General features: G+C 41.6%; 1 protein-coding gene across 1 annotated transcript; it reads left to right on the forward strand.

Moving 5' to 3' along the window:
* Positions 1-8,398: 8,398 nt before the first annotated feature.
* On the forward strand, positions 8,399-117,305 carry CHRNA7 (cholinergic receptor nicotinic alpha 7 subunit). The gene is made up of 10 exons (XM_045561853.1): positions 8,399-8,533; positions 8,775-8,914; positions 54,784-54,828; positions 64,366-64,475; positions 98,595-98,674; positions 101,724-101,891; positions 102,519-102,713; positions 103,675-103,761; positions 107,422-107,531; positions 116,287-117,305. Exons 1-10 carry the CDS (start codon positions 8,479-8,481, stop codon positions 116,803-116,805), a joined length of 1,509 nt encoding a protein of 502 aa, XP_045417809.1. The 5' UTR covers positions 8,399-8,478; the 3' UTR covers positions 116,806-117,305.
* Positions 117,306-144,179: the final 26,874 nt, after the last annotated feature.

Here is a 144,179-nt window from a genome sequence, read left to right on the forward strand (position 1 = left end):
AGATGCTGTGTTATCTAACACCGCTCAAAAACAGCAGAAGAGGTTACTCGTGTTGGCAGTCAGAATTCAATCAGAGAAGCAGTGTGTAATTGTGTAAAGTCAAATCCTGGGAGCTGATTAACCAGCCTTTGGAAGGTGTTGTATCTGCATCTGATGCTGTGGTCTGAAGTGCACAGTGAGGCAGGCAGGAGGGAAGATGGATGTATGATGGAGAGGAGTGAGAACAAGTCAGAGCAAACAAGTGCATGCCAGGACCTCATGAGGATGGACCGAAACCCGTGCCAGGCCTTGTCACCACTGACAGCAGTGGTGTGGGGATCCTGCAGAAGCTGTGGTTCCGTGTCATGGAGCTAAGCATGCATTTGGCCCAGGCGCTGCAAAAGCTGAAGGAGGATCCAGCAAAAGCGAAGCCCAGCCACTGCTTCACGCCAGGGATTCGAGTCAGCAGATCAGCTACAACACCTGTGAGCTATTATTTCACTCTTTCCTTCCAAATCTCCCACAGAAGTCTCTGTGGTCTAACTGAAAACATACAGGGCTCCGAGAAACAGTTTGGCCTCGTCAAGTATGCACATTACAAAGCTAGCACAGTACTCGAGAGCTGTGCTATGAGAAAACCTTGGAAACAAACCATGCCTCCATTCTGGAAGTTTAGAAGAACTAATTTCATGTAAAATCAGTAGCAGGAAAGCGTCAATGGCATACAAAGATTTTATAGGAAAAAGAAGTTAAATGCTTGCCAGAAAGGCATCTTGATGAAAGGATTAAAAGTATACCAGCAGATGAAATCTCTATCTTACTATTTTAAATAATTTATTAAGAAAATGGAAACAAAGGACAAGAGAACAAGGTGAATTAAACAATAGAACTCGGGAAAATTTCTATAAATAAACATGCACAAATACAAATAATTATGACAGGAAATGTCTTTTAAAAAGTGGAAGAAGAGGATGATAATTTTTTAAAAAATTAAAAAGAAGATATGTAAGGGATTTGAGTGAAAGTGATTAAATAAAAGACTACCACCCCAACATACAGATCAAGGAAGAAATCCAAAACAAGGGAACAAAATAAAACAAATACTAAGGATGGTAATTTTTTTTGAAAAAAAATTTTTTTAAAACAAGAGAGTTGAACCAATAGAATAAAGAGTTTACTGATTACCTGGGAAAGTCCACCCATAACAACCGACACCAAAACACATAAAGTGTATACTTTAAAGAAAAATAGAAATGTCCTTCAGATATTCAGGAAAAAAAAATAGCAAAAAGTGACATAAAACAAAAAGAAAATTAGATTATCATCAGACCTTTCAAGAGCAGCACTTTGTGCCAGAAGAAAAGAAATAATGTATTTAAAGATACTCAAAATTTTTAAAAATGAGCCAAGGATTTTGTATCCAGGCACACTGACTTTCATGTGTAAAGGGAACAAACTGTCATCAATATGCAAAAATTTAGGGATGATTTTCCATGAGCTCTTTCTCAGCAATGTACTGAGAATGAGCTTTAGATAATATTACTGGAGAGACACTGCCATAAAGACTGGTGGTGAGCATTAGACATATATTTCTATATAGAACTAATACTAAATATGACACATGAGGGAGAGTATGGCATGTAATAGATATATGCTTTGACGATGGACATACGGTAGAACTTTTCAGAAAGGGGAAGAGAAAATGGAAAAAGCATATGCAAAAACAATTTTTAAGTGTTTTTCAGTAATCACTTTGGTGAGAATGTCGCTATTGCTATTCTGTTTTGCTTGTAATGTGAGAGAAAGCAAATAAGCAATATATGTGTGATTCAAACTTGATTATCCCCAGGGCCTTTAGAACCAGGGTATTTAGGAGCTGCAAGTGTAAAATAGAAAAGCTTATGTAAGCATTCTGCAATTCTGAATTTGAACTCATATTTTGTCATAGACAGATAGATAACCCAAATCTGTCCACTGAAGAGGCCTAAAATAACATTTAGAATGAAAAGGTAGCAGAGTTTCTTAGAGAAAAGGTTGAAATGGCTGATTCTTGGTCTGGGGCAGGAAATGTACAAGATGAACAGAAGAGGTCAGAATCTCACCTTGTCACGAGAGCTAGGGAGTCAACTAAGACTAGTAGGGTTGTGTTAAAGCAACTTGGGAGTCAACCTGAAGAACAGAGCACTCACCAAAAGATGGGGCAAAGTGAGCCCCAGAAAGGATAGTGACAGTAATCAAAACCCACCCAGTAGGTGCAAATCTGTGAGTTCATAGATAGTCCAGACCCACCAGGTACAATTAAATGTGCAAGGGTTTTATTGGAGGAAATGACAGTGTAGGAGAACATAAGAAGCCAGCCAGAGAAGTCTAGGAGAGCTCTCAGACTGCAGCATATGTCTCATCCTAAGTGAAGGAAGGAGGGAAAAAGGTTGGGTGGAAGAGTCCTAGGACTACCATGAAGGAAGGTTCAGCAAAGGCATTGGGAGCCCTGGAGCCTGAACTGCTTGTCAGGGGAGTTCAGCATCTCCCAGGAGCAAGAAGCAGGTTGTCTAAGGCAGTACTCAGCACAAGCAGGGGGATGGATTTCATAGCTCTATAGCTGGGACCCTTGTTGAATTATTCTATCTGAAGTTGGAGTTCTGCATGGACACACATACACAAACACACACACACACACACACACACAGAGAGGCCTGATTAGTTAACATTATAGGATAGTAAGGGATCAGTTCTTTGTTTTGAAATCTCATAAATAAAGTGAACATCAGTACTGCCTTTCATATGCAAACTACTGCTCAGAAGCTAAATGGCAGATGCGGGATAAATTTAAAGGAGGAAGGAATGATAGAATGGGAGCAACGCCATGCCATTTTGTGACACCTACAAATGAAAGATCTAAGCACTGCCAGCTAAGAATCTATGGCTGTCAATCACAAAAAAAGAAGGACAAGTAGACGTTATGTGCCTCTTGACAATGAACACAACAGTGCCAATGGAGTAATCTTCCTCCCAAAGTGAAATCTGAATCAGATCAAGTTTATAGATTCAACAACTAATTTGCAGGAAAATAAGAGGACAAGTGAAAATGTCAAACTCTACCTTGGGAATGCAATCACCAGAATCTTGACTTTACAAGATTGGTTTGTTCAAGGAAAAATCTTTTAAGTTTAAAAAGATACAGAGGGATAACAGACATATTTTTAAAAATCGGGCTAACCTAAACTATAGTGTTTAGAGCTCCTCACATAGGTAATAAAACAGTAATGAAAAGTAACAAGAGAATTTCCCTAACAGCTAGACCAGTTGTTAGTCTTGTTAGGGGAGGGTGGTGCTTGCCTTCTGGGGTGGCCTGAGCCTTCTGGGGGTTGCTGTCAAGTTCTCTCTGATTTATGGATGGGGTTAAAAGGACATTCATCTTATTATAACTCTTTAAATGGTACATTTGATCTAAACTGTTTTCTGTATTTATATTACTTTGACAATAAAAAAATTCACAATTTGAATAGAAACTGGAGACATTTATAGATGACTATCGACAGGGTTACTATACAAAGGCACTTATTAAAATAAATAGTAAAGATGTATGTTTATAAGAAAAATAAAGGGAAGGAGAGTGAATTAAGAAACAATATGTTGATAAAATTAACTAAATTATTGCCTATACAAATTATATTAGTGACTTTAAATAAATAGTGGGTGTAAAAGTAACTTTCAAGATCCAGTTCCAGGGAAGGTGGAGTAAACACACGTCAACCTTCCTGTCCCAGGGAACACAGCTATCCACACAAACCCAAATAGCATGCACCGGCAGCAATTCAGGCATCCTGCAAAGTAAATATCAACAGGCAGAGCAGAGGAAACCATCAGAGTTCAGAGTACGAGTAAACTGCTGGTGAGTTTAACTTCTTTTTCCTTGCATATTTCCCAGCCCGAATTGGATGCAATTGAAAACCAAAACTGAGCACTCTGGTGCAGATAGGGAAACAACAGAAACTCTCCAGCTCATGCTCCAAGACCAGAAAAGAGGAATGCAGAGAGAGTGAGGGGAAAGCTCCATTTTTTTCCTCTCCATTTTCTTAATTCCTGCACCCTCACCCCAGGCAATTGTGTTAAAGGGTAACAGCAAGAGCAGGAGCAGCCATCAGTGGAAAACTGCAGGAGCTAAGTGTCTGAGAGAGGAAATCTTCTAGCTTTCAATGCAGCTACAACTCCAAGAGGGAAGAATTCATCACAGGTGTTTTTATTTTTCTTTCTGCTCTGCATGGCATAGGCCTGGTATCAGGTATAATCATGAAACTAGGCAGTTTCTGAGCAGAGGACTGAAAAAGTGAACTTCAGGGAACCAGACAGTACTGGAAAGACAGCAGAGAGTGAGCTCAGGAAAGTGACCCCATAGAGCTGTTTATCAGCTCCTGGACTCACCTCTGACCTGTACATTCAGGGATCTTATCATAATCCGCCTACTAAAGACTTTGAGAACTGAGACAACCAATAGACCTGTTCTCATGTTCCTAACTGACCACTGTGCGACAGATCCAGGACAGATTTGAATAGTACTGAAAGGCTTGGAAAACCAGCCTGATGTTGGAACCACAGACTACAGCGGCTAAAACATAAATATCAACATTCTTCATAGGACCTAATATTAGCAGCAGTGAAGCTATATTAGCTGCAAGTAGTAAGATTTTTTCCAGTTATTGTCACCACCGCCTAATGGTTACTTCTAACACTGGAGATTAGGTATGAATCTTTTTGTACTTATACGTACCAAATCTTCAGTACATATTCCTTCAAGCCTGTCTTTTCCCCCTCAATATTATGTTTGAGAGAGCCTTCCATCATGTTAGATGCAGCTTTAGTTTGCTTTTCCTAATGGTCACGTGGTATCTTATTGTAGACACCACAGCATCTACTATGGATGGACACTCAGTTGTTTCCAGTGTGAAGCTATTATGGACACTGCTGCAATAAACATTTTTGAACATGTCTTTTGGGGAACATGTGCACATACTTCCATTGGATATTGTGATGGGTAATTTTATGTGTTCGCTGGACCACAGGTGGGCCAGATATTTGGTTAATATTACTCTGACTATTTCTGTATTTTGGGTTATGGCCTGAATAGAAGGAAAGGGCTGATCCTCCCTTGAGAAAGAGAAAATTCCCTACGTCTGATGGCCTTCAAGCTGGAACATCAGCTTTTTCCTCCCTTCAGATAAACTGAAACATCGGTCTTTCCTGGGTCTCAAACCTGCCAGCCTTCAGACTGAAGCTACACCATCAGCCTTTCTCATTCTCAGGCCTTTAGACTCGGACTGGAACTACACCATCGGCTCTCCTGGGTCCCCAGCTTGCTGACTCACCTGAAAGTCTGGGGACTTTTCAGTCTCCATAATCGTGTGAGTCATTCCTTATAATAAATTATATATATGATCTTATAATAAATATCTTTATATATTACATAAATATATACATACATAAATTTCTCTAAAATCTACTAAGAAATTAAATCCAGCGGTTAATCAAATCCATGATAAAGTGAATCTGGTTTGATGTCTTTTATCACTATTGAAAAGTTCTCAAAATTCTCTGAATATTGCTTTTGCCTCATGTCGTATTCATTATCCATTTGATGAAAGGATCTTGTGTCCCTGAAAGACCTGGTGAGGAGGGAAGCCACTCAGGAGAGTCACTTGACCTTTTTGATTATGGTGTGAGACAGCAATAAACTTTGGCAGAGTTAAGCCAATGAGAATTGAGGGTTATCACTGCGGCTGACCTTATCCACCATGCCCAATAACTTCAGCATTTTAAACATACTAATTTTATAGTTTTTTTCAGATTATCTTATTACCCTAAAATGGGGGGCATACATTTTCCTTTTTATTCTGCCCTCAGACCTTCCCTTACTATTGACTATTGCCTCCTGTGATGTATAGTTTGTTTCCTTGAATGTTTTATATTTTTTATTTTTATGTTCATGAACCTTGTGATTTTTCTTTTTTTGAGTCCCACGTGTGGAAAGTTAAAAAAAGTCTTTCTCCAGAGGAATTTGTGAATTCTAAATCATGTGGGTAGTATACATTTGGACTCCACAACTAAGCCTAATGCACTTTTGGATTTTTAGATGTATAATTACCTTTTTTTCCCCGATCCAGAGTCCAAGCAGAAAACATGCTTTCTTTCTCTTCCCTGGGTAATGGCTGGAGTTTTCTGCTCTTTTCCACATAAGGGGAAATTTTTCCAGTCTCTGGATTTATGTGGCCCTCTTTGTTCCAGTTTCCCACCTTTCATAGGCCCACAGCCCAAAGTCAGCTTGCCTCCCTGGAGTGTGTGTGTTAAAATTTCAGACTCTCATCCTTAGACTCCATATTTTTGGTATGCTCAGGTATGTGTTAATTTTCTATTTCACTTACCATTTCCTTATGTTGGAAATGGGAGTGAGGATGGGACCAGTATAGCTCAGTCAGCTCTATTCTGGGAAATTTCCTACTCCTTTCTTCATTTTACAGACGAAAACCCTGAGTCCCATTGATAGGAGTGAACACAACCAAACTCACAGACCAACTTAATGGCACAGTGGAGACTGGAATTTATTTTTCCACACGCACAGCACTTCTAAATTATAAACTCAGTGAGTGGACTGTGCTTGTAGGTCCTCGAAGTGCCTAACTAGCCCATAACTGGGGATAAATATTTATTGACTACTTGTTCTACCTGAAAATGGTTTATTTCTAGGTTTCTAATATTATGGGGTGCAGTGGAGGTAAGGAAGCAGTTCTGGTTTTAGGAACATGATTCCACTGGCCATACTCCAGAAAAAAAAATTCCCTCTTGGCCCCATGGGCTCATGGCCCTTCAGAATGGAAGGCAGGCCCTTAGGCACTCTGGGCAAGTGCGCAGGAGCGTGAATGCCAACATTCACACGACCAGTGGAGGCAGCGTGCCAGTGAGAATCTTTCAGCTGATGCCTCATGAGCTTCCTGTATTCTGTTACTTGGTTTTATTTCCCCTCTCTCATTCCCCCTTTGCTAGCGGCCAATCCCCTGTAGCTCATTCCTTCACCAAGTGCCTGCTTTGTGGTGTCCAGACTGCTGGAGGGTGGGGGGACTGAAGAGCCAGATGCAGCTAAGCACACGCTGGTCTGCTCTCCAGGCTGCCCCCTTCCCTGGCAGAAAGAACATCTGCTCTCCTGTGAGGTGACCCCAGGTCAGTTGTCACCTCTTGTATGAACTCTTCTCAAGAAAGAGTTAATCTTCCTTCTTCTGGGCTCTTAATACAGTTATCAAACCCTATACTTATTATTTCTTTATACATGTGTCGGTTAACAGGAATGAATTTGCTTCAAGACACTTCATTGCAAGGGCATTGCATTTCACCATTCTTCCAAATTAAATAACTTAGGCTCAGTCCCCCATTCCTGTTACTGGGGTACGTTCAAGCTCAGTCGCCTTTTGGTGAGCCTTTCCCTCGTTCTTTATGTTGTACAAGAATCCTGTGTTTTAGGCAGTTCAGAAACGTGCAATGCCAGGCCCACAGGAGTTGAACTGGTGTAGCTCCCATGCTTTGGGGTCTGCAGGAAGGCGGGCGACAGCGCCCCCTATAGGGACGCAGGGAGCCCGGGCCCTACCGTCCTGGGCTTTCTGCAGCCCACTTCTAGGAGCAAATGAGACAGAGCTTTCAGTTACTCTTGAAGCTGCTCCCTCCTTTCCTTCCTTTTTCCAGAATCCCCACTCCTCTTCAACACCAAGAAGTCTCTCCACACTGCACTCCCTGGACCTCCCTGGGGCTGTCGTCCTCTTTGAGCTTTCCCTTCCCATCAACTCCACTGCGCTCAAAAAGGCCTAGATAAGAACACCAAGTTTTGGCTGTCCTTCCAGTAAGGAGTTGGGAGTTAACTTTTGAATCTCTTTTAACAGAGAATGAGACATGCATTAGGGTACCTACTGAGAATCCCCTAACACACTTGCGCACCGTCTCTCCTCCCCCACAGATTGCCCCCAGCACTTCCAGAAGCCAGACCGACTCTAGCTAGCGACGCCCAGTTCCGGATCGCTGCCATCCGTTTGCTGGAGTGGGGGACGGAGTCCTGGAAGACTGGACCCCAGAATTGCCGGGACTGTCTCCCTACTGCCCCGCGCAGCTTCTAGCTGAGAGTATGAGGGGGCGGAGAGGGGACAAAGGACCGAAGGGAAAGGCAGAGCGGGCCTTGGACAGCTCCTGGCATGGCTAGAGGCGGAGGGACAGCTCCCACTACCGGGCTGTACCTCCCGCTCGTCCCCGCGGGCAGCGGTTCCTTGGGCGGCCGCGGAGACGACCGGCCCTCGCGGGAGGGGGTGGGGACGGGGCTCGTCACGTGGAGCGGCGCGCGGGGGCGGGCGGGGCGGGGGCGCGCTCGGCTCTTTAAAGGCGCGCGAGGCGGTTCCGCGGCCGCAGGCGCAGGCCCGGCAGACAGCCGAGACGCGGGGCGCGCCGCCCGCGGCAGCTCCGGGACTCAACATGCGCCGCTCGGCGGGAGGCGTCTGGCTGGCGCTGGCCGCGTCGCTCCTGCACGGTAAAGCGGCCGCGGCTCCCCGCCCTCCGCTCCTCCGTGGGATCCCCGGCGCACCCCGGGCGGCTCTGTGCGTCCCGCGCCTGGGCCAGGTTGGGGTCTCCCCGCCCGCGAGGGGCCGCGGGGCGCTGCTGGGCTGCTTGTCTGGGCGGTGCTGGGTGGGCGGCGGGGGTCGCGGGCAGGGACGTGGGCATCTCCCCGCTGGCCTTCCCTGAGCAGCCTGCCCGCGTCTCCTCTCCTTAAGTGTCCCTGCAAGGCGAGTTCCAGAGGAAGCTCTACAAGGAGCTGGTAAAGAACTACAACCCCTTGGAGAGGCCCGTGGCCAACGACTCGCAGCCGCTCACTGTCTACTTCTCCCTGAGCCTCCTGCAGATCATGGACGTGGTGAGTCCCGGCCGGCGGCAGCGCTGCCCTCTCCCCGCCCGGGGCTCCCAGGGGCTGTGAAAGCGTCGGGTAGCGGACACCCTAGCTGGCCCCTGGCGAGGCGGGGCCGTGCTCTGCCCTGTCCTGGGTCTGCCTTCCTCTCCCCGCCCGCCGAAGAGGGACTTGGTGTGGCTTGTTCCCTCGCCCTGGCCACCTGTGCGTGGGTACTTGGGTCCTGCCTTCCCCTCAGCTTAGAAACTCAGGGGAAAGCACCCTAAGTCTGAAATCAGCTGCAAGAACGGGGTGAGAATGTTTAGTCTCCCTTTACAGTGTAAGTGTTGACGTGCAGTCCAGCATTGTGTCAGTATAACCACTTCTAGACTTTTCTGCCGCCCCTGTCATGTAACTTCTTTGGCTAGGGGCCTGGCCCTGGGCTTTGCGGCTGGTGGGTGTGTCCGGGCAGAGAGTAGAGGGCCGGCTGTGGGCGTTGGGACACCCCCACATCCCAGTAATGGACTTGCTATGCCTTTTGCGGCTCCGAGGACTCCACGCCAGAGATAGCCTTGCCAGTCTCTTCGGGCAGCTGCCAGCTCCGTGGTCCTCTTGCCTTGCGGCCTCAGTAGTGCCCACTTCAGTCGGCGAATCAGTGTGAACTTGTCATTTGTTTCTCTAGATTGCTTTGGATAGTCAGTTTTCATCGGTATGTCCTTTATACAATACAAATACTTTGCAAAAGAATTTAATTCATTATAAATGCGTTTGAGTGTGGGGGAAGGTGGGGCAAAGGGCTAATGCTGTTCCTCAGGAGGGAAGAACATGGCAGGAAAGAGGTGAGAGGATGGGAAGAACATGGCAGGAAAGAGGTGAGAGGATAGCCACAATCCCAACTAGGAAGTGCTAAGAGACACCAGCTGGGTTTAAGTAAGTAGAGTAAGATGACAGGTGATACCTCATAATCCTACAAATAGTTACCCACACTGCCATGTCTATGCATGTGCTATCACTTAACCTGGTTAAAATTGCTGTGATGAATAGCTTCCTTTCCAACGTTACACCTGCCTCAAATGTGTGTTTCCTCTTACAGACAGAATCATGCTTTAAAATGCTGAATGTGTATGTGATGATGTGACAAAGTTATCATGAGAGGAGAGCTGTGGGGAAGACAGGTGTTTCCAGAGCAGCTCCTCTGTTACTTCAAGGAGCTGAGGATTTGTACTTGGGATCCTTGGTGGGTTCTGGCTTTGCCAGTTTCTGGATGGTATTCTTAGGTTAGTTTCTTAAGCAGCCTGAGCCTTGGCTTTCCATCTAATGAAATGGACACTGTAGTACTTCATTTGTTGTTGTGATGAACTAAACAATGTGGAGACAACTTTAAGAGACCTCAAAGCTAAACATATGATTTTGGTCATTTTTATACAAAAACCACATGAAAAGGGACCAGGCAGCTGAGCTACCACACCCCACACAGGAGGCACATGATAGGGTGAGAAAGGGACGTCAGCCCCCTCTGCTTCCACTTGCTCAGGATCAGCTCCAGCTGGGCTGCCTCACTGTGCCTGTCTGCCCCACAGGTGCTTCTCGTGGCAGGCGGTCCTTCTGCTGGCTGGCTGGCTGGGTTAGGGGTGATGATGCAGTAATAGCTCAGCTGGGGAGCAGGAGTAAGCGAGCATAGCAGGCTGCTAAGGCTATGACAGCTCCTTTGCAGAAGAGACCACTCATGGAGAAGTGGCAAGCTTTTGTTTTGGGCACTTCTGCCTCTTTTAGTTAAGGCACCTGGTTAATATGAGGAATGTTGAGTCTTAGAAATTTAGGCGTAAGTGTTACACGATGTAGAAATTAAAAAAAAAAACTTAACACTTTAAAAACATAAAAAAAGTAACAAATCATGAGCACTGAGTGTCATGGGAATTCCAGTATTACAGACACATGTGAAGAAGGCTCTCAGCAGCCTCCTGGGAGGCCGGAATGGGTGAAAATCTCTGTCTCACCTTAACCATTGGAGCTAGCTGTGAACACACTGAACTTCCCAGCCAGGCAGTGCTGTGTGTTCATGGAGTGGCCTTAAGCAAATGACTTTACCTTTCTAAGCCCTGCTTTCTCATGTGTTAAATGAAAATAATAATACTTACTTCACAGGGTTTTGAAAGGATTAAATAAGAGAAAGTGCTTGCCACACACTGATGATTTATTGAAGGTTTGCTCCAATCTTAATTATGTAGCTACTGAACTCAAAAATCAGGAAGTCTATGCCTAGAAAGGTGTGGTTGCTTGCGCAGGGTCACTTAGTGATTAGAGGCAGGGCTGTGAGGGAGACCCCCATCTAACTCACAAGTCCTTTGTCCTGCTTCTGCCTCCTTTAGACTTGGTAACTTCTGCAGAACAAAGTCAGCTTAATTTATTTAAACTGTCTGAACTGTAACCGATTAAATATGACTATCCTGAGATCCTGGGTGAAAGGAAGTCTCTGTATCAGACATAACGAAATATGCAAACATTTGTGTTCCAGCCTGACTTGGCTCTGCCTGCTTTTGAAGCAGAGCCAAGTCTTTCCAGCAGGAATTTCAGCACTCTGGACAGAGACACAGTGGTTCTCATAAAGGATTCGTGTGGCAACATTTTTGCTGGTATAGAGTCTCTTTACATATTTGTCCATTTTGACTAGGCTGTTCTAGAGATCATAGCTGTTGTTTTTTCTACTCCCAAATATTGTCATTGTTTCCTTTTTTGTCAGCATAGATTTTCTGACTGGAGTGATAGGAATATGGCATATAATACTACATATTTTATTTTCATGAAAGATCATTTACTCTTTCCTCAATTTATTCCACACGTACTTGCTGAGCTCCTGTTGTAGACCTGATAGATTCTGAGAATTTACAGAATAAGAGATTGTTCTTTCAGAGATCTCATGATCTGGCTAGGGGACTAATAAGTAAATCCAAGATTACTACATGTGATGAAATTTAATGTAATATATATACATTATCTACAGAGGGAAAATGTTATTTCCAACCAGGGTGGCTGACAGTTGTTTCAAAGAGGAGATAGTCAGAGTTCTAAAAGTGAGAAAAATTTTACCGGTTGAAGAAAGTAGGAAAGGCTTTCCCGGTAGTGGTAACAGGGTGAGGAAAGTTTGAAAGCATGGTGGACAAGTGCAGGGTGTGTTGTGTGGGACTCTGGCTCCCTGCTGATGTTTACCACAGGTTTTGCTGCAATATTTGTCTGAAAATTTAAAGTGCTATGTTTATTGAGAAGTTCTAGTATAGATATAGTATTAACTGGTAGTTTTACAGACCGTTTTGTAAGAATTATGATCTAGGAGCACACCTTACTAGGTGGAGGCTATGATTTTTCTTTGGTATGAGGTGCTAGATGAGTCTGGGACAATAGAGGTGCAGTATGTGAAGCATCCTGAATGTCTCTGCAGAGTTCTTATTTTATCTGGCCTTAGTCTGGGCATCTCTGATGGCATGAGGAGGAGGCAGTATGCCAGGGGTTTTGTGAAGTTGCAAGACCAGCTTGCCATTGCATATTGTCCTAGATGTGGAAACAATCCAAACCATGATATTCATATTAAATCCAACAAGTATACATTATGGATTAGAATGAAAAAATGTACATGCATATTAAAGACAAAACGTGTCATTTAAGCAATGTCTTCACCTGCTGTGGTCTGTTCTAACTTTTCAGCAGGCCCCTTGGTGAAACACTAGGTAGAGAGTGGGAAAGTATGGTGGATTTTTATGCAGGGGAGGGAAGTAACTAGATCTGTTGTTTAGGTAGAGGATGCTGATAGCAGTGTGGGATAGGTTAGAGAGGAGAGAAGATGTGGGTAAGGGAGAAGGAGGTCAAAACTAGGATGGCCCCTGTGAGGATGAGGAGAAAAGGACAGATTCAAGAGAAGTTTTGGATATACTGTCTATGATATATAACTGTGTATATAAACATCATGCATATACATTGATAAATTTGTAAAGTGACAGTGCCTAAATTATTCCTAAATGCATACTCTGACTTATGGTGATTATTAATTTACTTCCTGGGCTTGTAACTGGGCTGGGAATGAGATAATACATGAGAAATCATTTTGAAGTGATGCCTCTGTACGGTTCTAATCTGCCAAGTTTCCATAATAGTTCTCCTTTATTTGTTCTATTTAGTCAGTCACCTGGGGGCATACATATAAAGGCCATTCTAAGTGTTTATTTGCATAAAATAAAAGTGGATGGTTATGAAAGCTTGTCCAGAAGGCAAGGTGATTAAAATAAATAAGAATTGACACATAATTATACACAAATATAAAACACATAATTATGCAATAATGATTTTTTGTATTTTATAGATTTTGAAATGCAGAATTCAACTTTTTGGAAGCTCTAGTCACAAGACAATAAAACTAAGTGGTCACATATTTAGGGTTTGCTACTGAAGATTGCAGGCATAGTTGTAGACCTCAGTATCCTAAGGGCTTGCGTATTATCTGAAATCTCTTTGGTGGCCCTCAGCTTAGATTCACCAGATTTATGAATTTACATTTATTAGCCACCATTTAAAATGCTACCACTCCAACTAAATATTATCAAATATTAATTATAAAAATTACACACTGAATATCCATTGTAGGAAGAAATGCTCAATGTAAAATCAGATATTTGTCTTCATAATTTTTTCAAGCAATTTTAGGTTCAAAGCAAAATTAAGAGGAAGGTACAGAGATTTGTCATCTACTGTCTGCCCTCATACAAGCACAGTCTCCCCCATTATCAACATTCCCCACCAGAGTAGTATTATTTGTTACACCGGATGAACCTACATTGACACATCACAATTACCCAAAGTCCATAATTTACATTAGGATCCCCTCTTGGTGGTGTAAAATAAGTGGGTTTGGGCAAGTGTATAATGGAATGTATCCATTATTTTAGTATCATATAGATACTGAATAGAAATCCTTGTAGAAATCCTCTGTGCTCCACCTTTTCATTCCTACCCCCACCATAATCCCTGGCAATCACTGATCCTTTTATTGTCTCCATAGTTTTTACCTTTTCCAGAATATCATATACTTGGAATCAGTGTGCAGACTTTTCAGATTTTCTTCTTTTACTTAGTAATATGCATTTATGCTTTCTCCGTGTTTTTTTGTGGCTTGATAGCTTATTTCTTTTAAGTACCTAGTAATATTCCATTGTCTGGATGTAGCACAGTTTACACATTCACCTACTAAGGACATCTTGGTGATTTCCAAATTTTGACAATTATGAATAAAGCTGCTATAAACATCCTGTGCAGATTTTTATTTGGATATAAGGTGTCAATCCTTTGGGTAAATACCAAGGAGGGCACTTGATGGTTCATATTGGAAGAGTATGTTTGATTTTATAAGAAAATATCAGACTGTCTTCCAAAGTAGATGTACCATTTTGTATTCCCATAAGCAATGAATGAGAGTTTCTGTTGCTCTACATTTTCACTAGCATTGGTGTTGGCAGTATTCTGGATTTTGGCCATTTTATTAAGGGTGTAGTGGTATCTCATTGTTTTAATTTGCATTTCCCTATTGACATATGATGTGGAGCATTTCTTCATATGCTTATGTGCCATTTGTATATCTTCTTTGAAAAGTGTCTGTTAAGTCTTTGTTCCTGTTTTTTAAGTGCTTTTTGTTGTTGTTGTTGAGTTTTAAGAGTTTTTTGTGTGTTTTGGATAACAGCCCTTTATCAAGTATGTCTTTTGCAAATATTTTCTCCTAGTTTATAGCTTGTCTTCTTATTCTGTTAACATTGTCTTATACATATCATAAGAGTTTAACTTAAATGAAGTCCATCTTACCAATTCTTTGTTTCATAGATTGTGCCTCTGGTACTGTGTCTAAAAAGTCATTAACGTATCCAAAGTCATCTATGTTTTTTCCTGTGTTATTTTCTAGGATTTTTATAGTTTTGTGTTTTGCATTTACATCTGTGATTTATTTTGAGTTAATTTTTGTGAAGGATGTAAAATCTGTGTCTGCATTTATTTTTTTGCATGTGGATGTCCAGATTTTGCAGCACCATTTGTTAAAAAGACTGTCTTTGCTGCATTGCATTGCTTTTGCTTCTTTGTCAAAGATAAGTTGACTGTAGATATATGGGTCTATTTCTGGGCTCTATATTCTATTACATTGATCTGTGTGTCTATTTGTTCATGAGTACCATCATCTTGATTAAGGTAGCTGTATAGTAAGTCCTGAAGTTGGATAATATCACTCCTCCAACTTCGTTTTCCTTCTTCAATATTGTGTTGACTCTTCTGGGTCTTTTGCTTCTCTCTACAAACTTTAGAATCAATTTGTCCATACACAAAAAATAACTTGCTAGGATTTGACTGGGATTGCATTGAATCTATAGATCAAGTTAGGAAGAACTGACATCTTGACAAAATTGAGTTTTCCTATCCATGAACGCAGAATATCTCTTCATTTATTTAGTTCATCTTTTATATTCATAAGAATTTTGTAGTTTTACTTATGTACATCTTGTACATATTTTATTCAATTTATACTTAATTATTTAATTTTTGGGATACTAAATGGTTTTATTAATGTCAAATTTCACTTGTTCCTTGTTGGTATGTAGGAAAGTACTTTACTTTTATGTATTAATCTTGTATTCTTTTCGATTTCCTACATAGAAGATAATGTGATCTGCAAAGAAAGTTTTATTTCTTTCTGCCCAATCTATTCCAATTTATGTGCTGTTATTGTCATATATTCTATTTCTATAAATAGAGTCTAAACTCCCTAAGATTATAATTGTTTTCTATAGTCAATATTCTTTCGGATGTATTCATATTTACCATTTTTGTTACTTTTATTCCTTCCTGCATCTCCTAACTTCCATCTGAGATAATTTTCCATCTACCCATTAGCATTCTCTTTCCTGTGGATCTGGAAATAGCATTGACACAGGAAAGTGACTCCCAATGCTGAGAGCCACTTGAAGTCCAAGGGGGTCCTTGGCTTCATGCAAGAAAGAATAAGGAATGAGCTGACAGTATAAAGTGAAAGTGAGATTTATTCAGAAACTAGAAAGTCTACTCTACAGACAGAGTGGAGGCTGGCTCTCCCTGTAGAAGAGAACTGGCCCCCTGGTTCCTATTGTCTTTCTGTTTAAGCAACAGGCTAAACAAGGGGAGGAACATTCATGGGAAGGGTGGTGTTCCATCCCCATCTTGGTCTAACCAGTTGGAACTTGCCCTGCCACCATCCTGTTTTGATCAGGGCAGTTTGAAACTTTGTCTTTGAGACTTCCTGACTCAGGTACCGCTGCCGCAGGACTGCAGTACCTGCCAGTTCCCTGTCTCAGCACAATCTCTCCATCTTTATTTGTCTCAGAATTTCATTATATTCATTTTTGAGTGATAGTTCAGAAATACAGAATCTGGGTTGGCAGTCAGGTTCTTTCAGCACTTTGAACATATCACCCCATTGTTTTCTGACTTCTTTTTTGGAGAGATCAACTGTCTGCTCCCTTGAGGGTATTCTGTTCTTACTTTCTTTGGCCCCTTTAAAAATGTATTCTTTGTGATTTTCAGCAGTTTTACTATGCTAATCATACGTTTCTGTTTGTTTGTTTTACCTGTTTGGGATTCATACCTGTTTATTGAATCTGTTACTTGGTTTCTTTCGTAGTTTTGGAAAATTGTTGCCAAATATTTCTTCAAATATGGCTTCTGCTCCATTTTCTCTGCCTTCTCTCTTTGAGACTGTGATTACCTGCTTGTCACAGCTTTAACTTTATCCCAGTGGTTCTCAGCCATGGACAGTTTTGTCTCCCAGGGGATATTTGGCATTGCACCTGGAGAGAAAGGTGCTGCTGACACTTACTGGAAAGAGGTCAGGGATGCTGCTAAACATCCTACAATGCATAGGCTGGCCCTCCCGTGACAAAGAATTATTTAGCGCAAAATGTCAATAATGCTGAGATTGAGAAGCCTGCTTTGTTCCCTATATCTCATACCCTTTTTCTATAATATCCATTATTTGGTCTCTCCATGGTTCATTCAGTCTGTTGTCTGTTGACCTATATTCAGTCCATAAATTTTCTCACTGTGGCTACCTGTGGTTAGTCCCATTTACTGACATGTTTTTAAAGTTTAGATATTACATACTTTAGACTTAGAATTTGTTTTTGTTTTTTCTTCTATTTTATAGATCTCAAGCTTATTCTAAATTTCCTCAAATGTTTGAATAAGAATTATTTTGCAGCTCCTGTCTGATAGTTCCATTCTTAAGATACTTTGTGCTTTTGTGTTTATTGTGGATTGCCTTTTGCTCTTCTTTCCCATGATGTGTGCTCCTTCTCAGCCTGGTCAGTTTTGTAGTTTGTCCCAGACAATGTATGGGAAAAATTGCAGAGATAATTTGAGAGTCTTGAGAATACCCCTTACTCTGTTTTATATTTTCTTCTGACCAACAACCAGCCTGTGGGTGTCAGCAACCACACATTGCTACCTGAATCTGATTAGGGGTTGAAAACATGAGAAGATGGGCTTCAAACCCTGTAAGGGCTGGTCTGTTTCTGAATCTTGCATATATATTCAGGGTATAAATATAGAGTTTACTGGAGTCTTCTCTCTCTTTAATGAGTCCTGAGCTCCTGTTTTGTCCCCCTGGCTCTTAAGTCTGTCAAGCTTTGCTCAAATGTTTAGCCTCTTAGACATTTTTGAAAGAATCACATGTGGCTCAGGAAAAGTCACCTCAGATCTTTTTATTCTCTCAGTGCTTCCCTCCCCTCCTGGATCTTGTCCCTGTAATTCCTCACTGCTCTCTGCCACCTTTAGGCACATGATTTTTGCTTTCTTATCTAATTCTTATCGTTGGAGGGTTGGTGAGAACCACCTGGTTTTTATCATTTTAAATTAAAACAAATATCTCATTCATATGTGGGTGCTAAAGAAGTGGATCTCATGGAAGTAGAGAGTAGAGTGGTGGTTACCAGAGGCTGGGATAAGAAGGTGGGAGAGGGGATGAAGACATGGTTAAAGGGATACGAAAGGCTGGGCATGGTGGCTCATGCCTGTAATCCTAGCACTCTGGGAGGCCGAGGTGGGTGGATCGCTCAAGGTCAGGAGTTCGAGACCAGCCTGAGCAAGAGCGAGACCCCGTCTCTACTAAAAAAAAAAAAAAAGAAAGAAATTAACTGGCCAACTAAAATATATATATAGAAAAAAATTAGCTGGACATGGTGGTGCATGTCTGTAGTCCCAGCTACTTGGGAGGCTGAGGCAGGAGGATTGCTTGAGCCCAGGAGTTTGAGGTTGCTGTGAGCTGGGCTGACGCCACGGCACTCACTCTAGCCCGGGCAACAGAGCGAGAGTCTGTCTCAAAAAAAAAGGGATACGAAAATACAGTTGGATAGAAGGAGTAAGGTCTAGTAATCGAGAGTACAGTAGGGCAATTATAGTTAACAATAATTTATTGTCTGTTTCAAAATAGTTAGAAGAGAAGATTTAAAATGTTCCCAACACAAAGAAATGATAAATGTTTGAGATGATGGTTAATCGAATTACCCTGATTTGATCATTACATATTATCTACAGGTGTCAAAATATCACATGTACTCCCAAAATATGTACAACTAATATATATCAATTAAAAACTTGTTAACAGTGCACCTTTATAATTGACACAGATTTATTATGGTAGGAATTTTATCCCTTCCAAACATGTTTATGGCTCTGGGACAGAAGCCTACAAAATTCTTTTAATCTTTATAGACTGAGAATTATAAGCATTTTTGCTAAAGGAATCCTTGTAAATGTTGTTTTCAAGGCGACCACTGACAGTATTCCCCAAAGGGTTCAGCTTTCTCTCTGCTCCTGTTTCATCCCTGACATGCTGTTAAAGGAATAGAAATTGTCTTGTCATAGAGGAATGCCAATGAAAATCTCTGCTCTCTTATTGATTTATCTTTAAATTTGGGATTAGGTAGTATTTCACTCGTCAGAGAAGAAGAAACCATTTGGCATCTTCTAATTTCAATTCCTACACTCTTAATTTCAGTGATTTCCTTATATTCAACATCAGCTATAAACTATTTTAGTGAAAAAAATTCCGAAAATATTGTAAAATAGGGTTTATGTGTGCATATTTATATGTGTGTAAGCACACATACACACACTCATGTTATCAGCTCTCCTTATTGAATTTTTTAATATATCAAAATAAAACATCATATAATATGTTTATTAAGTTCCCAAGGTATCAAGCTTGAAGATACAGTAGAAGCCTTCAGTCACAGCTCCCAGCAAGCCAAAAATAATTGACTGAAACTAACATGAAACTAAACAAGAATTATATAAAATCCTTTATTATAGGTTAAAAGTCAGTGCAGAAGAATGAGTTGTGGGAAAGGCCTGGATGTGTGGCTGACTACAGGCTGAGTCAGTTCGTTGGGTGCAGGAGGTTACCCATCTCAACTGCAGGTAGCAGTGGCCAGGAGGGGAGGAAATTGTAGTTGTCATGGTTAACGAATGCCACCTGTGAAAGATTCCCAAAGTGGCAAATTTACTCTTGGATCACTGAAAGCAAATTGTAAAGATTCCTGTCTTGGGTAAAAGAAGTGGTGTCTTTCCTCCAGGGAGAGGCCAGAGAGAGGAAGGAGAATGCGTTTGCTTTATTTGTGGAGAGAAGGTAAGTATAGGGGTGGCTCTCTAGTTGGTTTCAAATTTCAGAATTAGGAAGTGAGTTTCTAATGTAATGTACCAGTTTAAGAAGTTCACACATAGAATGTTACGATCAGGGATTTAGATTAAACAAATTAGGTAAAAGCTGCTTACTGATTGCTGGAGTATATTTGATAAAGTATAAATGGATAAAATTCACAATTGAAATCACTAGTCAGCAAACATTAGTTTGTTACTGTTCTCTGTTAGGACGTTTTATTGACATTTGAAGTAACCTTTAACACATTGGCTAGCTCATAGGGAGATACAAGTTTTTAATTTTGGAAGTTATTCTTCAACCCTATTTTAAAACTTTGAATTGTGCTAGTATATAATGGATATTCACAAATGGGCACAATATCAAAACCAAGTCATTGAGTTATCACAAAATGAACCCTCTTAAGGTATCACCACCCAACACAGCTCTTCCCTCCTCCAGAGTAAAGCTATTGGCCTTACTTTAGTCTAGTTTTGCCTTTCTGTGGAACTTCATATAAGAGGAATCACCTAAGCACATAGTATTTATTCTTCTGGGTCAGGCTTTTTTGGTCAGTTTTATTTTTGTGAGTTACCCAAGTTGTTGCCTATAGCTCTACCTTATTCATTTTTATTGTATGAATATAATAGAATTTATTATTAACATTAAGTTGATGGATATTTTGATTACTTCTAAATTTTGTCTATTATGAAGAACAGACTACCATTAATATTCTTATTGTACTTGTCTTTTCAGCACAGGTATATGCATTTCTGTCTGGTGTATACATGGAAGTGAAATTGCTGGGTCATAAGGTGGCATGTTTTTAACTTTTCCAGATGATACCAAACAATTTTCAAGTTGGTTACACCAATTAACATTCCCACCAACAGTTCTTGTTGGTCTACATACTCACCAACACTTGGTATTTTCAGTCTATTAAATTTAATATTCTGGTGGGTGTGGAGTGATATTTCCTTGTGATTTTTAAATAGCAGTTCCCTGATTACTAATAAGGTTGAGGATATTTTCATGTTTTAATTGTCTGTTTCAAGATCTTTTGTCTTTTCATGTCTCTTGCCTATTTTTCTGTCTTTTTTGTTTTGTTTTGTTTTGCATTGGTTTGATGTTTTCCTTGTGGATTTGTTTTGAGTTTTTTTTGTTTTTTGTTTTTTCTTTTTTACATTATGGACATTATAGACATGAGACCTTAGTCATTATCTTAAATTGTTTTGTACTGCTATAACAGAATACTTGAGACTGGATAATTTATAAAAAATATAGGAATTTTTTGCTTATGGTTCTGAGGGCTAGGAAGTCTCATATGGAGGTGCTAGCATCTAGCAAGGGCCTTCTTACTGCGTCACAGTATGGTGGAAGGCATCACATGGCAGAAGGGCAAAGAGAGGGTGAGAGAAAGAGAGCAAAAGGAGGGTGGACCGAGTCCTGAGATAGCAAACCCACTCCTGCATTAATCCATCATGAGAGTGGAGCCTTCATTACCTACGCATCTCTTAAATGTCTCATCTCAGTACCCTCCCAGTGAGAATTAAATTTCAATGTGAGTTTTTGAGGGACAGATGTTCAAAACATAGCAGTCAGTTGTATGTTTTGCAGATATATTCTCAGACTCTTTGCCTTGTTGTTTTACTTTTTAAATGTTCTTTCTTTTCTCTTTTGTCAACTTTTAATTGAAGTATAATATATTTATAGACTATTAGTATCTTTTGATGAACTGAAATTCTTAATTTTAATGTGGCCCACTAAATGTTTAGTGCTTATTTTAAAAGTCTTTTCCTTTCTCAAGTTCATGAAGATATTTTCCTACATTTTCTTTGAGGGGCTTTTTGTTTTTGTTGTTGTTTTAGAGGCTTTTTGTTATTAGTGTTTTGCCTGTCATATTTATATTTATAATCCATCTAGAACTGATTTTTGTGTATAGTTTAAAATATATCACTTTTAAGCAGCTTTTTGGAAATCTTGATAATTATTTTATTTTTCAAGAGTAATAAAAGTGTTGTTAATGTAATATCTGTATGATGGTAAACTTATATCAAATTTGAACGTTGTATTATCCACTGTATCTATGCCCAAGTGTATATTTCGATTGTTGAATGAATGTATTCTATAAAAAACTGTGTGAGCTATGGAAATTTTTCATATTTAAAAATATTGATGTGACACACATTGTTTACAGAGCCAGTAAGTAGTAAGGAAGGGCTTAAGAGAAGCCACCAACCCTGGCCCTGGGTTTCCCATCATCGTCCATTTTCCTAAGACAGATACTTTTAACGGCTTCTATTTCAGGTTATCACTCTTATCTTAATATCCTGCTTATATTAATAGTTCTATTCTTCAGTGGATTAAAATATTAATATTTCTGTTCTTCAATTGATTGAAACATCAAATACTCTGGACTGCTAATAAGATTAAAATACTTTTACTTAAGTATTTTCTGTAGTGATATTTGCTAAGCAAAGTAGATGAGTCATCTGATTGGCTGTAGCTGGGCACTTGCTTTATTTGGAATAGTGTGATGAATTGGCTGCCTGTGATTGGCTGAAACTTGGCTGCTTGTGATTGGCTGAGGCTTGGCTGTCTGTGATACTCTAGGTTAGGATTTAGTTTGCTTACTTACTAAATTAGGTTGCCTTTGTTAATTAGGGACTCAAAGGACAGAGACAGTCTCAGGCCAATGGCTTCCTGCTGATTTCATTTGACAATTTGTTTATTAGGAATGTCAGTGTGTCTCTCAAAGCAGGGTCTGATGATGAAGGTTGGTGGCACATAAATGAGATGGATATGTATTGGTTTTGTTTTTGATGTTTATAATCTAACTCTGAAGGAAAATAAAAAGAAAATTTCCCAAAGTATCCTAGCAAATCAAAACCTTTCTACATTAATTTTAAAGATAGACCTTAATTAGGTAATGAACACTCTGTGTGTCAACTTGAAAAACTTTGCCTTTATAGTCATAGTTTACCTATTAAATGAAACATGCCATCGGTTTTAAAAATCAACTGGCCAAAAGCTTTAAAAACATTCTTTTTGAATAAAGCGTTAAAAAACTTCTTTATACGGTTTTCCTTTCAAAATAAAAAGTGTTACTTTTTAAATTTTTCATCAAATGTTGTTGCTCAGCAAATTTGTGACTGAATCATTTAAGACAATATTTTACATTTGCCTAAAATATCTGTAGATTAAAGATCAAGCAAATTTCTTGATGAAAATTAAAGAGATGGGCATGGTGGCACAAGCCAGTAGTCCCAGCTACTGGGGAAGCTGAGGCAGGAGTATGGCTTGAGACCAAGAGTTTGAATCCAGCAGCCTTGGAAACATAGTGAGACCCCATCTCTTAAAAAAAAAAAAACAAAGAAAATTAAAGAATAACAGACATGCTGATAAAATTGACAATGTCCATAGACTCCTGGTATTTTCAGACAAGACATTCAGATGTTTGTAGTTATTTTTCAGGGTTTCATATTATAGACAGTTGGAAGTCAGGATATATATATCTATCTATATATGTCTATAAAATAAAATGAAAAGTGTTACTTTTAAATTTTTCATCAAATGTTGAAGTCAGGATATAGATATAGATATAGATATTTCAAGCAGGAGGATCTCTCCAAACCTGGCTTAGAGGCTTCCCTGTTCTTTATATTAGTGATCTTGTGATTTACAACTCCAGATTAAATAAAAACTGTATCGGAGACCTTTCTGTCAGTCATTAGGCCAGGCAGTGGTCTGCAGTGACTGATGGTCCCAGTAAACAGAGCCTTTCATTCAGCTTCCTGTACACTGGGGCTGGATGTCACACAGCTGAAGATGATGTGCAGCTCCTATTTGTCTCTTTTCCCACTGAAGGAGTCAGAGCCGTTTGGACCCAATGCCCTGTTCTGTGCATGAAGCAATTAATGCAGACTCCATGGTCCAGGACCATCCTTTGACAGTGACCATCAGGTTTGCATTAAACAGCAGTGTACAGATGGCATATTTATTGTTTTTGACAGGGAAAATTATGGGCATTGGATTAAAGTAAAAACTGAAAAGGAATATTCATGGCAGCAAATTTTTCCTTTCCCGGGGGTGTTTTTGCATCTGTGGGAAGCAGCTGGTCATTGATGTATCGGCACAAGACAGCTTCCTGGATTTTTTCAGATATCACTTGAAAAGCATACAGAATTAAACAATTTAATTACTTTGAAAGTGCTTGAAACTTAGTCTGAAATAGAGGAAATGAGCAACAGAATGGGATACATGGTGTAGCTTTGTCTGGACTGGGAAGATTGTACGTATTTCGGAAATGCCACTCCTTTGGAGGAAAACAAGACTTCTGACTTTATTGTTAAATTTTCCAAGAAGTCTGGAAAGGGCTGTGGGTGCAGAGTTGGAGTAGGCTGGGATTCAGGGCCTGTCTTCCCTACTAATAGTTAGCTTTGGGTGTATATCTCACTGTCTGTATTTGAAAAGAGCCTTAAAATAACATCATCTCTATGTATGACTTGTAAAGTTTCCAAGGCACTTTCACTTAGTTTTGTCTCTTTGATGACCACGTGAGATGGGGCTACATTATTATGACCATATTGCTTGGCAGAGGACATTTTGGGACTTAAACTCAGATCCTCCTTATATATTTTTTTTTATTTTCAGGATCTTTTTGTTTATTCATTTAAAAATGTATTATGCCATGAAGATATTTAAATAGGTGACCAATGAGATTTTATTTTCATTTTGAATTACTGATTTTTTGTTTGATATGTTTTATTCCATTGTAGTCATTAATATTTTTCTGTCTGATGCTTGAATTGTCAGGTTGGCTCCTGCATCTTTTTGCTGTGGTCATTGTGATCCCTAATAGCTTCTTCTATTTTCTGGCGCAAAATAAAATAAGATGTCATTGTGTGTATCTCCCACCGCTGACTGTGATTGCCTTTTTTAAGGAGTACTTCAGTGGAAACCACTAACTGACAAGAGGTATTGGGAGAAATTCTGACTTGAGTCTAATAGATATTCCAGAAAGAGACAACTGAGCAAATGGGAAGTACAAATATAGAGAAAGGGCTTTGTTTTCAAAAATGCTTCTAGTGTTGAAGGAAGACGTGAATACTTAGATGTAAAAGACCCGTTGCATACTTTAATTCCAGTACACCAAGTATAAGGAAAAAAAAGGGGGACTATATAGAACGTTATAAAAGGGCTATAATGTCAAAGCTCAAATGAGAAACTAATTAAATATTATTCTAAGATCTCTGCAAAGCCAAGTAGAAAGGCAAAAAATAAAAAATATGCAAGGATTCAAAATTTTACTACCCACAAATTATCTGAAAGAATTGCTAGAATAATGTATTCCAGTTATGCAAAAACAAAAACAAACTCTAAGCAGAGTAAGTGGGATATAAGAAATACAAGTGGTAAGAGTACAGAAAATTTGGCATTAAGCCTGATTAAGTGTCAGTTGTCAAACAGTCCCTGAAATATCAACAGCAATCTATAATCCAAATTTTAGACCTCACTCTAAAAATAGTCCTGGAGGGGTGAAGGTAGGGTATTTCAGAGGTAGAAAAAGCAGGGAAGAAATGCATTGTAATATCTTAGAATGTCTCTGTATCTATATCATCTATATATACACATACATAAACATCAGTTATATATATATGTATATATACATACACCAGTTATATATATATATGTGTATATACACTGATTTATGAAGGTATATGTAAAAAATAAGTTATATATTTTCAAAAATAGTAAATAACTAAGAACAGAAATAGGATATAAAATTTTCAAACCTTGAAGAGGAATAATGGAACAAAGAAAATTGAGCAATACAATAAAACTAAGAAATGGTTTTAGAAAACACGACAGAAAACTGTGATAGACAGGCAACACATTACGACTGCAGCAAGCCAGCCCAGTCTCATCCATAATCACCATGTTGTGAAATGGACTCCAGATTTCATTTAAAAAGTGCCAGCTATATGTCACGTTCAAGAGGTAGACTTTGATCAGAAATATTCAAAAATAAATAAATCGGTAAATAGGTGGATGGGGAAAAGCTACAGCAGGTGGATGTTAACGATGGACACAGCACCATATCTTGCTCTATTGGAGGTTCATGGAACCAGCATAGGAGGGAGGGGGCCTTACTGAGGCATGAAGGTGTTGCTGCCTATTGAAGCAGGTGTCAGAGTCCAGGGAGGACAGAGTGTGTAGCTGCAGGATGAACACACACATCAAGAGTGGCTAGGTAGAGCTGCCTACCTGGGGAGCATCGCAGGCCAGAGCAAGATGAGATGAATGGCAGCAGTAGCCTATGCCCATGCCCTGTTCTGCAGCAAGTATAGTATTTCATTCAGTGCTTGTGGCAACCTGGTCATACGTGCAGTCATTATTCTCTTTATTTTGATGAGTGGTTGCCAAAGCTGGCTCAAATTACTGGTGCTTGTAATAGTGGAGCCACTATGCACAGAGGGACTATAACAGCTTGTAAGCACTGTAGGCTCAGGATAAACCCCTGCGTCAGGAGTCATGCAGTGAATGGCACTGAGCTCCATCCTCATCCGGCCCTGACCTGGGAGGAAGCCAGGCCGTGGCAACAGAAGAACAGAGAGGAAAGTAATCCAGGCACTTACCCTGTGTGGAAAGGACAGCCTGAGATTGCTCAAGGTCCAGATCAAAGAATGCTTTTCATAGAGGGACTTCTGGATCCCTTCTCATTGCTCGCATGATACTGAAGCGCTTTGCTTAGTTATAGGTTTCTACTAGGACAATTCAGAGAGAAACAAAAGACCTGGAATTGTAAGAACACGTTTAAAAATGAGATGAGCCTCTCAGTAATTGTGTGAGCTTGGGAAAGCTTTTACATGTCTTACATCCTGCCCTTTAAAATAATAATTCATATGGTAATGTCACAGTACCCCTGTGATTGGTGATACTTTTAAAAAGCCTTATTTTTATTAATATAATTCTTGCCTGTAGTTTAAAAACTGAGATAGCCTCATGAGGCTCATTGTACTTCTGCTTCCATTTACATTTCTCATAGACAGCGAGTTCTAACTCTTCTAGCTCTTTCTTTGAGATTTACACCCATATCTCTGAATAAAATGCTTGCCACATTTTTCTTTAGAGTTATGTTTAACATCTAAAGACTTCCCAACACTGAAGGTGAGGATTTAATTCTCCATTCACTCTCCGCCTCCACCACCACACATAATTAGCACATTTCCCCTTCTTTTCTCAATGCTTCTAATTGAAATTATACCATTATTTTTGGTAATGTACAGTGTTTATATTAAAATATATGAAATCACTATTTATATCTGAGCCATGTTGTAGACTATTGTTACATTTGTTTTTCTTAGAGTTAATGCTGTTGTGTTTTACCAGTTGTTGAATTTTTCATGTAGTAATCACTGTGTCGTATCCAAACTCTCCTGTAGATACATAAATTTCTCTCCTTATATTCATACACATGTAGATTTGTATCTGATATGGTCTTAGAGATGTCTTTTGAAGCATTTTGTTCTCCTGCTTGAAAATAAATTGGTTGTTTCCTAGGCTTGTTCTACAGCTATCAAACTGGTATTTTCTTTCACATTTACCTTTTGTCAACAATTCTCTGATACCAACATGGTATCCTGCAGTACAACTCAATTCTTACACTACGTGGAGGTAGCATCAGGTCCTATAAGTTAAAGGGCAAAGTCCCCAATGACACTGCCCTAATTTCAGATGCCAGCCATGAGTGGAGTTCCCAGTCTCCTCTGCCTGGCTATTTACAAATTCAGCGCTTCCTAAAACCTCCTCTGGTTTAATTATTTGTTAGAACAACTCACACATCACAGGAAAACACTATACAGACGTGCATCATTAGGCAATTTTATCATTGTGCAAACATTAAAGGGTATACTTACATACACCTTAGGTGGTATAACCTACTGAATACCTGGGCTACATGGTATACCCCTTGCTCTGGGGCATGTTACTGTAGTGAATACTATAGGCATTTGTAACACAATGGTAAGTATCTATATATCTAAACATAGAAAAGGTACAGTAAAAATATGGTATAAAAGATTATAAAAAGGTATACCCGTATAGGGCACTTACCATGAATGGAGCATGCAGGATTGGAAGTTGCACTGGGTAAGTCAGTGAGTGAGTGGAAAGTGAATGAGAAGGCCCAGGGCTTTACTGTGCACTACTGTAGATTTTATAAATACTGTTTACTTAGGCTACACTAAATTTATTTAAAAACTAAAGTAACCATGCTATGACATTCTGACAGCTATGATATCACTAGGCAATAGGAATTTTTCATCTCCCTTATAATCCTACAGGACCACAGTTGTATATTTGGTTCACTGTTGATTGAAATGTCGTTATGCAGTGCATGACTGTACACTTATGATTATCATTTTATTACAAAGGATACAAATGAGCGGCCAGATGAAAAGGTACATAGAAAAGGTCTAGAAGGCCTAAGCACAGGATTTTCTGTGTCCGTGGAGTCTGGTGGTGCCACCCTCCTGGTACATTGATATGTTCACCAACCAGATAGCTTCTTCAATCCCTGTTATCCAGAGTTTTTTGTTGGAGTTTCATTTTGTAGGCATAGTTGATTAAATTATTGGCCACAAGTCTTATATGACTTTATTTTTACCCATACACTTGATGGATGGTTAGGCTTTGAATAAGTTGAAAATTTTTTCTCAAAAATTTGTTGTTCCTTTTCTTCTTGTAATGTTTCAATTCCCAAGAACTTTATTTTGCTTTCTGAATGTTTCTTGCTGGTAGTATCTGGGCATCTGGTTCCTGCTGAAACTTGGGTTTTTTGTTTTTTTGGGTTTTTTTTTTTTTTTTTTTTGTATCAGTGCCATAGCTTCTCTTGTATCTCTTGTTTCTCCTTCTCCTCCCCCTCCTCCTTATTTTTCCTCTACTCCTTGTATTGTCTGTTTCCTCAAAATCCCTTTATTTTTTGTTTATTTTGGTCTCTGTTTTTCATATTAGAGTTTTTCTCACAGTGATAGGTGGTCATTTATGGAAGCTTTGTGTGTGTGTGTCTGTGTTCTCAGGGTGGTGGTGGTGGTGGTGGAATGGGTTTCATCATACCATGATCTGGGTGGGAAGGTATTCTGGTGACCTTAGTATGATTAGGTCCTTTCTGACTGATTCTGTTTCCCAGAAAAAATTGTTCTAGTATGCTCCCCAAGCAGTATGAGTCTGGCAAGCAGAGTTCTGGGAACTGAGATGGGGAAGGGTTGGGGGTCAGGTACTCTTACCCCTGTCTCTATTTTCAGTATGTTACCACTGTTCTAGCTGTATCTGTGTTTGTCATAGAGTCTTCTGGTCTGTCCTCTGCAGAGAATAAAATTCTAATATCTGCTAGGTCAAGGGGGAGCAGTTGCCACTTGCACATGTGAGAATATTTGAGCATTTATATAATTCTTATAAACACTTTATTCCAAACCTCCTGTTTTAACCCCATCTACACTCTACTGTCGCAGTCACCTGCTCCCTTTGATTTGTGAGCCTTTGCAGGCTTTGTCTCTGCTTTCCCTATGTTTAATTAGATTTGCACTTGCAGACTCTGCCAAGTCATCATCCCTTGTCCATTTATTTTTCAAAGTCCAAGTTGTTGATGTTGTCTCCTCTCACATTTTTCATAAATGTGGATTTATGCCTTAACACGTTTCTTTATCATTTTTATGAAGTTTGAGAGGAAGAGGAGATATGCTTATGTTCCAACCAAATTTTTAATAGGAACCCCCTTAATGTTGGTTCTTAACCAGAAATATGCAAAAGATACCCATGAAGAACTTTTCAGATATGAGTGCTTGAGGGATGTAAGTGAAAAATGGTGGAATAGAGACCTCTGAAAATTATTTTCCCCATAAAAGCAAGAAGAAAACCACCAAAATTTGCCAGAAACAACTTTTTGACAGGTTTGGAAATAAAAGGCTTGCAGCAGTCTGGGAAGAATTTATTTGTTTTAAGAAATAGGCTGTACCTTGGTAAAAAGAATGATCTCTGTGACATTTTAACCTGTGCTGTTTCCCTCCCCCACCTCTAACTCCCAGGTAGCCTTGAAAACCATAGTCTGTGATTATGGTGAAAGCTGTCAGCCGATTATAGTCACCAGAGCAGAGAGAACATGGTTAGAACTCCTTTGGAGTATCATTGCCAGAGAATTGTCAGTATTTCATCTTTCTGCTGGTTCAGTAGAAGACCCCACTTGCAATATTATCTTTATTTGACCTAATTCAGAGCCTTTCTAGTCCAGAAAGCCTTTTCCCTTGGTGCATTTGTTGAAAATTGAGAAGTAATTGCTTAACCTTGGAGCTGCCTGAGGCAGTTGCTATCAGTTGAGGAAGACGACTAATAAAAACAGATTATAGGGAAAGGCTTGGGAACTAGATATCCATATGTTCTTTGAAAAGGTCCAAAAGGCATATGCAAGGCTGGGCACATGCTCAGAAAAAATCTAAGAATGCCCTAGCCTCCCACCTCTGACTTTGAGGCTGTGCACAGCAGGAAGTGAATGCCAAGGCAGAGTTGTTAACGGCTTGGCTGTGTATTGAAATTGTGCCCTGACACACACACAGTGCATCAGTAAAGACTGGGAGATTTGGCCAGGCGCGGTGGCTCATGCCTGTAATCCTAGCACTCTGGGAGGCCGAGGCGGGTGGATCGCTCGAGGTCAGGAGTTCGAGACCAGCCTGAGCAAGAGCGAGACCTTGTCTCTACTAAAAACAGAAACAAATTAGCTGGCCAACTAAAATATATATAGAAAAAAAAAATTAGCCGGGCATGGTGGCACATGCCTGTAGTCCCAGCTACTCGGGAGGCTGAGGCAGTAGGATTGCTTAAGCCCAGGAGTTTGAGGTTGCTGTGAGCTAGGCTGACACCACTCTAGCCAGGGCAACAAAGTGACACTCTGTCTCAAAAAAAAAAAAAAAAAAAAAAGACTGTGAGATTTATTAGTTCCAAGCATTTGAGAAAATCTCCATTCCTTTATTAGCTGACCACTAAGCTAACAAAACAGAGACTTTAGTGGCCACACACAATGAATAATATAGACTTTACAGAATTAGTTCAGAAAAGTTACTGAATAAACAAATAGGAACAACAACAAACTGAGGAGGGTATGCTTTCCAGAGTTGTCATGTTATTTAAAATGTCCAGTTTCCAACAAAAATACATAATACATGCAATGAAAGATGAACATATGGCCCATACACAGGGGGAAAAATAACCCCCCAAACAATAGAAACTATCCTAAGGAAGCCTGGATGTTGGGTTGACTAGACAAAGACTTTAAACCAGCTTTTTTATATATGTTCAATGAAGTAAAGGAAACCACGTCTAAAGAACTAAAAGAGAGTATAAGAATGTCTCGCTAAGTTAAGAATAACAATGAAGATATGTGTGTGTATATACATATATACATATACATATATATACACATATATATACATACACGCACACACACACACACACACACAAAAGAACCCAATATAAATTATGGAGTTAAAAATTCCAATTATGAAAATGAAAAATTCACTAAAGGATTTTAACAGCAGATTTGAGCAGGTAGAAGAAAGAAACAAGGAACTTGATGATAGGTCAACTGAGTTTATCCCATCTGAAAAACTGAAAAAGAAAAAAGAATGAAAAAAATGAACTGAGCATCAGAGACCTATGAGGTAACAAGATACCAACATATGCAAAGTGGATGTCCTCGAAGAGAGATTGGAGAGGAATAGGGAGAAAGAATATCTGAAGATATGATGGGTGGAAACTTCCCAAATTGAACAGAAAAATAGTGATCTGAATATTCAAAAAGCTTAGTGAACTAAAAGTAGGATAAACTCAAAGAGATACACAGTTAGACATATCCTAATGAAACTGTCAAAAGGCAAAGAATCTTGAAATCAGCAGGGTAGAACTGATGCAAAGTGCCTTTGTCAGATGAACAGCTGATTTCTCAACAGAAATCATGGAGGATAGAGGCAGTGGGGTGACATATTTTCAAAGTGCTGAAAGAAAAAGACTTTTAACCAAGAATTTTAAATAAGCAAAAATGTCTTTCAAAAATGAAGAAGTTAGTACATTCCCTGATTTTAAAAAAGCAAACTTGCCTTGTAAGAAATACTAAAAGGGAGTCCTTAGGTGAAATGAGAGGACGACGGTAGGCAGTAACTGGAATCCATAAAAAGATAATGAGCACCAGTAAGTAATGACCTAGGTAAATATAAAAGATAGTATAAATATATTTTGGGTTAATAATTCTTTTTTTCTCCTTTCTGATTTGAGATACAACTGTATGAAGCAATAATTACAAATACATGTTGATGCACATAAAATGAATAAAGATGTAATTTTATGTCAGTAACAGCACAGAGAAGCAGGGAGGAAACAGTTACATTGTGGCAAATTTTTTGTACACTATTGATTTAAGTTAGCATCAATCCAAACAACATTGTTTTAAGTCAGGTTGTTAATTGTAACCCCCAGGGCAAGCAGCTAAAAAAACGAAGCAAAATGACAAAGAAATGGTACACAAGACAATACCTATTTAAGAAATTAGAAGACAGTAAGAGAAATATTAGGGATAAATAGCAAAATGGCAGGTGTAAATCCTACTATATCAGATTATATGTTAAATTATATGGATTAAACATTTGAATGAAAAGACAGAGATTGACAGATTGGGCAGAAAACAATTGGCTATTTGTATCCAAAAGAGACACATTTTAGATTCAAAGGTGCAAATAGATTGAAAATAAACAGATGGAAAAGATATACCATGCAAACAGTAACCCAAGTAGAGCTAGAGTGGCTTTACCAATATCAAATGACATAGACTTAAAAATTGTTACTACAGACTAAAAAGGGCATTTTATTATAACAAAAAGTCAGTTAGTCAAGGATATGTAACAATTAAAACACATATGTACCCATGATTGAGGCCCTCTAATAAATGAAGCAAACAGTGACAGAATTAAAGGTTAGTAATAGAAAATTCAACAAAAACACTTGAAGACTATAGTATCCTTCTTTCAATAACGATAGAAAATGAGAGACAAATAACCAACAAGTAAATAGAATACATGAGTGCCTTTGTCTCCTATCTAATTAACACCTTTTTTGTAATACCTTTGTTCTCATATACAATTTTAAAAAAAACACATAAAGCAATAATTAAAATCTGACTTACATTGGAATTAACAGTTAACCATTAGACTTAAATTAGACCAAATAGACACATCTATAGGACACTCCACAGAAAGTGAAAACACATCCCATAGAATGTGAGATAATATATGAAATTATATATCTGATAAGGGTCTAGTATCCAGAATATGTAAAGGAAAAAAAAAAAAAACTTCCTACCCCTCAACAGCAAAAATGCAACTCAGTTTAGGAAAGGGCAAAGGACTTGAGTAGACATTTATTTAATGAAATACCAAAACATTGAATTCTATACTTCAAAAAGATTAATTTTATCATATATGAATTATATCTCAATTTTTAAAAGTATGAATGTCAAGTCCTAACCTTCTTTAATCCTACTTGTTTACTGTGAAAAAAGGTCCACATAGCCCTTTTCAAAGAAAGCTCCCTGAGTCAGACTGATGTGCATACTGGGTTAGTAAACACAGATTCTGAAAATCAGTGAAATATCAGAAATGAAAACAGTCTGTGACTACTTAATTTGAAAGTACTAAATGTGCTATTTTATAAGTGTTTATCATTTGTTTTTGTTCCCCTACCTCCCAGATTGTGAAGGTATTTAGTGATTCACATTTATTTTTGTTATCTAGATTGGTGAAGTATCTCTGTGTTCTTTTTTTTTAATTTCAAAATTTTAGGGGGGTACAAATGTTTTTGTTACATGGATAGCTTTTATAATGCTTAAGTCAGGGCAATTAGTGTGCCCATCATCCAAGTAGTAGTCATTGTACCTGTTAGGTAAGTTTTTACCCTTCTCCTCCTTCCCCCTCCCCCATTCTTGATTTCCAAGGACTTTTACTTCTCTCTGTGCCCATGTGTGCCTGCCGATTAGTTCCAGATTATTAGAGAGTACATGTGGTGTGTGTTTTTCCATTCCTGAGATACTTCACTTAGGATAATGGTCTCCAGTTTCATCTAAATTGCTGCTAAAGACATTAATTCATTTCTTTTTATGGCTCAGTAGTACTCCAATGTGTGTGTGTACAACACATTTTGTTAATCTACTCGTGAATTGATGGGCACTTAGGTTGATGCCACATCTTTGTGATTGTGAATTGTGCTGCAGTAAACATTTGAGTGCAGATGTCCTTTTAATAAAATGACTTCTTAATAGATGTCTATTTAGAAAAATTATAAGCTTTAAAAAAGCTTTATTGAAACTGTAAATGACATACAAAAACTGTATGTACTTTAAGTATGCAGATTGATATTTAGACAAGTTTACACACTTATGAAACTGTCACCACAATACAGAGTAATGAACATTTTCATCATTTGCAATAGATTATTTTTGCCCCTCTGCAATTCCTCCCTTACACCTGAGCTTCCTGCAACCCCAAGGCAACCACTAATCTGATTTGTCACTAGAAATTAGTTTGCTCATTTTCTAATTGGATTTTTAATGTTGAATTTTGAGAGTTTTTTATACATTTTAGAGATGATTCCTTTGTCAGATTTGTGGATTCTAAATATTTTCTCATTGTCTGTAGGGTGGGTATTTCCCCCCCAAAAAAGTTTTTAATTTCCATGCAGTCCAATTTATTAATTTTTTCTTTTGTGGATCATATTTTTGGTGTCATGTCTAAGAACTTTTCCCTAAACCCAAGGTCCTAAGGATTTTCTCCTATGTTTTCTTCAAAAGGTTTGTAGTTTTTCATTTTACATTTAAGTCTGTGATCCATTTTGAATTAATCTTTGTAGAAGATGTGAGGTTTAGGTTGAAGTTCCTTTTTTTCACATTGATATCCAATTGCTACAGCCTCATTTATTGAAAAGATTGTCCTTTCTCTATTGGCTTTCTTTCGCAGCTTTGCCAAAATTAGTTGGCCACAAGTCTGTGGGTCTATCTCTGGGTTCTTTATTCTGTTCCACTGATCTATGTGTTAATCCTCCCACTAATATCACACAGTCTAGATTCCTGTAAATCTTCAAATCTGGTAGATTGATTCCTTATATTTATTCTTTTTAAAAATTGACTTAGCTATTCTTGTTCTTTTGTCTTTCTATATACATTTTAGAATAATCTGTGTATATCCGTCTGCAAATATCTTCCAGGGACTTTGAAAAGAATTGCATTAAACCTGTATAACAGTTGGAGGAATGTTGACATATTGTGTCTGAACTGAACTGGGTTTGTTTGCAGCACACAACAGAAAGCCAAACACTGAAGCACCAGGTTTTTGTAGAGAGATACATTTACTACAAGGCTGCCAAGCAGAGACAGGAGTCAAGCTCAAATATATATCCCTGAGCTGAGGCTTGTGGCAGGTTTTATATTCAGAGGGTAACAAGGCATGATCTGAATGGATCTTGCATTGAGATGATGCCGAGAGGTGTGATTGACTGGATTCTGCCATGGGGTGATGCAAGGGTTCGATCTGATTGGATCCCGGATCCTGCCTGTGGTGTCTGCTTCTGAATTCAGTTCCTGTTCCTAAGTCTGAGCACTTAAGTTCTACCCATGCTTGGTTCATCTGGACATGCTAAAGTTATGTGACCTTTAACCTGGGGATCCATGGCAACTGAAAAAACAGCTCAAAACTTTTATTACATAAAAGTTGAACCGGATTGGTCTGTTGTGATTACAGTATTTATTATGTTATGTCTTCCAATTCATGAATATTTAATGTCTACCATTTATTTAGATCTTCTTTGATTTGTTATTGGTTTTTGTAGTTTTCAACATACAAGTTCAGTAAATATTAAGACTTTGTTAGATTTACACCAAAGTCAGTGGTTCTTCCTTTCCTCTCTTCCTCCCTACCCCCTTTTCTTCCTTCCTTCTTTTATTCCTTCCTTTTTTCCTTGTATGCGATTGTAAATGGTAAAAAGGAATGACATAATGTCTTTTGCAGCAACTTGGATGGAATTAGAGAGCATTATCCTAAGTGAAGTATCTCAGGAATGGAAAACCAAACACCATAAGTACTCTCCATTAATTGGGAGCTAATCGACAGGCACACAGGGGCACAAAGAGCTGTAAAGGTCATAGAAAATCAAGAAGTGAGGAGGAGGGAAGGGGTAAAAACCTACCTAATCGAGTACAATGAACACCATTTAGGTTTTGGGGACACTAAAAGCCTTAGGCATTATAAAATTGCAGTCCCCAACCACCAGACCTCAGACTGGTAGTAGTGGTCCGTGACCTGTTAGGAACCAGGCTACACAGCAGGAGATGAGTGGCGGGTGAGAGAATGAAGCTTCATCTGTATTTACAGCCACAGCCTCCAAACCCCCGTCCGTGGAAAAATTGTCTGCTGTGAAACTAGTCCCTGACGCCAAAAAGTTTGGGAACCACTGTTATAAGAGGTATGCGTGTAACAGAAACATTTGTACTCCTTTAATATTTTGAAATTTAAAAAATGGTAATATATATTTAAATTTGGTGTCCACATGTTCATTGCTAGTATATAGAAATAGAATTGATTTTGGTTTGTTAATTTTATATCCCACAATCTTACTGAACTCATTTATTCTAAATGATTTTTGTTTTATTTTGTTTTTTCTAGACTATTTAGGATATTCTGTGCAGACAGTTCTTCTGCAAATACCCATAGTTTTATATCTTCGTTTTCCATCTGTGTGCCTTTCATTTCCTTTTCCTGAACTTGCTGCATTGGATAGAATGTCTAGCAGTATGTTGAATAAGAGTACTGAGAACAAGATATCTTTGCCTTGTTTCTTATTTTAGGAAGAAACTGCTGATACTCTTACCATTAAATATAAAACTTTAGGTTTTTTGTAGATGCTCTGTATTTAGTTGAGGTTGTTTGCCTCTATTCCTATTTTTCTGAGTTTTTATAATGGATGGATGTTGAATTTTGTCAAATGTTTTTTCCCGCAGCAATTGTGATTGTGTGATTTTTCTTCTTTTGCCTGTTAATATTATGATTTTTATATTGATTGATTTTCAAATATTAAACCAGTCTTTCCATGGAATAAATCCTATTTTGTTATGGCATATTTTTTTTATATATCGCTCAATTCCATTTGCTAACATTTTGTTAAGGATTTTTATATCTATATTCATGAGAGATATTCATCTATATTTTCTTTTTTTTGTACTTTCTTTGTTTGGTTTTGTTATTGGGGTAATACTAGCTTCATAAATGAACTGGGAAGTGTTTTCTCTTTTTCTATACTGTGGAAGCAATGGTGTAGAATTGGTGTTAAAATACTTCCTTTAAATGTTTGATACAATTCAGTGAAATCATCTGGGCTTAGAAGTTTCACTTTGAGAGTTTTAAAATTACTGTTTCAGTATCCTTAATAGTTATGGGGCTTTAAAAATTATTTATTTCATATTGGGAAAGTTGTAAGTTTGTCTTTTTTGAAGAATTGATCTATTTCGTCTAAATTGTTCAACTTATGAGCACAGAGTTCTTCATAGTACTCTCTTTATTATCCTTTGATGTCTGCAGGATCTATATTTATATCCTCTGTTTCATTCCTGATGTGGCTTATTTGAATGTTCTCTCTCTTTTATTTGCTAGTCATCCTAGAGGACTGTCAATTTTACTGGTCTTTTTGAAGAACCATCTCTTTGTTTCATTGATTTTTCTGTATTGCTTATTTGTTTGCAATTTTTTGATTTTTGCTCCTACATTTATTTTTCTCTCATTCTTCCTGCTTTGGGATTATTAATATTATTATTGTTGGTTCTTCAGGTGGGAGCTTAGATTATATTACTGATTTGAGACTTTTCCTCCTTTATCATATATGTGTTTAGTACTATAAATTTCCCTCTCAGCACTGCTTCATTTCTGTCCCACAAATTTTTATGCTGTATTTTCATTTTCAGAATTTTGGGTTTTTTTAGATAGGGTCTTGCTTTGTCACCCAGGCTAGGGTTCAATGGTACTATCATAGCTCACTGCATCCTCAAACTCTTAGGCTCAAGCAATCCTCCTGCCTCAGCCTCCTGAGTAGCTAGGATTATATGCATGTCAGCTAATTTTTTTTAAAAAATTTTGCAGAGAGACAGGGTCTTGTTATATTGTTCAGGCTGGTCTCAAACTCCTGGCCTTAGGCTATCCTCCCACCTCAGCCTCCCAAAGTGCTAGGATTACAGGCATGAGCCACTGTGCCTGGCTCAAAATATTTAGAAAAAAAATTTCTCTTAACTCTTTCTCTTTGATCCATACATTATTTAGAAGTGTATTTTTCACTTTTTTTAACCTTTGGATATTTTCCCATTATCCTTCTGTTATTGACTTCTAGTTTGATTCCCCAGTGGTTGGAGAAGACACTTTGTATGATTTCAGTTGTTTTAAATTTATTGAGCTTTGCTTATGGACCAGATTATGGTATATTTTGGTATATGCTCCATGGGCACTGGAATAGAGAATGTATTCTGCTGTTGTTGCATATAATGTTGTGTAAATGTCAGTTACATCCTGTTGGCTGATATCATTAAGTTTGTCTGTATCCTAGGTGATTTTTCTGTCTGTTTATTCTTTCAATTATGGAGAGACAAGTATGGAGATCTCCAGCTATAATTGTGGGTATTTCTGTTTCTCCTTTTTGTTTTGTCAGTTTTTTCTCCCATTTGTTGTTTTGAAGTTGTGTCATTGGTGCACACACATTTAGGATTGCTGTGTTTTCTTGGTAGATTGACACTTTTATCATTGTGTAATGTCTTCCTTTGTCTCTGGTAATTTTCTTTACTCTGAAGACTTTATCTGATATAAAAGACCACACCTGATTTCTTTGGCTTAAGGTTTACATGTTGTACCTTTTTCTGTCATTTTACTTTCAACTTGTCTATATTGTTATATTTGATGTAAGTTTCCCGTAGACAGTTTATACTTGGGTTATTTTTTTGTTTCCAATAGTCTTTATTTTTAGAGAAGTTTTAGGTTCACAGCAAAATTGAGATTTCCCATACACCCTCTGTTGCCACACATGCATAGCCTTCCCCATTATCAATATCCCCCACTGGAGTGGTACATTTATGACAGTTGATGAATCTACATTGACACATCATTATCACCCAAAGTTCATAGTTTACATTAGAGTTTCCTCTTGGTGTTGTATATTCTGTGGGTTTGGATGAATGTATAATGCCATGTGTTCATTATAGTATCATACAGAGTAGTTTCACCATCCTAAAAATCTGTCCTCCACCTATTTACCTGTACCTCCAATCAGCTCCTGGCAACCACTGATCTTTTTACTGTCTCCATAGTTTTACCTTTTCTAGAATGTCATATAGTTGGAATCATATCGTATGTAACTTTTTCAAGTTGACTTAGTAGTATGTATTTAAAGTTCTTATGTCTGTTTATAACTTGATAGCTAATTCCTTTATAGAGCTGAACACTATTCTATTGTCTGGATGCATCACAGTTTATCTATTTATCTGTTTTCCTACAAAGGACATCTTAGTTGCTTTCAAGTTTGGGCAATTATGAATAAAGCTTCTATAAACATCTATGTGTAGGTTTTGTGTGAATATAAGTTTTCAGCTCTTTTAGGTAAATAACAAGGAGAGCAATTGCTGGATTGAATGGTAAGAGTATGTTTAGTTTTATAAGAAAATCCAGCAATAAATGAGAGTTCTTATTGCTCCACAGCCCAGCCAGCATCTGGTCTTCTGCCAGTGTTCTGGATTTTGGCCATTCCAATGGATATATAATTGTATCTCACTGTTGTTTTAATTTGCATTTCCCTAATGACATATTATGTTGAACATCTTGTCATATGCCTGTTTGCTATATGTATATATCCTTTGGTAAGGTGTCTGTTAAGGTCTTTGGGCCATTTTTAATTGGATTGCTTGTTTTGTTTTTGTTGAATTTTAAACTTCTTTGTATATTTTAAATAACAGTTCTTTATCAGATACATCTTTTGCAATTATTTTCTCCCAATGTGTGACTTATCTTCTTCTTAACATTGTCTTTTGCAAGGAAGTCCTTCAACAGATGCTGGCACCTTGATATTGATTTTTCACTTTAATGAAGTCTAGTTTGTCACTTCTTTCTTTCATGAGTGGTTCCTTTGTGTTGTATCTTAAAAGTCATTGCCATATCGATCTAGGTTTTCTCCTATGTTATCTTCTAGGAGTTCCGTAGTTTTATATTTTACATTTAGGTCTGTGATCCATTTTGAGTTAATTTTTTTGAAGGGTGTAAGATCTGTGTCTACAATTTTTTTTTTTTTTTTTGCTTGTGGGTGTCCATTTGTTCTAACATCATGTGTTCAAAAAATATTTGGGTCATGTTTTTTCTAATCTACTCTGCAAATCTGCCAATCTCTGCCTTTAAATTATTGTATTTAGACCATTTACACTTAATATAATTATTTATATGTTAGAGTTTAAGTCTTTGTCATTTGATTTCTGATTTGTGGTGGTTTTTCTTTTTTAAATTTTTCTATTTGATTTATTTATTTTTTTACCTGCCTTCTTATAGGATATTTGAACTTTTTTTTTTTTTTTTGAGACAAGAACTCGCTCTGTCACCCAGGCTCCAACACAATAGTATAGCTCACTATGGCCTCCAACTTCTGGGCTCAAACAATAATCCCACCTCAGCCCATTGAGTAGCTAGGACTATAGGTACACACCACCACACCTGGCTAATTTTTCTATTTTTTTTGGAGAGATGGGGCCTCACAATGTTACCCACTTGTCTTGAACACTGGGCTTCAAGCAATCCTCCCACCTTGGCCTTCCAAAGTTCTGGGGTTATAGCTTTGAGCCACTGTACCCAGCCTAAATATTTTTTTTAAAAGAATTCATTTGACTTATCCATAGTTTGCTTTGGTAGAACTCTTTGTGCAAATAAATAGCTTATTACTGTCTACTAATGCTGTCATTTTATCATATTGTGTGCAGTGTAGAAACTTCACCTCTCTATCCCTTTACCTTCCTCTGTTTATGGTATAATTGCCTTTACTATTTCCTCTATGTTCATTTAGAACCATCTCAGACAGTTTTATAATATTTGATTCAACCATCAAACATAATTTAGAAAACTCAAAAGGAGAAAAAGAAATCTATTTACCCATATTTTTACTTGTATTTTTTTCTCCTTTCTGTCCTACCTTCCTTCTTTTCATGTTTTTGTTCTGTTTATTGAACTTCCTTAAGCTGTTATTTTAAAGGTAGATGTGTTGCCAACAAAATAAATCTTTTAGTTACCTTCCTCTGAGAATATCTTCATTTTCCCTTCATTATTGCCCAATGTATTTTTCTGGATATAGGACTCTGAGTTTACCTTTCTTTCAGTATTTGAAAATGTTGTGCCACCTCCTAATGATCTCTGTCATTTCTAATGAATAATACTCTGTCATTTGAATTGCTTTGCCCTTTAGATGTCATTTTTTATTTCTTTGTTTTTAAAGTTCTTTCATTGTCTTTTGTTTTTAGAAATTTGACTATGATCTGTCTTGGTGGGGATTTCTTTGGATTATCTTGTTTGGGGATGCCCACTTTTTGAATCCATAGTTCTGTGTCTTTTGTCAAATTTGGGAAGTGTCAGTCTTTATTTCTTCATGTATTTTTTCAGCTCCACCCTCTTTCTTCTTTTATCCAGGACTCTAATTATATACTTATTAGATCTTTTGTTGTAGTCCCATAGGTCCCCAACTGTTTTATTTTCCACTTTATTTTCTTTGCTTTTCACGTTGGATAATTTCTATCGTTCTGTCTCCCGGTTCACATTCTCAGCCTGTAATTCTTAGTAATGCAGGTTGTATGTGAGAGCAAAAGGTTTTAGAGAACAATTCAGCACTGACACAATCAGATCATATTCATGACTATGTGGGATGTGCAATATGGGGACCACAGAATGGAACTGAATTCTCTCAACGTTTGGGTGATGCTACAAGTACAATTTTATGTTTTGCTTTTTTCTCCACTTTATATTTTATTTTTTACATGATTATATTCTTTTGAAAATATTTTACTAATTATGTAATATTTCATTTTGTGTATAAGCAATAATTTATTTCTGGGAAGTTAGCTTATTGATATATAGCCAGCACTGTAAATAACATCATGATCAACATCTTTGTTCTGATATCTGTTTCTTCACGGTCGTTTCTTAGATGTAGAATTACTAGATCAAAAAGTTAATACTTTTAATACTGGTTTTTGTGTTTTTATTTTTTTAGAGACAGGGTCTCACTGTGTTCAGCTAGGCATGATCATAGAAGGGATTGGGCAAAGAGGGTAGGTGATCGTGGGACAGAAACTCAGCCGTAACTATTGCATAGATTCAAACTTGGACATCCCCTACCCTGAGCAATTTATTCCTTACAAGTTCAGGATTTATAATTCCGTGACATATTAAGTGGCTCACATATAACAAAAGGTCATTGAAGAAGGCAGGAATTACTTGGAAATTTATGCAAACTACTTAATCACCTGAATTATGAAAATGTTCCTAAGTAATTCTGTTCTTGAATTTGTGATAGGAACATTTTTCTTGGTAATTGGTGTAGTGTGCTTTATGGCACGAGTCACTTCATTGTACCTCTCAGAAGAAGAAAGGAGGTTTATCAATGATCTGAATTTGCTTTATTTAGTTCCTCATTATTCCATGTAGAAGAATACATTAGAATACACTCTGCATTGGATGGGAAATGGAATTTTTGCCCAACTACACTGTCATCCAAGAGAATAGTCAAAATAAAGACATTTTTCAGATAAACAAAGATTTCATTACTGACAGCACCTCACTGAAGTATTAATAATTACTGTCAGGTATAGTCCTGGAAGAAATTTTGCAATTATGAGTAAAGCTGCCATGAACATTCATGTACAGGCTTTTCTGTAGATAGAAGATTTCAAATCATTGGGTAAATCTAGGAATTCAGTTGTTGGATGGTATGGTGACACTAGATTTAGTTTTGCAATAAACCACCAAACTGTCTTCCAAAGTGACCATACCATTTTGCATTCCTACTAACAGCAAATAAGTTTCTGTTGTTCCACATTCTCCCAGCAACTGGTATTGCCATTTTTTCAGATGTTAGTCATTCTGATAGGTATGTAGTGGTATTGTTTTAATTTGCATTTCCCTGATGACATGTTATGTAGAACATTTTTTCATATGCTAATTTGTTATCTGTACACTTTCTTTGGTGAGTTGTCTGTTCATATCTTTTGCCCATTTTTTAGTTAGGTTGTTTGTTTTTATATTGCTGGGTTTTCCCCTATATTTTGAACACAAGTCCTTTATCAGGGATATATTTTACAAAATTTTCCCCCAATCCATAGTATGTCTTTTCATTCTAGTAACAGTGCCTTTCATAGAGCAGTTTTTAATTTTAATAAAGTCCAATTTATCTATTTTTTGTTTGTATGGATCATCATGCCTTTGGTGTTATACCCAAAACTTTTATCACCAAACCCGTGTTTACATATATTTAATCTTGTCTTCCCTTCTGGTTTTATGGTTTCACATTTTGTAGGCTCATGATACATTTTAATTTAATTTCTGTGATTGGTATAAGATGCATGTCTAGTTTTTTAGGTGTTTATCCTGGTTAGTGTTTACTCAGCTTCCTGGATCTATTATAATTTGCAACTGTCAATAATTTTGGAAAGTTCTCAGCCATTATTATTTCAAATATTCCTTCTTTTCGGATCTCTCTTCTTCTGGTGATTCATTTACACATATTTTATACCTTTTGAAATTGCGTCACAGGTTTAGATAATCTGTTCTTTCTTTCTTTTCTCTTTTTTCATTGTTTTCCCTGTCTGCATTTCAGTTTTGGAAGTTTCCATTGACATATTATCAAGCTCACTGATTCTTTGCTCACCTGTGTCCAGTCTACTCATGAGCCCCTCAAACTCTTTCTTTCTTTTGAGATTTTAATTACATCTAACTTACGTTACATTTGTGACAAGATATATCTGAATTGCATACAGCTGTTCTTTGGTTCTGTTTGTTGATTCCTAGTTCTTTCTTAGAGTTTCCATCTTTTTGCTGACATTACCCAACTGTTTTCGCATGTTGTTTATTTTTCCTTTAGTACCCTTAACATATTTATCCTATTATTTTATTTTATTTTTGATTTTTTTTAAAGGCTGGTCAACTGAAGCAGTGGGAGTGGGGAAGGAACAAAGGAATCTGTAACTGGTTGTGATCAATTAGTTGTAAACACCACTGCATTCGGACCAGTCTTTATTGTATTATTTTAAATTTCTTGTCTGATAATCTCAGCATTTGTGTCATATGTAAATCCTGTTATGGTATTTGCTTTGTCTCTTCAGACTGTTTTTTCTTGTCTTTTAGTTGCCTTGTAATTTTTCTGTCATAAACCAGAAATGTTCTTTAAGGTAATAGGAATGAAGGTAAACACACCTCTAGTGTGAGAATTTATGTTAATTTGGCTAGTAGTTGGGCTTTATTTAATGCTTGCTTTAATTGCCAGAGGCTTCTAGTTACTCTTGTGTTCTTGTTTTTGTCTCCCCTCTTGACTTCGGGCTTTCTTAGGTTCTCTTCCTCAGAGAGAGTGCGGCTCTTTCAGCTGTAATTCATACCAGGGCCCTGACAGTGTGGGGGTGAGTGGGGGTAAGGGTAAGTGTTCTGTAATCCTGTGTTAATCTTAGTCTTTCAGTTGCCTGTGTGGGCTGCGGCCTTCACAAGCGTTTCTCTAGTGGTATAACCTTTCTTCCCCTTGGGTGAGACAGAAAGGTACAGGGTGCTGGAGTGGGAGACATGCCCTTTCCCCAACAGGGACAAGGCTCTGGGAAAGCCTGGAGAGTGGGCTTTGGTTGTGGAGAAGGCTCTGGGTGACCTGCTTCCCAGTGGTTACTCCTCCCCTCCTTTTGCCAGAGCCACAAGGGGATCTTTCTTGCACATTTTCCATGAGAACCTGGTGGGGTTCCTGGAGATAAATGCCATGAAACTGTAGGGACACCCACCAGACTGTGGCCCTCTGGGGGTTTCTTCCTCCCACATTTACACTCAGACACCAGAGAATCATCGAGACCACCATTAAGCATCACTATGACTTGATGGCTCCAGTGGTTTCTTCTTCAAGTAAGCAGATCTTGGCTGTAACTGTCCATTCCCTATCCCTCCAGATTCCAGTGCAGCATTTACCCTGCAGCGTCCGTCCCTCCTCTGCCCAAGAAAAGTCATTGATTTTTTTCAGTTCCTTCCATTTTTTTCTTGTAAGCATGGGAGTGATTAATTCTAAGTTCTTTACATGTCAGAGCTGAAAAACGATTGAGCTTTGATTAGTTTTTGATTCATACCTACCTTTTTGAGGAACTTGTACTTCCTTAGTCTGAGGATTAGTTGGCCAATTCTAGAAATTTCTCCTTCTGAAACTTTTTTATATACATATTGAATATATTCATTCTACCCTCAAGTCTTTCGAGCATTCATATTTTCCATCTCTTTATCTTTCTGATCTGCATCATAGGTCATTTTGTTGGGTCTGCCTTTAGCTTACTAATAATTATCATTTCTGTTCTTTCTAATCCACTGTTTAACCTATCCATTGACTTTTTATTTGTTGCTAAATTTTTCATTTTGCAAAGCTCTTTTTGTTTTTTCTAAATCTTTTTATTTTAATCCCCAGAGTATCTTATTATTTTAATATGGTTTTGATATATTTAATGCATTTAACCATTTTAAACATACTTATTCAGTGTTATCTCTCTGATATTTCTCTTCTCTGAATTTTGGGGGGTTTGTTCCTTCTGACTTGGTTTTTCTATCTCTTGCTTATAGAAAATTTTTCACTTTATATATTTTATATTTTGCATCAAGAGGACATAATCATTGTTATGGTTTCTGGGTAAAGATTTTGTTTTGTTTTGTCTTTTGTTTGTTTTAATTTGCTTGTTCTTATTATTTCTGTCTGATGCTTCAATTTTCACTGTCCTGGAACAACTTCTGTGCTACTTCCACAGCTCTCAGAGTTCCCAGGCATTAGGGACTATTTACGTTTCAGTTCTTTTTCAGAAAGAAGACCCCTCTATTTTGGGGGGAAACATAGTACACTCTTGTTTCTCCACTTTCAGACCAGACTGAGATAGACAAACTTCCTTTTTGTTTTATTCTGCCAGTGGGCTCTTCAAAAGCCTCACAGCATGTGGGTAGATGTGGGGTGTGGGTGGCTTCAGCTCCCCCACCTGTGGAAGAGCCTTGTCTCCAGTCCCAGGTAGGTACTGTCTGAGCTCTGCGTGGATGTGACTGGGCCCTGCACTGCCCACTACCCGCCCCGCCCCCCCGTGCCCTGCCATAGTGTCAGCTCATGCACTTACAGTGTTCTTTTTAGTTTCTACTTGGATCTTTGCAAGGATTTCTCATGATTTCTTTCGAGCTCAAATTGGCATTTCAAAAGACATTTGTTTGACCTCCTCTAGCGTTTCCAGGTGTTTTGTAGCCCACTGGTATTCAGATTGTGGGGTCTGCTGTTTTTCTAGAACCAGCAGCAGTCTCCCTGTGTGCACTACCCTGAATACTTAACTAGTTTCTTTGTGCTGTGTTCTCCAGGTCAGCTCTAGCAGTGGCTTCTTTGTTTCATCTCCATGGCAAGGTCTTCTGTAATTGACTTAATCTCCTTGTTTGTTTCCTCTGCACAAACTGTGATTATCTCATGCCTTGCCTTCATGCCAGTAACTCAATTTTTAGCTGTGTCTGTTTTGTTCCTTTCCGTGTCTAATTTATTAACTATGTAATAGCGTTGTTTTGGTTCTCAGGGTATTTATTTAGCTCTTCTCTTTCATTTCATTATGTTATTTTATTATCTTGTTTTTGAAACCAGGTTTAATTGGATCCAAGGCTTTGTTAAGTTATGTAGGATAAAGAATTCATGGGAAGCATGCCCTCCTTGTTTGGGCTTTTTTCCAGCCTATACTTTGCATGTTAGTTGTGCCTGTCTGCCTACCTGCCTTCCTTGCTGCCTCTTTTCATTATGTGTGCTATTTTTAAATTTTTTTTTATGTAGGTACATTTATTTATTTCTTCATTCATAACCATACTATGTTCATGAGCTGCCATTCCAAAATCTTTTTCATCTGGCTCATGCCTTTTGTGTCTACTTGTAATTTTTATTTTCTGTGATGTAATAGTGGTCTGTTATTTCTCATGTCATTCTTTCCTGACTTGTGGCCCAGTTTATTTTTTATTAATTTATTAAACCAATTCATCTGCATTATTTATAGAAATATTAATATTAGCAACATCAAATAACAGAAAAGAGAAAGTTACTGCTTCTAAACCCTGCTCCTAACTTCCTTTTGAACCCACACTGCACCAGTTCCACATTCAGGGCTCTGTTGGGATCACCTTTTCTCTAGCTCAGGTCTTTAGAGGACTCCAATTTTGATGGGACGTGTTGCAAGTAGCTTTCTGACAGAATTCATTGGAAAAACCTGATATTGAAGCTTCATGAATTTCTACAACTAAGGCATTTGTCGGGGGTCTGGCTGTGCATGCAGTTGTTTGCTTTCAGTCTAGTCAGACTTATTCTGTGTGCTCTAATTGTTATAAACAGTCAAGGAAATGCCTGGAAACTGATTCAGTTAGGATGATGGCTTAAGCATAAAGGGAGACTTTTTGTTTCCATCCAGGGATAGTTCAGGTGAAGCATGATTTGTGGTCTACCCAGCATGCCCCCACTCCTTCTCCACTCCACCTTCTTCCTGTCACCACCACTTACCAGCTCTGTTAACTCAAGGTCATTTCCTTCTCTGTTAGGTTCTGCTCTTGTATCCACCCACCCAGGCTTCATTCCTCCTGATTCAGTCCTTAGTGGCAGATAAGAAGGCCTTCCCCTTGCAGAAGAAAAGAAAGCCTTCCAGTTGCAGTTAAAAGCGCACCCTTGGACTCTTCCTCCCTCCCTGGGAAGGACAGGGTGGCTCTGGAGGTGGGGTCCACCCAGCAGGAACCAAATGGACATCAGGCTGGGGGGCTCACTTCCCCAGGAGAGCTCTGAGCACCTGGGCAGTGCACCACATTCCCTTCACTCTGGCATTGGGCAGGCAGTTTCATAAGAGAAAGAAAAATCAGTTGGCATTGGCTGGATCAAGGACCTAAGCTCAGCAAACCTACCTGCCCTTGTTCACCTGACATTTATTCTTCCCAAAAGAGTCAGCCTGATTTGCCCGTTTTCCAGTTTGTTATCATGTGTCTTTCCTGGGATTATGTCAGTAAGAAATTATACAATCGACCTGTTGGGAGGAAAAAAATATATATGTCTGATTTTTAAAAATCCCCTAAGCCTTACTCTGCATTGTCCCTGAAAACAGTGTTTTAGAGCTATGTAGGATTAACTTTGGCAGTTAAAAATGGAATCAAAGAGTTCAGAATCACTCCGTTTGGGGAGTTCTTGAGGCAGAAGTTTTTGCAAGGGTTGCAGGCTCTGCCCCATGGGGTTCTTTGCAGCAGTTTCGGCCTTCAGGGTGCAGTGTTTTAAAGGGCCCCAACATAATGTGTTTCTTTTATTTGTCAGAATTTAAAAGTACTGTCAGAGATAAGCATTTATCTGTTAATAGTTCAGCTGTGATCAAGGAGCACCAGAATCTTAGCAAAAGTGAAGTTCCAAACCCTCTGCCAAGGTGGCTAGCTGGCGGAAAGGGGCCGATATCCAAGGCTTGAAGGAACTCAGATCGCACACTCGTTTTGAAAAGGTTCCCATCTGCACGTTCATCCACCACAGAATAACCCTTAACCCATTAAGAACATTAAATGATGACCTGTAGATACTAAATTCACTTAATTTTTAAGCCTCAATTTCAATGAGAACAAAACCAAGCAGTGATTATGTGCCACCCCTAGAAGTAGACAGTGGCAGGCAGAGAGATGTTGCCACTTTGGGCCAATCCTCTAAGCCTTTGTATCAGAGGAACTTTTGCCCCATAATTGAATAGTAGAGAACATTGCTATATTTTAGGCACTTTTCTTTGTGCTACCTATTTAATCCTTGCAACATGCTTGAGCAATAGCATGTTGACAGCGATCCCCCTCACTTTTACAAATGAGGAAACTGTCTCAGAAAGTTCAGTGACCACTCCAAGCCCACACAGCTAGTAAGTAGCAGAGCCCAGAGCCTGGGATGTCTGTACTTTCCACATCGTGACCCCAAGACATAGGCCCTGAGCAACCCCCAAATGAGAGCAGAGATGGAGCCGAGCTCTGCACCTGAGGGCCAGGCTCTCAGGTTCAAAGACAGGATGTGTTAGGAACGTAAGGCCCTGCACCAGCAGCTCTGAGGCTTGTAGGCTCCAGGACTTATTTACTCTCTTAAAGGTTATTGGGGATTCCCAAAATGTTATTTGCTGAGTTTTATCTGTCAACATTGACAACACTGGAGATAAAGGCTAAGAAACATTTTAAATGGTAAGTTCATTAATTCATAGAAAATTATAATAAACTCATTACATGTTAACGTAAATAATATTTTAGGAAAAATAACTTTATTTTCCCAAACAAAACAGAGGTAGAGAGAGGGGTGGCATTGTTTCATATTCCTGCACGTCTCCTCAGTGGCTGAATAGAGACAGCTGGACCCTCTGATCTGCCTCTGCTTTCGGTCTGCTGCTGATCTCCCATGTCCAGCAGCCTCTGCAGAGCTCTATGGAATGTTCCTGAAGGGGAGAGGGAGAGGGGAAAAAAACTTCTAACAATTATGAAAAAATTTTTGACTTCCCTGATCCTCTGAAAGCATCTCAGAAACCCAAGGGTTCTCATTACTGTATTTTGAGAACTTCTGTCTTGTACAGATACCAAAGGGAATTATTTTCCATGATCATAATCAAAGAGTCACTGTTACAACACGGGGGGAGGGTGTGGGGGGTGGGTAGGATGACAATGTGGTTCACAACTCAAGCTAAACAGATTAAGGGTTGGGTCTCGGCTTCTATACTTAGCTGTGTGACCTAGAGTCTGGGAGCTTTGTTGATTTGCTTTGCAATCGATATATTTATGCATCCCCTTTCTGCCTTGATTATTAAGGTAAGATATGCTCACAGAAAAGCATTCAAACAGAACAGGAACATGTAAAATTAAATTTTGGAGCTCTCCCATAATCCTCATTATTAAATGAGAAAAATAATAGTACCGACTTTGCCAGGTTATTGTCATGATATTATAAAACATGCATGTGTGTGACATTGAGAAGAACAAACTCTGTTTCAGGGTTAACTGTGTTATTTTCAGATACCACTTCCTGATAGCCTCTTGGTAAAGTGCTTGTTCATCTTTTGTCCATTTTTCTTTTGGATTGTTGGCCTTCTGATTTATTTTTAGGAGTTTATTTCTTATTCTAGATGGAAGTCTTTTGTCAAACCTCATATCTCGCTGACTCAGGAAAAACCTCAGTTTATTATTCTGTAAAACTAAGAGAAAAATATGGTTGGTATAAAGATTAAACTAGACAAAAGAAATCATCCTTGTTATAAACTATAGAGTGCTGCACAAATATGAATTTATATTATCCAGTGATTTTTCTCTGCAAACAAGACCTTAGACATGGTTAGAGCTATTATAGTGTGTTTTTCTCAGTAGCTACAGTAGCTACAAAAAAGCAAAGAGAAAAAAAGTGATGGGGGCTCTGAAAATAACGTTGAATGACACTGCCCGATAACTTCCAAGAGAATAATTGCTTTAGAAATGCAAGACAGCACACTGCATCATCACAACGGTTGTACTCTAAACTGCATGCGTGATGATTCAGAGAGATTAGTTTTAAAAAGCATGCTCACTTAAATAAAAGTATTCTCTTAACTGAAGTGCTCAGATTTAAAAAAAAAAAAAAATGAGAGTTTGGCCAGTTGACTTTGAGTGCTTGGCCACACTGACCTCCTGTGATTCCATGGTGGGCTGTGGATCCCTCATCTTCCCTGTAGGCCCAGAGGCAGAAGGAAGCATAGGTCTTGCGGGAGAGCTGTGTGTGCCAGCAGCCGCTCGGTGACAGCCACTGGCACTGGGTGACATTTTGCAGATTGGAGGGTGCTGCCCCTTGTCCCACCTGCTCTAGGAGGTGGTTAGGGCAGCTGTTAAAATCCCCACTTCACAGGAGAGAACATTGCAACACACAGAAGCCAAGTAAGTGCCTGCTGACTGGAGAGCTGCAGTGGGAGCCCCAGGGGTATTTTGCCTGAATGGACTCTGCTCCTCGGTGCCCTCCTGCCCAGTGGGGGCAGAGCAGGGATTGCTGGGGGACAGCCTGAGGAGCTACAATTAGTGAAACCCATTGGTCCTGTGGTCTGGACATTTGTGTCCCCCAACATTCATATGTTGCAATCCTGATCCCCAAGGTGATGGCGTTAGGAGGAGATTAGGTCATGAGCATGGAGCCCTCATGAATGGGATTAATATCTCTATAAAAGATCCCCCAGAGGCCTCCCTGGCCCCTTCCACCATGTGAGGACATAGTGAGAAGACGGCCATGCCACTCATTCTGTGGTATTTTGTTATAAAAGTCTCAATGGACCAAGACACAGGGTCTGTGCTGCCTGCTAATCTCCACCCTGGGGTACCTGTGGGATGCTGTTCTTCAGGGGGTGCACCTGGTTATTTATTCAGAGACCCTTGGGCCAGGGTTTGGAAATTTCAGCCCCTCCCCTGAAGGAGTCCCTCTGTCTGACCTGTGTGGCTCCGGCTTGGGAGAGAAGTAACTGTCGAAGGCAGCCTTGTCGGCTGATTCATGGTTTTAAACAAACTCAGGTGCTGCCTGAGAGGCTGGTGGCCTTGGCATCAGTAGAAGGTGTTTAGGTCTTGGGGTGAGGAACTGGATTTTTTTCTCTAGGTAGTGTCTGGGCAAGGGAAATGGAGCCCTGTGTGCTTACCCTGGTGTCCCTCTGCCTGAGGCCAGAGGGACACGTGGGAACTACAGTCCCTTCTGTAGACTTTCCAAACTCAGGTCTCGGAGTTCACTTCCTGTGTACATCTCGACGTGCAAACCCTGAGGTGAGGAAGTTGAACGCAGAGCTGGAATCTCACCTGGGGTCCTCAGTGCAGAAGACTCCATCGGGAAGCAGGGGACAGAGCTGAGGTTTAGTGAGGGGATTGGGGTGGACTTCTGAGAGACTGGGAAAGGAGAAGGGGAGGAGGAGAGACAGGCTCTGGGCCTTCTTTTGGAGCATCCCCAGTGAGGGGAGGTGGCTTTGCTTGTCAGCTGGCCAGTGTCTTGCAGGAGAGGAGGTGGCCCCTGCAGGCCCATCCCTGCCAGGGTCCCACAAGATCCCTTGGAGGCGTAGAGTTTGGGGGTTGGCCAGGAACCATTTTGCAGGTGGGGAAACTGAGGCCTGAACATGCTGCCCCTCACCTGTGGTCACAGGCTAGGGGGTTGGGAGATAGTAATGCCTGGATGGAGCCTTGGCAGGCAGGGCTGGTGGGGGCCAAGGGACAAAGGCTTGGGGCTGGGGTGCACGTGGCGGGTGTGAGGGATCCATATACTGTGTGGTATTATAAGTTCAGAAAGTGTGAAAAGGACCCTGCCCCTTGTCACCCTGCTTGAAGTCCGTCTCCCCGTCATCCTCCGGAAGGGGTCGTGTTCCTTCTCTCCATGACCCTTGTCATTGTAGTCACAGGTGTGTTGTTATTGTACCATGTGAGCCTACCCCCCAACACACACACATTCCATTGGTGCAGGAACAATGTTTAGTTCCTGGTGTACATGTCAGACCTGAAACAGGAAGTGCTTCATAAATAATTGTTGAATGAATAAGGGCTTGTGCACTGCACTAAGGACTTGATGCTTTGTGCAGTGCAGTTGGTGCAGGTGGAGAAGGGTGATCCGATCATACTGGTGGTCAGAAGCCCTTCCTGGAGATGAATGGAGGAAGAAAGAGAGAGAGAGAGAGTGTGTAGGGATAGAAGGCTGCATGCTGGGGGAGGGAAGGAGGAGAGGGACTTTGTCACTGCAGATTGAGAGGGGTGAGTGAGAGACTCAGCTGGTGTGTGCCCTGGGTTGGGGCAGGGAGGCAGGAGACCCATCCAGGGAGTGCAGATGGCAGCGCCTTGACTGGTTCTGCACTTTCCTATCCCTCTGGAGTCTCCCCAGCCTGGCATCACTGCCTTCTCAGGTGGTGGCTGGCTGCTGCTTGTTGATTACACTTTCAAATGCTGTGCTTGCTCCCAAGCTGCCACACACCACCGAAATTCAGTGTCCCTCTAATGAGGTTTGTGTGAGAATGTTGGAAAGAAGAAAGCCTTTTAATTAGATTGGTAGTGAATGAGCTCTCAAAGCACAGAAGCCATTCTCTCAGAAGATGAAGACACAAATGCAATTAAAAGAATGAAAGGCACCTGCATGGAACCCTTGCTAATTTTAAGTCCATTAAAAACAACAACTCCTTAATAAGTTGAGGCAACAGATACATGTCCTGAAGCATTTAACAGTGCTTCCCAATAATGTTGGAGTTTGAACTGGAACGAGAGTACTCCTGCAATTTAAATGAATGGCTCTGTTGGGGATCGTTTGCTCAGTATAGAGTGCAGAGAAACGTTAGCTCTACAACTTTTTCCATTGAAAAGATCCTGGCATGTTTTATTTGGAAAATGGGGTATATCTTTTATGTAACCAAATTGGCAGCTTCTTCTGGATATAGCCCCTGGCCTGGCGCCCCTGGGGACTTTGTCCCATGTCCCTCCCCAGGCAGCTCAATCCTCTCTGTGGCCTTTGCCCCACCTGGCCCATCTCACCCCCAACAGTGTCCAATGTGTGAGCAGCTGGGCTGGGGCCTTGATGCATCAAAGTCCCTGCCAGCAACTTGCACGTTCATCATGGTTTTATTTTAACAAGAGGCAGCATTCGTTTCTCATTTGCTTGGCAGCACACTGACCACGCCCTGGCAGATGCCACGTTCTTCCTGCCTTTGGGTCTTTTTTTGGAGACTGCCCATCAGTGAACCAGGCCAAGTAGTTCTTACTGCAGGAGCTCGAGGTTCCAGCTTCTGGGCAACTCTTCATGGGGGCATTCATATTTTCCCTGGAGAGGGTGTTGATTGCTGCTTTACAGAGTCCTTTAGGTTGGAATTGAGTATTAAATATGGAATGCCAATATTCTCAGTATATCTATTGCACAAGTCTCGCTCATTTGTCTCCCTGCATGTTGGTTTTTGCAAGGCCCCATTGGGTGTGGCCAGCTGTGATGAAATGCTAGTTGCGTCCTGCTTGGAAAGGCCAATTTTGAGTAGACTCTGCTTTAGATGTCCTTTGTCCGACAAACAAAGCCACAGTTGATAAGGCTATCCTGAGCTCCTTGGTTAGCACATGGATGTGGCGCCCTGCTGGATCCTGAACCCAGATATGTGGTTTGGAAATGTGGAACAATGGCCTCTGGAGTCCAAAAAATCCAAGTTTGAAAGGCTCCTTCATAAAGTCACTTCATCTTTTGGACCCTTAGTTTACTCAGCTGGATAGGATTTACCTTCAAGTGTATTTCATGAGCCTGAAGTGCTAACTGGTAGACAGAATGGGAGAAAAGACAGCTCAGACCTGCAGGGACAAGGCTGGAGTGCGGCCCATACAGCACCATTAGCCCAGGGCCAGGCAGCTGGACACAGGGCCATCGCCCCTTTCCTGGGGAAGGGAAACACAAAGTATTTGTATTTGTTTAAAAGTATATACATTTTGGTAATAAACCTGACTTTGAAAAATTGGAATTTGCACCCAGTTTTATGCTTTTGTAACATATATAAATTATAAAAAATACAAAGATAAATAGCTAAATCATTAGCGGGCATCATTTCTGGATGGCAGTGTTTCAGGGTTTTAACTTTTTTCTTTATACTTTTCCATCTTTTGTAAGTGTTCTATAATAAATGTGTCTTACTTCAGAATATATAGAGAAGCTTAACTCTGGGGAAATGCTGCCTGCATATATTGCAAGTGCTTGGTGCTTTCCAGTTTCCACACACAACAGTGATCAGATCCCAACAGTCACAGCCCCACATGAATAATTGTCTCATTCTTTCTTTTGTAAACCTATACACCATATTTATACTGCTGTTTTTCTTTTTTTGTTGTTGTTGTCGTCTTTTTTTAAGGATGAGAAGAACCAAGTTTTAACCACCAATATTTGGCTGCAGATGGTAAGTGAAGACAGTGGCAGTCCTTGCCCATGGGTCCACCTGCTCTTGCTTCCAAGCTGCTTGTCCTGGATTTGCAGGGAAAGCAGAGGTCCCATGAGAAAAGCCAGGGCTGTGACCCTGACTCCCCACCTGCCAAAAATGAATGCTGGGTGTATTGCACTGCAGTCTGCAGGGGTAAATGCATGCTTGTGTTGTATGAGAGGGTGATTTGGGGACATTTCAAAAGCACTTCGAGCAAGACAAGTAAGAAGATGCAGGGCTGCATTTAGATGTACCATAGCCACAACCTGCACCATACCAGTCAGTCCCCAGGGTTCAGGGGCTAACTCTGCTTTCTGTGCCCTCCAGAGCTGCATGTTTGAATCACATGGAGCATTGTTAAGCCAGTGGTCTTCACACTTTGTGCTCTACTGATGCCTGTAAGAATCTTAATGCTGTGTTTTTCATTTGTGGATTTTTAACTTGACATCTAGAATTCTAACCTAAACTTAATTAATTGCAAGTGATGTTACTTTCACCCAGTTGTAAATATTGACATTAAAAAAAATCAAACTGTCAGTGTCTATTTTAAGTGGACTCTGAATACCATAATATCAATAAATCGATGTCCCTGTCATTCAACTACCATATGAACAAGCCCTTCTTTAAAATGTGGGATATTTTACAGAGTCCCTTTTTCTCTTTGCACCTGCATTTTTATTCCGCTTCCCATACAAATCTTACCCTAATGTAATATAATTTTATGTTTGAAGGTCTTTTATTAATCACAATGTCTTGGCTTTTCTCTAATGTAAATATTTGCATAAAAATTCTTCCTTTATACCATAGGTATTAAAAATTTCTTCTGGATTGATTTATGATTGCTATTATTATTGGTACATAATTCATAAATATGACATAAATTATGAATTTTAATAAATAGTTATTAAACATAAATTTTTTATTGGAAATTCATTTCTTTGTCAAAGGTGAGACTTTGTGTTTTTTTTTTTTTGAGATAGAGTCTCACTCTGTGGCCCGGGCTAGAGTGCCATGGCGTTAGCCTAGCTCACAGCAACCTCAAACTTCTGGGCTCAAGTAATCCTTCTGCCTCAGCCTCCTGAGTAGCTGGGACTACAGGCATGAGCCACCATGCCCGGCGAATTTTTTCTATATATTTTTAATTGTCCAGCTAATTTCTTTCTATTTTTAGTAGAGACAGGGTCTCACTCTTGCTCAGGCTGGTCTCAAACTCCTGAGCTCAAACGATCCACCCGCCTTGGCCTCCCAGAGTGCTAGGATTACAGGCATGAGCCACTGTGCCCGGCCAAGACTTTGTTTTAAATTAATTTATGTATCCACAGATAACTCTTTTGTATTACTAGACATGAAAGAATGATGCAGTTTTCACCATCAATTCTATAAACTTTTTTTTAGACAGAGTCTTGCTTTGTTGCCCTAGGTAGAATGCAGTGGCGTCATCATAGCTCACTGAAACCTCAAACTCCTGGGCTCAAGAGATCCTCTTGCCTCAGCCTCCTGAGTAGCTGGGACTACAGGCACCCACCACCACGCCCAGCTAATTTTCCTATTTTTAGTAGAGACCAGGTCTCACTCTTGCTCAGGCTGGTCTTGGACTCATGAGCTCAAGCGATACTCCTGCCTAGTCCTCCCAGAGTGCTGGGATTACAGGCATGAGACACTGTGGCCAGCTCTATAAATGTTTTTTAATAGTAGCATGGGTAGTTGGTAATGAAAGGCATTACTTTAAAGCAGTATTATTCAATTCTTGGAACTTCTTCCTGATCGTATGGCAAAAATAATACAGTTTTCATCAGATGTATCAGCTGAGAACTTGATTAGCTTCTCCTTCAATTTTGTTGAAAGCAAAAAAATTAAAGAATTAAAACCCAGCTGACCTTTGAAAGTGTTTGCCACCCAATTTGTAAGGTGATTCACACGCTAATCATTTGAATGGACCCTTTGTTTGGTTCTTGGGTCAGTATGCCAAGGTAAGAGTCAAGGTAGGATAAGACAAAAGTGCCCTTCTTTGTAAAGTGGAATGGGAGGAGTAAAAGGGGCAAAGGATATTCCCAGGTGGGTGATTCTTGAGCAGCTGAGTTTTCCTGGGAATACTTATGGAGTTGACAGATAGAACACGCATCTGCTTGAAGCCATCTGCCGAGTGTCCCAGGGGCACACTTAGCCACGTGTGAGCTTGGTTGCAGAACCTTCCTGTAATGGGTGAGGTGGAGCCTTGGGAGTCTCCTCTGCAGGATTGGAAGCATGAGCTTCAGTGAGCACATGCCTCCCCATCACCTGTGCCACCTTCGCCAGCTTCCCTTCTCTGCCTCAGAGGCACACTTTGTGCTGCCCTAGAAGGCCAGCCCTTCCTCCCCTCCAGTGGACAGGCTGTATCCTGGCACCTGCTGTGAGCCTCCCTTTTTTTGTCCCCATGGCCTCTAGCATCCAAATAGTGTCTGTGGGTCCTTTGCATTCTAGCCCCTCCCATAGTCTTTTTCATCTGGATAAATGGTAACATCATGTATCCGTGTGCTCAGACCAAAAACCTCAGAGTTACTCTTAACTCTTGTCTTTCACCCCTCACATCTGATACATCAGCAAATTCTGGCAGCTCGAGCTACAGAACAGATCCAGGATCTAACCACTGGGCTTCACCCCAATGCCTCTATCCTGGTCTAAACCAGTGTCATCTCTCCCTTCCCTTATTACAGTCTCCTAGCCAGTCTTCTGCCTCAGCCCTTGCCTCCCAGATGGTCTGTTCTCAACATAGCAGCCAGGGTGGTCCTAGTGAGATGAAAGGAAGGTTCAGCCACATGCTTCCTTGGTTCAGATCCCTCCTGCCTCCCTGGGCAGCACGGGAGCTGAGGTCCTTGCAGTGGCCTTCAGTTCCCTGCCTGCCTGCTTTCCTTCACCATCCTTGCTGTGCTCACTGTCCTCTTGCTGTTACGTGATGCACGTGTCACCCGAGCACATGCCCACCTCAGGGGCTTTGCACTTGCCACTCTCCTGCCTGGAAGGCTCTTTTCCCAAGAACCACTTGATTTGTTCCCTCACTTCTTATGCAGGCTCTGTTCCAGAAGATCCTTTGTTCTTCTCAGTGAGGCTTCCCTGAGCTAACTGTCCCAAACCCTCCCCTCCTGCCTCCAGCTTTTTCTTTTCCCTTTATCCTGCTATATTTTTCTCCCAAAGCACTTCCCACCTGATCTATTTTGTATTTACTCATCTGTCTGTTGATGGGCTGGGTCTCTCTCCTCCACTGGAAAGTGTGCACGAGGAGGGCAGGGCTGCGGGGGCAGGCGGGGTTTGCTCTCTGCTGTGCCCCCAGCTCCTAGCCTACTGTCTCACTTGGGGAAGCCCTGAATAACTTTTGTTGAATGGGCCAATGAAACAAAAACTCAAGTTAAACCTAGAAGGGGCTTAGCTAGGATGATGCAAAGCAAAGCCAGCTCCTACAGCGATGGGACAGTGTAGCACTGGGTAAGGTAAAGCTCTGGGAAATCCTGGGCTGATGCAGATGTTTCCCTTTTTACTTAAAACTAGATGCTTCCCTGCCCTCTAAGGAACACAGCTGCTGTTGACATTTTTCTTACAGAGAGAAACACGTGTGATGGGCAGATTTTGCTCCCTGGTGCCTGCCTGCCTTAGCCCTCAGTAAGCCATTGGTCTTTGCAATGCATATGATTTGGCAATTTTTTTTTAAAAAAAGATGTTGGTTCCCAGGAAAAATGTAACTGGATTATTACTTCTGTGTTGAGTTCAGATACTCCTAAATAAACATCCTTCCTTTGGAGGATGTCACCAGAGACCTCTAAATCTCTTTCAAGCCCCACTTATTTCTAATTAAGACTTACATTTGCAGAAGCATCTGCAGCCTCACTTGTTTGGAAACTCTTTGTCTGATTTACTTATTCAACTCATTTTTTGGAGCAACGTGCTTTGTAGAAGGCCTTGAAGTAGGCCAGGAGAGGAGACCTAGAAATGTATGAGACTAAGCTTCTACTTTTAAGCTATTTACAATCAGGCTGTGTAATTAACACATTAAAAAAGAAGAGGAGGAAAGGTTAAAATAGCAAGACTAAGGAGTTCCTCAGAGATGTTGCAGGAGGCAGGATGGTGGTCAGACAGTGGAGGGCACAGGAGGGAGAAATCTCTGCTTTGCAGAAATGGAAGAGGAGGAAATGCACAGACTCTTCTGCCTGTGACGTTCTGGGAGCACTAGGTGTTTCGTCATTAATTAGTACATATTTTCAGGTGCCTACCATATGAAAAACATGCTGATTCCCTTGTAGCATATTCCCTTATAAAGCTGTGTGGTAACGTTTATCTGGGAAGTGGCACCTGTAGATCATGTAGCAGTTGTAACACTGTCTCCCAACTGAATTTTTAAGGAATCACAAGAATCTTGGGTTTAAAACAAACCTCAACAGTTATCTAATCAGCACCTGTGCCGCTGTGCCCCCTGCCCTGCCCAGCAGTTCAGTCTGGAACTCCAGTGTTCCTATGTGGTCACAGCACGGACGTGGGGGACTCAGGTGTCACCAAGGGCAGCCTTGGAAGCCGCCCTGGGGCCATCTCTCTACCACCATCCATTGATTGCTGTCCTTGTGTTCCCCGGCTGCTGAGCAGCCTGGCCTGACCCCGAGTGAGTAATGGACACGCGACAAGTACAGCTCGATACTGAGGGCGCGAGGGCCAGGGTTCTGAGGGACAGCAGAGACACGGGCAGGAGGCACACGCAGAGCCCAGGGGACGGCTCTCGGCAGTGGGGTTTTCTCCTCCAGAGTCTCGTGTTGCTAATTCCTGTTCTATAAATCTGAATCCACATAATTCTTTCTCCAAATTGAAAGAATAATTCTTTAAACTCTGAGGTCAATTTCTATATATTTAAAATGGAAGAGGCAGAAAAGTAAAAATAAAGAAATAAATTTTCTTTGACCTACAGATTGTTGGTTTTGTTATTCTTTCTCCCAGTTGCCCTTGGTTTTGTAGGACTTTGAGATTATTCAGATAACCTGAAGGAATAGAACATTGCCAACGTCTCTATTTACCTCTTCTCTTCCTAGGGGGAAGCAGTTGGCGTGTTTTCTCTGCAGATTAGTTTTGTCATTTCTGGAGGCTTGTCAGACATAATCTGATTTAAACTATGACGAGAAATGACAGAAGCCATTTCAGTTTCTGAAGCAATATTTGCACCATCCAGAGGCTTACATTTGCTTTTTAAAAAAATCTGTCTTCTCTTATTTGGAATCTTGACCATTCTTCTAGCTTTAGATTTCCTAGCCTTCCGTGTCGTTCTATGTCATTCTCTGCTTTTAACCTCCTAATTCTCACTGTGGTACTAACAGCATTGACATCATAGAATCTTAGCTTGTAAATCACATTTATTTCTAAAATGTTTACCTTTTTAATTGCTGTTGTCATTATCACTTCATCCCTGACACAGAGAAATACTACACTTTCTGCTCAAGACAAGCCAGCCAGTGGCTTGCATAGGGCCTCATAGCATCTCAAGGTTAAGAGTGTTGTTTCAATTATTATGTCTCACGGGGAGACATTTCAGGGTTTCAGGGGCAAAGGATGGAAGGAAGCCTGCTTTCCTCCTCTGAGTTCAAAATAGTTGACAGGAAGAATTTTCAAAAAATAAGCATGTGTGGCATTTTCTGGTATTAAATATTAACACATGATGTCTTTTCTGACACAACTAATTCTCAATAGCAACTGAGTGCTCAACAATTCAATTCTAACACTGTCTGCCTAGAGTTAGCACTGGGGCCACCCACGTTTCAGACACCAGCTGCAAATGGGGTGCCCAGTCTGCCCACACTTACTCAGCTGCCCACAAATTCGGGGGTTCCCGTGCTCCCCCACCCCCACCCCAGGTCTAATAATTTTCTAGGATGGTTCATAGAACTCAGGAAAACACTTCACTTATGTTTACTGGTTTATTGTAAAAGATACAACTCAGGAACAGCCAAATTGAAGAGTTGCACAGGGCAAAATATGCGGGTGTAAGAGGGGCAGGGAGTGCCCATGTCCCCTCCCCAGAGCGCTGCCCTCCCAGCACCTTCCTGTGTTCACCAAGAGTTTGTATAACCCCATCCCCTGCCTCCCTCGCCCCTCTGAGATAGGAGTAGCGTGGGCTGAAAGTGCCTATTTCTAATCCCTGGCTTGGTCTTTCTGGTGACCAGTCCTTGTCCCCACCCTGAAGCTACCTAGGGGACACAGCCCTAAGTCACCTCATTAGCACAAGGGGCTGTTTGTGAGTAACAGAAGACACTGATATCACTCAGGGAAGTCCAAGGGTTTTAGGAGCTCAGTGCCAGGAAAACCAAATATATTTCTTACTGTACCATACGGTATTTTTTTAAAAGCAAAGCTTTCCCTTTTCCTCCCTCCCATCCCCCTCCCCTCCCCTCCTTCCCCAATCCCTGTCCCTCAGTATCCCCTGCCTTGTGCATCCACACACTCCTAACGAGTGTCCTCTAATGGGGCCCGGTGTCAGAGTCAGGGGAGAATTGGGATTCCTGTGGTGCATTTTAGATCAATGGCCCCTTCCTCCCTTGGGTGTCCCCTGACAACCCCACACACTCTTCTCTTGAAGATTTTCTTTTCTTTTTTATTTCAGCATATTACAGGGGTACAAATATTTAGGTTACATATATTGCCCTTGCCCCACCCGAGTCAGCACTTCAAGCGTGTCCATGCCCCAGATGGTGCACATCAAAGATTTAATGAGAAAGAATCCTGCAGGAATATGAAGAGGAGGAAAAGCACAAACTCCTCTAAATGTGCGGATCTGGGAGCGCTGGCATTTCCAGGTTCATTGATGCTGCTTTTCAGGTCCCAGCCTAGGGGAAGCATGTCCTGCTGGGTGCTGTCTGCAAAGATCGTGCCCCCTGACCTGCCCCTAAGGGACCCAGGAAGGGAGTGCTTTGAGAGGACAGACAGCCTCTTTCTACATGTTTCTTGTTTATGGGCCTATTGCACATCCATTCTTAGGAACCCTTCATGGGAACCTGTGGGTGGGGAACTGGCACGCCCCAGGGCTCGTGAGCTCTGGCCAGGCTCCAGGGCTTGCAGCGTGAGGTCCCTGCTGCAGCTCCCAACACTATGTTGGTGCCCCTCTTTTCTGCTTTTGGCTGCAGCTGGGTTATTACTGTTAGGATTTTGAAAAATGAGGGAATTCTTTTTTTTTAAAGCCATCATTTATCACTTGCCTGTCAAGGCCACATGACTTTTACGTGCTACTGTACACGTTATTTGACTTCATCCTATGAGGTAGGGTACACACCAGGAAACTGCAGCTCAGAGAGGGTGATTAACCTGCCTAAACTCACACAGCAAGTCTCTGCCAGAGCCTTGATGCAAACAAAGGTTTTTCTGAATCCCAAACTCCATCTACCCCCTATCCCACTTTCTTCTCTGAGGGCCAGCTGGCTTTGGAGTAAGGCCAGCTCTAGTAGAGCCCAAACATCTTTTTGTTTGAAGTCAAGTAATGCAATTAAGTCCTGACCCAATGATGAACTAAAAAGATCTAGTTCTCTGAGCCTCAGTCTCCTCTTGTACATAGGAATAGTGACTGCACTGAACGTGGGCATACAAGGCACACTGAGCAAGCTGCGTGCCCCGCCGGCAGGGAACGAGACATGTAGCTGGGTTAGTGGAGTGCTGGGCAGGCCGCATGCAGCTCTGGTGGTGTGTTAGAAGAGATCTGGGTTTGACTGTCAAGCACTCCCATTCCCTGCCTCCCTTCCCTCTCCGGACAACACTTCAGGAGATGGGGGAGAAGGGCATGTCCACCATGCCCACCTTCCAGGGCAGCTCATGGAACCTTGTGGCCCTGCTCAGCATGATAATAATGGTGAATGTGACTGGTTCTGAGATAATCAGTGACCAACTGAGAGAAGCGTCCCAGAGTGAGATGCAAGATCTTGGCAAAGAAAGCAAAGGTGTTTGGTATGGAAGGGCTTTGAGCCCAGGACAAGGGAAAGAAACGAGGGGAGTGCAGGGCTGATGGTGCCAAGACAGAGCAGGTTTCAGCAAGCATGGCTTGGCTGGTACCCAGGAGTTCCTGGAAAACCACTTGGATGAGACCCACCCTTCCTCTGTGCTCCCCTCCGGTGCCCTCCCCCAGCCACCTCCATCTCACTGGTGACCTCAGCAGGGCAGATCTCAATTCTAAATGCCCCAGATGATACTTTTGCACAGTTTCTATAACGCATACTCATTCCTGAAGGTCCTTGGCTGTAACATAAGGTTACTCACCTGGATAGCCCCTCTCCTCTGACTTCAGATAGTTCCAGAGCTGGGACTACCTTTCTGGATGCTGCCTGCCCTCCCCAGAGAATGGTCGGATCTCTGGGACATACTCTTGTTGCCAGTGTCATAGCTCTAGGCCCACAGCCCTTCATCTGTAATTCTTGAATTGCAACAGCTCTGAAAATTAATTTTTTTACCTTACTTGATTTTGTTTTTGTAACTTTGTGTCAAACTCATTTGTTCTAAAATCAAATTGAAATTGACATGAAATTGAGGCATTTATTTATCTCACTTAGTATATATATGCATATTTTCCTGCAGAAATAATGAAATATTTGATTATGTGGTACCACCTTGGTCCTAGCTGGGGTTGTTGCATCACATACCTTTCTAAATCTTGGAAAGTCTGAGCTCCAGAGCATGGGTGGTCCCAAAGGGGCTGGATGCAGGATGGGGACCTGACACTGGTATACTTGTAGGGGGTCCTAAGTCCAAAGCCATCAACTCTGGGGTGCTGTTGGAGTGGTGCTGGTTGTAGGGCAACTCCAGGTAGGGTCCCACCCGAGTCGTCTCTGCAGAGTTTGTGGGGCCCAGGAAGGGATGTTGAGCATCTGGTTCTGGGAGGGAGGACCCCAGGCCTGGCCATGATTTTGTGTGAATACCTCCTGAGTCCTCAGCTGTGTCCTTATGTCCTGATTCAGTGCTTCACACCAAGGCTCAGTGTTTGCATTGTCTGGTTGTGGTGTCAGAAGCATTATCTCTGTAAGAAAATGAGAATTCAATTCTGAAAACATCCCTTAGAAGTTTCTGAGAGGTTTCCATGTAGATGCACAGTATTGTTTCATGGAAATAAATATTCTGCATTTCTACAGCCTGGTTATTATTCCAATCGAAATAAGTGAATTTATTTTTTCAAAGTGTTCTCACAGTGGAAACTTTGAAAGCAAAACCGTTATTCATTTGGCCAGAAGTAACCCATCTACTGCAAGAGAAGAAGGCTCAGGGGCATGCAGAGGGTTGGAATTAACTTTACTGCTACCATCTGAATGTGTTCACGGTGACAGCAGGACCTTAAATTTGATTTTTATGCTCTTCATGGTCATTTTGGAAGGGATTATTTAATTCCCAGTTTCCTTATATTTTATAGCTAGCAATTCAGTTACGTAAATAAATGTCTGGAACTCTTTCTGGCTTTGCACTTACCTAGTAATCTCTTACAAGAAATATTAGTAGTCAAGGAAGCAAAGTGCTGCTAATATTGTCTGTGTGTGTCAGTCTTGGACAGATCACTATTTGCAATGGAATATGTCAGAATATCCGGGCGTGACGACTGTTCGTTTCCCAGATGGCCAGATTTGGAAACCAGACATTCTTCTCTATAACAGGTAAGCACATTGGACAAAAGAAAAAATGATTTTATGCTTGTATACATGTAGCATATTTTAATATTTTGCAGAAATGCTAGATATGTTATCTATAATTGGGGACCACTGCTCCCCACATGACTTTTTAAGTGGACACGTCTTTGAGAATAGGTTCTGTCCCCCTCTACCAGTGTCCTCTGGTTTGGCATGCACACAGGCATGCTGCCTAAGATGGCCATATCCATAGGATGGTATGCTGTTGATGCCTAGGTGCCTAGCATTGTTTCTGTGCATACTGGCACAAGAAGCATTCTTGCACAAGGCGGTACGTTTGCTCCCTGAATGGCAGCAGTTGTGATCAACAGCAGAAGGTGCTGGCCCATGAGATGTATAGCTGAAGTCCACAGCTTGGACCCACATCCTCATTTGATACATTCCCCATTGTACGTTGGAGAGTTCTGCAGCAAAGGTGGCTGAGTGCATGAGGACTGTCATCTGTAGCTGCATGCAGAAGCTTGCACTGCAGGATGTACACCTGTGTTCTGATAGCCCTTTTCCCAAGGTCAGGAAATGGATTCATTGGTAAACCAAGGCAGCCTGACTTGTAGACAAGATACCCCAAAGGCAGGTATCTAGGCAGCATAAATTTCTAGAAGCAGTAAAATTCTTTGTTAAACCACGTAATCATGTAAGAGAACCCAGAACATTTCTTCCTAATAGGGTCTCAAATCTGAGAAGAAGCATAATAAGAAAGAAAGTTATTTCCTGATGAGGACTGCTGCCTCTGGTCCTAGCTGGAGGGAGAAGGAAGCCCAGGCTTTCCTGATGCAGGGAATGGTGAGACCATCCAACACTTGAACTCCAGATGAGCTGACATGTTTATCCTACGTGGCTACTTCCACAAGGCTGGGTGATTCTATATCTTAGGCCAACTTTTAATACTTTGTCTTTGCCACTGGTGGTCACATTTCACTTGAATTATTGGGCCTGTCTCTAGGAGAATATCCTCTTCTGATTTGCTGCCACTTTTCTGCTTCTTAAATTCATTGAGCTTTGAAAATGTTTAAAATAGGAGTAAGTGGTCCCCTGTTGAGTGGGTGAAGCACCTGTATCTCCAGGCCAGGACTTTGGGTCCTGTTTTCTAGGGGACTGTATTAGTTTGCTAGGGCTGCTGTAATGAAGTACCAACTGGGTGCCTTAAACAGCAGAAATTTATTCTGTCACACGTCTGGAGGCCAGAAGTCTTAGATCAAGGTGTTGGCAGGGCCGATTCCTTCTGACCCTCTCTCCTTGGCTGGTGCATGGCTGCCTTCACATGAACTTCCCTCTGTGCTTGTCTGTGCCCTAATCTTCCTAGGACGCCAGTCAGATTGGCTGATGGCTCTCCTAATGACCTCATTTTACTTTAATCACCCTTTTAAAGGCCCTCTCTCCAAATAGAGTTACATTTCAAGGTACTGGGTGTTAGGACTTCAATGTATGAGTCTGAGGAGGACACAGTTCAGTCCATAACAGTGGCATTGCAGTTGGCTGCTCAGGGGCAAAGGGTTAGGATTGGAGAAGTCTGGGTGTGTAAACCTTAGCCATGGTATTTCCAGTCTCTGTAATCTTTCAGTCTCAGATGTCTCCTTTGCAAAATGGAGCAAATGCCAACTGCACAGAGTCTGGAAGGATAACTCTGCAGATGTACGTGGCATGCTCAGTCTGGCACTTGGCAAAGGAGACACATCCAGTGATGGCGGTTGTGTATTTACAGGCAGGGTGATGAGGGTTTCTGCTTAGAGTAAGATGGCAAGTTAACCATTTAGAAGGAAAAACTCATGTTTCTCATAGTTCCCAATTTAGTTTTTTTAATCTAAAATCAAGAATAAATTTTATAATATGGTGGAATCTTGCTAACAAGACTATAAGAGAGAGTTTATATGGCTTACATGCAGGATTTTTATCTCCAAAACATAAAAAAATTGATGATTCCAGTGCTCTGGCTCATGAAGAGTTACCGGGTTGTAACTGAATTTCAAGGAGCAAAAATAGAGCAGTCTCTGCCTGACAAATGTCACCAGGGACCAGGCCCTCAGGACTACTGCCACCCCCACCCCCATGCCTGACCCAGCTGATGGCCCAGAACCTACTTCCTCATCCCACTCCTCGGTGTGCCTGTAAACCGCGTCCACCGCACTCCATTGTGGGGCTGTAGAGGCGGCCTGGTTTTCTGCTTTAGTTGGTCTGAGAAACTGTAGGATGTAGGACTTCCTTTCTGAAGTAATTGCTAAACATGGAGCTTGCATGTCCACATGAACACAATGTGGAATAAACAGGTTATAGAGAATATTAAGCCAATAATAGATATGATGTTACTTACTATTGCTGTAGAACAAACTACCCCAAACTTAGTGGCTTAAAGAAAGCAACTGATATTAATCCTCACAATGCTGTGGGCTGACGGGGCCCACGCAGCTGATTGTGTAGTTCACATGACATTGTCAGACAACAGTGGGCTGGGGCTCACCGCCTGGCATGCTGAGGGGCGCACTCCACCACTCCACGGCGGGGCTGGAGCTCAGCCACTCAGCTTCGGCTGTGGACTCTGCAACCTCAGTTTTCCTCCTCGCACATTTTCTACAAAGTCTCCAGCTTGGGCCTGGGAGTGCTCTGAGAGGAGGGAAGTAGGGGCTGCCAAGTCTCTTAAGGACTGAGTGTGGGGGTCCCAGAACTTCCCTTCACCACATTCAGGTGGTCACAGTGGGAAGGGGCCCCACCTGTAGTCAAGGGAGGGGAAATCAGCCCCACCTCACTTGGGCACACAGGAAGGGAGGTGAGCCAAGGTGCGCTCTGGGGTGACTAAGGGTCACAGGGGAAGGAAGGACAGTGGTGAAACTGTGCTGGTCAGATGAAAGATGGGGGTGCACAGAAATACCAGAATGGGCATGCATCACAAAGGCACACTCAGCTAAGTGCACTCTGCAAGGGGTAGTGAGGGAGGATGAGTAGGCAAGAAGACGGAGTTTTCAAACACATGTGATCTTCTCATCCCCTACCTCTGTCCGCTGTTCCCCTTTGCTGTCTGGACTCAATGTAGGGCCCCCAGGTATGTTCAGAGCTGTCCACTGTCCCTGCTGCTCTCCAGCCCTTCCTATGGAGATTGTATAAACGAGCACCTTTCTGGGAGAGGAATGACCCCCTCCTGTCACCCTTGTGACCTTGGCTCCATTCAACCCCCAGTCTTCCAGGGAAACCTCCCTGATGCCCCACCAGGTCTAGAATACCTTTCTCAGTCACACAGAAAGGGGTTCCAGTCTTCTGTAGCACTTGGGGTTTTCTGCCTCTTGGGGCACCTAGCAAAGCACTTAGTACATAGCTGTGAAAAGGTGAGGTGGAGAGAAGAAGGGAAGATGCGGAGATTATTAGGAGAGGTTGCAAAGAGGCTGGGTCAGTATGGTACAGGCTGCTAAGAACAGCCAGAGAAGAAAGAAGAGAAAGGAAAGAAATCATATGGACAACCTAGAAAACATTAAACTGTGACTGAGTCCAAAAATTGACGCAGGAAGTAGCAAAAATAGGCTTGACTTTAGCAAAATCCAAACTTACTGATGTCTGTTATTGGGGATTTTGAGAGATGTTCAGCTTAATACTTTCTGCCAGCTTCCAGGCACTCAAAATAACACGTTCTGCTCAGTAGACTCATCTGCTGGTTCATTAATGTGTGAATGGGGTAGAGGGGCTCCTCCTAAAGGAGGAGGCTCAATGCCATCATTTTGCATGAGCGACAGTTTTTGAAGGAGCATTGATTCAGCTCAGGTGAAGCCTCAGAAACGTGTCTGTCTTATTTCTTGCTCTATTCCAGTTTGGTATTGGAGTCACTAATGGTTTTTGAGATATAGTGCATTTTCTATGCTTTGAAGGGTTTGGGTCACTGCAAAACAGCCACCTTGGCATCATTTCTGCCTTATTTCCTTGATGGATGCGGAACCAGTCGTAGCACTGCCAGCCAGCTGGCTGGGTCGCTCTGAGGAGAGGATGGGTGCTGATATTATAAAAGCGTCTCTTCCTGGTGCTGATTCCAGTCATTTTTTCATTGCTTTGTTCTGCTTTACTTTAAGCCTGCAGCTCAAGGATTTTTCTGAACACAATCTTGCCCAAAGTGAGTAGCAATTATGGATGGCTTGTCACGATTTTCCTCTTTGGATGGAATTAAAGGCCTTGCTGGGATCAGCAGTCGACTTGCAGAAGGAAAGTCTGAATCCCAGCAACTTCTCAGATGTTCCTGCACCATGCAGAGGCAGGCGATGCCTGGCCTCTCCGGGCTTCTCTGTTTTTGAGTTCCTCGGTGAGAAAATTCTGTGGCAATAATGGAAATTTTTTCTTTGATGAAGATATTTAAAGATGTTTTTGTTGGCTCTGAATGTTTGGAACAGCATGAGGCATCAGCCATTTCTTTCCGTAGACCTTGCAGAGCTACATTTGCACATCTGCAGGCTTGTGTCTTTCTTTTACACAGGACTTGACACTGTGGCTGGTGGCGGAGCCTGGGGGTGGGTGATGAATGCAGGAAACACTTGGGTGCAGTGTGACCCAGCCTAGAAGGGCTCACAATTATGCTAATCAATGAGTCTCCAGTGAAATGGAATTTGTTCCCTTGCCAAGTGTCTTTGGTTCCCCTAGAAGTCAGCCTAGGACAAGGATTTCAGAGGGAAGCCAATATAGTGTGCATTAAAAAGCAAAGCAGTTCTGTGGGCACCCAGAGGCCACCCCTACTGGGGCCGTCTGGGAGACTGTGTAAAGGACACTTCGGTGCTGTTCTCAGGAAACTGGCAGGGCCTTGGGCATGGGGAGGATGATTGTTGGTGTGGTCTGCTCTAGCACAGAGGAGCTGAACATTCAAGTTCCAGTTGTTTTCACTTGGCGTGATTGTAGGTCCAATCTTGGCTTCTGATGGGGAGCATAGCAATGTGAGTGGAAGTGACAGTGTCCTAGGACTCGAGGTGGGGTGAGGGTGTTCTTGGCCAGAACAGAGGAGGCAGGCAGGTAGCGCAGGCTGCTGGACTAAAGAGCCCGGGCCTGCGTCTGGCCCCTGCTCTGCGTGGGCTGCAGCAAGTTTATTATGATATCATGCTGGTCCACACGTGGAATGGAATCTTAGGGAGTGACTCTCTGTGATTCAGTGTTGTCATGGTTAATGGCTCCTGAAATTGTGGTATCCTGGGGCCTAAGGTTGGCCTGCTGGTGCCCAAAGGCCCATAATGCAGTCATGGCTGGGCTAGGGGCAGCAGGGGGTAGGGAGGGGGATCGCTGAAAGGTTGTCAGTAGTGGCTGTGGTTTGAATATTTGTCTCCTCCAAAACTCATGTTGAAACTTAATCCCAATGTGTCAGTGTTGAGAGGAGGGGACTTTAAGAGGTGACTGGGTCATGAGGGCTCTGCTCTCATGAATGCCTTAATCCATCCATGGATTAACAAATTAATGAGTTAAAGGATCAGTAGGTTATCACGAGAGTGGGACTGGTGACTTTGTAATATTCTTAGAATATTACAAAGAAGAGAGACCTGAGTTAACATGCTCAGCCCCCTCACCATGATATGTCCTGCACCTTCTTGGGGCTCTGCAGAGAGTCCCCACCAGCAAGGCCTCCACCAGATGCAGAACTTGGACCTTAGACTTCTCAGCCTCCATAACTGTAGAAAATAAATTCCTTTTCTTTATAAATTGCCCAGTTTCAGGTATTCTACTATAAGCAACAGAAAACAAACTAAGATGGTAGAGTTCCAGGTGAGCAAAGGTAGCTTTGCTGCTGCGGACCTTAGAGAAAGAGGTTTGAGGATGTGCATTACAGCATCTGTATTATCAAATATTCACACTTGATCTGGAGGGAGGTTGTTTCTAAACCATGTGTGGTGGGAAGAGGGGAGCAGCAGCCTGTTTTCAGGAAGTGAGTGGAACCAGCCAACCTCTGTTTGCATCTCTAAAACCATCCTCCGAATTGTTCATCTCACCCACCCCTGTCTTATCCCAGCTGCTGATGCTGTTTGTTTTTAATTTGTTTATTTACTCAACCAATGTTTAGTGAAGGCCCCCGTTATATAATCACACACTGTTCTAGGGATGGAGGATACAGCAGTGCTGCAACCAGACCCAGACCCTGCCCCCTGAGGAAGGAGAGGTGGAGGAGAGGAGGGGAGGGCATGGGCCAGAGCACAGGTGCTTCCAGAAGGTGAAGCAGTCGGGGATAGTGGAGCTGCGGCCAGAGGTCAGGGTGAGACTACAGAATGGCTAGATGGCCACAAAGGAGCAAGTCATCTGACATCAGGGAGGCAAGTATCCCTGACAGAAAGAACAGCCAGTGCAGAGGGCTTGTCAGGAATGCTTGTGAACAACTTTGAATTGCAAGAGAGGAAGAAGCAAAAGACAACTAGGTGTCCTGTGGAATGTACAGTATAGTGATGCGCCTTCCTGGTCGTCTGATGCTCGAGTGGACTCTTTCTGTTGTGGTCTTCAAACTATTTTTCAGCTCTAACTTCTAGAAAGCTGATAGCAAAGCAGAGGATTCCAGTTCATGGAAAGCAAATGGGTTTTGCCCGGGGCCCTGATTCCTCTGCTGGCAGCTTCAGATCGTTGGTCCTGGTCACTGTGTGTTTGTCTGCTTTGTGGATGGCTGCAGAATTGGTTTGAACACTTTCCTGGCTCCCTTATTAATTAATGAATAAATACAGTCTTTGATGCATGCTCATTTTATGTGTGCAAGGGTCATGACTTTATCTTTTTAAAAATATATCTTTTCTCGATCATCCTGAGCCAGGAACCTGTCATCCCGATCTATCCTAGGAATGGCCAGGGCCCATGTGGCTGCAGAGAATTGGTGGGAGGGGGAGGCTCTGGTCAGACAGAGGGTCAGGGCCAGGATTGGGGGGTGTGGACCAATTCCTGGAGGTTTCAGCTTTGCCTGTGAATGGGATGGCAGAGGCTCTGATCCTTTTGGTAGAGTTTTTGTTTTGTTTCTTTTTTGTTTTGAGTAATTGTGAAAGTACTTAATCATATTCTCCTTCTGACTTGCTAGCAGTTGATTCCTATCAGGAGATTTTGTCCAGATATTATTCTCTGTTCTTCTCTGCTGGTGCATGTCTCCTGGTACGTGGCAGGGGGCATATTTTGCTTCTGTTATTTCCTGAAGCTTCTCAGTCAAATGGAGGGAGGGCAAGTGTGTGTGTGTCATCCGTTAGCTGCCAGGAGCCCAACTACTTGCCTCAGACTAACGTGGAGCCCAGTTATCTGCACCAGAGTGCACTGTCTGTCCCTAGCTGGTCCTTAGCATTGCTTGCCTCATTCCGTGCTTTCTGCAAAGGGTCTGATGGTTCCATGCGCTGGGCTGAGGTCACTTGCCTGCAGCTCTTGGTACTTCAGCACATTGGAGCCAAGTCCCCTTTGCTGGGCTCTCGCCCAAGCCCAGGACTGGTAGCCATGATACTGAGCATTATTCCTTCTCAAAGTTGATGTGAGCGTCCACATTCCTCAGGGCAGAAAACTTGTGCTCAGAGAGGTTCAGCCACTTGTCTGAGGTCACGCAGAGGGGTCTGCCTGACTCCATCCAACCTTTGACTCATTACTTAACTGCCTCTGGCCATGTCTGGAAAGAGCTCATGCTCTTGTGTTATGTTTTTCTACAAGTAAAAAGAGGAATAACTCTTTTCTCCCTCCGTCTGAACTGGTTCCACTTTCAGACTTCTCTGGGCTCTCTGCCTGCCTTAGGCTTTTCTTTCACTTTTGAAAAAAAAGTGAGTTTGTGTCTTTCGACACTGTTGTGGGGTTTTCATACAGCCGCTTCTTGACTGGTTTCCCTCAGCATCTGATGTCTACCTTTTCTCTGACCAAATCCCTTGCCAGCCCGTGCGGGCGAGCACAGAGCACTCCCACAGCGCAGCATGGAATGCCAAAATCCAACCGCTGTGCAAGATTTTGAGCAGAATTTCAAACAGAGGACCAGGTGCTGTGGTGAGCAGAGTTTTCTGGGGACAGCTCTGTGTTGGACGTGGCAGGGCGAGACTGTCTTCTTGCAGGCGGCGCCGGGCCAGTCCACGGAGCAGCTCTCCACCCCCGGCACCCCGAGGGCCCTGAAACCGATTGTGCCCAAGAGCACGGCTTGTGGAGATGAGCTTATTGATCTTTGTGACACCGAACGCAGAGCCAACAAGATTTTAAGGGTCTGCGTAATAAATATGTGAGACAGGAATCCGATGGGAAGTCAGTCATCATCATGAGCTGCCTGAGGGAAGGGGGGGACAAGTAGCCAGGTGAGGGCCAAGGTCAGCCACCCTCTACCTCTTCCCTGAGCCTGCTGTGGGTGTCCCCTGCGCATTTCCACTGCCCACCGGGGTTGTGCTCATCAGCTCTCGGCAGGGAGGAGCCCACAGGAAGTCCTCTGTCACTCGTCCTTCCCCACACCATAGGACCTCAGCTGTGCAGGGTGGGGGCCCAAGCTGAATGTGCCCAGTGGCGCGTGTCAAAACCTGCAGACACTGAGGCTTTACTTATGGGCCACGGCCACGGGGATGGTCGGCTGATGCTGTCAGTTCAGCTTTGGGGTATTTTCTGAGCACCTACTCTGTGTAAGATACTGCACTTCTAAGAGGACAGGCATTCCCTGTCCTTGAGGCATGTATAATCAGTAACAAACCACTTTACCCTGAGTAGTCTCATCTGATTTGATTTTGTGTCCTTCAGCAATGTAATCTGGAATTCCTCTCCCCATTTCACAATTGAGGAAATAGTTTCTGAGATTAAAAGGTTTTTTTTACAGCAGTTCCCGACCTTGACTCCAAAACCCTTATGCTTTTCCCAAAACTTGACAGCTTCTGCATGAGGGGGAGTCAAGCGCCCAGAGTACATCTTGAAGAGAAGAATATGACAGGTGTCAGGGATGCAACGACTGAGAAAGATATGGAAGCAAGAGAGCCTCATCCAGTGGGAGGGCATGGGCAGCTGTTCACGGTGGCTGGGTATGCATCTTAATTTGTCTGGGACAGTCCTGGTCTGTGGTCCCCTCACCTTAGGGCAAGCAGGCTACATCAAGAAAACAGGTAGACTAAGGCATGAGGGCCAGCAAAATGGAGCACTTCATAGGAAGACATGTGAGTCAGGCCATGACACAGGGCTCTTCAAGGGGATGGTGGGAGATAGATCATCTTGGAAGGGACCAAATGTGGCAGGACCCTGAAAGCATATGCTTGTAATTTAAGGGAGAGGTTACACAATAGGACTAATAGGGTTGGGGATGAACCAAAGTCTAAGGAATGCAGATCAGCCCAGCAGATCTCCTCTGGGAATCTGCCCCTGACTCCTGGCCACAGCTACTTACTCTGGGCTGCAGTGTACCTGGAGGATTTTTTGTTTGTAAACAGCACACGATACAGCAAATGTGAATTCAACACTCTCTCGGTGGTCCTCCCCACTTCCCCACTGACCAGTGAGCTCCCTGAGAGTGACCATGTTCTATCCTTCAATGTTAGTGTGGCAAATAGCACACGGAAAGCAGAAATTGCAGTGAGTGAATGAGCTAGTTGGGGCTGTTACCCTCTTCCTGTAGGGAGTGGCTGGAGGACAGAACTCATGCTCTCTGGATGTATAGGTCAATCTTAATAGAACCAATAGATAAAAAATAAGTGTATTCTGGTTGTTTGGGGCAGGGGTGTAGGGGATGGGTCATAGCCCGAGAAAGTCATCTAGACATTGTCACTGTCCTTTCTCCTTCGCTGCCTATACAAATCTGCCATGAAGGATTACCCATTAGAAATTACCCCAGTTACCTTTTCACATTATTTTTGGTCTTTTATTAAAATAAATTCTGCATTCTTAGGTAACTGCATCTTTGTGGATCCTTTTATGGCTTTGGGGTTCTAGATCAGAAGATTACAAATTCATTCTATTATAGTTTCTTCTAATAATTTTTGGTAAACTAAATAGTTTCGTTTTCATTTTGTGGGTTTTTTTCTTCTGAAATTTTTGTGTATGCTGGGAGATAAAGATCTGACTTTATTTTTCTTTAAGCTATAGACAATAATTCTAGCATCATTTATTGAGCAATACATCTTTCCCCCACTGAATTGATGTGGGATGGTTATAGTCGTCTATGCATGTGCCAGTGCCATACTGAGTGCCAAGCAAAGTGAACAAAAAGATGTTAGGTCCGGAGCCAAGAGGGAGACACACAAAGCCTCATGTGTAGCAAAATGCTGTTTATTTTGAGCATCTGGGTGCAGTTGGGTGGAGGCCAAAAAGAGCATCCACGCCAAGGGATGGGAGAGCCTAGGGTTTTATAGAGGGTTTTTTCTGGGGGGAGTGAGTAACTGAGCCAGAACAGCTGCTGCAATAAATTCTTTTCAAATAACCAGGAAGGATAAGCCTTGTCCTTATTAGGAAGGATAAGGAAAGTAAGTTCTCCTCTTGCATTCCATTCCTTTTTCTCCCAAGGGTCTGGCAAAGGCTATGTGCCTAATACAACCCTAGGAAGGGGAGAATGGTGGGTTTTATAGAAGGTTTGGCTAGAAGTTTGGGGAGAGTGAATTATTTAAGCCTAACAAAAGAGACCCACATCTCGAATATCATGCTAAAATTTGAAAGCACTCATGATAAAGGGAAAACCCTTATAAGTTCTCAAAGTAAAAAAAATATGGTAACAAGAAACATATTTGCTAATAGAAGATTACTTTCAAATATTGGAGGAAAATTATTTTTAAAATAAAATCTTTTACTAAACTGAACTATCCTGGCAAAAATTAAAGCAATCTCAATATATAAAGACTCAAGTTGAAAAAATTACTCAAGGATGTAATACAGCAAAATAAGATGAAACCAAAAAAAGAGAAAAACATGGAATACAGTCAGCAGTTGTTAGCAAAGATATCACTACAAGTCATAGTTTTCATTAAGTTTAAATATTTGATGATATTTTTAAATATAAATAATGACTTAGAGATTTTTGTTGGTAGGTGATTAAAAAGTAGAAGAAGTAACAATGAAAGTTTGTTGTGGGGCTTCTTTGGTTCACATATGACAGAAATGACCTTGGTCAAATGTGCAAAATGAAAAAAGAACAAGTAATATATGTGTTAAATATTTGAGTAGCCGCCAGAGTAACAGAAACAGTATTATAATTTCCAAACCAGTAGACAGAAAATGCAAACAAAAAAATGCAATCAATACACCAAATGTCAAAATAGAAAAAGTAAGAAACAATTTAAGAAACAACTCATGGACCCCCAGAGTTGGTGTGAAGATTATTTTAAACTAAAGACATTTGAGATTCATCATATGCAGAATGAAGCCTTTTCAGAGGTTTCTTTACCTCACTAAAGGCAAAAACTTCTAGGAGTGAGGCTGCCATAATTCCCCTTTCCAGGGGAGTTGTACTGGCGAGTAAGAAGATGGAAAAGGCCACTTGCACCTGCATACAGAAACATAATCACAGACTTTATTATCTCTCATTTGTTCGCCTAGAAGCCCATTTATTCTTCTCATAGAAGCCTTTTCTCCCTGCTCACTCCCTTATTAAGTAGATAAACCCCCATCTTTAGCTGTATGAACAGTCACATTTTTCTGTGTGTTTCCATGTGCATACATGAATAAAACTTGGTTTTCTCTTGCTAATCTGTCATTTGTCAATTTAATTCATAGGCCCCCAAGAAAAAAACATAAAAGGGTAGAGGAAAAGCATGTCCTCCGCAACATAAGAAAGTATGGCAGAAAGGTAACTAATAGCAGACATAAGTTAAAACAATCACTACTCACAAAAATTGAGTTGGGTTTAAACCCTATGACAATTACAAAACCAAAATAGACTCCTAGAGTGAGTTAAAAAATAAAAATCTAATTATATTTTAGATATGTAGCTATGTAGATTTTAGTCAAAATAGTCCAGAAGGTTGAAAATAAAGGGATTGAAAAAATATGTCTGCAAAATGTCATAAAAAGGAACCAGACTTATCATTGTTCTTATTTTTTTATTTTAATAGATTTAGGGGGTGCAAGTGCAATTTTGTTACACGGATATATTATATAGGGGTAAAGTCTGAGCTTTTAGTGTTCCCATCACCTCAATAGTGTAAATTGTACACATGAGATAATTTTTTATCCCTCACCGCCTCCCAGCTTCCCACCTTTGGGGAGTGTCCGTTATTCCACTCCATATGAGCATACATACCCATAGCTTAGCTCCCACTTATAAGTAAGAACATGCAGTATGATTTTTGGTTCTTGAGTTACTTCACTTAGGATAATGGCCTCCAGTTCCATCCAAGTTGCTGCAAAAGATGTTATTTCATTCTTTTTTATGGCTGAATAATATTCCATGATGTATGTATATTTTATATATATATGTATTTTTTTTTCCTTTCTCCACTCAATTGTTGATGGACACTTTGGTTGATTCTTTGCTGTTATGAATTGGCTGTGATAAACGTATGAGTGCAGTTACCTTTTTGATATAATGATTTCTTTTCCTTTGGGTAGATACCCAGTAGTGGGATTGCTGGATTGAATGGTAGATCTACTTTACAAAAGCATTGATTTATTTGAAAAATACAGACAAAAGACAAAGTACATGAAAAGGAAAAAAGATATATTTTATACCGATTAAAGGAAAATATATTGAGAATACAAATGGTTATGAACAATTATGTAGCTATAAAACATATACAATCAATACTGATGAAATACAAAGGAGAATTTCACAAAAACCAGAATCACAGAAAAGATAACTATGATTAAATAGAAGGAAACAAAATGGTTGATTTAAACTGACCCAAAGATACATAGATTTTTTTTACCCAACAAATAATCCACAAAAGTATTAACATTCATAAAAAATAGAAGAAAATTCATAATTAGATAAATATTACAAGAAAAATAGGGCAAACATAAAGCTGACTGTTGAAAAGTTAGATGAATCTGCATCAAAGTCAGAGATAAGGAAAAGATGAGAAATGTTATGGACTGAATCTTTGTGTGCCCCACAAAATTCGTATGTTGAAATCCTAACCTCATGGTGATAGTATTAGAAGGTGGGGCCTTTGGAAATGGGATTAGTGCCCTTATAAGAAGAGGCACAAGAGCGCACTTCCTCTTTCTGCTCTCTTGGCCACGTGAAGACACAGTGAGAAGATGTGCATCTGCAAACCAGGATGATTGCCCTACCCAGACACCAAACCTGCTGGCATTTTGATCTTGGACTTCCAGCCTCTAGAACTGTGGGAGATGAATGTCTTTGTTTAAGCCCCTTAGTCTACGGCATTCTGTTATAGCAGCCCAAACTGACTGACACAACAACTATCCCTACTCTTGACTGCCTGGTGGAGGCCCTAGCCTGAGCCCTCTGTGATCGAGTTAAAAATAAAAGATCTAAATATTACAAGAGACTTCTAGTTGATTATTTACCTAAAAACAGACTCATCTGATAAACTCAGAAGATGAGATAATAGCTGAGCTAGACATCCGTGAAGAACAGTGAAGTGAAATGGTAAGAAAGGTTCTCATTTACACTTGTGATGATAACCATAAAAGACCAAGGAATAAACCCAGTACAAATGCACCAGGTCATTGCAAGGAAAACACCAAAGTACATGAAAGAGAGTGAAAGAGCTCAGAAGTGGCACATGTTTTCTTCCCTGCCCTCCTCCTGCAGCTGGGCTGGCCTGTGTGTTGGAAGCCAGGTGCTGCGGCAGAGTTGCTGCCCTAGGTTCCAGGATATGGTCTCTAGAACTGTTCTCCAGGGCCTTCTAGGAGACATTCAGCAAGCCTTGTCTGGAGTCCTCCTGCGCTGGGTTGGAGGTCAAGAGAGGACAATTGGGAAGAGCTTTGAAAACTCTCCAGGCTGCTCATGGGTTTCTTAGGTGGTCGTTCAAGGGTCATGTGGGGGCTCTAGATCCTACTACCTACCTTGCTCTTCTGCTTCAACTTTATGACATCTGCTCTGCCTAAGAAGCTCTGGAGTACTTATTAACAATGGAGACTCAGCTCTACCTCCACCAGCATCTGATACAGCAGGCATCGAGAAGAGCTCAGTAATAGACAGAAGTGGTCCCCCTGGATTGCTTGTGAAAGACTCTGCCCTGCTGGGTATGAGTACCAGCTTGCATTCCTTTAATTAGTGGAAACTAGGAGGAATTTGGTGGCTGAAAGTCATGAATTTCAGCTCATACACTTAATTCAATTACATTCCTGTCTCCCTCCTGCTGTCCAGAGAAAACCAACTGAATGATGAATGATACTCTCACCATCAGTGGCTTATAGCAAAAGAATTATCTGGAACTTGATTTTAACCATCTGAATGCTTCTCCCTGGCACTCCCCTAGTTCGTGCTTCTCATATTTCCCAGGGATGCATTAATGCTGGATAACTTTATGTATCATTACAGGATTTCTTATGCATTTTATATTTGATAGGCAAAATGTGTTATGTCTATAACATAATTCCTTTGATTCTTCATGAGCCAGTCTCAGTATGAGTTCCATTTTATAGACTTCCAGATGGTGCCTCTAAGGGATGTTACTATGAGCCACTTAAATGTTTTGTACTACCTGTATATTCACGGCTTCTTAAAGACCTGTGGTAGGTAGCATGTAGGTTTGAAGTTTGCAGTTCTTTTTGACCTTCCAGTCTACATTGACACAATCATTTAGCCTTGGCTTTGTTGACTTTACCTCATTTATTGTGAAAACTAACTGTAGATGGGAGGGGAAGGCAAAAAAAGAAGCCTTCATATTTCAAAAGACCAGGGTTGATGCCATGGCACAGACACATTGCCTGATTCCTGCCCTTCCTTCCCTAAACTGCTGAATTTCATTCCATGTATCTTCCTTCCATCCGTCCACTTAATACATTTTATGTGGTTATAATGATTGCAGTTTTCAGTCACCATAAACATTTTCCACGGGTTTTTGTTAATCATCATGCTAATGATAACATAGTATTTCATTGAGAAGATATTTTCTAATTCACTGTTGTTGAATACTTAGTAAGTCTCTAACTTTTTAAACTTTTATTTTGAAATAGTTATAGGTCACAAGAAATTGAAAAAGTATGCAGGGAAGTACACCTTCCTATCCCCCCTAATATTCCCTAATGGCAACATCTTAACTCCAATACAGGATCAAAATGGAGAAACTGACATTGGTATCATCCACAAAAGATTTTACCAGTGTTACATTCATGTATTTGTGTGTGTGTATACAATTCTAAGTGGTTTCATCACATGTATTGATTCGTGTAAGCACCACCACAATTAAGATAAAGACCGGTTCCATCACTGCAAAGGTGTTTTGTACTACCCGTTTATAACCATGTCTCCTTATCCCTAAGCCCTGGAAAACACTAATCCATCTCTGTAATGGTGGCAAGTCAAGAATATTATATAAATGGACTAATACAGCTTGAACCTTTTGAGATTGGCTGAGTAGTTGTCCATGGTGTGAACGTGCCACAGTTTTTTTTTTAACCTTTCATCCATTAAGAGACATTTGGGATATTTACAGATTTTGGCTATTACAAATATAGCTTCTGTGAACATCTATATATATTTTTATAAACATCAATTTCCATTTGTCTTGTATAAATTACGTAAGCATGCAATTGTTGTGTTGTATAATAAGATGTTAGTTTTATAAGAAACTGCCATACCCTTTTCCAGAGTGGCTGCTCCATTTAAATTTTCACCAGAAGTGTAAGAGTGCTTAAGTTACTCTGTATCTTCACCAGGATTTGGTGTTATCACTATTTTCTATTTCAGGCATTCTGATAGGTATGTAGTGATAGCCTATTGTGTGTATAATTTGCATTCATTAATGGCTAATAATGTTGAACAGCTTTCCATCTGTTTATCTGTCATCTGTATATCCTCTTTAGTGAAATATCTGTTTATATCTTTTTGCCCATTTTCTAATTAGATTGTGTGGGGTTTTGCTTGTTTTAGTTTTTCCTATTGAGATCTGAGAGTTATTTATTGAGTTATTTATGTGAGTGGTTTTTTTTGTTTGTTTTTAATTTTTATGTATTTTTGAATAGGTAACATACTCACATATACAAAATCAAAAGGCACAAAAGAGTGTATCATGAAAAGTATGTATCTCTTCTTTCTTGCCCCTCAGTGATCCTGTTTTCTTCCCCAGAGGCAACCACTATTATCAGTTGCTTAAATTATGTGAGTGTTTTGTCAGATATGTGTTCCAAAGATATTTTTTTGTCTTTCTGTAGCTTGTCTCTTCATCCTCTTAATAGAGCCTTTCATAGCGTAAAAATGTTCTCTTAGAAAAAAATTTTAATGAAATTCAGTTGATCAGATTTTACTTAGGTGAATTGTGTTTTTAATGTCAAGTCTAAGAACTCTTAGCCTAGACCTAATTTCTGAAGATGTTCTCATACGTTTTCTTCTAAAAGTTTTGTAGTTTTAAGTTTTACATTTAAGTCTGTGATTCATTTTAAGTTAATTAATGTCAATTATTGTATAATATCTGAGATTTAGGTTGGGATTTATCTTTTTTTGTCTATGGATTTCCAATTGTTTCAGCTCCTTTTTTGGAAAAGGTTGTATTTCTCCTCTGAATTGCTTCACACCTTTGCAAAAATCAGTTGGACATATTTGTGTGGGTTTACTCTTGGGTTCTCTATTCTGTTCTATGAAACTATATGTCTCTCCCTCTATCAGTACTATACTCTTTTGATTGCTTTTGCTGTATAATAAGGCTTAACATCAAGCAAATTGCTTCTTCCTACTTTATTTTCCTTTTTCAATATTGTTTTAGTTATTTTATTTCCTTTGTCTGTTTATATAAATTTTAGAATGACTTTGTGTATACATATCTAAAAAAAACCTCAATGGGATTTTGGTAGGAATTTTGTTAAACCTACAAATAATTTGGGGGCCAATTTTTATCTCTGCTATGTTGAGTTTTCCAATCTATGATCATGGTATGTCTTCCTTATTTAAATCTTCTATGATTTCTTTCATCCGTATTTTGTAGTTTTCAGCATATAAGATCTATCCATGTTTGGTTAGATTTATATTTAAGTGTTTTCTTTTTGACCAATTGTAAATGGTATTGTATTTTCAGTTTCTGCATATTTCTTGCTGGTATAGAGATAGATGGTTAATTATTTTAATATTGATCTTGTATCTATGGCCTTGCTGAACTCACTAGTTCTAGGCACTTATAATTTAATTTTATTTTATTTTTGAGGTTCCTTGGGATTTTCTACATAGACTGTCAAGCCACCTGCAAATAGGGACAGTTTTATTTCTTTCTAATCCCTATTGCTTTTATTTCCTTTACCTTCCTGTCTAGCACTCCCAGTATTATGTTGTATTAGAGTGTTGAAACTGAATATCTTTATCTTGTTCCTGATCTTATGGGGGAAAGCATCCAGTCTTTCACCATTAAGTATGATGCCAGCTGTAGGGTTTTTGTAGAATTTCTTTTATTGAGATGAGGAAGTTCCCCTCTATTCCAGTTTTCTGAGAGTTTTTTATTTGGATGAGTGATGAATATCATCATTTGCTTTTTCTTCATCAATTAATATAATCATGTGTTTTTTCTTCTTTGGCCTCTGAATATGGTCAATTAAGTTGATCAATTTTGAATTATTGAACTACCTTTGCACTCATGGAGCAAGCTCTACTTGGTCATGTGTATAATTCCTTATATATGCTGCTGAATTGTATTTGCTAATTTTTTGTTAAGGGTTTTTATGTATATTTATGAGAGAATGTAATCTGTCATTTTTGTTTTTGCATTTTTTTCTTTTCATATTGTCTTTGTCTGGTTTTGGTATCAGATTAATAATGGCCTCTTAAAATGAGTTGATAAGTGTTCCATCCTCTTCTGTTTTCTGGGAGAGAGTTATAGAATTTGTATTAATTCTTCTTTAAAGGTTTGATAGAATTCTCCAGTGAAACTATCAGGATCTGGAGATATCTTTATTAGGAAGTTCTAATATTGTGAATTCAATTTGTTTAATTGTTTTAGGGCTCTTCGGCTTACCTGTACTGTCTTGGTTGAGTTTTGCTACTTTGTGCTTTTTGAAAAATTGGTGCGTTTCATTTAAGTTGTTAAGTTTATGTGTTAACTTGTGTGTAAAGAATTGTTTATAGCATTCCTTATCATGCTTTTGATGTCTAAAGTGTCTGTAGTCATACACTGGATTCATTCCTGATAGTGGTCTGTTAATTTTATTGATGTTTTCAAAGACGCAGATTTTGTTTCATTGATTTTTTTTCTATTGTTTTTTGTCTCCTCGGTATCATTGATTTTTGCTTTTATCTTTATTTGTTCTTTCCTTCTGCTTCTTATGGGGCTTCTTTTATTTAGTTTCTTGAAGAATGAACATAGATACAGACTTGAAACTTCTCTTTCCTAATGTAAGCACTGAGTACTATAAATTTATTCTTGGCACTTTACTAGCATCTCACACATATTGATACATTGTATTTTTATTTTTATTCAGGTCAGTGTATTTTTTTAGTTTCCTCGAGACTTCCTCTCTGACTCAGGGATTATCTAGAAATTTGGGGTTTAGTTTCCAAGTGTTTGGAGATTGTCCTGTCGTCTTCCTGCTATTCGCGTCTAGTTTGATTCCACCACGGGCAGATACCACACTCTGTATTTCACTTCTTTGAAATTTACTGAGGGTTGTCTTATGGCTCAGGATATATGGTCTATCTGGTTATATGTTCCATGTGTACCTGAAAAGAATGTATTTTTACTGTTGTCAGTGGATGGTTTTCTTAATGCCCACTAAGTCCTGTTATTCAAGGTGTGTTAAGTTTTTCTATATCCTTGCTACCTTTCTGTCTAGTTGTCTTATCACCAATTATTGAGGGAGGAGTGTTGAAGTCTTCTATGTGGGTTTGTCTCTTTCCTTTTTTTTTTAATGTCCATCAATTTTTCGTTCACATATTTTGAAGCTTTCTTGTTGGGGAAAGCATTTATTGATTTCTCTGTCTTCTTGGTGGATTGAGCCTTTATCATTATGTAAATTTACATCTGTCTCTTACAATTTTCTTTTCTCTAAGGTCTGCTTTATCTGATAATTATATAGTTACTTTTGCTTTCTTTTGAATAATGTTTGCAGGGTATACACACACACAAACACACACGCGTACACTTCTTTGTTTTCTGTTTCTTGCCTTTCTGTGGGCTACTTGAAACTTTTTTGCTCTGAGTGTTACATTTTACGTATATAACTTATTATAGTCTAGTAATATCAACATCTTACTGGTTCAAGTTAAATATAGAAATTTTATCTTCCTTCTGTTATTTTCTCTCTGCTTCAAGAACTTCCTTTAGCCATACTTCTGGATAATTCTGCTAGTGACTAGTTCTCTTAGTTTTCCTTCATCTGAAAAGGTCTTGATATTTCTTGATTATTCCTGAAAGATAGTTTAAGTGGAGATAGAATTCTGAGTTGATAAGTATTTTCTTTTAGCACTTGAAAAATATTGTGCCACTTCCTTCTGGTCTGCAAGGTTTTTGGTGAAAACTCTACTGTCATTTGAATTTTTGTTGTTGTTTTTGTTCAGTTTAGTTCCTCCCTCCCCCGTGGGTCATTTCTCTCTTACTGCTTTCAAGATTTTCATTTTGGGTTCAGTTTTCAGACGTTTGATTATGATGATTCTTGGTATGAATCTCTTTGGGTTTATCTGGTTTGGTGTCAGTCAGCTTCTTGAGTCTGTAGATTTATATCTTTCACTAAATTTGGGAAACGTTTAGCAATTATTTTTTCAAGTATTTTTTATTCTCATCATTTTTCTCTTCTTTATCTGAGACTCTCATGACATAAATATCAGATCTTTTGTTATGATTCCACATGCCCCAGATGCTCTGTTAAATTTTTTTCTCTGTTTTACCTCTTTTGTTCAGATTGAATAATTTCTATTCTATTTTCTAGTCACTGATTTTTACTTTGCTTTCTCCACTCTACTATCGAGACCAGTCTGCATGGTTCTAATCCCAGTTATTATATTTTTCAGTTCTAAACTATGCAATGGTTTTTCTTGATAGATTCTATTTCTTTGCTGAGACTTTCTTCTTTTTAATCTGTTTTAAACATGTTCCTAATTGCTTATTAAAGCATTATTATGACGGTGGTTTTAAAATCCATGTCAATGGGCGGGACATGGACAATGTATATGACCTAAACTTATGTACCCCCATGATGAGCTGAAATAAAAAATAAAATAAAATAAAATCCATGTCAGAGAATTCCAACTTCTCTGTCATCTCAGTTTTGGCATCTGATGTTTTTATTTTCTCAATAAAGTTGAGATTTTGCTCAATTTTGGTATGACAGGTGATTTTTTAATACGTTCTAAACATTTTGGATTTTTTGAGACTCCAAGCCTTATTTTAATCTTCTTTTTTTGCCAGGCCTCCTCTGACATTAAGCTGGTGGAGCAAGGAGATGCCACCTCATAAGGTCAGGTGGAGGTATTGGTCCAGGCACCCCACTCAGTTGATTCCTGGGAGGGAAACGGGTACTTTGTCACTGCTGGGTAGGGGTGGGCATCCAGGCTCCCCAGACATCCTCCACTGATACTGCAAGTGGCAGCTTAATACTGAAGCCCTAAGTCCCCACTTGGCCTTCTCTGACATCACCTCATGCAGGTGTGGGGAGGGGTGTTTCCTTTTTGCCTGGTGAGGTTAGAAGCTAGAATCCTCACTGAGCCTTTGTTGATGAGGTGGTTGTTAAGAGTCTGAGTTTTCCTTTGGTGCTGTGCTGGGATGCGGCTGTTGGCTGACCGTGTCCTGTCTGTCAGGCTGCCTCATTCCTGATCCTTTGGCTAGAGAGAGCAGCCTTTCCTCAGGATGTCTTTTGTCTGCACCTGTTGGTATTTTTGGGGTGCAGCCTTCTCCAGAATCCAGTTTGAAATATACAACATTAAATGGAAAACCTAGGGACCTCAGCACTATGTCGTTGCTCATGTCATGAGGGTGTGATCCCTTCTGCACTTTTTCTCTGCACCGTTTACAATCTTATGCTTATTTATGTATTGTGCTCAGAGTTCTGAGTTGCACTTAGCAAGAGTAAAAATGGTTAGTCAGCTCAGGCTGACATAGTAAAAGACTATAGACTGGGTGCCTTTAAATATCAGAAATTTATTTTGTCACAGTTCTGGAGGCTGGGAAGTTTAAGATCAAGCTTCCTGATTTGGTTGTGGTTTACAGATAGCTTCCTTCTCACTCTCACATGGCACAGTGGGAGAGGGAGGGAGATGGAGGGAGGGGAGAGAGAGTTAGAGAGAGCAAGGGGGAGAGGAAGAGAGGCATGCTCAGCTCTCTTCCTCTTCTTATAAGGCTGCCAGTTCCATCAGAACAGGGCCCTAATCTTATGACCTCATTTAACCTTTATCAGCTCCCCTTTATCATTTTTAAAATTTTATACTGCCATAGCAAGTGGAATTTTTCTGAAAGTATATCTTAGTTTATTTAGATTTGATATTTATTCAGATTAATGTTGGTCAATTTCTTTACTTAATTTAAAGAGCTTTTTTTTACTTCAATTAAAAGCTTTTTGTAAAAAAAATCATCCTGGTCACTTTTCAGTCAGTTCTGAGTGAACCTCAGGCATGGACTTTGGGCGCCCAGTTATGTAGGAGGCTCTCAAGGTTGCCTACGTGCCAGGCCAGCGTCATCACTGGGGGACAAGTTGGCAGGGCCCAGCGTCATTATATTTGCACTTTCAGTGACCCTTTACTCATAGGATGAATTTCCACTTTCCATGTATGATGAACAATCTGTATACATGGTAACAGCAGTGTCAGAACTTTCTCTCTTCCTGGGCTTCCCTTTTTTTCTTTGTTTCATAGGTCTGAAGCCAGAAGGGGTATAACAAACAGGTCACATCATTTAGGAATGGAAATTATTTTTTTTTAATTTCATGATCTCCTTCCTATCAGTTTATATAGGCTACGTGAAACTCTGTGTTGGAAGGAATGCCAATCTCAGGAGGGTAGAGCCCAGCACTCTCTCCACACTAGGGCCCAGGGAGTTCAGTGACCCGTCCTGGGTCACAAAAGTAATTACCAGACAAGGCGGGAGTAAAACCTGTGCTTCCTCCTTTTTGCCCAATACAAGGTGGGTTGGAACTAAGAAGGCCGGGCCTCAAAAGGCTGGGCTCTCCATGAGAAGTTGGAATAGGAAAAGAAATCTGTCCAGGACAGGAAGATGAAACGGAAGCCTGACTGTTGGGGTCTGTGCCGGGGAAAGGCTCAGAGTCCTCCATGGGAATTCATAACAGAGACTGAGGAGTGAGGGGTGCCTCCTGGTGCATCCAAGGTTTGGTTTTATACAACAGCATGACCCAGGAAACCCCAGCTCCACACGTGGTGGTGTTAAAAGTGGTCTGGGTCTGTGAGGCTCTGGGGCACCTGATGGAAAGGAGTACAGGGCACCTGGAGAGAAGTCCCTCCGGCCAGGGTCACAGGATCCCACCGTAGAAGGAGCAGCCCATTCTGGCTTTGCACAGATGGAGGATTCATTCCAGTCTGTCCGGTCAGTGAGTGTCATGTGCCGGCACTAGCTCTGCAGGTGGTGAATTGGTGTTTGAGCCCTGAGTTTTCTGCAACCTGACAAATAGTCAATCCGTGCTCCACTAAGTGTCCAGGTGTGCAGGCCGAGCGCACAGGCCGTGCTGTGGGAGGGGAGTCCCAGGCTCTGCTTGCTTCTCTCCCAGGCCCCCTCCCCGCCCTCCACCCTCTCCCGCCACCATCACTGCACCTGTGTCTCCTAAGCACTCGTGCTGTGTAGCTCTCATTAGATTTTACAGACAATGTTACAGATTAAGACTCCATCAGGAATGAAACAGCATAGAAAATAAGATGGAGGCTCAATTAAAAAAAAACAATCTGCTAAAGATGATCTGCAAATTAAAATTAAAAAACATAAAGAAACAGCTCACTTTGAGCAAGCATCGTAAATCTGGTAAAATGAGGAAGGGGACTCTTAAAAACTTAAGACAAAAGAAACTGATAAAGAATTTTAAAATAGTTAAACACAATTAAGCATTGAAAACATAAGAAAAGAGCAAAGTACTCTTTAAAAAGCAGCTTTGAAAAGGATCAAGTGAAATTAAGAGAGATGAGAAACATAGCCATCAAAATTAAAAACTCAGCAGAGGCACAGGCTGGTGGATGAGAGACAGTTGAATGAGCAGAGGCAATTTCCTAGATGAATTACAGAAGGCTAAACAGACGGAAAATTGGAGAGAATGATTTACGGCCGTTGCCATAACATCTACCACTTCTGTAGTGCTTCTGTGTGCCGGGTCCTGTTCCAAATGCTTTGCGGATATTAATGACCTTTTGAGGGAAGCGCTATTATTACTTACAGTTGTGGCAGCTGGAGCAGTGTGTCCAGGGGCACACGGGACAGCAGGTGTGGAAGCCTGGACCCACCCAGAGACTCTGTGCCTGACAAGGAGGCTGGTTTCCTCTCACGGAGCACAGGTACCCTGCATACTCCGGCTAGTACAGTGGAAGGCAGTAATAAATAGAATGTGGAAGAAATGTTAAAAGATAATTTTTAGAAAAGAGGTATAGTTGTGACTCACATGCAGATAAGAAAATGAACACATGTTGAAGAATTCATTCTACTCCTATGACATATGGGGACCAGGCAGATATTCTAGTCAATTCAATGGAAAAGCCAAACCAGTACAAATTTATATGGAGTAAAGGAATTCTGAGATGAATTGTAAATAGATACAAAGGTTGTTTACCTACATGGGCAGGAAATCAAAACACTACCAATTAAACCACTACCAGACAACTCAGAATTTACAGATCTATCAGTTGCCTGCAATCTATATACAGCTGAAAAATAGCTCAAAGACACTGAACGGGGGCGAGTGGCTAACTCAGATGTCCGTGCCGTAGAGGACACATCATTCTCCGTTGAAACACAGCACTTTTTTCTACAGAAGCCATATTCCAAAAGGGCAGCTTAGAATTTAATGATATTGATGAAAAACATAAATCCTCAGATTCGGATGATACAAGTCTGAAGAAAGATAGAAATGAGCCTGCAACATACTGTGCTGAAAAGCTGCAGAATGCCCGAAGCCAAAAGGATCCTAGAAACAGTGAAAGAAAAAAGATAGCTCAGTAACAAAGGATGGTGACTATCCATATAATGACTGCAGGCCTTTTAAAGGCAGCAATAGAAGCCAGAAAAACAACAACAACAAAATCATATCTTTTACGTACTGAAAAAAAATAATTGTCAATATAGAATTCTGTCTTGAGCTAAACTATTCTTTACTTGGGGAGAAAAATCAAAACATTTTCAGGAAAACTAAGACTAAAGAAGTTTGCCACGCAAGGCCATGCTATAATACTGTATTAATGGAACTACCAGAAGATACACCTAGGAACCAGGTATGAGGAGTAGTGAGCAAAGCAGTTGGTAAAAATTCAGGTAAAGATAAACAGGTTTGAATGTATAAAATAATAAAGATGAACTTGAGAGTATTAAAAACAAAGTGAAATTAAAATACTGGAAAATGGTAACATGAAAGGCAGTACGTGGTCAGTGCTTGGAGGTAACACACTCAGGTGCGCTTAGGTTGCCCTGGAAGACAATAGCAGCATCAGCTTTAAATAAAATATACAAGTTAAAAGTGTAAGAGTAACCACTAGAAGTATAAGAATATTTGTCTTCCAAACAAGTAGGGGGTGAATAGGGAAGGAATAAAGAAAATGTGAGAAATCTAAAGAAAGAGACAAATCAAAATCATAACAGTAGCTAGTAGAAATAAAAACAAACATTACAGTAGACAAAATAAGAGTAAATGGATTAGTCACCTGGTTAAAACAGAGATTTCCCAACTATAAATTTTTTTTAAAAAATCCAAACATAGGCTATTTAGATGAAACTAAACATATGCACACAGGAGGTGGAAACAAAAAGAGGGAAAACGACATACCTTCCAAAATAAAATGTGGCTATGTGTACAACACACACACACACACACACACACACACACACACACACACACACACACACATACACACACAGTAAGAAAAGTATGATTAAAGAAGGTAAGGTTACTATGCTTAAAGAAAAACAAATATCTGAGGATATATAGCAAATCTCATATGTATGTATCCAATAAAATAGCCTTGAAGAAAAGTTAGCAGAATTTCAAGAATACTGGGTAAGTCTATAATTATAGTAGAAGATTTTAACATATTTCATTCAGTAATTAATAGTAAAAGAAGGGGAAAAATGTAAGGCTATCGAAGTTTTGAAGTACATAGTTAGTTAGCAAGCCTTTTCTATTGTACAGATATAGATACAGATATAGAAATAAAAACATTTGCATTGCACTAAAAATAAATATCTGAGAACTAAATATCCAAATGTGAATAAAAAACTTTAGCTTGTGTTCTGTTTGTGTGTATGCGCATATATGTGTATGTAGGGAAAAATACATACCTTTTTATTTTATTTATTTATTTTTATTTATTTGTTTTGAGACAGGGTTTCGCTTTGTCACCCAGGCTGGAGTGCAGTGGTGCAATGATAGCTCACTGTAGCCTTGAACTCCTGGCCTCAGCCTTCCAAGTAGCTAGAATTATAGGCACATGCCACCATGCCTGGCTATTTTTTAAATTTTTTATAGTGATGGGGTCTCAGTGTATTGGCCAGGCTGATCTCAAATCCTAGCCTCACACGATCCTCTGCTTTTAGCCTCCCAAAGTGCTGGGATTTCAGTCATGAGCCACCATGCCCGGCCATACATAGCCTTACATGCTTACATTAGAAAAGATTTTTAAAAATCTTTAAATCCTTTTTAGGAAATCGTAAAGACTTTATAAATCTTTCTTAGGAAAATTTGTGAGTTAATTACCAATCTCAAGAAGTTAGAAAAAAATAACATTAAATCCAAGAAAAAAGAAGCAAGGAAGAATAAAGATAGAAATTTATTAAATAAGAAAAATAAAATGAGATCAACAAAGGACAAATTGGTTTTAAAAAAGAACTAATAAACACATCAGGAAATAAATATCAAGAAAATATAGATGGTGCAAGCATTTAGTAGATATAAAAGGGGTTTGTAACTAAATACACACAGGCATTTAAAAAATAGAATAGTATGAATACCTTTATACCAAAAATTTGGAAATTTAGATAGATTTAATATTTCCAAGAAAAAATAGAAAAATAAACCAAAAATTGATTGCATTCCTATAAAAATAGACTTTATTTTTTAGAACAATTTTAAGGTCACAGCATGATTGCGTGGAAAGTGTAGAGTCCCGGTATAGCTCTGACCCACACACAAGCACCTCCTCTCACATTGTCAGCATGGCTGTCCAGAGCAGTTTATTTGTTACAATTGATGAACCTGCACTGACACATCATCATCACCCAGAGCCCATCCTTTATATTGCAGTTCACTCTTGGTGTTGCACATTCTGGGGGTTTGGACACATGTATAATGACCTGTCTCCACTGTGATAGTGTAATGCAGGTTATATTCACTGCCCTAAAAATCTTCTGTGCTCTGCCTATTCTTCCCTCCCTCCCTCAGCCCCTGGAAACCACTGATCTTTTTACTGCCTCCATAGTTTTGCCTTTTCTAGAATGTCATATAGTTGGACTCATACAGTATGTAGGCTTTTCAGATTGGCTTCTTATAGGTAAAGTTCTTCCATGTCTTTTCATGGCTTAATAGCTTATTTCTTTTAAGCACAAATATTCCATTGTCTGGATCTACCACAGTTTACTTATGCATTCACCTACTGAAGGACATCTTGGTTGCTTCCAAGTTTTGGCAATTATGAATAAAGCTGCTATAAACATCTATGTGCAAGTTTTTATGTGGACATGTTTTCAATTCCTTTGGGTAAATACCAAGGAGTGCAATTGCTGGGTTATGTGGTAAGAGTATGTTTAGTTTCATAGGAAACCACCAATCTGTCTTCCAAAGCAGCTGTGCCATTTTGCATTTCCACCAGCAAATGAATGAGAATTCCTGTTGCTCCACATCCTTGCCAGCATTTGGTGTTCTCAGTGTTGTGGATTTTGGCCATTCAAATAGATGCGTAATGGAATGTCATTGTTGTTTTAATATTCATTTTCCTGATGGCATGATGTGGAGCATGTTTTTATATGCTTAATTTGCATCTGTATATCTTCTTTGATGAGGTGTTTGTTAAAGTCTGTTGTCCATTTTTTAATTGGGTTGGTTTCCTTATTTTTGAGTTTCAAGAGTTCTTTGTTTATTTTGGATAATATAACATACCCTTTATCAGATATATCTTTGGCAAACATTTTCTCCCAGTCTATGGCTTGTATCTTCATTCTCTTAATCAATATATTTTTAAAATGAAATTTAAAAATGTGAGTTTACAGGCAAGTTCTACTCAGCATATGTTCCAGTTTTGAACATACTACAATATTAGCACACTAAATCTAGCAATAATTTAAAAATAAATCCTAACAAATTTAGATTTCTGTTAGGAATGCAAGTTTTGTTTAACTTTCGAAATATCCATTAATATAATCCATCCTATTAAAACAATGAAGCAGACAGAATAAACAATTGTCCTGGGAGCTGGAGAAAAATCAGTCGCTATTATTTAACAACCATTTGTGAATTAGAAGAAACCTCACCTAACCTAAGTTCTTTACCAAAAGCTCATTTAATGACAAAACATTAGAAATTTCTATATGTGGAACAAAATAAGGATATCAGTTAACATCACCTTTTAAAGATATCATAGTTGCCATATGAATTTAAATAGTAAGAAAAGCAAACTATTTAAGGATTAGAAATGAATTATCATCATTTATAGGCCATATTTTTTAACATAGAAAACCCCTAGAGACTATCTAGACAAAATATGTTGGCTACAAAGTAAGCTCTATAAAAATATCAAATGTATTTCTGTGTTCTTAGAACAATTAGAAAATGTAATTTAACAAGTTTTATTTCCAATTATCTGCAATTGTTAAAAAGTATCAAATCTGGGAAAAACCTACATAAATGTTGAGTTGTATCATATTTATGCCTGGGAAAACTCAATATTATAAAGATGTCAAATTTTCCCAAACTAAATTTAATGTGATTCCAACTGAAGTCTCAATAGGGTCTTCATGTCATTGTACAAAGAGATCTGAAAATTTACAATGATGGGCAAAGGGTCAAAAATAGCTAAGACAATTTTAAAGAAAAAGAACCAAGTTGGGGGACTTGCCTCGCCAAATACCAACACTTTCATAATGCTGTAAGATTAAGATGATATTGTCCTGTATCAGGGACAGACATATATAACTCAGTGAATAAAAGAAGGAGCCCAGAAACTTGATACGCGCTGTGATAACATTAACCTGTGTTATTTATAACACAGTTATAATCTATCCAGCTATATGGCCAATTGTTTTAATTGTTACCATTACATCCATGTTATATCTAATTTGCCATGTATATTAGTGGTTAAAAAAGAGATTACAGAATGGATTCTTCTGGAAGCCTCCTGCCAATGCCCCAGACTTCTGCCTCCTGGAGTCTCTGGCAGGTAGAAATAACCGTAAAAATTTGGTTCTGCTCAAGACTTTGTGGTCATGGACTATGACAGGCCACATTGCTGGTTGCAGACCCTTAACATTTTAGATTAAAACATACAGCTAAATTATTTATGGCAGAACATCTCCATCTCCCCCCACTCCTTTTCTTTTAACAAAATTCATCTATTCTAAACAGACCTGTTCTTCCTCTAAAATCTGGACATAATTTACATCAGCGTCTCAACCTTGTGTCTTCACATGGAATTGGCAGCTTTTTTTTCCTTAGGGGATTTAAAATAAATGGCATCTTAGATCCATTCTCTCCTGAGATAAAGGAGCTTCCTCCTTCGTTGCTTTTTTTGATAGCTTTCATTTTTATCTCTTCAGCTCTTCCTTCTCTCAGTGTTTGGAGGATGATGAGAGCTCAGAAGGAATGGGACTGATTTCACAGGAAATCTTATTAATCAGGGTCATCCGGAGCCCACACAGTATCCTCTTTGCAGAAGTACAGTGTTCCTGGATTTTTCTTGTTTTCTTTCTTTCTTCTTCTTCCTTTTTTTTTTTTTTTTTTTTAAAAAAAAAATCATCTTAGCTGGGTGCAGACTCTCATTCTGGTGAGCACAGGCCCTACCTAGTGTGGGTTAGTCTTGCTGGGCTTCTTTGGTGGCTGGGCCTCCTTGGTTTTCTTCCCTCAGGATGCTGACAGCTGGGCTCCTGGGTCAGATGCCGTCTGCTCCATGGATGGCAGGGTCACTGTCACCTCCCCAGCTTAGGGTTGAGCCCCTCCATGCTGAGTCAGGAAGCAATACTGAGGCTGGGATCAGAGTACTTGTTCCAGGGCCAGCAGCCCTTTGCGGGGACAGAACCAGGTACTGCGTGGGGACCCCAGGGGAGGCAGAGGGGGGAGGGGTCTAAGCCAGACCCACAGGGTCCACCTGTGCCCTGTGGGCTTTCCCTGCTCATGTTGCCACTGATGTCACAGTGTGTAATGTTATGAGGATTGGGCCCCTGAGCCCTACTTGGCCCAAACCCTCTTTCTAGCCTCACTGCTAGGGGCAGCATCTCACTCACCCCATGGTCCAGGCCAACCAGACCTTCCTGGAGCCTCCCTCATTCTGGTTAATCTCCAGGTGTGTGAGCTGACCATGGCCTCTGCCAGGGGCGTGTGTCCATGCTCATTTCCACCTGCAGGAGCTCTTCCCATGTTTAGAGCCTGTCCAGATGCTTCTCCTCCTGACCGCCCCCGGGGACGTAGAGCTTGCATCCTGAATATCTGAGTTACATTGGCCCCAGTCGTCCCCTCTGTGGTGGGGCTGAGGCTCAGAGCTCTCCTCACACCAAAAGTGAGCTCCTGTCATCGCTGGCCAGTGGGGACAGAGGCAGCTGGAGAAAGGCAGTGGTTGCAGGGCCTGAGGGCCTCGGGCTGGCAGCCTTAAGAACTCTGCAGATGCATTGTGTCTTCTAGCAGTCAAGAAAACATATATATTTGACCATTTTTAAATTGTTTAATACAGAAAATTTCAAATACACACAAAAGCAGAGCAAGGAGTGAAATGAATCCTTTAGCTCCCTCCCCGTTTCCACGGTTAAGGGCATTTGGCAGCTGTGAGGCTGCATTATTAGCACATGGCCTTGTAGGCGCTGTTAGCTGGCGTCTGTCGGGCACCCCGGTGTGCACAGTGCCAGACCATGCAGTAATTCGTGCCAACGCTGTGGACCCCGAGGTCCTTGCAATGGTTCTGGCCACTCACGTTTCAGAGGTACCTCATTCCTGCCTCAGCTGTTTTCAAACTGAGATTTTAGCAGCAGGGCCCTTTTTCAAACACATCTTATCTCCAGCCTTAATGCTCAAAACAGATAAAGCAGTATGAGCACAAATATGTATTACAACAGTTTACTTTTATATTATTTATTTATAAAATCACTTTGCCTATGGGAAAGAATCACGAAATTGCCATCGTGAATATTAAGATTTGGATTTTGATAGCAATTCCAGTGTCACACAATTCCATGTATCCCAATATTTTTTTTGGATGAACAATATTCAGAAATCACTGAGTCACACAGGTAAACCGTTGCTAATGGCAACAGTTTTTAATCTTGTTTTTACCCATTTGCCTTGTGATCTTGAGAGTCTTTTACCCATTTGCCTTGTGATCTTGAGAGTTTGACCCATTTGCCTTGTGATCTTGAGAGTCTCTTCAATTAAATTGATCCAAATGTTTGAAGGAAAAGCTTGTAGAAACTGGGTTTTTTTGTGTTTTGTTTTTTTTCAAAGTTGAATCGCTGATCTAACGGATGCTCACAGTCTTTACAAAAATATAGGAAGAAACCCAAGCTTAAAATAAGCAACACTTTGCACCCTGCACCGTGCATCAGACCACACTTTCTGTGTTGCTGCCACTGAGAGTGGCAGTGGGGAAAACATGACCGGTCTGGGACAGGTTCACTGCAGTATGATTTTAGGCACAGACCTGAGTTTGTTTAAAAGAGCAATGCAGATCTCATTTGGTGACTCCTTTCTTTACAAGGGATTCAAATGCATGGACATTCATGGCAAGAAGCATTTTAGTTTAACTTCTACCCAAAGGGAGTTAAACAGGCCACCTAAATTCATATATTGGTAGTCTCTGAAGACTTAAAATTTTGTTAACAGTCACTTAAGTGTGTGTTGACTTTTATTACCATTTTCAAATCCAAGAAAAAGAAATTACTGTAGTCAAACATAGGCAGAAACCTTGAGGAAGCCCCATAGAATTTCAAGGTTCCAAAGAACCCAGCTTGAAAATCATGGTACTACCCAGGGTGAGTTTGGGAAGGCCTGTGGTTTCGGCTATTTTGTGCCTAGTCACTGTTTATAAAGTGACTCACTGAAACAGTCAGATACAGACTGCAGTCAAGAAAAGAATATTTACTCTTGATCCTACGGCTCTCTCCCTGTGTGTGTTTGGAAGTGAGGGGGTGGATGTGTCCTTTTTCATCTCAAAGGACTATCTTTTTATGACAGCTTAGCTTCCCTCCCTCCCTCTCTTCCTTTCTTCCTTCTTTTAAACTTCATCACATTTTTGTTTGTTTCATATTCAAACATGACTTCCTTGTACAGTTTTTTCATGGAGTTTCTGGTTGCTGTTTTTTTTTTTTTTTTTTTTTGAGACAGGGTCTCTGTCTGTCACTCAGGCTGGAGTGCAGTGGCATCATCATATCTTACTGCAGCCTCCAACTCCTGGGCTCAAGTGATCCCCCTACCTCAGCTCCCCGACCCCACAACCCCAAGTTGCTGGGACCACAAGGCATGTGCCATGACACTGGGCTAATTTTTCTATTTTTTGTAGAGACGGGGTCTCTTTAGTTCTTAGGCTAGTCTCAAACTCGTGGCCTCAAGTGATCCTCCTGCTCCTGCCTCAGCCTCCCAAAGTGTTGGAATGACAGACGTGAACCACCATGCCCAGCCTGGTTGCCTTTTTTCTTATTGCAAGAATTTTTTTAAATGTGTCCTTAATCAAACCCATGATGTTTCCCAGCTCCCTGTTTCTTCTTTCTGTCCTGAATCTGCTCCATTCTCTCCCCAGGACCCCAGCGTCTGGCTCTGATTTGGATGCACCCTTTTCTAGGTCCACTGCCCAGCTCGTTGTGGAAATTCCTTTTCTTGATCTCCAGTTTTAATCTAAAAGTGTATTTCTTCTCTCTTGTTTTTCATGCTCATTGTTCCGAAGCTGACCGATGAAATATACATGGGAAACTGGCTCTCTGAGGCCTTAACATTCTTGAAAATGGCTTTTTTTTTTTTTTTTTTTGCCTTCATGCTTGGGTGGTTTCTCTCTGCTCTAGGAAGCTTCTTTGCATTATTTCTTTGGTAATTTTCTCCCTCCCACTCTCCCTGTTGGCTCCTGATGGAGCTTCTGGTAATGGAGCAAGTTACCCTAGCCTTGTCCTCTGAGCCATCCCTCCTTTCTGCCTGACATTTTATTCCTGTGATTTCTATTAGCCTAACCTCCCACTCATTTATACAAAGTTATTTTATAAATCACATCATTAATTTCCATACTGCTCTCTGTTTTTCTGATGGCAATATGCTCTTGAATTTTTGGAGGATATTACTTTTAAAAGAAGTAATTTTTCAGTCTTTTCATTGACACTTTCTGGATGGTTTTTGTGTGCCTGTTCTTGCTTGTGTGTCTCATGCTGAAGACTGTCCTCAAATGTCTCGTGATCCTGAGTTTTCCCCTGGGAGGGCCTCGGGCACAGTAGTGGGGGCAGTTCTCACCAGGGCCCCAGGTGCCAAGGTGCGGGGACCTTGACTCTGTGGTGCTGGCCCCTGACTGGCTGCCTGTGTTTTCTGGAGGTGGTTTATTTTTATTTACATATACAGCTGTGTTTTAAGGGTACCAGGGATTTGTTTGAATCAGGTGTGATAAGGCACAGGGACCTGGAAATGACTGTCATGAAGAAAGTATTTACTCACCCCTCCTTACAAGCAGGAGGCTTGGCACATGATGCAAGGCCACAGGGTCAGTCATGTGGCGCAGAGAGTGGGGAAAACCCAGGCAGGAGACTTCATTGTGGTTTCTGCAGGAAGGAACGGGAGAGGCAGCGTAAGCAGGCTTAGCCTTAGGACTGGCCAGTTTGAATGACTTCTGCAGGCTCTGGGGCAGAGGACTCTCCCCAGTTGGCTGGTACCCGGCTCTGAGGTGATGAGGGCAGGTAGATGGTGACCCCAAGCATGACAGCCTGAGGAAGGAGATATTTGGGGGAGTGAGCTCTGGATTGATTGATTTATATTTGAAAGGGGAGTTCATGATCGAGTTGTTTACTATGTCTGGGGCTTGACTAGCCCTGGGAGAGGCAGTCCCTCCAGGGACAGCAAGACCCCAGATGGCAAAGCATCAGAATACAGAAAATCCAAGACATGGTTAATGTAGGCTGTTGGTTTAATTGCTGTTGTTTTTTCCTCTGTGTGTGTGTGTGTGTGTGTGTGTGTGTGTGTGTGTGTGTGTTTCCTTTATACCAATTGTTAACTCCTGGCTGCAGGACACTTGAACATGGGTAGGGGAGGGGGCTGAGGCGCATTCATCTAAAACTCGAACTTAATTCTGCAGCCTTCCCCGCCCTGCCCATGTCCTTTATCATCACTAATTATGGGCCCTCTGGTGCAGTTTCGGTCATTCAAGATACATGTATTAAGCACTAAACAAGTGTGGGCCCTGCTCAAGAGGCTGGAACTAGAGCTCTGAACACAGTGGGTCAGAATCCTCGCCCCATGGGGCTCTGGGGAGGCAGCGTGCTCCCCTCACTCCTATGGCCTACGCCTGCCTATGTCCTCCTAAGGCATTTTCAGGTCTCATTTTGGTTAAGAGCCTTGCTTTGTATACGTTAAGAGAAAAATCACAATTAATGTGAAAATGGAAATGGGGGTAGATACTGGCCGCCTTCGAGCTGTGCTCTAAGAAGACCTCCCGGGAGACCCACGGTGGTGCTTGCAGGCCAGGTGTGGGGTTGCCCGAGTGCAGACAGGGGCTGATGACAGCCCCAAGGGCACTGGGGGAGATGCACAGCCTGGTGGCAGGAGCTCATGAAACCCTTTTCCTGTTTCCAGTGCTGACGAGCGATTTGACGCCACGTTCCACACCAATGTCTTGGTGAATTCTTCTGGGCACTGCCAGTACCTCCCCCCAGGTAAGCGCCACCTCCTTTGTCCTCTTCCAGTTAGAATATTCAGGTGAGTTTGGGTATCAGTCCCCACTGTGCCCACCGAGAGGTGGACCAGCTTGGCGTGCTATGCACCTGCACCTCTGTCACTGCCGCCCCTCCTCTTCTCTTCGTGCTTGCACGTGTTTCCTCAATTCCAGCATGCGGTCCTCCTCCTTTGTCTGGAATCGTGGTGGCTCCAGCTGTCTTTGCTAGTGTGTCGTATGTTACTTTCTTTTAATTTCTGCCCTGTGTTCCTTAAAGTTAATCCACAATTAAAGCCTCCCTGGCTGGGTAATTTCCAGCTCACCTTCAACCTGCAAGCCGGATCTCCAGGCCCTACTTCTTCATTTCAGCTCAACATTTTCCTTCCCACGGGACTCCCTGTCTTGGCAGGTGCGGCCCTCCGAGTTCTAAGGGTGGGAAGGTGAGAGTTCCTCCGTCCCATCTTGAGTGCATATGTTGTAGAGCACATGCTGGCTCCATGAAAGGTCCCGTGGTTTCAAAGTTGGTGGCTACCTGACTTGTTCCTGAATGAGTTTGTGTCCTTCTCGACCCTCGGCGGTTAACTGCTTCCTGGGGTTGTTTCTTCTGCCACCAGCCCATCATTTCAGTGCATTCACAGGGCCCTGCGCTCTCAGTGAATAATCCACCACATGGGACATTGGGGGCTTATGGCCTAGGGCACATTCAGGGTGTGTTTTAGCATATTGATGTTAGCAGTTGGGGTTTCTTGACCTTTCAGGAGATTTTTTACAAATTCTTTCCCAGGATTATCTCCCCCACTGCAGCTGTTTGTTTTGTTTAACATCCTTCTCACAGGCCATCTGCAGCTACCTTACCACCTCCCCACTACTGCTCGCACACACACACTAACGCAAAGTCACACTCACACACATACACTCACACACTAGAGTGCACAGCCCTCGCCTGCAGTCAGCCCCTGGCTCAGGCCCTCTCATCCCTCTCACGGCACAGGCCAGGCTGGCGTTGCCCCCTGAGTGATGTTTACATGCTCTTCCTGCCAGCAGGTGACAAGCAGCCCCGGGCTGAGTCTGTGTTTGCTCACTTAGACTCCACCACTGAACGACTGACTGAGTGATTGAACCTGTCACAGCAGATACCTCCCAGTCATGTCTGCACTAAGTGAAGTAGTCCAGCTTTCTGGGTTTTCTATCTCAAAGCATCTGCTTTCCTGCTGCTCCCTGGATCCACACCCCGTGCATTTCCTCCCAACAGCAGGCCCCGAGTGCAGGGGGCTGCGGGGTGAGCCTTCCGTGACACACAACGGCTTTTTCACCGGGCCTGAAAATGACGGCTTCTATTTTGAGGGCTATTTTAGAAAACAACCTCCAGCAGGGACTCGTGTAGAAGAACATGGTGCTGCAGGTTGGTTTGAAGGCTGAGGCTATTTCCAGCTACAGGAGCAGCACTGGGGATTCAATTTTCAAGCTCCTTAATGCAACAGCCCCTCTTGGGCCTGATTCCTGAGTCCCCACCTCGGTGGCCCTGACTGGGACAGGACACATCGTACTGTGACCGTGGGAGTCTCTCACAGCGTTGCGCTGGGGGACAGCAAGCCCCCACGCCTCGGGGGAGTGTAGACTGGTTCCCGATGCTGCTGCGCCTGTGGGTAGGGAGGCCTGGGGGAGAAAGAATGTTTGGGAGCAAGCTTAGAAATAGAGGCTTGATTATACCATGACTTTTTTACCCCGTGTGTTTATTTTTTAACAGCTTTAATGAGATAGAATTTACATATCATGCATTTTAAATGCATGATTCAACAATTTTTAGTATATTTACAGAATTATGCAATCATTACCAACCACAGTCTAGATTTAGCACATTCCCATCACCCCACCATGATGCCTTTTGCCTGTTTGCAGTTAATCCCTGTTCCCATTGCCAGCCCCAGGCAACCGCTGATCTGCTTTCTGTCTCTAGAAATTCTCTCTCTCGGGTCATTTCATAGAAATGGAATCGTAAGGTTTGAGTTTTCTAACTTGCAAACAATGGTTTTGAGAGATCCAGCCCATGGCTGGGGGCAGTATCTGTGATGACACTGATTCCCGTGAACAATGGATGCGGTGCCTCACATCAAATTTAAAGAAACTTGAAGACAAAACATTTATTATCATTTCCCAACTTGGCTGCAGGGTGGGGTCCTTCTTTGCAAAGTGATTGAGTCCCTTCCTCCATGAATTCTTTCTTTAATTCAGTAGCAGAAATTTATAGAGTGCCTGGCTGGCCCCATGAGCACTGGGACACTTAAGCTATTCATGTCTTCCAGAGATATCAAGTCTCTCTCTGGGTAGGGACTAGCACGCGGACTTAGCTGCCTGGAGTGGCCTATTCTCTCCTCTCAGTGGCCCTCGGGGAAATGCGCGTCCACCCTGTCCTAGCCTGGGATAGCTCTTTTTAGTGGAAACTCTTTCCTGTATTCAAGCACTGTCTCTTCAACTAAAATCTATCAGTTCTTGATCTAGAATTTAAACTTGTTAAAATCTAGTTTTAACTAGAATTCTAGATTATATTTCTAGATAATCAAGTGTCCCCGCAGTTTTTAACCTAAGAAAAATGCTCACCCTACCCCACTCCAAACACCCCCCTACGTCCCCCTACATCTCAGATTCAATTTTTAACCATGTCATCATTTTTATCAACTTCTCTGAGATTTTGTACATTCTTTATTTTTCCCTTATTATTTAGAGTATGAAGATGCTCATGGTAAATGCAAATTTATACAGCTATTTTTATTTGTACACAGAAAGCCCTCAAAACAGTTTTCTTTGACAGAGCTTGTCAATATTGTGTTTGAATTTTAAAACATAGTGAGGGTTGAGCTGAGCTTCTGTTAAAGAGATTTTACACAGACACACACACAGACACACACATACACAAAAAGACTCAGTTTGCTCTGGACAGGGTAAGCTACAGTTTGGACAGGTGGGAAAGGCCGAAGGAACTGCTTTGTATTTTGAGCACATCTCAGTCAGCATCTGTTTCAGTCTTCTGACTGTTTCTATCACCCACGTAGGCATATTCAAGAGCTCCTGCTACATCGACGTGCGCTGGTTTCCCTTTGATATGCAGCAGTGCAAACTGAAGTTTGGGTCCTGGTCTTACGGAGGCTGGTCGTTGGATCTGCAGATGCAGGAGGCAGATATCAGTAGCTACATCCCAAATGGAGAGTGGGACCTCGTGGGTAAGCCCAGGAAAGAGATGAGACTAGCAGCCGGGAAGAAAGCTACTTTATTCCTGGGCAAGCTAAAGTTTGTGATTTTCCACTGTCCTTTTCAGTGAGAGCATTTATTGAACTCTGAAGCATTATCCATAATTTACTGAGAGCTATATGATGAGAACAAAACAATTGGAAAACTTGATGCTTTCTAAGAAGAACTTGCAACTATAGTGAGGGCACATTTGAATACATTGGTGCTAGTGGAGGTATCCCCCCTACATTACTCGAATCCAGTCCATTCCTAAAATCAGTTTGCACAGCAAATTTCAGTTGATGGGAACCTATATTTGATTATTTTAAATCGAAAAACAATGATTACATTTTTAACACTTGAAAATTGACAATGTATTGTTAATCATCATGTATTTCCAATCCGTCTAAAGAATATTTACCCATTTGCTTCACTGTCACTAAGATACCCGTAAAGAATTCTATAATAAACCAGCAAGGGTCTATTTAAACACTAATCACCCAATTTTTTAGCATTTAGCAAACTCCAGGGCTGTGCTTGTGTGTGGCATACTCGATGAAATAAACATGGTAATTCATTGTATTCTAACCATGGTTCCTTCTTTTCTCCTCCCCATGGAGGGATCCCCGGAAAGAGGAATGAGAAGTTCTATGAGTGCTGCAAAGAGCCGTACCCAGACGTCACCTTCACGGTGACCATGCGCCGCAGGACCCTCTACTATGGCCTCAACCTGCTCATCCCCTGTGTGCTCATCTCCGCCCTCGCCCTGCTGGTGTTCCTGCTCCCTGCAGACTCCGGGGAGAAGATCTCCCTGGGTAAGTGCCCGAGTCTCTGGCGGGAGTCTGGGACTGGAGGCCCTTCCTTGAAGTCAGCTCTGCAAGGCTCACTGCGGACAGTGCAGTGGCCAGTCGGGGTCTCGGGGGCCCGTGTGGCTCATCACACACAGACCTCCCAGCCCAGGACACCGGAGGCTCCTGGTTCAGGTTTAGTGCCCTCTGAGAATACTGTAGGATCCTGGGATTATCTGCCCCTACACTAAGGACAGGGACACGCAGGGAGGGGCCAGATGGATTCTGCCCTGAGGGGCTGTGCTTTCTCCCCTCCTGCAGCACCACCCTGTTCCTTGGTGGTCACTGGTTAGCATTCCTTGTGGACAGATAGTAGTTTAGCTCAATGTCAGCTTGTATTTGTGTGCTACTGTACACAGTCCAGTCCCTGACAATCACTCCCACATGAAAGTAAGGAAACTAAGATTTCGAATGGTGAATGGGTTTCTCAATATCTTAAAGAGCTACTAAAGATCATGTGCAGTACATGGTAGAAATCACTCTCAAACTGGCATCTTCTGAGTATGAGGCTCACAAACAGTAAATGACATATCCAAGGTCACACAGCTTTAAGTATCAAACTTAAGACCTGAAACCAGGTCTTCTGACTATATATTTTCTTTTTCCTGCTACATGAAAACTACCTCTCAATAATAATGCAATAAGAAAAATGAGAGACAATTGTGCTAAGTTAAATTATTCTGTTTGTGTTGATCCTTCCAAAGTTCTGGCTCCTAAACTCTTGCCCATCAGGGACTCCATTGAGACTGGTGAAAGGCATGGACTCTGTCCAGGAACATGCACATGCGCATGTGTAGAGAAACCATGCATTCCATGACGTTCCCCCAGCACTTCGTTGTTTGAGTCTCAGGTTGGGAACCTCTGTTAGACAACATTTGGGCCTTACTGTCTGTTTTATCTAAGGAACCACTGTGTGTTTATGTTTTAGGGATAACGGTTTTGCTCTCTCTCACTGTCTTCATGCTGCTTGTGGCTGAGATCATGCCAGCAACATCTGATTCCGTGCCATTGATAGGTAAGGCAAGAGCTGGGCTCCTCTCTTAAAGATAGGGGCTTAAACAGTGCCTAGGATTGCCCCACAGATGAAACTAGGAGGCAGATGGCTGTACTGCCCCCATGTTCTGCTGGGAGGGGATGACTTGCTGTAACCATTCTGAGAGTCACCTGGGCCCAAGTAACGGGAAGGGGATGTCCAGCTTTGCAGTTTGACTTTAACTTGCAGAAATGCCTCCTTACCCCCATAATTCTCCCCATCGTGCTTGCTCTGAAGCCAGATATTTTATCATTAGGAATTTATTATTTTAGCTTAACATGTTGTTTTCCCACAAAGCCTTTGTTAAAATGGGGGAAGCACACACTTTAACTCTTAGCCACTGTTTCCTGAGGTAACTCAATCTCTGCATAGAATAAAAGTCTTTGGGGAAATATGAATGGGACAAATATGTTTTGCCCAGGACAGGTGTGAGGCATGACCTTCTGCCTAGGGATTGACAACAGCATTGAGAGTCTCCACTCCCACTAGGCGGTAGAGGCTGGAAACAGGAATGCAGTCTGTGATTATGCCTGTTGGCCCTGCTACCTGAGGACCATCCTGTGTGGCTAACTAGGGGTAGGTTGCACTGGGAGCACCTTGCACAGATACCCCCAGGCTTAAGGAACCAAGCATCCAAGGCCCCTCTTTGTGGAACTCCCCTATGTGAACATTTTGGCCACAGGAACTGTTGGTGTGAGAAGCCGTTGTGGTTGTCACATTTCTTTTGGTACCATCCAGGCAGGGTGGAACCACCTTTCAACTTGGCTCTGACCTCGTTCGTTCTACACTACCTTCTGACACACTGCTTTCAATAGAGACTTGCAACAGAAACTACCTTTCCTGGGGCTGCTGGCAGCCTTGTCTTGACTGATGAACCCCCTAGGAAGGGCTTGGTTGGTGCACAGCCCACGTCTAGAAGGATGGGATGTTGTTGGCCTCAGGCACATGAGCTTTGCTGCCCTCTGTTGAGCACTGACCCCGGTCATTGTATCAGTTCAGTCTGCTCAGACTGCCCTAACAAAATACCACAGACTGAGAGACTGAAATAACAGCGATTTATTTTCTCACAGTTCTGGAGACTGTAAGTCTGAGACCAGGGTGTCAGCAGGGGTAGTTTCCTCTGAAGCCTCACTCCTAGGCTTGCAGACAGCCACCTTCACGATGCTTTGCCCCTACGTGGTCCTTCCTCTGGGCACATTGAGTCCTCTTGTCTCTTTGTGTGTCCAAATTTCCTCTTTTTGTTTGTAAGAACACCGGTCAGATTGGATTAAGGCTCACCCTAATAACCTCATTTTACCTTAATTACCTCCATCCCTATCTCCAAATACAGTCACATTCTGGGGTACTGGACTTAAAGCCTTGGCATGTGGATCTCAGGGGGACACAGTTCAGCTTGTAACAGTCTCGGTTTGGTCCACTGTCCTTCCCCTTAGCAAAGGGCCCTGATGCTAATGTAAGTCCCACATATTTACCTCTGACAGAGCTCTTCCCAGGGACCTCTTGGTCTCTGTAGGAAGCAGTGAGTTCCTTCCTGGCCAGAGGGCGGGTGGTGGGCTCAGCCAGGTGTGTGGGCCATACACTTAGGCTCCTGTACCACGAAGCTTTTGGCTTAGAGCTCAGCCCTCAGGAGTGGACAGCTACGCCCAAGGTCTTATAGTCAGAGTTTCCAATTAAAGACCACTTCCTCTGTGCCAGGCTTTCTCCTAGATCTTGGCCCAGATAATCCCTAATTTCTGCACTAATCCTGTGACAATGAGATTTTTATTTATCTTAATTCTGACTGCTTTAACAAATTGCCATGGACCAGGCAGCTTAAACAACAGGCGTTTATTTCTCACAGTTCTGGAGGCTGGAAGTCAGAGATCAGGGTGCCGGCATCAGGTTCTGGTGAGGGTCCACCTACTGGTTTACAGGTGGCTGTCTTCTCACTGTGGCCCCACATGGCAGAAAGAGAGCTAATTAGCCCTCTGGCTTCTTTTTACAAAGGGCACTAATCCCATTTATGAGGGCTCCATCCTCAGGATCTACTTACCTCCTCTGAGAAAAATGCTCGCTGTTTCTCTGCTTGTACGACACACACTCCAGATACCAGATGTGCAGGTTTTCCCCACACAGAGCAATTCTCTGACACCAGCTGGGTGTGCTACAATTCAGTTTAGTTCTGACACTGTCTGCCTAGAGCTGGCCTCTAACCCCACAGGCCAGGGGCTCAGTCACACCAACGGCCCTCACTTCAGGTGCCAGTTGCACGTCTCAGCTTCCCGTGCTCTGAGTAATGACTGCCCATCCTTGGGATCAGTCATTTACTAGAATGGCTCATGAATTCAGGAAGGCACTTTATTTATGTTTACTGGTTATTATTAAGGACATTGTAAAGGATACAGATGACCAGCTAGATGGGAGAGATGCATAGGGCCTGTGGGATGGGGTGAGGAGCTTCCATTCTCTCTGGGTGCACCACCCTCCGGGCACCCCCATATGTTCAGCAACTGGAATCTCTCTGAGCTCTGTCCCTTCGGGTTGTTAAGGAGGCCTCATTACATAGGCATGACTGGTTACATCATTTGCCATTGGTGACCAACTCAATTTTCTGTCCCACTCTCCTCCCCAGAGGTCGAGAGTGGGGCATTTCTAATGATAAGGTTGGTTCCCTTGGCAACCTGGCCCTATCCTGAGGCAACCCAGGAGCCCCCAGCCACCAGTGATCTTATTAGCATATGAAAAGACACATATGACTTGGGGATTCAAGAGTTTTAGGGGCTGTGTGCCAGGAAATGGGAGGAAGACCAAATATTATTTCTTATTATAAATCACAATATTGTATCTCCCAAAGGCCCACCTCCAAATTCCCTCTCATTGGGACTAGGGTTTTAACACATGAATTTTGTGGGGACACCACAAACATTTCATCTTTTGCATTATCCCTGTCGAAGAACTCGGGGCCCAAAGAGGCTGAGTAGCCTGTCGAAGCTCCCAGCCCGCAGCTGGAGGACCAGGGCTAAGCGTTTTTCAGATGCTCCCTGCTGTTTCTGATCTGGGCCTAGGGAGAGACACACACCAGGGCCCACCCTAGTGGAGGCTGACGTTCTAGGCCTGAAAAGTCACTGTCACTGACGTCTTTGTCAGGCTGAATAGCTGAAACCCCTACCCTGAGTCTCCCATGAGATGGAGCCAGACTCATTTCCCGAACTAACAGCCTAAGTGTCCAGGGCCAATAGAGCAGCCTGGAGTGCCAAGGTTTGCCCTTGTCATACCTCTAGAGCATGTCCGAGGCTGGCAGTCATGATGGTGACCCCACTACCCTGTCCAGAGTTTACTCATGGTAATAGCCTTTTCACCATCCTTCCAGGCACTGCTAGCTCTCATGGACAGACAAGGAGGACAGAGTGTCTGGAAATGGAATTAGTGAGGCAAGGCCACTCCACGGGTGGGAAGTCAGACCTCCCAGGCGGGTCTCTGCCCAATCGGAAGGTGGGCGGTGGGCTGCAGGCCTGGCCAGCAGCAGGAGGCAGTCCTGTCTGGCACCTGGACAACACTCTACCAGGCCCGATGGGCAGAGAACCTGGTCAGGGTGTGCCTGTCCTGCGACGTTCAGCTCCGAGGGAGCCCCTATGTCTCACGCTGCATCTGTTCTCTCCGCAGCCCAGTACTTCGCCAGCACCATGATCATCGTGGGCCTCTCTGTGGTGGTGACAGTGATTGTGCTGCAGTACCACCACCACGACCCTGACGGGGGCAAGATGCCCAAGTGGGTACGTTCCTTCCACCCTCCCTAAAGGACGCTCCTCTTATGGTTTATCTATTTAAAAAATCACACAAAAACTGGTGTTCCTAAACAAAGAGCTTTATTCTTCACATGGCTTCACCTGCCTGCATATGTTTGCATAGAGTGCAGTCATGAGGAGGGTGCTCCTTACTGTCCCGCAGCACTGGGCTCACCAACTGCAGCTGCAGCTGCAAGGTGTGACGTGCATTTAGTCACCCTCCAGGAATAGGGAGTTTCTGGGCCTCCTAAACACATTCACTGTGCAATAATTTACAGTTACCTAAATGTTAACTTAGGAAAGATTGCTTTTTAAAAAATTGCTTTCTAAAGTTACCCTTTCCTCTCAGATTTTTTTTTTCCCAGGGCCCATTCCCCTCACACACTTAATAAAGACCCTCCCTCTAGCTCATGGTGCTGGCATTAGCGGGAACTCAGCCTGGATGGTGGCATCTCATCCACAGATCACATCACTACCGTCCCTGAGACCTGTTTTGAGAAGGCCACCCCTTAAAACGCTGGGATACATATGCACACATTCACCTACGTTCTTCTCTGTCTGCCTTAGACCCTGACACACCTAGGCTGGATGCCAGGCCAGGTGTGATAGCAGGGGCCTTATGTGTGTGTGTGTGTGTGTGTGTGTGTGTGTGTGTGTGTGTATGTGTCTGTCTCTCTGTCTATTTGAAGCAGGTAATACACTTACCGATTTCAAAAGTCAAAATAAAATTAAAAGTATACACAAGCAATCCTGCTCCCATTCCTGCCCCTCACCCTGCGTCTGTCACCAATACTGATAAGCATTTTAAGCATTCATTCCTTTTCCTTCCAGTGTTTATTTATGCAAATACAAAATTGTAAACACTTATTTTTATTTCTTATAAGTATTTTGACTGATGGGAAGATAATGGAATTAAGATATGAAGATATATTAATAAAACCATTTTTAATGACCTGGAGCACTCTATGGCTCCAGAAAAATCTTAATTAAGAGAATATGCTAATTATTCACCTCTCAGCATAAAAGCTTATTAAAACCAATTGGCTGCAAATGAAAGATGAAGCTTATACATCTCTCTTGCTTTATATAGCACGCTGCGTTTTTTGTTTCATTCCGTGTGTATCTGAAACACAAACAGCCTCTGAGGGACTTTTATTATGATCTGTTGCTTTGAAGAAGACACTGCTGTGCGCAGTGGCATTATGTGACATTTGCACAGCTAGAAACAAAACTGTAGCCTAACGGAAGAGGTCAAGAGCGCACAGTCTGAGAAGTGCCAGGAGGATAATTTTATCTTCTGAGATGCTTTGGCTTTGAAAGCTAATGACTCAGGCCATGGAATTCCAAGTAGACATGGCGGTATGGATCGTGTGAACCTGGGACGTGCACCAGGGGATGTGCAGACCCCCGTGTGGTGGGAGCAGTGGCTGGTGCAGCCCAGCTCCTCGGGTGCACAGCCGCCACTGGGTCCAGACACTTGCTGCCCAGCAGCTTCCTTGCGGGTCTGGCTCAGGCTCACTGGTGCCTTCCCAGAGGGGACTGCGCTAAAGTCTCAGGATTTTGAAGAGAATCTCATAGACACCTTTACAGATGAGGACATGGATGTCTAAACAAGTTAAGTGACTTAACTACTTGCTCACTGTAAGACCGTGAGCCACTTTATAAGCCTCTTGAGCATCAGTTTGTCTGCTGTAAAATGGGGGCATTATACTCAACTTCACAGAGACCCGAAAGGCCCAAGTGGGATGATACATCTCATGAGCCTTGTACAGGGGTACAAACTCAACCGAGGTTTCACACGAGGCCATGTGTCCCTGCTCCTCCACGGTCAGCAGACCTGGCCTTTGCAGGATGTACAGAGCGCCTCTTGTTTTGTAAAAAACACTGTGAAACACAGGTTATCCTTACAGCGTGCGGCAGTGGAGCTGGTCTCATGTTTCTTGTTCTTTTCATCGCCTCCTTCCAGACCTGGTTGCTGCAGTTATCTTTGCTAAGATGTCATAAAAAGATTACCCAGAATGAATCCCTGCAGATAAGAACTTCACGACTTACTATCTGTACCTACATATAGGAAATATACCTGCTAGGTTGCTTATGGAATTTCCCCATAATCATAAAACAAAATGAAATGAAATCAGGATCTAGATAATTTCAGGGAAAGGACCCACTTTTCACGCACTTATCTGGATAGGTGTTAGAGAGTATTTTTTTTTTCTTTAAACCTGGATTGAGGCTTCAGATGTTTCCCTTCTTTCTCTGAGAGGCAAAAACAATATAAACTCTTAGGGTGATTTTTCTTCAGCTTCTTTCATGGCCGTAGGCACCGTATGTTTATAAAACACTTTAGAACAGAGCACAACAAACTATAGCCCCAGTGGTCAAATACAGCCTACCAACTGGTTTTGTGAACAAAATTGTATTAGCAAACAGCCATACCTATCATTTGCGTGCTTTCCATGTGTGCTACATCAGCAGAGTTGAGTAGTTCCAGCAGAGACCTTGGAGCATGAGATATTTACTCCCTGGCCTTGACGAAAAGTTTGCCAACTACTGCTTTTTACTTTTCAAAAATACTTTCCCAGACATCATCTTACTTGGTCTTCATCGAAGCCTAATGATTGAGGTTAGAGGTTCCTAAACTTCCTTGGTTCACAGCACATTAGTATCTCAGGAATTTTTTTCACAGAGCCCTTAGGCCAAAAGAAATAATACCTAATGCTCTCTTTATTAAATAGATCAAAGCAACTTCATAAGTGTTTATGCCTTAACAATGTAGCACCTGTAGGGGACAGCACAGCCTCTCAAATCTTGGGATCAGATTGGAGACCACTACCTTCATTTTCTGTTTCATGTGGACTTCCTTGGTACTTGCTTTTTATCAGGGCAACTTTGAAAATCAATTTTGCAAAGATAGATTGTCATCACAAGAGATGTGGTTATCTAATGCTGAAAGCCTGAACTTCATCAAGCTTCAAGTTCCTTTGGTGTCTGATGGATGTCCTAGGTTGCCCTTAGAAATTTAAAATCTGCCAGGCACTCCTGGGAGCTTGCAGTGGCCTTCCAGAGAGCCTAACATGTAATGTGGGAGCCCGCGTTAGGTCTGATGGTCCCCTGGTTACACATAAGGAAGGATCAGAGAGGAAAGTGACTTTCCTTCCTTACACAGCTCAGGGGATCTCTTACCAAGACACCCTTCTTCTCTCAGGAGGCTGTCTTCCCTGGGACTGCAGTGTGCCTGCCCTGAGGAAAAATTCAACTTGCTCCCAGGGTGATTTTCTGTAAGGGTTTTATTCTGGCCTCACATTTGACTCAGCTGTTTGTAATGCACGGGTACTGCTTGCCTGTGTAGCATCATCTGAGAGGCGATGGAGCCTGTTAACACCAGGATCAATGAAGTAGGACTTCTTTTTTTTTAAATATATAGTTGCAAAATTTTTTTAATTTTTTCAAAATATTAAGGGGGTGCAAATGTTTTTGTCACACGAATAACTTTTGGTCATATCTATAAGTGTGCCCATCACACACATAGTGTTCCTCATCGTACCTGTTAGGTAAGTTTTTACCCCTCCCCTTCTCCCCTTCACTCCTTCTTGATTTCCAATGATTTTGACTTCTTTTTGTGCCAATGTGTGCCCATCAGTTAATTCCAAATTATTAGAGAGTGCATGTGGTATTTGTTTTTCATTCTTGAGATACTGCACTTAGGGTAATCACCTCCAGTTCTATCCAAATTGCTGCAAAAGACATTAATTCATTTCTTCTTATGGCTGAGTAGTACTCCATGGTATACATAGACCACATTTTGTTAATCCACTCATGAATTGATGAGCACTTGGGTTAATTCCATATCTTTGCAATTGTGAATTGCGCTGCGAGAAATTACATTCGAGTGCAGGTGTCTTTGTGATAGAATGACTTCTTTTCCTTTGGGTAAATAATCAGTAGAGGGATTGCTGGCTCAAATGATAGGTCTACTTTTAGTTCTTTGAGGAATCTCCATCCTGTTTTTCGTAGAGATTGTACTACTTTGCAGTCCCACTGACAGTGTATAAGCATTCCTTTCTCTCTATATCCACGGCAGCCTATTGTTTTTGGACTTTTTAATAAAAGCCATTCTAACAGGGGTAAGGCAATATCTCATTGTGGTTTTAATTTGCATTTCCCTGATGATTAGTGATGGTAAGGATTTTTTTGTATGTTTATTGGCCATTTGTCTTCCTTCTTTCGAAAAACTGCTGTTCATGTCTCTTGCCCACTTTTTAATGGTGTTTTTTTGTTCTTTTTTTTCTTGTTGATTTGTTTGAGTTCTTTGTAGATTCTGCATACTAGCTCTTTATTGAATGTATAGTTGTGAATATTTTCTCTCATGCTGTAGATTGTCTTTGCTCTTTTGATTATTTCCTTAGTTGTGCAAAAGCTTGTTAATTTAATCAAATCCCAATATATTTATTTTTGTTGTTGCTGTAATTACCTTTGGGGTCTTAGTCATAAATTCTTTGCCTAGGCTAATATCTAGAAGACTTCTTCCTACATTTTCTTCTAGAATTTTTATGGTTTCATGCCTTTCATTTAATTATTTTATCCATCTTGAATTAATTTTTGTAAGTGGTGAGAGATAGGCATCCTGTTTCATTCTTCTACATGTGGCTATCCAATTTTCCCAGCACCATTTATTGAATAAGGGTTCTTTCCCCCAGTGTATGTTGTTGTGTGCTTTGCCAAAGGTCAGTTTGTTGTAGGTAGATACTTTTATATCTGGGTTCTCTATCCTGTTTCATTGGTCTAATTCTCTAATTTTGTACCAATACCATGCTGTTTTGGTTACTATAGCCTTGTAGTATGGTTTGAAGTCTGGTAATGTGATGCCTCCAGATTTGTTCTTTTTGCTTAAGCTTGCTTTGGCTATTCAGGCTCTTCTTTGGTTCCAAACAAAGCATAGAATTATTTTTCCTAGATATGTGAAATATGACATTCGTATTTTGATGAGGATTGCATTGAATCTGTAAATCACTTTGGGCAGTAGGGGCATTTTAACAATATTTTTCTACCAAACCATGAACATGATATGTTTTTTCATGTTTTTGTGTCATCTGTGATTTCTTTCCTCAGTGTTTTGTAGTGCCTCTCTTTTTTCTTTTCTTTTCAGACAGAGTCTCGCTCTGTTGACCGAGCTAGAGTGCTGTGGCATCAGCCTAGCTTACAGCAACCTCAAGCTCCTTGGGCTCAAGCGATCCTTCTGCCTCAGCCTCCCGAGTAGCTGGGACTACAGGCATGCACCACCATGCCCGGCTAATTTTTTCTGTATATTTTTTTAGTTGTCCAGATAATTTCTTTCTATTTTTAGTAGAGACAGGGTCTCACTCTTGCTCAGGCTGGTCTCGAACTCCTGACCTCGAGTGATCTTCCCACCTCGGCCTCCCAGAGTGCTAGGATTGCAGGTGTGAGCCACGATGCCTGGCCTGTAGTTCCTCTTGTAGAGCATTTTTACCTCCTTGGTTAAGTATATTCCTAGGTATTTTATTTTATTTGTAGCTATTGTGAATGGTATTGAGTCTTTGACTTTACTCTCAGCTTGAGTGTTATTGGTATATAGAAATGCTACTGGTTTGTGTACATTGATTTTGTAACCTGAGACTTGGCTGAATTTGTTTATCAATTCCAAGAATCTCTTGATGGAGTCTTTGGAATTTTCTAGATACAAAAGCATATCATCAACAAAAAGCTATAGTTTGACCTCCTCTTTTCTGATTTGGATATCCTTTATTTCTTTCCCTTGTCTGATTGCTCTGGCTAGGACATCCAGTTCTATCTTGAATAGAAGTGGGGACGGTGGGCACCCTTGTCTTGTTCCAGTTCTTAGGAGAAATGCTTTCAACTTTTCCCCATTTAGTATGATGTTGGATATGGGTTTGTCTTAATGGCTTTTATAATTTTGATATATGTTACTTCTATGACTAGTTTATTGAGGGTTTTTATCATGAAAAATACTGGATTTTATTGAATGCTTGATCTGCATCTATTGAGATGATCATATGGTCTTTGTTTTTGCTTCTGTTTATGTGGTGAATCACATTTATTGATTTATATATGTTAAACCATCCTTCCATCCCTGGGTTGAAGCCCACTTGGTCATGGTGGATTATTTTTTTGATGTGCTGTTGAATTCATGTGCTAGTATTTTATTGAGGATTTTTGCATCTGTATTCATAAGGGATATTGGTCTGCAGTTTTCTTTTTATTGTTGCTGTTGTGTCCTTTCCTAGCTTTGGTATGAAGATGATACTGGCTTCACAGAATGAGTTAGGGAGGATTCCATCCTTCTTGATGTTATGGAATAATTTCTGGAGTATGGGTACCAGATTTTCTTTGTAGGTCTGGTAGAATTGGGCTGTGAATCCCTCTGGCCCAGGGTTTCTTTTGGTTGGAAGATTTGTTATTACTGTTTCAATCTCACTGTTCATTATTGATCTGTTGAGGAGTTCTATTTCTTCCAGATTAACCCTTGGGAGGTTGTGTGTTTCCAGAAATTTGTCCATTTCCTCTACGTTTTCTAGTTTATATACATAGAGATTTTTGTAGTATTCACAGGTGATATTTTGTATTTCTGTGGTATCAGTTGTAATATCTCCTTTTTCATGTCTGATTGAACTTATTTTGGTCATTTCTCTGCTATTCCTCATTAATCTAGCAAGAAGTCTTTCAATTTTGTTTATTTTTTCAAAGAACCAACTTTTTGTTTTGTTGATATTTTGTATTGTTTTTTTATTTTCCATTTCATTTAGTTCTGCTCTGACTTTAGTTATTTCTTTTCTTCTGCCAGCTTTGGGTTTGATTTATTCTTCCTTTTCTGTTTCCTTGAAATGTGTCATTAGGTTGTTAATCTGTGATCTTTCTGTCTTTTTGATGTAGGCATTTAAAGCTATGAATTTTTCCCATAGGATTGCTTTTGCTGAATCCCATAGAGTTTGTTAGCTTTTGTCCCCTTTGTCATTCAGTTTGAGGAATTTTTTTGTTTCCATCTTAATTTCATTATTGACCCAATAATCATTTAGCTGCAGATTGTTTAATTTTCATGACTGTGTAGATTTGAGTGTTTCTCTTAGAATTGATTTCTAGTTTTATTCCACTGTGGTCTGAGAAGATGCATGGTATGATTTTGATTTTTTTGAATTTGTTGAGATGTGTGTTGTGGCCTAAGATTTGATCAATCTTGGAGAATGTTCCATGTGCTGATGAGAAGAATGTATATTCAGTAGTTTTGAGGTAGAATTTTCTGTAAATGTCTGTTAGGCACATTTGTTCTAGAATCCCGTTTAAAGTCCGGTGTTTGTTTATTTATTTTTTGTTTCAATGATATATCCAGCTCTGTCAGTGGGGTGTTGAAGTCCCTGGCAATTACAGTGCCGCTGTTTGTCTCTTTACTTATATCTAGTAAAATTTGCTTTATGAATCTGGGAGCTTCTCTGTGAGGTTCATATATATTTAAGAGTTGTTATTTCTTCTTGTTGAGCTGCTCTCTTTACCGTTATACTATGTTCATACTTATCTTTCTTTAACATTGTTGATTTAAAGTCAATTTTATCTGATATGAGAATGGCTACACCTGCTCTCTTTTGGTTTCCAGTTGTGTGGAATATTTCTTTCCATCCCGTCACTTTGAGTCTGTATGAGTCTTTGTGGGTTATATGTGCTTCCTGGAGACAGAAGATACTTGGGTGGTATTTTTTATCCATTCAGCCAGCCTATATCTCTTGAATGGGGCATTCAGACTGTTCAATGTTGAGTAATAGAATTATATGTGGGATGCTGTTCAATTCATCATATTGAGTAGTACCTTACTGCTTCATTTTCCCTCTTGTGCTGTTTTATATGAGCTGAGAGCTTTAGCTTTTGGGTAATTTTACATTGGAGGGTATCTATTGTACTTAACCATATATATTAATAATGCAGGTCTGAGTATTTCCTGCAAGGCAAGTCTGGTCGTGACAAATTCCCTCAGTGTTTACTTGTCTGGAAAAGTCTTTATTTCTCATTCTTATATGAAACTTAGTTTTGAGAGACACACAATTCTAGGCTGGCAGTTGTTCTGTTTAAGAAGATTGAAGATGGGGCTCCAATCCCTTCTGGCCTGTAAGGTCTCTGCTGAGAAGTCTGCAGTTAGCCTGATGGGTTTTCCTTTGTAAGTTACTTGAAGTTTTCTCCTCATGGCTCACAGGAGTTCCACCTTCGTGTTTTGGCCAGTATGATGACTGTATGCCTTGGTGATTGCCTCTTTGCAGTGAATGTCCCATGTTTTCATTGAGCTTCTTATATCTGGGTGTCTAAATCTCTAACAAGACCAGAGAAATTTTCCTGAACAGTTCTCTCAAATAGATTTTCTAGTCTTGTGCTTTTTCTTCTTCACCCTCAGGGATGCCTGTTTTTGTCATATTTGGCCATTTTACATAATGCCACATTTCTCATAGGCTTTGTTCATTCCTCTTGATTCTTTGTTCTTTATTTTTGACTGACTGGGTTAATTTGAAAGAGTTGTCTTCAAGCTCTGAAATTCTTTCTTCTGCCTGGTCTAGTCTATTCTTAAATCTTTCCACTGTGTTTTGTATTTCCTTAAATGAATTTTTCATTTCCAGAAGTTCTATTTGTGTTTTTGCTAATATGTCTGTTTCTTTGGTAAATTTTTCATTAATTTATAGGATCATGTTGCTGTCGGGATCAGCTAATGCCCGTTCTGTTGTCTCCCCAGACCAGAGTCATCCTTCTGAACTGGTGTGCATGGTTTCTGCGCATGAAGCGGCCCGGGGAAGACAAGGTCCGCCCAGCGTGCCAACACAAGCAGCGCCGCTGCAGCCTGGCCAGTGTGGAGATGAGCGCCATGGCGGCGCCGCCAGCCAGCAACGGGAACCTGCTGTACATTGGCTTCCGAGGCCTGGATGGCATGCACTGTGCCCCGACCCCTGACTCTGGGGTTGTGTGCGGCCGCATGGCCTGCTCCCCCACACATGATGAGCACCTCCTACACGGTGGGCATCCCCCTGAGGGCGACCCGGACCTGGCCAAGATCCTGGAGGAGGTCCGCTACATTGCCAACCGCTTCCGCTGCCAGGATGAGAGCGAGGCGGTCTGCAGCGAGTGGAAGTTCGCAGCTTGTGTGGTGGACCGTCTGTGCCTCATGGCCTTCTCCGTCTTCACCATCATCTGCACCATCGGTATCCTGATGTCCGCTCCAAACTTTGTCGAGGCTGTGTCCAAAGACTTCGCATAACTTCACCTGGTTCTGGATGTGTGAGAAACACATAGATAGGCAGATTCTCTTTGGCTTGGTGAGAATTTGGGGTGCTAATCCCTCAGCAGCATTAAAGTCCGCAATTCCAATGTACCTTGTAGCTGTCAATCATGTTGGTTATGGTTTCCTTGTTACTTTAGGTAATAGGATCCCAGCACCTTTCTGTTTAATCCTCTTAGATGGGCTAATCCATACCTCATCCTCATGGTTGGTCAGCAGGGCCACTGACAGGTCGGTTGTTTTGCCCATTTGTCCGCTTCCTGGAGAGCCCTTCAGAGAGGTCCTGGTAGCTCCTGACTGCTAGGGGAAGCCTGTACATTTGGTTTTGCATGCCTGCATGTCACTCGCCATGAAGGTCTACATGAAAATTCAACCTATGCTTTTGCCTGTGTACAAACCTAGATTGAAACTAATAATAATAATAATAAATCAAACTCACTAAATCCATTCAAATAATTGACTGGTGAAAGGAAAACAAACAAAAAAGTAGCACTAAAATCTGTCTGTTGGTTTTTCTGCAATTCAACATTTTTTTTCTCTCTACCAAAGACAGTTGATAGAGAGAAACAGTTTTATGCTGTTTCTACATTTAAAAAAAGAGAGAGGCACAGTTTGTCTTGTAAACTATGTTTTTACCAGTCTGACTGATTTCTGCAAACCTTCCCTATCAAGGGTACCAGAGGGGCATGGGTTTGTATTGACTCTCAACTAGGACCAGGCCCTCCTGAGTGCGCAGGTGTGTCTCCTATAGATAACAGATGACTCCAAGTTTCCTGGACACCGAGGAATTCAGTGAGTCTGTTCTGTTCTGCAAAACCTTAAGGACAAATAGAGTCCTTTTAGAATTAACAGCCCAAGGAATAGCTAATGGTAAGTTAAACCAGTTTTGTGTTTTCTTAAAAAAAATAATAGATTAGATGAGTCACATGTATTGGAGATGATTCGTCTTAGGAATTTGTACATTTATACAAATTCACAATTTAAACTGAAAGTATTTCTCAGCTTTTTCTCCATGTGTCAGGACCAGGGGGAGGGGGTGAGACCTCTTGTGTCCCCTGTGTGGCAGGCACTGGGGAGGGAATAGTGCAGTCAATGGCTTCTCTGGATGCCAGGCCAGTGGCAGTCAACAGAAAGGAGTTGGCAGACAATATTAGTCAGCAAGTCTGTTTCTAGCTTTTGGGGATCTGCCTTCCCCCAGCTTGTCCACCCCAGCTTCAGCCTGGTTGGTTCAGGGTCTGTGGGTGGATTTACTGGAGGATGGGTGTTTTGAAAACAAGAGAAACTTTAATTTTTAAACCTATGTGATGACATAATTCTCTCCTTAGATTATCTAGCTGACAATATCACTTTGCCTCTTCTCATCAGAGGGTAATTCACCAAGAAAGACCTCCCTTGTTGCATTGTGTCATACAACAACTGCTTGGAGCTCAAAACTGCAGGTTTCTGAGCTCCTGGAGTCTTTAATTTGCCTTGATGTGGGCACATCATGAGGGAAGATTAGATTTTCAGAGTAGAAGAAATATATACATTTCCCCAGCTATCCAGTTCACTCATTTCTGGACAAAGCACATGAATGTGTTTGGACTTGAGGAAAATGGACGCTTGTTTGTGTGTGTGTGTGTATGTGTGTGTGTGTGCCTGCACAAGTACCTGTGTATGTGACGGAAGAGGGGAGACCTTGTTTACAACAAGGGCGATAAATCAGGACATTCCAGCCTCAGGCCACCTGGAGCAGGGCCCTCTTCAGCGTTCACCCATTCTACATGGGGTGGATGAACAATGCACACGATTTTCGGTGTTTTTTTTTTTTTTTTAAATCTGTTAAAGTGTCTTCAGAAACAAGTAGAAGTGTTTTGATACATAAAGAGAATGCTTCATTTCTTATGATTATCCCAAAATGGATACCTACCACATTTTTGCTTTAAAAAGAAAACCTTGTTGGTTTTGTATTTTATATGGAAAACATGAAAAGCAAACCGTTCATAGTTTGACCACTCAAATAACTACTCTGTCATTTAAGAAAAAGTAATAATAAGGAACAGATGTGCATATAGTTAGAACTAAGTACCAAATGGTTAAAAAAACCAGCTCTCATGTTTTCTCTCCCCACAGGGGACCACTGATGAGCTTCTAGAGGCCTTTCAAGAAAGGAAGGGCGGGAGCCAAAAAGGGAGAGGGGTGTGTGGAAAGAGACAACACTCATGCTCTGCAAAGCGCTCTGTACCTTGCTTTCTTCACGCAGTGTTTTGTCTTAGAGATCTTTCCATAATAACATATAAAGATCTACCTCATTACTCTTAATAGCTGCTTAGTGTTCCATTGTCTCAGCAAACTATAATTTATTTGAACAGTCTTTTATTGGTGAACATATGAATATTCCAGTTTTTATTTTTATATACGAATCTATAATTAGCATCCTTGTACATATATCTTGGCATACTTTTGTGACTATATCTTGATATAAATTCCAATTTGGAATTGCTGGATTTAATGTTATATGCGTTTAAAATTTTGGTAGATATTGCCAGATTATCTTGCAGAAACCAGTCAATGGATCTAACTCCAGCAAGAGTATGATAAAAGGACCAGTTTCTCAGCTTTCTAGTACTGAGTATTTTCAAACAATTTTTTCCAATCTAATTGGTGAAAAATGATATTTAGGAATATTATTCTGATTTTAGTTTATTACGAGCAAAGTGGAACATCTTTTCAAGTATTTCTTGGTAATTTCAATTTTTGTAAATTTGTATCTTTTACCCAATTTTTACTTGGGTTATTTTGATTTTTCTTAATTTGCTTGTGCACATTGGGACATTTTTGTCTTAGGTCTTGAAAGTATTTTTGTTTATCATTTGTCTTTTGATGTTATCTATTGACTTGTTTATTGGCATAGAGAAAGTTTAACTTTTTATGTTGAAAATTTATCCATTTTTCCTTTGTAGATCCTGGGGTTTGTTTCCAGTTTTAAAAAGCCTTCCCCATTCTGAGATTATGAATAAACTTACTCATATTTTCTTCTAAAACTTTATGGTTTCATTTGTTTACCTTTATATCTTCTAACTCCCTGGAATTCATTTATTGCAGGAATTGGAGGTAAAGATCCATTTTATTCCCTCCAAATGGTGGTCAGTTCTGCCAAAAAATATAAAATAATGCATTTCTGTAATACAATTACAATCTTTTCCCTGCTTGTTCTAAATGCCACCTTATATGTAAACTAAGTTTCTTTAAGTGTTTGGTTCTATTTCTATTCTATTGATTGATCTGTGAATGCCTTTAATTTCTAAACTGTATTCACACTAATTTCAGTATTTCCAAGTGCACACTCATCTCTTTCCCTCTCTCTCTCATATACATAATATTTTAAAAATCGGGATCATGATGAATTAATACATTAATTGAATCTTCCTATTCAAGAACACTGCAGTCTAGGCTTGTGTTCAAGTCTAATTTTATGTCACTCAGTAGAGTTTTATGGTTTTGTTCAATCAGGTCCTACGAATTTCTTGTTTATTTCCAGATGTTTTACCATGTGGCTACCATTTTCAATGGAACGATTTATTTCATTTTATCTTCTAACTGGATGTACAGGAAAGTAACTGGTTTTTGTATATAAATGTTATAATCAATCACAGTAATTGTGATTTCTTATTGTTTCTAAGATTTCCTTTTGGCTCTTCCTTTCCAATATCTCCCTTATTTCTTCCTCTTATCCAGTCACAACTGAGAACAGTGTTGAGTAGCAGTGGTTCAAGTGCTGTCTTTGACACGAATGGGATGTTTTAATGTTTTGCCATTTAACTTGTATGAAGACATGTATTTTCCTTACCATAATAAAAACCATATCCATGTATTCTCAAATTATTAAGACTGTCTGGGGAAAATGTAGCTGTTAGGTTTTTGTCAAAGCCTTCTCAGTATCCGTAGGAATTATCAGGTTTTTCCTTTTGCTCTAGTAGTACGTTTAATTATATTAGTAGACTCTGTAAGACCAAATCGTTACATTCCGGAGGTGATCCCTACTTGGTCTCACGAGATTTGCTATCAATATCCATAATTGGGGTTACTTATTCTACAGCTTGCTTTCATGTGCTATTTCTTCCAGATTTGATTTAATTTTATGCTTATTTCAAAAAATAAAAAAAATACAAAGACAAAAATCTCTATATTCTACAACCATTTACTTGGTTTTACAATTTTAGAATTACTTTCTACTTAAGTGTAAAGGAGCTACCTGGGCTGTCCGGGCCTGCTCTGGGAGGTTTCTGGACGGCTCCCACTGTGCAGGTTAGGTCCTGAGCACTTCTGCAATCAATTTTACCTACATTTCTTTTAAATAAAATTATTTTCATCCATTTTTCTACATAGTTGCATAGTTTTGCAATATAGGCACTGCAGATTTTTAATTTCCTCTGTATTTGTGATTATTTCTCCCTTTTTGTTTTCTTTTCATTTCTCATTGTGTGCATTCTTCCTTCTGTGTTTATTGATTTAGTTTGCCATGGGTTTTTTTTGTTGTTGTTTGTTTGTTTGTTTGTTTGTTTTTATGTTTAGACAGTGCACCCTTAGACTTATTCATCTGTTTGAGGAACTGGCTGTGGGGTCCTGTGGGCCCCTGAGCTGGCCCAGACCTGTCTAGTAACAGCAGGAGGCAGCCAGCATAGGACAAGCCACAGCTGTTGGAGGTGCTTCTGTCCCCAGCCTGGCTCCAGGGGCCTGGGGCATGGTTCAGCCCTTCCCCGTGGCACTGGGAGCCTGTGGGGCAAACCAGGCAAGACAGCATGGGTGGGTCAGACGTAGCTAGTCATCTCTCTCACCAGGGCCACAGTTAGTTGGAGAAAAGTCCTACAGAAGCTTTAACCAGAGCCCTTTTGAAGTGTAGACCTCAGGCAGTAACCCTTTCTCACATAATAACTTCCTCTCATTCCCTCTTCTTTGTGGCACAAACCCTTCCCAGTCTGACCTCATCACTTACGGCTCCTTTTCTAATTACTGTTTACTTCATTTGCGTATGGGTTTGACCTTTCAATGCCATAATTTGTCTTCAGTTGAGGAAGGGGTCCCAAAGTCACAGCCCCTGAAGGTGCCGCCTGCAGATTCAGACTGTATGGAACTCTTTGTGTCTTCAGCATGTCCACTTTGGGAATCATAGGAATGCTAAACCTGCCCAGTTCTTCACCTTTTCTTGTCTGTCTCTCCATCAGCTCATTTAAAATTTTACACTGTTTCCTAAATTTAATTATTTTCTGCTCATAACTTTGTTGCCATTCCCTCCACTGCTGTGTTAGAGTCCTGTGAGTTCAACTTCTAAGCACTTCACATCAACAAATTTTACATTTTGTAATTCTTAAATTTTTGCTTTTATTTTTAATATTTCTGTCCTCTTGTACTTTTATTAAAAAGTATCATATATTTTTAATTGTGATGAATATGCATAGCATAAAATTTACTGTTTTAATCATTTTTAAAATATCCAGTTCAGTGGCATTAAGCACATTCACACTGTTGTGCAACCATCACCACTGTCCATCTCCAGAACTTTTTCATCTTCCCAAACCGAAACTTTCCACCCACTAAAAACCAACTCCCCATTTCCCTCTCCCCTCAGCCCCTGGCACCCACATTCTACTTTCTGTCTCCACGAATGTAACTTCTCTGGGTACCTCATATGAATGGAGTCATACATTTATTTCTCATAGCATCGTGGCCTCAAGGTTCATCCATGTCGTAGCTTCTCTTCTAGTTGGTTATTTTGCTAACGTATTCAGCAGATGTCAAATTCATGTATTTCCATTCTTATTTACTCAGATAAGTACTTTTGGCTCTGAATTTTATTCTGATCAAAGCATTAATAGCCGTCCATATGTTTTGATATGAATTGTTTTTATCTTTATTTTCCAGATATTCTATAAGTTCGATTTTGAATTTTGATACCTTCTTTGAATCAAACTTTTTTGTTTTAAAGCTAGTCAGGTGAAGCAGTGTCAGTGAAGAAGGAACAAAGAAACCTGTAACTGGCTGTGATCAGTTAGTTGTAAACACCATTGCACTCAGACCAGCCTGAACTGAGCTTTTTTGAGTGTTTCAAATTTCCACATTTTTTAACTTAAAAATTTCTAGTTTTATCAATGTCTTATATACTAATGTTTATAATTTAATGAGGTATTCTGAAGGTTTTTAAAATGTGACCAGTGTGTATAAATGGGTCCTTCTCCAAGTACGACCTTGACCCACCTCTGGGAGGTCTGTCCTCACTGCCTTTGTCACCTGGCCTATCAGAGCCTGGTGGGAGTGGGGTGGGCATGGGGACGCTCCTGTCAGCAGCTTTTCTCTGTAATTGTCCTTTCATTTACTATAGGATATTGAAGGATTAAAATCAGATTTTGATCCTATTTTAATTACTTACCTTGAATTCACACTTTGTCTCCTTTTAAAATCAGCCCCACAGATTTATTTTCAGACCAGTTGCCACCCTTGCACGTCCTTACACTCACACGACACTTCTGGTCTCCACACGTGTGGGTTTGTGTCCCACACCACGCCAGCTGGGTGTTCATTGGTTCAATTCAGTTCTGACACTAACTGGAGTTAGCACCAAACCCAGGGGTGACTGACCCCACTTGAGCTGCCCGTCACTAGTGGCCCCCAGGTAACCCACACTCTGTCTAATTCGGCTACAGATTGGAGGTTCCCACGACCCCCTCCTTGAGTTCAGTCATTTGTAGAACAGGTCACAGAACTTGGGGGAACACCTTACTTACATTAACCCATTTATTGTAAAAGATACAACTCAGGAAGAGCCAATGAAAGAGAGGCACTGGGAAAGGTGTCGTGAAGGGTATGGAGCTTCTGCGACCTCTCCAGGTGTGCCACCCTGTTCACCAGCCTGGGAGCTCCCAGAACCTGTACTTAGGAGTTTTTATGAAGGCTTCATCACATAGGCATGATTGATTGTTGACTCAATCTCCAGCTCCTCTTCCCTCCCCAGAGGATGGGGTGTGGGGTGGAAGCTCCCCATGTCTCACCATGGCTTGGTCTTTTTGGTGACCCTGTTAGGTAGATAGGGATTCTGGGTCTCCTAGGGATGAAAGTAGGTGCTGTTGCCCCCATCTTGGTCCTGCCCAACCCTAATTCTCCATACCTGGGGAAGGAGGGAATACCCTACAAATCTGCCAATCAGAACTTGGCACTCTGCTTCAAAAGAATTCAGAAGACTGTCTAGCCCACAGGCCAAGCCACATGGGTACCATAAAGTCCAGAAGGTGACCGAGAACCCACAAGTGTAGTTAAGGCTCGGGTCAGGTGACTCCCAACTGTACAATCAAAGTGGTTCCATGGTGACCTCTGAACCACGAGGAGGGAGGTCTCTATTTAGGCTCTATAAAATAAGATGCAGACCATAGCCAGTCCTCTCTTTGCCCTTCCTTTTGCTTGCCCAGCTGTGGCAATGGGTCTAGTCATCATCTATGGCGTATGTACCATGCTTTGTAAACCTGTATCTTGCTCTTGCCGTATAATGCTATCTTTCTCTCCTCAATAAACCTTATTTTTGTGCTTGCCTAACTTTGTTGTGTCTGGTCATTCTTCAGCCATGAGTGCACCAGAACCCACAGTTTCAGACTAAAACCTGACAACTCCGTCCAGAACCTTACCAAGGCTCCCGTCATTAGAACGAAAGACACTCCTATCGCCCAGGAAATTCCAAGGGATTAGAAACTCTGTGCCAGAAACCCAGTCAAAGACCACATATTAGACCAGAAGATGCTCCTCACACCCATCACTCAGGAAATTACAAGGGTCTTAGGAGTTCTGTGTCCAGAACTAGGGGTAGAGACCAATATATGTATTTCTTATTTTAAACTCATAATTTCATTTTTAACCTTTTTGAGGTACTTTGTTTTAGATTTATCTTGGATATGCATTTATAGTTTTAATATGTATAACTGATATATTGGTTTTAATATTTTTTCAATTTGTGTAATTAACATTTCTTTTGCATCCTGTTCTGAGGTTTCATTTTTCCCCTCATTTTGATGTATGTGTATTCCTTTTGTTAAAATGAAAGATTTATTGCTTTTATGTGTTTAAGTGATTACCTGCATAGTTTTACATAATATAACCAAATGTGTACTTTATGATTTATCAACCTGACAGTGTCTATTAATTCTCTCCTCACCTCAAACCCCAACACATTATTAGTTATATTTTTGTTTTTAGTCTTCAGGTTCCTTATATAACTTTCTGTGATATGCTTTAATATTTATCAATTCAGAACAGTATCTGTCGACCACCACTGAGAGTAAATTGAAAGATGTTGAATAGGATGTGCAAAGTAATTCATTTTGCATGTAATCTTCCCTTTTCCCCAATTTTCATAGTATAATTATCTTCGTTATATTTACAAATTCATGAGTTATAACATTTACCTTCTGAAAATTCATTTCCTGCCATCATATACATGGCATATTTATATATGCAAAATGAGTTTTCTTTCTTTTTTCTTGTTCTGGTTTGAATGTGTAAGGATCTGCCTTATTCCCCGTGAAGATCTGTAACTTTTCCTCTATGTTCATAACTTTGTTTATTTGGCATTGTCTGTTCTGTTTCCTGTTGTTCAGTGTTTTGTTTTTTTTTTAACCTGTTCTGAAATGGGATTTTTGTCCTCAATTTGTTTCCAAAGCTCTGCAATTTACTTTTCATTTTGTTTTTCTCTTTTAGCTCTTGTTTTATTGAAATCAATTTCTCATTAACTTTGTATACAACATTCTGGAGAATTTGCTTCTGTGTCCTCAGTTGTATTAGTTGCCGTTGCAGAATGAAGTCTTTGTCTGTCTCCACATGCTGTGTCCCTGTCCACTCCTTCTTTTCTGTTCTCTATAGTGTATTTGCATGCATGCCTTGCTATTTATTTTCCTCTTGCTTTTGCTCCATTTGGGGAGCTCTGAGGGGACCTTCTATCGCCTCTGAAAGTGGCCTCTGACCCTCTTCCCAAAATCTCTAATTATTCTCCTCTTGAAGCTTCAGTTGAAGGCTCCCTCTTCTTTCTGCTACTGCGGCCCTAGGTTCCGAGAGGAAGGCCAGCCCGAGTGGAGGACCTGGGCTTCCATCTCTGGTGTGTTGCTGCTGTTGTCTGCGTAACATTAGGTATTGCCCTGGAGGAGGTCTGCGTTATCATTTATTGCTCTAACTCATCATGAAATCCTGAGGCCTTTCATGGGAACAGCTGGCCATTCAGCTGCCTCATTTCAGCCTTTTCTCCTCAGCAATATTTTCCAACCTCTGTCCTTAAATCCACCTCCATTCAGGACAGAGAAAAGACAAAATACCCATGGATTCGGGTGGCGAGCTGGTAGCTGGTGGGCTGCTGGGAGCGTGACCTCTTGCTGTGGTTGTGCCTCCCGGGCAGGTGCAGTCACAGCCCCTTTTCTTCCTGCCCATTGGGGAAGAACGTGCAGAGCTCCTGTGGCTTTGCTGTGTCTGCCGTGATCCTTGTGGGTTGTGGGGGCTTCTGCACTCATGGGCTTTCTTGAATTTTTCCCTTCTCAATCAACCTCACTCCAACTTGGCAGCGTAGGGTGGGGAGAAGGAATCAGGTATTTGGGTTGGAGTCATATATAGCGTAGGGTGGGGTCACACTAACGCAGGGTCTGACATCACCCTCTTCTCTCTCTTTTCCTGGCTGCAGCATTTTGCAGCGTGAGGCTCTGCCACCAGGTTGCTGCAGTTAGGTTTGTTCCAGGTGGGAAACTGAAAAGTATGTATAGGACAGAATGTGGTTAATGGAAAACTTAGGCTTGTAAAACAGCCTCAGGAGTCTGGAGAGGACCTGGACTTTGTAAATCTACAGACAGCTGCAGCCAGCATTCTATTCCTTTCCCCTGCCCTCAGAGGGACCAAGTTTATCCCTCCCTAGCTCTCCTGATAAGGACGGTGCCAGAGCTGAAGGATGGATGTGACTGGGGCAGGGGTCCTAGGAGCTGGTTGTTTGAAAAAGAATTAATTACAAGCAGCTGCTCTGGCCCACTTACTCCCCCCGGGAGAAACCCTCTATAAAACCCAAGGCTCTCCTCTCCCTTGGTGTGGACACTCCACCTATCTGCACCCAGATGCTCAAAATAAACAGCATTTTGCTACACATGAGGCTTTGTGTCTCTCTCTCAGCTCCAGACCTAACAGCTGCTGCTCTTTAAAATTGTTGCTGGTTGGGGAGACAACCTCTCTGACCCCTTTCCTCCACTCACAATGCCTCTATAAGGCCCTGACCATATATTCGGAAAAATGAGGAGCAATGGGGAGTGTCATAACTAAACACTAAAGCTAGTGGTGAATTATATTCTCAATAATGTTAGAGTATCATGGCAGAGGTTTTTAACTTTATGATGAAGTTGTTGATCTTTATGTTGAAGGACCTTATGAAGCTGTGGAGCTTAATATTTTTCCAACTATATTGTTTTTCTGTCTATGGGAAATGAAAATGGCCAAGAATTTGCCTTTGCTTATAGTATCTTTGTATTAATAGCATAGCTGTTTTTCAAAACATATTCTTTTGAAATATTATTTAAGATAAGGATAGTCTTGTGGGAATAAATATTTCAGGGCTAAAAGGGGTATTTTTTTTCTTGTATATTTTGGTAATTACCATACAGTAGTGAGTACAGTACAAGATATTGAGAGAGAGAGGCCACATTCACATAACTTTTATTACCATATATTGTTATGATTGTTCTGTTTTATTATTAGCTATTGTTAACCTCTTACTGTGCCTAATTTGTACATTAAACTTTATTATAGGTATAGGGAAAAGCTTAGTATATATAGGGTTTGGTGCTATCAGGCATTCAATGGGGTTTTGGAGTATATCCCCTGGGATAAGAAGGCACAACTAGACAATATAAACTGCTGTTATTTTTTCCACACATCATAATGGCCAAAAACGTACCACCCACTTGGAAGTACAGTTTCCTCTAGTCCCATCCGTATGACAGCTTGCCTCCTGTGCTCTGGTCAACCTTGGCTTTCTGGTTTCTGTGTGACAGTATTAAACTCCCTCCTGCATCCTCCTTTGCCAAGTCCCACCCGTCACCTGTAGAGGAAAGTGTGCTTATGCACATGAGAAAGCAGTGCCTCAAATTTGTGGAGAAAAGAAAGTTCACCATTTTCTATTAGATCCAGAATTTCCAAGATATACAGAAGCTCAGAGCTCATCTATGCCATCAGATTCCAAACTTAAAAAAAAAAAAGTTTCTTTAAACAGAAGAGATAAGAATATTTGTTCTAGAATCAAGGTCTGAAAGTCTTAGAGGTTTGGCCCTAAAGTCAACTTATGAGGGAGTCATTTTGAAAATTGTCTTGGTAAGTACTGGGCCATCAGCCAACGAGATTTGGGCTCAGGAGACAGTGGACTGGCCAGGGGGCATGGAGCCAGGGGGTGAGGGTGGGAGTATTCCACTCCCATGTGTCTGTGCCTGGGGGTGAGGGGGGACCTGCTGTCAGGAAGGAGCAGCAGTAGTGGTGGCCAGCCATGGATGTGTGCTTCCGGGAGGTTTCCTAAGCTCTCCCAAGAGTCTTCCAGACTCCTAGAAATAAATGGGCAAAGGAGAGCTAAAGCCAACTGGCTGAAGCTAAGCCACAGCTTAAATCCAGATTTCATATCAACATGACCCCATTAAAACCATAGGCTGAGATTTAATATGTTCACCTGAAACATTCTGGGCCCTTTTATAGGCTGAATTAAGTCCCCTCAAATTCATATGTTGAAGTCCTAACTCCCAGTACCTCAGACTGTGACCTTATTTGGAGATAGGGCCTTTAAAGAGGTAATTAAGGTAAAATGAGGTCATCGCGGTGACCTAATCCAATCTGACCGATGTCCTTGTAAGATTTGGAGATTAGGACATGGACACATGCAAAGGGAAGACCATGTGAGGGAACAGGGAGGAGGCTGTCACCTACAAGCCAAGGAGAGAAGTCTCAGAAGAAACCAACCTACCGACACCTTGATCTCGGACTTCCAGCTTCCAGAACTGTAATACAATAAATTCCTGTTGTTTATGCCACCCCAGCTGTGGACCTTTGTTACAGCAGCCCCACCTGGCCAAGATGGGCATCTGCCCTGAGCCAGGCATGGGGGGACAGAGTCACGAGAAAGCATCCCTTAGGTGAAATGAGCTCTTTCTTAGAGAACATTAGATAAATAGACAAGGGCCACACAGTGGGGGATCCCAGCCTTGGGCAATTGTGGAAGACTTCCTGGAGATGATGGTGTCTCGGCTAAAATCAGAGCAGGAGATTGAGGCCAACACTAGTGATTTGCTCAGTCTCACACAGATAGTTGTGTTTGAACTGGGACTAGAAACTCAATGCCCTGATACTGCTTTCATTTACCCCAAACATATTTGTCCTTACTTCCTTGGAAATGATGGGGCATGGAGAATGGTGTCCCATCTTTCCTTGTCTGGCATAGAAGGGGACTGTAGAGACCCTCTGGCTGGCTTGTCCAGCCTAGTTTTAACTTCATTTGAAGTATCAGTTTTGACACTGGTACTTGCTGTCTTCGGTAGCTATGAATGAAAATTTTTGGCTAAAACCATGTTGCTTTGAAAGGTTAACTCTTTAACACCATGATCCTTGGGACACTGGTGATCCTTAAACTGCTTTTACCTGGGGCGTGGGCAGGAGATTGGCTGAGAATAAACGCATGGAGAGCCATGAAGTCAGCCTCCTGTGGAATGTTTTAGGGCTGTGTTAAGGCACCACAGAAACAATATGCTTGCTGGGCCTTGATTAAGAAAACCTCTCTAAGGCACTTACGGCCTGTAATTCTGTTCCCTCTGCACCTTCTGTAGCGTCTCTAGTGTAGTGATTAAAAGCAGCTGCCCCAGGTGAGCTGACCTCACCCCCAAACCCAATTCTGCCCCCCACTGAGTGACCTCTATCATGCTACTCACCTTATCCAAACCTCAGTTTCCTCACTGTTAAGAGGGAATGACTAATCGTAGTGCCTGCTGAGATAGAGTCTAGAGTACAGCCGGAACACAAGAATCACTCAGAAAACGTCAGCTAAGTTCATCTTCCGCAGGATCAACCCTTACCCCTCCCACACAGAGCATGCTATATCTTGCCTTTAAAGGCTTTATAACAAACAGGCATCCCTTTGAAGTTTAATAACCTCCTGCTGCCACTGTGACAATTACATCCAGTGACACATTCTCTGGTGAGGAAAATGTCTAAAGAAACATTGTCAGTTGTCTCTTCCTTGGTGATGTTTTCCGGGACTCAAATACTGAAAAGCACATGTCAAAAATATGAATACAAGGGCTGCTGGGCACGGTGCAATCGCAGCCACCCGGGAGGCTGGTGTGGGAGGATAGCTTGAGCCCAGGAGTTGGGCACCAGCCAGGGCAACACAATTAGACCTTGTCTCTAAAAAAAAAAAAAAAAGGAAGAAAGAAAGAAAACAAAAATATTAGCCAGGCAAGTGCCATGGGCCTATAGCTCCAACTACTTGGGAGGCTGAAGTGCGAGGCTCTCTTGAGCCCAGAAGTTCAAGGCTGCAGTGAGCTATGACCAGCTTGGGCACCTATCTCTTAAAAAGCAAACAAACAAAAAAACAGGAGTTTTGACAGTAAGACTGGAAGAATCTGCTGGGGTCATTAGGGAGGGCCCATTTCACGTGAAAAGCAGCAGAAACCATTCCGGGGATGAACATTTGTTGGATGCCTACAACACGAGATGGGAAGGGGGAGATACATGCCCATGGGGAGCTGGGAGTCTTCTGGGTGGCTGGTGAAGTGGTGATGGAACATCCACATGAGTGGGGGTTCGGGGCTGAGTGTGAGGGGGTGGTGGCTCGGGAGAGGGGCTCAGAGGAGAGGGGTCAGCAGTCCCAGGAGGCAGCCCACACTGTGAACCAAGAACATGAGCCAGGGCTGCCCTGCCAGGAGGACCAGAGTGGTCAAGGACGTGGGGCCAGCATGGCACAGAAGCCCTGGTGGGGTAACACTGCCAGGGTGGGGGAAGCCTTGGGATGCCCTAGTGTTTTTCCTAAGATCCATAGAGGGATTTTGGGGGCTCTATGCAGGGCAATGGTATAATTCAATTTGTCTTTGGATTCTTAAAAAAAGAATGAGAGATACAGCATATCCCCTCCTGCTTACACCCTAGAAGGCGTTTGCTGAGTGCCGAGCTGGGCGGCTGATCGAGTCTGAACGTGGGAGCTGGACCTGCCCCATTCCTAAGATGAGGTACAGGATGGGGTTTGTAGCCGGACACTGGCTGGGAAATGGCAGCCAGCAAGACTTGGCTGATGGATGAATAACCTCTGATCAAAGCCCGGAACAAAAGGACATGGGAGGAAAAAAATGTCAAAAGAGAATTTTGAGGCATTTTCCAGGACAGTAAGATAAAAACCTTCTTCTCCATCGCTACAAATGAATATTTTCTAAACCTACATAGCCCCCTCTGTCAGGCGGTGCATACGGGAGGCAGAAACCACAGGACTGGTGTGAACACAGTGTTAAATTAAGTTTAGCCTAAAGCTGCCTCCTTGCATAGTTTAAGTTCTGGCCAAAAGGTTTCTCCATCCTCAGCGAGCAATAACGCACTTGGATGTGTAAACAGGCTGTAACCTACCGGGTCCAATCACCACGTTTCAGCCAATCAAAGGTGGCCACTGTTCAAACCCTGTTCACAGAAGGCAATTGCAGAGCTGTCACCAATCTGCCGTGTCCACCCTCGCTTCCAGTTTCTGTCCCTCACTTTCTTTTTACTGTCCTCAGATCCCCTCTGACCACGCGGCAGCACAGTCTCTCCAGACCTATTTGGGGTGGGGGTGGAGGGGAGATTCTCGAATTGTTCTTGGCTCAGTTAAACTCTGTTAAATTTAATTGTCTGAAGTTTTTCTTTTAACAATAGACACGGGCCTGTGCAGAGCGGTTGCACAGGCCGAGGGCTGCGGCCCTAGCAGGAGTGAGAGAGCGCCAGCGTGGACACGGGCAGCCCCGCAGAAAGCAGCTGCCAGCCCCGGAGCTGAGAGGAAAGGGCGGAGGTTTTCCAGTGTTTCGTTAATTTCAGGAGACTCTGTAATTCCTGAAGCATTTTTTAATGGCACCTACTGTAAAGTCCCTGTCAGATAATTCCAACATCTGGTTTTTCTTGGTGTTGGCGGCAGCTGACCTTTTCTCATTCCGGTTGTCCTTTTTCTGACTCTTGGAATGATGGTGGATTTTCAATTGTACGATGGACATTCTGTCATGTTAGGGGACTCCATGTCCTGTTTAATCTTTTACTTTAGAAGGTAGTTGCCTGTTTAGGTTTGGCAGGGGGGTCCCGGCCTATTTGGTAGGCTGTGGTTGCACAGGCAGTCTAATTGTCAGAGTCTCTGCTGTGCTGTTGTCTCCTGCTTGGTTTACCCCTGTCCCTGCGCCTCCCAGGATCCCTGCTGATGTCACCTGAGGGGCAGAAGGATCTTCCCCAGGCTGGGCCCTGAGTGTCTCTCAGTGGGCCCCAGAAGCTCAGGCCGTCTGATAAAGAGGCTTCCAAGGTGGGTCCTCCTTCACAGGACCCCACTGACCAGGTGTTTCTGGGCGGGGAGCAGGGATGCGCCTCCCATACCACTTATGCTGCAGGGCTTCACTCATCCCCCTTTCGGGTGGTTTCAGGCTGGCCTGGTATTGTCAGAGGTGTCCACTCCATCACAGCGGGAACAAGCCGACCGGCCCCCCACGGATACTGGGCTGCGGCCACCTTCTGTGGGGTCCAGGGACATAAAGCGCCCTGCTGATGCCACCTGAGGGGCAGGAATCCTGGAAGGCACAGGGACAGAGGTAAACCAAGCAGGAGACAACAGCACAGCAGAGACTCTGGCAATTAGAAAGAAATGTGATGAGACATTTTTAAAATGATAATTATACAGTAAACAAGAATACACAGTACTAAATGTAGCCATAGTTTTCACTGGTTATTATTGTTTTGTTATGAGGAAGAGAAAAGCAGCCTCTGACAGGTGGGAGCTGGCCCAGTGCTCACTGCTGGCCTTGGTCTCTCCTGATGAACATAAAGTTTCACAGACATCAGCATCAGCAAGACCATTTGGTGACTGTGATCAGTCAACACAAGAACAAGACCACTATGTCATCAGCTCTGAGCAGCGATGAATAGAACCATCCTCCCCTCTCCCAGCTCATGTGAGAGAGCGCTGCTTCTTCATAATTAAAAGCCTGCTGCCTGGCTCTAGTCTGCCTTCCTTCAGAGAAACTTAATTAAGATACCAAAACATGGCATTCCCTCTTCCTAGCAACATCAAAATCAGAGCAAAGCCCTGATCCATTGAACCATCCCCCACAAATTACCCAACACAAGCCCAAGTCCTATAATGGGTCCCTTCTGACACCCTCTTCCTGAGACACCTCACGGTTCCCCCTGGTGTGCCTCTGTGTGGTCTCTGTCCCTTCAACAAATAATAAACCCAACCCAACTTGTTCAACTACAGGCATGTGCCTGGGGCTCTGTGGCTGGAGGATGTTTCCAATTATATTCAGATAACATTTACCGGCGAATTTCCATGAGGCCTTTTGAACTATATAAAATAGCCTCCATATGCTGCCACCACCTGGCTGCCAACCTCCTGCTAGTACAGCTTCAGGTTGAAGCCTAGGAGTTAAAGCCTACAATTCTGGAACACTCAGGATTTTGACTTCCACGCTAAGACCATCCTTGCATTTGTGTGCGTGTGTGTATGTGTGTGTGTGTGTGTGTGTGTGTGTGTGTGTGTGTGTGTGTGTGTGTGTGTGGTGTCTCACTAACACTAGTAGTAACTTTGTGAAAGTGGAAATCATATTTTCTTCATTTGTCAATTTGATGATTCTACCAGAGGCTGATGAGAACTACCCAGGCTTTTAAACTCTTTCTCAGCTTTCCTGCTGTTTGTCACTGAGACACATACTCTACTGATTTTTAATTACTGTTTATCTGCATTCCAAGAGCATTTTTTGGAAAACAAAGAAAGACATTATAATGGATGTTCACCACTAGTCTTTAGAATTGCTCAAAAATTGTTAACTTCACACACATGTTAGGATACAGAAAAAAATAAGTAAATAAAATTGACTTTAAATTTTAGCAAAACAGCCTTCAGAGGAGATTCAAAGCCAGGGCTCTCTCAAGGCATGCAGAGACTTTGACCAGTACGCCTGAACAGCCCACACGCTGTCTTGTCTGGAAGTGATGCTGGAGGCAGGGAAGCTTCTGGAAGACATCATCAGATCTGCACAGCCTTTCATCTCACCCTTCCCTAGAGTATGAGGCTCAGAAGAGACACGTCATCTGAACATGTACACTTCATACATGTTCCCAGATGGGATTCTGGAAACCATCTCCCCTAGTTTTGGTGGCAGGGAGTGGAGGAAGGCGGGGCTACAGCTGGGAGGAATAGCACATCTGTGCCAGTACTAACAAAAATAAAGTTGTTCATCTGAAATTCAAACTTCACTGGGTATCCAGTTTCTGCTGCCCACCCTAAGGGCAGGTAGGTGGGAAGGCCACCAACAAATGGTATTAAAGCCCAGATAGGTGGAAGTGGTGTTCTACATTAAGGAAGGCTTGCTCTGTAACAGGACCAGATATGCGATTCCTGAGTGCACTACAAATGGCCCGGGGGCTTTGTGCATCTCTCTTGGGAAATGGAAACTTCAAAGATGGCTAAAAGAAAACCTGGGAACAGTGTATGTAGTGGAAGATCCTCTGCTGATGGGTGCTAGAGAGTCACTGGTTCCTTAGCAAGGTCTAGTTATAGGCGAGAGCCTCTAATGGTCAGGAGTTTGGGCTGGTCAACTGAGTGAAGCACGCTGCCTGGGAAAAGGGGCTGTCTCTGATGCATGCAGTGTCCTGGGAGAAAGGAGACGAAAAGACACGTGTCCTGCTTCTCTGCTCAGCCCTTGGATCTTCCAGAGGGCTCTCCCGGAAGCCCAGGAAAACTGCAGGCCTGTAGTACCCACTGTGGGTAAGGGAAGACAGGACATTGATGGAGGGACCTGCCTCCTCCTACTTTCTCTGGCCTGGCCCCAGTCCCACTCTGGGCTGGCCCTGCCACCCTTTGATCAGAGCTTGCGGAGTCCAGCAGGAGTGTCTTGGTGTGGATGATAAATTACACAGTCATGCTATTGACAGCCTGGGGCCTCTGTGCATCGAACTGGTTGCATCAGCTTTGTTTTTACCGTGGAAGCAGCCTTTACGACAGGCTGGCAATGATTCCGGCAGATAGAGCAAGGACAAGAGGACAAATGCGGAAAAAAGGGAATAAATAAGTTTGGGACAGCCAGTGGAGAGATTGTAGGGGTGGGGAGAAAATCTCCTACCCTTCCCTCCAGAGATCTCCTCAGGGGTCTCCAGGCAGCTCCAGGCCCCAGGGAGGGGGGCAGGGCCAGTGGAGCCACCCTGAGAAGCTCACATGCTGAAAGGATTCCCAGAGGCCAATTCTGCAGATACCGAGATGAGCTCTGGGAAAAACTATGCCAGCCTGAGTCTACCTGAGGCCTGAGGTATGTTGAAGGATTGAGCCTTCCTCCCTGACAGGCTTCAGGTGGGGCAAAGGGAATGGAGCAGCCTGCACTTCAGGGTTGTCGGGCTGACTTGGAACTGCACCATGCCATGCACGTAGTGGGTGTCCTGTAAATGCTGGCGGAGTAAATATTAACATATATGAGTTCAGACTACTGGTAAAGTTTCACATAGTGCCCTCTCTAAATTTTTAAAACACTTCCCTTGTTTCCTATGGCTGCTATAACAAATTCCCATGCTCTTGGTGGCTTAAAATAATATAAGTTTCTTCCCTTACAGTTCTGGTGGTTGGAAGTCTGAAATGAGTCTAATGGAAATAAAACCAAGATGTCAGCAGGGCTGGCTCCTTCCAGAGGCTCTAAGGGAGAATCCATCTCCTTGCCTTTTCCAGCTTCTGGAAGCTGCCTGCACTCCTTGGCTTGTGGCCCCTTCCTTGTAGCAAGTCAGCTTTTCTCCCTACTTGTGACATCACATTGCCCTTTCCCTTCTGTGGTCAGCACTCTGTGCTCACTCTTACAAGGACATTGATGATTACACTTAGGGTCTACATGGATAATCTCCTTAACTCAACATCCTTAACTTAATCACATCTGCAGAACCCCTTTTGCCCTGCAGGGTAACATAGTCACAAGTTCCAGGGATCAAGATGTGGACATTTTAGCAAACACTGACCTTTTCTCAGATTGAACTGGTGGTCTTGTCTGTCCCTCTTCCCAGGCAGGGAATGGGCTTCAGAGCTTTTCACAATGCCATCCGCAGAGTCTCTCTAACATACAGCCAACATGATCCTCAAAAGAGCACACAAACCAGGGCTCACTAGCATGATCATTTTACAAATGGGAAATTGGAAAAAGAACTAACATTGACTCAGTTAAATAATTTAAATGTTAGCTGAGCACCGCTATGTATAGCGCCAGTACTTTCATTGCTTCATCTGATCCTTCTACAGTCTGGGATGTGGCTGTTTTTACTCCCATTTTGTAGGTAGAGAACTGAAATTAGAGCAGTTGAGTAACTGATCTAAGACTGCAGAGCCGGAAGTGAAGGTGCAGAACGTGAATGCAGACCTGTCCAGCGCTCCCCGTGCACAGTCCAGCAATAGTCTGAGGATGAGGGTGACTGGTGGCTGCAGGGGACCCCATGGGTGTGCCTTTGTAGTGCGCATCAACGGTCTTCTTTGGATGCTTCCAGAACCACAGAACATAAGGGCAGAAAGGAATCTTAGAGAAAACCTATCCCAGGTGATGCTCAAGCTATGATGTGCACAGAACTATCTGGGAGTTTATAAATGTCCCTGAGCCCATTCTCAGAATTTTTAATTTAGTCGGTCTAGGGGGAGGCCCAAGCATTCAGTTTTTTACCATGCCCCCAAAGCAGATTTTGATAAAATTGGACAGAAAAGAAAAATACCTGGATGAGAGGAGTAATAAATTTTCTCTAGAATGTGGCATTAGCATTTCTTTTGGGGGAACATGCTTGCGTGTTATGGAAGTTAGTCGTGGTGGTCAATATCGTTGGACGATAATGCTAACCAGCTTACTGGTGGTTTTGGCAGATTAGGTCAGGTGAAGATATTTGGCAGTCTGGGCTCTGATTTATGCGAGAGAAAAGAAGTGAAAGGTGGATTCCATCTTGTGGAATGGGAAATTTAGAGATGCCTAAAGTCTAACTTGTGCATCAGCTAGAAAGAAGCACTCAGTGGTCATAAGAACTTCTACACAGCAATTTGTATAACTGCCCTTTCCAGAATTTAGGACCAACCCACTACTGAGTATCCTAAATGGAAGAGTAGGTGGGCAGTCACCACAGGCTGTAAATTCACCAGAGGTGTTAGTGCAGACTTGGGGTTGGTTGTTGCTTAGAAAACTGAGAAAGAATGCTCTGGAGCTTAATTTGGGCTGGGGGAGAGCAGGTGCCTGGACATGTTGCCTTTGGCAGATTTGTCCTGTAGGTACCTGCCTTGTTTGGACATAAACTTACCAGGTCAGCTGTTACTCTATCTTGGGTTTCCCAGGCTGCCTTCCCGGGCGCTGATGTGTGGGGAATCTGCTGGAGTGGCGTATTTGTCATGGTGGCATGGAGATGCATGAATGATGATTCATGACATATCATGAATGATAATATGACTATTATCACACTGGCACCTGGCTTCGCAGTTCATTTGGCCTTACCACAAGCTGATTTCTTGAAAGAGCTCAGATTTCTGGCTCAGAATGCCTTTGCTGGAAGAGTGTGCTCTCAACAGAAAAGAAGCAACAGTTCCAAATTGTTCTCAGTGGACCCATTCGCAAGTGAAGGCAGAGTTTTAACCAGTGTTCAGCGTCTCCCATTAAAAACCCCAGCTCTCCACTTTCCAATGGGAGAGAATCTGGGCCAGGGTTTTTGCAGACAGTAATTTTTGATGGCAGGGTCAGCAAATTGTGCTAAGTGTGTGTCCTATGATCTCCATAAAAGGGAATCATTGAATTTCTGTCCACTTAGCAGTGTCTTTCGTTAATGATGGGCAAGAGGCTTGCATTATTTATGGAGCACTTTGACATCTCAGCAGTTTATGGAGTATATATGAAGAACGGGAGCACTTTATCATCTAATAAAATGCTGCATAACAACTTTAGTATTGAACTTTTAAGGAAGGAATCGTGGATGGTCCTGAGGCCAAGTGTAACAGAAAAAAACATACGGTGGTCTCAAATTCAAACTACTTCACATCCTTTATGGCTGCTTATGTGTCTGTGGGTACAAGTGAGCTATTACTTCAAAGATAAGGAGATTTATTTTGCTCATTATCATTTTCTCGCAAACCAAAAAGTCTTTTTATTAAAATGCTGTAAGTTCATCTATATAGGATTTGAGTGAAGGCGATTTTGGACAAGCCACTGTGTAGCAGTAATGAAAATAGAAATGAGTTCAACCTTCTAATGGGAAAGTGACAAGCAAATAAATTAATCTCCAGCTTACTCAATTTTTGAAAATTATCCAACAGCATGACTAAAAACCGAAAAGGAAAGTTAAGACTCTGCAGGTTTCCATATGGATGATTTGATTTGTAATTTAAAATGAATGGGGAAGGGAGCCCAGGGCAAGTCTAAATATCAAGATCAGCCTGTGGCCTCCCTGATTGCTGCTTGGCATGTACTGTATCTCTTCTTTCTCCACTTCCTCCTAAGTGTGGGCAAAATTCACGTGTAACTCTTCCCAGCACAAAGTGCTCACTCTGTGCTTGCTGCCTGAGACTAGTTAGAGAGCCCTTTGGTTTTGTGGTTTACTTGAACAAATTGTCAACCCTGCCTAACTACAGGAAACACAGAAAGTGTGTGTTGCAGTGTAGCAACTATGAGTGGCATTAAATTATATCTTGACGTCTAGGAAATGGGATGGGGAAGGACAAGTCCAGGGCACAGGTAAGAAGTGGCTTTTGCCTTTGAGCTCTCATATCCTTTTCTTTCCTGTTAGATGTTGCTCTTCTACCCTAGGATTCCAAGACACGCTACCATCCTTTAGTCCTAACAATTCCTCCTGAAAGTCTTGCTTTCCTCAAAGTGCACCATGCCCCATAATTACCACTTGATTTTTCTTCCCCTTCCTTGGTCCCACTTCCTTTGTGTGATGCAGTTTTGTCAAGGGGTCAGTTCCTCCACCTGCCTGGAGGGCTGGCTCCTACCAGCAGCATCACCGTGCTGGCCCTCAAGACAGACCAGAGACAATGCATGGAAGGGAGGAGGGTGTGGCAGTCCTTTAGGTCTCCTGGCTCTTGCTACATACAGCAGGATGGCACAGGAAGCCACATGAGGTCCTATTTCTTAACTGGAGAATTCAGACCAGAACTCACTGTCTGGAGTCAAGGAGCTGAGCCCCTGGGGAGCCAGGACTGATCCTGGTTTTAAGGCAGTTAAAGCTCCCTATTCCTGCCTCCAGGTATTTTTGAAACCCTCCCTGTCCAGATAGGCACAAAAATAGGTTATATATATGTCTGGCTATGAAGAAAATCCATGCACATTCCTAAAAGCAAAAATGATACAAGCCATGTTTCCTTTCATAAAACAAAGATGTTAGAATTTAAGAATAAAAAGATAGCGAAAAAGAAAATAGTCTATCATCCTTTAACAAGTGCAGAATTATTGGACTAATTTAATTACATTTAGTTGTGATTTCCTCTGTCCCTTCAGAATTATTAAGAAGGATTTAATAATTCTTAAGTTAAAGAGGAAATAAAAACTAAATTTCCAAATGATTTAGAAACATACAACTGCAAGAGCACTAAAGACCAAATCTATGAGACATAGCCAAAGCATCAGGGAGCGAAAACCTATTGTCTTCAAAATGTACATTACAAAAGATAAAGTATGGAAAGCAAAATAATTATACATACCAGTAAAAACACCATTCAAGGGATTCTGGTTGGTAAAGTGAATGGAGCTAACGCAGATGATGGCTACTTCCGGTTCAAACTTTTGACATTGTAGATAAAACATCAGAAAGTAACATAAGGTATATATGCCTAATGTCAAAACTGAGGCAGGGAATTTTCCCCAGAAGACAAAAATCAGTACTCGGTTTTCAATACATTAGAAACAAAATACAATGTGTCAGAGTAAGTTGAAAAATAGAAGAGATTGCCACATATGAACTAGATTGACTTAGAAGCAGGATAACTTGGAATATTAAAAACTGGAAAAGGACTTCTAGTATCTCTAAAATGCTTAATCAAAGATAAAGGGAATAATAGTTATTATAAGGCAAGCACGAAAGAGTACAAGAAAGAACAGACTAATAATCATTTAGATAACCAAATAAGCATTCTAGGACTGAATACTATTATGAAGAAGAATAAACCACATTAGCAATGTCGAGATTGCTTCTTCGGAATGAACAAGTTAACCAGCTTTGCCTTTGTAGAACTCTCAAAGACCACGGACTGCATCCAGCCAATACAATTCAAGAAAGGCACTGGAATTTCCAATGTAAACAGGTTCCCGATACACAGCTACAAACCAGCAGGGGGTGCAGTTTGCTAGCTTTCTGGGATACTTCCAGGACAGATGTATACAGTCCTAGCAAAGAGCTCATACTACTCAAAGATACTGAGATGAGGCTGAAGTCAAAAGAGCACTAACAAGTACTTAATAATGACTTTTCACTGGTTGTATAGTTAATAGCGACTGTGAGAAAATCTACAATGGCTAAAACATACCCTCACATTTATTTATTCAGTAAGTAGTGTTAGATACTATCTTTTTGAAGTTTAAAAATAAGTATCAGCTCCAATAGCATTTGGGCTCCTTCTTCAGAGCTGTTCCCCCTTGACTGTTAGGGGTGAAAAAATACACATAAAATGTTGACCATGGGAGCCTGCTATTAACATCTGACATAAGCGGTTAGAATTGATTTGGTACGTCCTTCGCCTTGGATGCAATGCTGAGTGGAAATGGGATTCCAATAACCCGAGGCGTGCAGTGGCATTATGATTCAATTATCACGTCAGGTTGCTGGGGAAGAAATGCCTATTGCAGCAAGTGCCTTGGGTCCTGTGCTTGACATTCATGCACTTTGCATTTGTCCCTGTGGAGCAGCATGGTGACCACCAGGCCTGTGGGGAGGGATGTGGTAGCCACATGACACTGAACAGGAAAGCAGCCACCGACAGCACAACCTGCTGTCAGTAAACTCTCAGCTCAAGTCATGAGCAGAGAATCAGATAGCTTCTGCAGTGACACTAAAAACAAAGCAAAACATCACTTTATTTTTCCTTACAGCAGCGAGGCAGATATGACTGCTATAAGACAGACCCAGAATTTAATTGAGTAGGTTGCATAATTATAGGGTAAGTTGTATTCTCAGACTTGCCAATCAATGCTTTTGTGTAAAAGTGAAGCCTTGATTGTGGTACAGTTCAGTACTGGATAAGGTGGAACTCACCCACGTGAGGGCACTTACAGAGATTCTGCCTCGATGTGCTGCTTTGAGCACCACGGAGCAGCTCTCAGCTTGCTTGGCTGCTGGAATGAATTGAAGAGGCATAATTGGAAATAGTTCTTCTAACTGTTATATCTAATATTCCTTCTGCGGGATTTTTGCTTCTCATCCCTAGAACTTCATTTTGCTGATTTGAAGGTCCTGGTTCCAGAAGGAGCAATGCTCTGCCATATATATTCAATGGTGTACCCACTGAGTTGGACATTAAAGCTGTATTCTGTCATTTGAGGCTCATTATATCACTATAAAAATAGAGCTCCTGTCCTGGCTGGGAGAGTGAGTCTGATCACTAGGGAAAAGCTGGTTTTCTACTCAAAAAGGAGGTAGGAAGGACTATTTCTGGAACACAGGGGATGCTCCTGAGTGCCACTTGATTCTGAATCTTCAATAGTAAATGCTAGTGGATGATTTTGTGGGCTAGATCGTGGCCTCCAAAAGATATGTTATAGTCCTAACTCCCAGTGCCTGTGAATGTGATCTTATTTGGAAATAGGGTCTTTGCAAATGTAATCAAGTTACGATGTGGTCGTATCAGATCAAGACAGGCCCCAATCCAATATGACTGTGTCCTTATGAGAAATAGAGAAGAGACACAGACACACGCACAGGAAGAGTGCCACACGGCAATGGAGGCAGAGATTAGAGTTATACAGCAGCCAGCCAAGAAATGACAAGGACTGCCAGCAACCACCAGGCACTAGGAAAGAGCCCTGGGCCTGTTTCTTCCCAGAGCCTCCAGAAGGAGCTAACTCTGCTGACATCTTGATTTTGAACTTCTAATCTCCAGAACTGTGACAGAATAAATTTCGGTTTTTTAAGCAGTCTGCCAGTTTGCAGTAATTTGTTACAGTATCGCTTGGGAATGAATATAGACAACAACAGCAATCCCATAAACAGGGCTGGTGAGGACTCAGATCCTTCAGTAATTAAGGGTTGGTCACCTGGCCAGGAAAAGAATCCCAACTAGATGAGATAAATATCATCAATGATCCTGTGACCAGTTACAGAAATGAAGACTTTTGCAGCTGGGCATATTTTTTCCCTATAGGGGTGCGTGTGTGTGTGTGTGTGTGTGCACGCACGCACATGTGTGCACATGTGTGTATGTGTGTCCATTTAAACTTTTTGAATGGGCGTATGCAAGTGTTTGGCAAGATAATGCATCAAGTTCAGGCATATTTAGTGTGTAGGTGACAAAAATGAGCATCAATTTTACCAGAAAGTGCCCACCCAACAGGGAAAAAGACAATCTCCACCATTTCCTTGGAGCCACTTATTGGCTTGCTCATTGCAAACGCTGAGAGAACACACCCTCACTCACCCCGTCCTGAAAGCAGCCTGGCAGAGTTCCTGTCCCTCTCAGGATCCTGTTGCAGTGGCAGGATCAGCCCTGCCCCTTGTCAGCCTCCATGGGTTCATAATGAGGCTCCTATAGGCCTCTCTCGTCTTCTCACCAATCTCACCTACAAGCCTTCTCTCCTTCTCAGCACAAACTCCTCGGTCCTATGAAATCTGTGAATCTGGGAACTTTGATTTTACTCATGACTTTTTCCTCTTATGTTATTTCCCTCCACTTATCCACAATCTCATCAATTTCTAAATGCTCTGCTCATGTACAGTATCTTCCCTAAGGCCGCTACACGGCTAATCTGTTAGTATCACATAGTTTATGCTCAATTGCTCCCCACTCATCTTATGAGATTTTTGTTTAGCCTTTAATATTTCTTCCATCTGGCTTGAAATTTGCCCTTCTTTCTTTCTCCTTTGCCCACTAAAATCTATAGTTCACTAAGTCATATTTACTCTTCTCCCAAAATGTTTTTATTATTGTTGTGCACCGCTGCTCTCGCTATAGCACTAGTTCTACAATTGCAAGAGCTGCCACTGGTAATTGCAAAGATGACAACATATCATGAGTCCTTATTAAGCTTCAGATGCTGCATTAAGTGCTCCTCATGGATCACTTCCTTCATACAATCCTCAGAGAAACCCCATGGGAGCAGTGTTATCCTCATCTCATTTTACTTGTAAGGAAACTGAGGCTTATGGAAGTTAAGCAATTTGCTTCTAGATAACTAGCTCATTTGTGACAGAAAGTGCTTTAAACAGAGACAGTTCACACTGCAGAGAAGATAATTTGGGAGGTCTCAGGGTCCTAAGGGTTTGGGGTATGCAACCTCCAGACTTACTGGACTGTCCAGGTTCTTAAACAAAATTCATTTTTTGCCAAAATTAAACCTTCAAAGTATAGGAACCATACCCTTCACTTCCAGAGATTTTTGGTACCAGGCAGCGCAGACTCATGCAAAGGTCCACATTTTCAGATTCACTGGGAAGCTGGTCGGTGAGGACAGGCCTTTGACTTTGCGTCATAAAGCCTGGTGGTTTTATAGTGGAGTTGGGCAGAAACCAAGCATTTTGTGAGGGTGCCCAGGTGTCACCATGAAGGTCATACAAGGGTGGAGGAGGGAGTGAGGCCTAAGCTTCAACAAAACAGCTGTGCGTTTATGTGTGCATATATGTATATGTGTATATACACACATATATGACATACATGCATGTGTGTATGCATATGCATGTGTACATGTATTTATATAGGTATATGCATATTCATTTGTATATGTATTTGGATGTGTATATGCATATACCTTTGCATATATATGTATGTATGTGTATATATTTATGTGTATATACTGGGTGAATTTTCGTTTCCAAACAGGTTCAGGTGCTTTAGTTTGAGATTTGCTGCTTCAGGACCACATTCTCATGATGAAAGACACAAACAAAAAACAAACTGAGAGCCAGACGGATGAAATCTACAGCCA

The sequence above is a fragment of the Lemur catta genome, chromosome 9 (genome assembly GCF_020740605.2).
Source record: "Lemur catta isolate mLemCat1 chromosome 9, mLemCat1.pri, whole genome shotgun sequence".
In the NCBI taxonomy this organism is placed as follows: Eukaryota; Metazoa; Chordata; class Mammalia; order Primates; family Lemuridae; genus Lemur; species Lemur catta.

Coding starts and splice junctions, on each gene's coding strand:
- CHRNA7 (XM_045561853.1), top strand. CDS start 8,479: ATGCGCCGCTCGGCGGGAGGCGTCTGGCTGGCGCTGGCCGCGTCGCTC. Junction 64,476..98,594: donor GACATTCTTCTCTATAACAG/GTAAGCACATTG, acceptor TCCTGTTTCCAG/TGCTGACGAGCGATTTGACG. Junction 103,762..107,421: donor TGATTCCGTGCCATTGATAG/GTAAGGCAAGAG, acceptor TTCTCTCCGCAG/CCCAGTACTTCGCCAGCACC.